The sequence below is a fragment of the Martes martes genome (genome assembly GCF_963455335.1).
Source record: "Martes martes genome assembly, chromosome: 3".
Classification (NCBI taxonomy): domain Eukaryota; kingdom Metazoa; phylum Chordata; class Mammalia; order Carnivora; family Mustelidae; genus Martes; species Martes martes.
The window spans coordinates 27879298-28023476 of record NC_137890.1 but is presented as its reverse complement, the minus strand read 5'-3'; the positions used below and the strand labels follow the sequence as shown (position 1 = coordinate 28023476).

The 144179-nt window shown below is 38.3% G+C and overlaps 1 protein-coding gene and 1 pseudogene across 2 annotated transcripts; one reads left to right on the top strand and one right to left on the bottom strand.

The window, feature by feature from the left end:
• Positions 1 to 13527: 13527 nt before the first annotated feature.
• LOC308339625 (small nuclear ribonucleoprotein G-like) lies at positions 13528 to 13757 on the bottom strand (annotated as a pseudogene). Its single transcript has one exon. The product of its transcript is annotated as a small nuclear ribonucleoprotein G-like (transcript).
• Positions 13758 to 23240: 9483 nt separating this feature from the next.
• NDFIP2 (Nedd4 family interacting protein 2) lies at positions 23241 to 89174 on the top strand (the record flags this gene model as incomplete). Its single annotated transcript, XM_080798412.1, is given in 9 exon segments — positions 23241 to 23261; positions 23265 to 23558; positions 57271 to 57436; positions 60595 to 60728; positions 65477 to 65570; positions 75442 to 75566; positions 80301 to 80367; positions 83034 to 83139; positions 85855 to 89174. Coding segments are annotated over 8 exon segments (1005 nt in total). The 3' UTR covers positions 83138 to 83139; positions 85855 to 89174.
• Between the last annotated feature and the right edge of the window lie 55005 nt (positions 89175 to 144179).

Here is a 144179-nt window from a genome sequence, read left to right as displayed (position 1 = left end):
GCTTTAACCCACTGAGCCACCCAGGCGCCCCATAATTATAACAGTTTTAAATGATAGTAAAATAAAACAAACAAATACAGTGGAATCACGATTTTTTTTTAAAATCCCTTGATATTGCAAAATAGTGCAAAGATCAGGTGTAGCAACTTCTGGTTGCATTGGCAATCCTTGTCGTTCCAGAAGAAGCGTTGTATGTAAAACTCTGAATAAACAGATCCTAAATAGAATGCCTAGGATTGCAGTTTTGTACCTTATTTCAGACAATTACTGACAGCATTTAATGGAAAATACAGTAAACTGTACCACAGGAAATAAGATCTTCCTCCTGCATGTTTTTTTCCCCCCATGGAAAGAAAACTATCTTAACAGGGAAGCAGGAGAGAAAGCCAATTCTAAATGAATGATCTACAAAACCAAGTTAGTGATTTTGGACTTAATTTAGCCTGCGTCCAAATAAATAAGGAGGGGCCTAGAAGAGAAATGACCAAAAATAAATAAATAAGTCAATAAAAATGGCGGTTATTCTTGTCCCTTCAAAATGACACTGAAGAGATAGGAGATTAGTCACAAACCATCTCAGCAGAGCTGAAAATTGGGGCAATTCCCCAGAACTCCCGTGTGGGGAAGTGGGGGCGGAGTGTGTTACCACTGAGCAAACAGGCGGGTGACAACAGCAGGACGGTGACTCAGGGCAGGGAGTCTCTTCTGAGAGAGGAAGTGGCTCAGCCACTGTTGGGGGGAGGCGTCGACTCCTGTCTGGAGAGTCAGTACATGAGGACCTTCACTGTCTTCAAAAAAAAAAGAGATAGGCTCACCTGGGTGGCTCAGTCGGTTAAGCGGCTGCCTTTGGCTCAGGTCATGATCCCAGGGTCCTGGGATGGAGCCCCACGTAGGCTCAGCCTGGAGCCTGCTACTTCCTCTGCCCCTCCCCCTTCTCTTGCTTTCTCTCTCTCCTTCTTTCTGACAAATAAATAAATAAAATCTTTTTTTAAAAGGCGGGGAGGATATACTGCATCTCCCTTATTCTTCCCAAACTGTATACTCCAGTGCCCCTGATTTTCACATGAAATGCGATACCACCCAAATAAAGATGCTGGCTAACCAGGTGGAGGGAAGGGTGAAGGTGTGATGTTTGTCCCTGTCCAAACTTTCTAGTATTCCATAAAGAGAAGTCAATGCTGTTAGATCATCTTGGGGGAGGAAGAAAAAAGAAAGAGAAAAAGAACAAATCTGAGGCCAATTCAACAGCTAAACAAGGTTTAAGGATTTTTGGCTACTTGGTCAGCCTTTTAGAAAAGACCCAAGAAACCTGAGAGAACTACAAAGTATAAGTGTAGCCCAGTTAGGGGGAAAGATCACAGACAAGAATGGAACTGCAGGAAATCATTCTGCCTGATCAAGTTTGTGAACCTCAGTTATTATTGTGCATAATATCAAAATAGGAAACTGAGCAAATACCTATCCTTTCTCTGAAGCAGTCTGAGTTGCTTCTGAACCTAAGGAAGCCTGTAGCCAAAAAATTAGAAGACAAAACAAAATCTAAATGGATCGTTTGTTTGGTCCTGGTGAGAACTCAGTCATCAGAAAATAGACTTCTTTTGTTAGAAATCATTCTCCTCCATTAGACTGTCGAGTGCCTGCTGCAACCTAACCTGCACAGTTTGAGTTGTATCTGAATTCAAAAACTGTTGTTCCATAGAGTGAACCAAGGACAGTCCTGAAGCCACTTTGAGAAGTAAAAAGTCTGATCCTAAATCATTCCTGGTGATCTTAGAAAATGGGTCAATACATTATTTCCTCATATTTCTCCAAAGGCTTCCAACTATCTTTTCCTGAATGGATCCCCGAGTACCAATATCCTGGTGCATACCTAACCTCCCTCAAGATACCGCATCCCTAAAAAACAAACAAAAAATAAGATGAAGTGAAAAATGGCAAAGAAGAGCTCTTAGAAATGAACAATACAACAGACAAAATCTCTGATAAATGACGTGAAAGATAGAGGTAAAAAACCTCTCAGAAAAAATCCGACAAAAAGAGAAAAAGACCTTAGTAAAGAAAATGTAATAGATCCTAAGGATCAATCTAGGAGAACATCTGAAGAAAGAGGAGTTCCAGAAAAAGAGAACAAGAAAATTTCCTGGAGCTGAGGCCATGAGTCTTCAGACTGAAATGACTCCATTGATTATCAACAGAATAAAAGGGGAGAGACCCACACCAAGGCATGTAGTCAGGAAATTTCAGAACATCAGGGATGTTACTGCTCATTGGCAGTAATTTAGGATCTTAAAGGACAGTGAAACTGTTCTTTAAATGTTTGTGAGACAGTGGTTTTCACCTAGACAAATTAAGGGTCAAGTATGACAGCAAATGTAGACACGTGGGCATTCAAACATAGTTTCTACATTTGTAGAAACTACTAGATTAAACTACTACATTTCTACATTTGTAGAAACTACTAGAGAATGTACTCCAGCAGATGAAGGAGTAGACATGACAGTAAGAAAGGGATCCAACACAGGGAGGAGGCAAAGCAAACTCCCAGACTATTAATAGCTAAAGGACACCCCAAATGACAGCTGGATAACAAACCCAATAATAAGTCAATCAAGACCAGAGTAGGAGGATGGTGGGGAGTCTTCTTCTGGGGACAAACAGAATTCATAGATTATTTGTAACGTTTGAGTACTCAAAAAATAATGGTATTTGATGTATAAAAATTTCTCATGAAAAATTAAGAAATGAAGCAGTTACTAACACTAAGAAATGACAAGATGAGGCAGTGAATGCTAGGAAAAACAATGTCTTACAGGAAAGAATATGAGTCTGAAGTGTCAACATTTACACAGCCATAAAAAATATAAACACTGGATATTGATTTAACCAAAACTTGTGGTGTAACTATCTTGGGAGAGTATAAGATTTTTTTTTTTTTTAAGATTTTATTTATTTATTTGTTTGTTTGTTTGAGAGAGAGAGTGTGTGGGAGGAGGAGCAGAGGGAGAGGGACAAGCAGACTCTGCGTTGAGCACAGAGCCTGACTCACGGCTGGATCTCATGACCGTGAGATCATGATCTGAGCCAAAATCCAGAGTTAGGCACTCAATCCACTGAGTCACCCAGGCACCTGGGAGAGTGGCAGATATAAGGAAAATGGGATTGGTGGCATAAGAGATGGAAATCCTCGTTTATCATAATAGGATATTCATAAATACATTTGAAATTAATTAAATAAGACATACCAGTATCAGCAGATTGTTTAGAAATATGGAGGTAAATACCAGAAAAAAGTTTTAAGTGTTGGCTTTCAAAGAGTTTCACCTAGGGAATGAGATGCAGATGAGCAAGGGATTATTGTAAGAGTACTGTATTTTTTTAATACTGTATTTTTAAATGGTTATTACTTTACTAAACTTCCCCTTTTCCTTCCCCTACACACACACAAACACACACACACACACACACACACACACACACACTTACTTCTATGAATTAAGACCTTTTAGTGCTCAAGTATGTCTTAAGAAAGAAAACAAGAGAGACTAATTTCCATTTTTATCATAACTTAGTTTATGGACTTCATTACCTTGACCACTGAATGATATCAAGACCTTGAATGGAGATGAGAGGTTTAATTCTAGGACATTGGAAGCTCTCTGGGACATGACCTGTTGGGTTAAGGTTAGGATATGATAGGGCCTGGAGCTGTGGGAGTGCTGTTGGGGTGCTTTGGATGGGAGATCACAAGTTAGGGTGCCCAGAATAGAGGAGCAGATAACCACTCTTGACACTAGCCCAACCAGTACCCTTGTGCAAGTTAGGAAAAAACACACTCAGGAGACATTTTACTGTCATCTGTCAGAAAATCATGGAAACACAGCACAAATGAGTAATGACTATGGATGTGAAGAGAGTCCTTTGGAATCCTGCATTTCATCATGAGGCAAAAGCACTGCCTGTAGCTAAAGGTGAGGAGAGGACTGAGAAGCAATCCGAGGATTCTGATGGAAGACCTTACCTGTTTCATAATTTCCTTAGAATTATTGAGCAGGTTCACAGGAATATTTTGTAGATTCTTTCCCCCTAAACCAGGAGCTGTAAAGATAGGACATGTGTCTTATTTCTATGTATCACTTCTTTTAAAGAGCGAAGTTCATAATAAACACATAATTTCACAAGTGAAAGATTGATCTATTAAAATTATAAAATTTTCTTTGCTTTCTGTCACTGGAATTGTGTGGGTATTTTTTTTTAATTTATTTTATTTTATTTTTTTTTACCCTTGAGAAGTTTAGAACCAGGGTGTCATGGCCACCTTTCTGGATTTGAGTTCCAATATTATCACTTTCCAGTTTGTGACCCTGAGCAAGTTCCTTAACATTTCTGAGCTAAGTTTCTTTATATGAAGAATAGAGTATATGCAGTACCTACTTCATAATTCTTTGTGAGGATTAAATAAGATAATATTTAGAAAGTATTTCAGAAATCGGCATACAGTAAACAATATGTTTTACTATTATGAACTAATTCAAGCACACCTCCCCTTTACTTATATTCACAATTAACAGTTGCGTCTGTTGGGATTTACATTAGCAGGTAGTAGCAAACAACAAAACGGGATCTTTAACAGTTTGTCTCTCAGATAAAAGAAGTTCGGGGATGGGTGGTCTACATTTCAGAGGGTAGCGCCAAAGTCATCAGAGAGTCAGCCTGTTCCTACATTCCTACTGTGCCTTTTGTAACCATAGCTTCTATCTGCAAAGTTTCCTCATGGTCCAAGATGACTGCTGAAGCTCCAGCCACCATGTTTGAGTTCCAGGCAAGAAGCAAGATGGAAGAAAAAGTTAAAAGACTTCATGTAAGCTGGTTCTCCTCTCTTAAGGGGCCTTTCTGAATCTCATGTCTAGCTGCAGTAGAGGCTGTAAAAAGGAGTCTTTTATCTAATCACATAGCTACCTGGAATAAAATAAAAGTAAGAAGAAGTAACAAACAATATTTGTTTGGCAGCTAACCTCTCTCATAACTGTAAATCAAGACCTGAATGTTGCCATCATTATGAAAGATTTAATTGGTCTGAACACAACTCCCTAATTATGTTGTTTCTCTCTGCCCAATGGTAAAGTCATGCTTAAGCCACTAGAATGGGTGTTTTCTTAAAGTTTGTGGGAGGGTCATTCACTGCAAGGTACAAAACTAAGATTTTGTCACCAGTTGTTTATCTTTTGCTTTCAGGACACAAATACATACAGATATATACATGTATTTTGTCATTCTGTATTGTTCATGGATCATAGGATATCTCCAAACTGGTATGTAAAGGGAAAAGTCAGCTGATCTGGAAGGATCAACTCTTTCCTTAACTCAATCGTTTAAAAATGGTATCGCTAAAATTAGCCTATAAAACATATGATCTTATAATTGACAGACTTTTCTAGTGAGAATATTCTAAGAACTAAGATGTGATATGACATAATATGTTTTAAAAAATCTACTCTTTTTAGGGTACATTCTTACCTTTTATATAAAAGATAATTTAAGTAGTGAAGATGAGGCTGTGGAGGAGGAACAATTTTGAGGAGGGAAATTACAATTATTTTTTGAGAACTAAAGCTCAATAGTCAACATAAAGACATCACTGGTTTAAAGGATCTACCATGGACAAGGCAGATGACCAACGATCCTGGTTTGTCTGGGACGCTCCCAGTGTTAAAACTGAAAATACCAGGGCGCCTGGGTGGCTCAGTGGGTTAAAGCCTCTGCCTTCAGCTCAGGTCATGATTCCAGGGTCCTGGGATCAAGCCCTGCATCGGGCTCTCTGCTCAGCAGGGAGGCTGCTTCCTCCTCTCTCTGCCTGCTTCTCTGCCTACTTGTGATCTCTGTCTGTCAAATAAATAAATAAAATCTTAAAAAAAAAAAACAAAACTGAAAATACCAAGTCCTGATAAACCTTCAGTTTTGGGCAAACTGAGACCGTTGGTTACTCTACTTTTAGCTAATGATCAGGCTAGCTGGTTTAGAGTTGTGTGAGAGAAATTATTACATTTTTATCAGATATGGGTAACAAAAAAACCCAACAGACGTTTCATTGTGAAGAAACACTGATTCTTGAAGTCAGAGGTGAAGGTGGATATTTCCGGAAATGCCACAGGTAGGAAGGATGCAGCCCAATAGTCACAGCTTATCAGTCTGTGGTCGTTGCCATGTTATGAGCATGTGTCTGTGGATCTGTCTGCTATTGATAGTGAGTCATGCTTGCACATAAAATAAATATTAATGAATGAAGAGGATTTTTATAGTTAACTTCAACCTTAACTCTAAGGATTAGACATTAATGCTCACACCTGATTTTTTTTAGTTCTCATATAGGGTTCCCAAATAATATACAGGTTGTCAAGTTAAATTTGTATTTCAAATAACTAATGAAAAAAGTTTTAGTTTAAGTTTGTCCTGAAAATTACGTAGACCTACTTGTCCTAAAAAATTATCCATTTTTTATTTGAAATTCAAATTTAGGCAGGGATCTTGTATTTTTATTTGCTCTATGTGCAACTCTATGGGAAGAAAATCACAGTGTGGGGTGCCTGGGTGGCTCAGTGGATTAAAGCCTCTGCCTTCGGCTCAGGTCATGGTCCCAGGGTCCTGGGATCGAGCCCCGCATGGGGGCTCAGCGGGGAGCCTGCTTCCTCCTCTCTCTCTGCCTGCCGCTCTGCTTACTTGGGATCTCTGTCTGTCAAATAAATAAATAAATAAATAAATAATCTTTAAAAAAAAGAAAAGAAAATCACAGTGTGCTTGTTGGTACCAGTACAAGCATAGTCTCTTGCCTTGGTAGTGCTCTCTGAGAGGCCACAGCACACTTCTGTTTCTCCGATGAGCACCCTGTCATCCTCTCCATGATTCTTACCATTCTCCTTATTCAACTTAGCCTTTTCAGAAAAAGTCCTGGCTGCTTCATTGAGAAAAAGCACTGGGGAATTAGAGGAGGATATAAAGTAGAATTCCTTCAATCCTGTCCCTATCATCTCTCCCCAACTATTTGGGTCCATGTTCCTATCCTTTCTTCTTTAGTTCCTAACTCAGAACTGAGATCATCCTTCTGTTCAGTCTTTTGTCTTTGAATGATTCCTACAAGATGGATTCCAAAATCTTGGAATCCATCTTGTAGGGGATGCTGCTCCCTCCCTGTGGCTTCTCTTTCTTCACCATGTGAACAGTCATGGCTCTTTGATCTTTCACCAAAGGCTCCCCAGGGCCTTCTAATTGTCATCTTCTCTCTCTCTCTATTTTTGGACACTCAAGTTCTCTGAGAAGCAGTGTGCACCATATGTCCCACACCTGACTAATCAGAAACATACCTAGAAAATTTTATTAAATTACTGGCTTCAAGATCTTTCCACAGACCTACTAAATCCTAGGAGAGACCCTCACAATGTCTAGTCAGTTCTGCCTCCTGAATATCTCTGAGGTATTGAGGTTCGCTCCTGCCTCTGAGAGCCTACTGTCCCAGCACTGGTCCAGGTGACGTGACTCCTGCCAGGATTCCTACAGCTCTCTTTCAGTCTCCTCCATGCCTCTGATATACACACGCACCTCTGAATCTGAATATACATGCACTTCATCCTCAGATTAACTGTAAATTCATATTTTATCTCATCACATTTCTAATTTGAGTCCTTAACTGATTTCCCTTGCCTTCAGGATAAAATCCAAGTTCCTTAGCCTACCAGAGTTCTGAATTATGTGGCCACTGCTAGCCATTAAGCCCAATCACTCACCACCCTTCTCTCCAAGAACACTTAACTACTGAAGTTTCTTCAGGCACTGGGCAATCTCGTTTCTCAGGTTTTTCTTGTGCACTTTCAAAGCTCCTCTTACCTGGAACACCTGTAGCTACTTTAACCTCAGGCCTCCTTATCCTTTAAGATGAAGGAATTATCTGTTTACCTCTCAACCCTTGCTATATTGATAGTGAGCTCCTTGAGGGCAAACGAGGTATTCATTTTTGTGACCTCATTATATACCAAACATCAGAAGATTTTGTTGTAGGTACTCCATCAAAGAAAGAATGCCTGAATATTGAATTTAAAAATATTAAAAAGCCAATGAGTTATTTCTTGGGGGAAGAAGTGTTAGAGGGGTGCCTGGGTGGCTCAGTTGGTTAAGCGGGTGCCCCTAGCTCAGGTCGTGATCCCAGGGTCCTGGGATTGAGCCCCCCATCTGGCGCTCTGCTCAGCAGGGAGCCTGCTTCTCCCTCTCCCTCTGCTTGCTGCTCTGCCTAATTGTGCTCTCTCTCCATCTCTCTGATGAATAATTTTTTTAAAAAATCTAAAAAAAAAAAAGAAGTGTTAGAATGCAAGTTAAATTTTAAAGGGAAATGAAACTTAGAATATAATCCTTAGAAAGGAACAGGATCTGGGGCGCCTGGTGGCTCAGTCATTTGAGCGCCCAGCTCTTGATTTTGGCTCAGGTCATGATCTCAGCATTGTGGGATGGGTTCAGTTTCAGGCTCCACACTCAGCATGGAGTCTGCTAGAAGATTCTCTCTCTCCCCTGCCTCTCCTCCCCCTTACCCTGCTTGTGAACGTACATGCCCCCCCAAATAAATAATAAAAACTTGAAAAAGAGAGAGAGAGAAAGGAACAGGATCTCAGAGTTCACACAGTCCAGTTTATAATTACTATAGATTAACAAAATTTTAAAAATTAAGGGCACCTGGGTGGCTCAGTGGATTAAGCCTCTTCCTTCAGCTCAGGTCATGATCTCGGGGTTCTGGGATCGAGCCCCACATAGGGCTTTCTGCTCAGCTGGGATCCTGCTTTCTCCTCTCTCTCTGCCTGCCTGTCTGCCTACTTGTGATCTCTGTCAAATAAATATATTAAAAAAGTAAAAATTAAATGTAACTCAGATGTACACATAAACTTCATCAGAACCAACTGAGTCCATATTCAACTATGTTTGCTATTTTGTTCTGTTTTGTTTTCCTGTGTCCTTGATTCTTTGGTCTTTCCTTTGCTTTTCTTTCTCTTTACCATAAAGCCCCACACTAGCTACCAAGTTTTTTAGTGCATCTGGCAATTCTAACTAGAAACCTCAATTCTAATGACTAGTTTGTTTTGTCTAGTCATCCCTGTATTTGAGTCTGTGCTAAATAGTTCAAACATTTAAGCCCATCTTTCTTCTGCCTGTGAATAGAATGTGTTAGCTGAGTGAAACAACTTATTTCCTTTCACGAGTGCAGACATTATCATCAACTTTTTATGTGTTCTTCATATTTTTTTCTAATAATTTCCCCCACATTAATTAGAAATTATAAAATCTCCAAGCAACACTGAGTTCCTATGGGAATAATGTTTTCCTTTTTCAGGATATACAGGGATCACTCATATACTTGTGTATGCTAGATTTGCAGACACATGTAGAAATATTTATTCATCTCTCATGTTTCACCTTTTATGTACAATTTGTCTTCTGTTGCAAGTAACATAGTGTAGGGTGTTAATTTACTTTTTCCCCCAATTTTTTTATTGTGGTAAAATACATAACATAAAATTTATCATCTTACCGTTTTTAAATACCCAGCTCAATGGTGTTAAGTCCATTCATATTGTTATGCAATCGTCGCCACTATCCATCTCCAGAAGTCTTTTCATCTTGCAAAACTGAAGCTCTATTCCATTAAACAATAACTCCCCGCTATGCCCTTCCCTCGGCCCCTGGCAACCACCATGTTACTCTCTGTCTCTATGATTTTGACTACTTTAAGTACTTTATATAAATGGAATCATATGGTGTGTGTCTCTTTGTGACTGGCCTATTTCACTTAGCTCAATGTGTTCAGTGTTCATCTGTGTCATAGCAGGTGTCAGAATTTCCTTTCTTTTTAAGGCTGAATAATATGCCATTGTATGTATATACTGCATTTTGCTTATCCATCCATCCATCTGTCTATGGGCATTTGGGTTGCTTCCATATTTTAGCTATTTTGAATAATACTGCTATGAACATAAACATACAAATATCTCTTTAAGATTCTGCTTTCGGTTCTTTTGCATCAGGATCCAGAAGTGGAATTGCTGGGTCATATAGTAATTCTATTTGTTATATTTTAAAGAATTGTCACACTGAAGGGTTCTTAGTTGTCTCCCAACACTTACTTCCTGTTTTGTTATTGTTGTTGTTTTGTTTTTGATAATAGCCATCCTAATTGGTGTTAGGCAGTAACTTGTTTTTATTATTAGGATTATTTGGCTGATTTTAAATAAATGGATAGCCTACAGTTATTTTTAAGTATGTTTATAAAGCTTTTTTAGTTGCCGTTAACAGATAATAGATAAAACATACTGCTCTCATTTCCTGATTATTGATCTCTAATCGTTCTGACACCAAATAATTGGTCACCTTGAATTGGTGACAATATCATGTATGCTTACCAACCTTGAAATTTGGTATTAAAGTCCGAAAAGGCAACTGGCTTTTTTTGGGGGGGGGATGTTATTTAATGACTATATTTGATAAATAATAAAATTAATAAAAACAAAATGAAACTTTTTTTTCCCTGAAGAGACAAATCACTGATACTCCTAAAACTGAACTCTTTGAAGTGATATTTTAACCTCTCAGAGGTTGGTGAATATATTGTGGGTAGAATTTTAAAAAAAAGTGTTTCACAAATGATTCTTGTTTTCCTTTGGTGACTTGAATATTTTAGAAGCCAAAAATACCTTTTGGATATGCCATATGTATATGACCTAAGATGACTTTTTCATAAAGCAGGGGATGCAGGGGATCCATTAAGTACATGGGTCTGGACTTCTGAGACATATGGAACAGACTCTTGAATTGTTTACTATCAACATGAATCATCATGTTACTAAGTTACCTTTCATTTAATACCAATTATATGACAGGCGCTACACTAGGTATTTTGTTATCTTATTAAATCTTCCCTCCAGTGAAGTGGGTAATTTCATTTCCATTTTATAACTGTAATATGCAAAGAGAAAATTCAAAATGGGCAGAGTCAGTTGCTAGGTAAGTGACAGTCAATTTTCCAATTCAGGCCTGCCAAGGCTACTAGTTGTGAAGGTTAAATAAAATAACCCAAGTGGAAACAACCTAAATGTCCACTGATGGGTGAATGGATAAATAGTATATGATATACACATTCAACGAAATATTATTCAGTCTTAAAAAAGCAATGAACTTCTGATACATTCTACAACATAGATAAACCTGAGGTCATTGTGCTAAGTGAAATAAGCCAGATACAAAAGGATGAATATTGTATTATTCTACTTATATGAGGTACTTAACAATAGTCCATTCATAGGGACAGAAAGTAGAATAGTGGTTGCTAGGAGCTAGGAGGAGAGAGGAATAGGGAGTTAGAATTTCATGAGCACAGGGCTTCAGTTTGGAATGATGGAAAAGTTCTGGAGATGAACAGTAGTGATGGTTGCACAACAATGCAAAAGTATTAGTGCCACTAAGCTGTACCCTTAAAAATAGTTTAAATGGGAGACCTGGGTGGCTCAGTGAGTTAAGCCTCTGCCTTCAGTTCCGGTCATGATCTCAGGGTCCTGGGATGGAGCCCTGCATTGGGCTCTCGGCTCAGTGGGGAGCCTGCTTCTCCCTCTCTCTGCCTGCCTCTCTGCCTCCTTGTGATCTCTGTCTCTGTCAAATAAACAAATAAAATCTTTAAAAAAATAGTTAAAATAGTAAATCCTATGTTAGGTGTATTTACCACAACAAAAGTAACTTATGAAAACTCTTTGGTAGACCTATAGGCTATTATAGGACCAATACAAGGTTGAGAATCATGAGACTCTATTTGTAATAATAAATGAAAGTGGGAAGGAGATCATTAGTGGGATGTCATTTAAGCGATCAGACCTAGCTCTACTTATATTTACAATAAATCAGGGAAATTGTCAGGGAGAAATATTAGAAATTTCCTAAACTTATTTACGGAATATGGCATTTTTGGTTATCTCTTGGAATGTTTTTTGTTGATATTAAAAATTCTTATAAAACAAGACAACATTCTATGAATGGATACCACTATGCCTCTATTGTGTAGCAATCAAGTGGAGGCTTCCGTCAGTTGTAGTCAACAAATCAATAATGAGGGCTTACTGTATGCAGGGTTCCATACTAAGCACTGAAAGCTGACTCATACATCTTATCTTTCTCTGCAGCCCATGCCTGACGCCAGGGAAAGTAAGCCTAGAGAAAAAGCTGTAAAAAAGAGGTGAGTCAGCCAAGTGGCTAAAGTCTTTTGAAAGGAATGTTACAAAGGAACACAGAGATAGTCGGATACACAGATGAGCATGCACACTCTCACTCTCTGAAACTAAAAGTCGGATTTAAAAAAAAATTCTAGTAGACCAGATGCTGATGGATAGTTTTTGCATCGCTTTTTCCCTCCTGTCCCTATTTTAGGGTATGATGTTTCCACCTTCTACCTTTAGCATTTTAAACACATGCATAAGAGAAGCGTGCAGAAAATGAAGCAAATCACCTCCATCTGTCCACTTGCCTGAAGCCAAGTTCCTAACTCTGAATGAAAAGGGATATATGTATAGGTACAAAGTACCCATTATTTCTGGAAGAACATCGAATTATTGCAAATCCAAGACAAATGCAGTTAATTCGATTGAAAAATAGGCAAATGACCAGATGAGCAAAATGATCTCCAGATGGTCAATAAAGATATCAAAAAGAAGTTTAACTTTATTAATTTTATTAATTTATTAATTTATTACTCATCAGAGAAAGCCAAATTGAAATCACAATGAGATACAACTATAATTTCATCATAATGGTTTAAATAAAACTGTTGAAATAAAAAAAAGACACTATCAAATGTTTGAACATTTGGAATGTTTGAGCCGTGGAATTCTCATACACGTATGGAATTCTCATATGCTGATGAGAGGATGAGAGGAGGGAAAATTAGTATAAACATTTTGGAAAACTGTTTGGCAGTTTTTTGTTCAAGTTGAATATACATACATAAATATATATATTCACTCTAAAATCTAGCATATCCACTTGTAAGAATATACTCATCAGAAATAATTACATATATTCACTCAAACATGTATAAGAATATTCTTAGCACTGTTGGTCATAGTAGCCTTGTTATGGGTTAAATTGTGCCTACCCCTCCCCCCCAATTTATTTATTTATTTATTTATTGACTATTATAAAAGTTTATTTAACAAAAAAGTTCAATATGAAAATGCACACGACCTGATTTTTTTTTAAATTTATTTATTTGTTTATTTGACAGAGAGAGAGAGAGAGAGATCACAAGCAGGCAGAGAGAAGGCTCCCTGCTGAGCAAAGAGCCCGATGCGGGGCTCGATCCCAGGATCCCGGGATCATGACCCAAGCCGAAGGCAGAGGCTTAACCCACTGAGCCACCCAGGTGCCCCGACCTGATTTTTATATTGAAGTAAAACAGGTACTGTGGAGAGGGGACATGTGGAAGCAGTTGATTCTTCTGATGAACACATCCATTGTTTATACTCGTTCTAAGGCTTCTAACATGATGATACTATTTCCTCGTATTACCACCAGTCCAGTATTGTTCTATTGCCCACTAGTTGCCATCTCCACACATTCGTCTATCACAAGATTCGTAAACGGATCGGATCCCCACAATATTTCTTGAACATGTCTGCCACCATTTAATTTAAATGATAATTTCTTGTCCATAAATTTTTCAACTCGGGAGGGTGAGCTTTGCTCATGGTGTCTACTCGGCAAGCTCAAAGATGCCTCCCTCTTCCCCCTAATTTATATCTTGAAGTCCTAACCCCCAGTATCTCAGACTATGGCCTTATTTGGAAATAGGGTCATTGCAGATGTTATTAAAGTGAGGTCATAGTAGGGTGTAGCCCTAATCTGACCGATGACCTTTAAGAAGGGGAAACTTTGGACACACACACACACACACACACGCAAGGAGACTGCCAAGTAAAGATGAAGGCAGAGGGTGGGGTAATGCTTTTACAAGGCAAGGAATACCAGTCTGCCAGACAACCACTAGTAGCTGGGGGAAAGGCATGGGACAGATTTTCCCTTATATCCCTCCAAAGCAACCAATCCTGCTGACACTTGGTCTCAGACTTTGATCCTCCAGAACATGAGATAATAAATTTCTGTTGCTCAAGACACTCAATTTGTGATACTTTGTTATGGCAGCTCTAGGAAACTAATACAAGCCCCAAATTAGAAACAAGCCAAATGTCACAGTAAAACAGGTAAATAAAGTAGGGTATATTCCTGCATTGGAGTACTATACAGCAACAAAAATGAACTAGCTACAACTACACTCAACTATATGAATAAATCTTGGGAATATAAAGTTAAGTAAAAAAAATCAGACTCGAAAGCATACGTATAGTATGACTCCATGTATATAAGTCAAAATGATAAATTAGCCAAAACGAATTTATGGTGTTCCAAGTAAGGATTTTAGTTACTTTTGTATGGGAGAAGAGATAGGAATTGGGCCAAAGGTTTTTCTGAGGTTCTGGAAATATTCCATTTTTTAAAAATTTTTTTATTTTAAAGGTTTTTATTTATTCATTTATCAGCAAGAGAGAGGGAGCCCAAACAGAGGGAGAGGCAGGCAGACGGAGAAGCAACCTCCCTGCTGAGCAAGGAGCCTGACACTGGATTGGATCCCAGAACCCCAGGATCATGACCTGAGCCAAAGGCAGATGCTTAACTGACTGAGCCACTGAGGTGTCCCGGAAATATTCTATTTCTTAATATGGGTCCTGGTTGCATGGGTTTGTTTGGTTTATGAAAAATCATTGAGCTGTACACTTATGAATTGCATACTTACTAAAGTATGTGTATTTCAATAAAAAGTTGTTAAAGTGGAAAAAAAAACAAGAAAATCCCTTTTCCTTCAATTGTTTGTGACCTTTGGTAAATTTCTTAAGACTCTAGGTGTCAATTTCCTGATACATAAAATGGTAGTAACAATAGTTGTGAAATACAGGGAGATAATATATATGATGCACTTGTCAAAATGGCTCCCAGCATTTAATAAATGTTAGCTATCATTACCTTAATTATAATGATTGACAAATATACTATGGAGTAGTTTTACTTCTAGATAAACAACTGGTGTATTTTCTATGGTTACGCACATTGGAGTCTTTTATTTATTTTACGATGACTCATGCAGAGCATAAGCCGAGATACTTAGCCTAGAAAAAATATGATGTGGCCTAAGTTAGGAGGCCTAACCAGCTTCTGGGATCTTTGACATAATCTCCGTCATCTCTAAATTATATTTATTCCACATTTTAACTGTAAAAGGTATTATACATCACTTTTTTTCTGCAGTCACTAGAAAGGCAAAGAACCTCCAGGATTAATATTACTTTGTATTTGTATGGTTGCATTTCATTTGAGCTTCCCAACCAGCGAGACAGCTAGGGAAGGAATTTGTATTCTGATATTTAAGATGAGCAAACCAGCTCAGCAGGTTAAATGACTTGCTCAGTAGCTGCATTGCTAAGCCGTGCAGAGCTGGAACCAAAGCTATTAGAAAATTATGTAGATAATTCAGGAAGTAAAAGGAGGAGGGTAATTTAAGGTGAATAGTAAGAATCTTTGCTTGAGCAATGATGCCCAGTGGAACTTTCTGTGATGATGCAAACGTTCTTTATTTGCTCTGTTCAACACAATAGCCCCTATGCACTTTTAGCTGGTGTCACCCAGGAATCAGGTTTTTAATATTAATTTAAATGTAAATGGTTATGTGTAACTATCCTATGTATATGCAACTGTATCGTTTTCAGGAATCATGGTCAAAGGGGTGGGGCTGCACGGAGAGCTGGCGTCTTGTTCACTTTACGTGTTTAGGTCATCTTATCTGAATGGACATGCATGTATGGGGTTGGGATTGTTTGGTTTTTAAGCTTGTATGTATACAACTAATGTTAGGTATCTATTGTATGTTTGAAGATTGTCTTTTGGGAGGGCTCATTTATTGCATTTTAAAAAGTAGACATTCATAGGGACCCTGCTGCTAAACCAATTTCTAGACAGCCTGCTTCCGGGTCGTGGTTTCGTAGTTAGCAAAGGAGCTCCCTTGCTGTGATCTATTGAAAGTCAACCCTCAACACTAGGGTTTGAAAAAAAAATAGTAAGTAAAAAAAAGGCAGAGAAAACAATATCTAATATGTGTTTATAAAATAAAAATTAAACAAACCAACAGAAGTAGTTGTTTTACTTTTTCAAAAGCAGCAACCCCTGAGAGAATTAGCAACGATCTTAGAATTTTATCCTGTTTGGTGGCAATACCTTTGACTACATTTCTTCCAAAAGAAATCTTGACATGTTGAGTTCATGATGTGTTTATGTTCTATATTTAGTTTTATTAGTACTGCTTCAGAGGGCTCTTTCTTGTTGGATGTGGTAGGAACATCAATGGAGTATTTTTTATTGTTTTATGAATTACCACATTTGAACCAAGCTGGTAGTGGGGTGGTAGATTCACAGATAATCACTTCAAGGCTGCATTTACCTCTCTGAGCCTCAGTTTCGATATATCCAAAACGAAGTTTTTGGAATAGGTGACTAGGAAGGTCCCCAGAAAAGCTGAAGTTTTATGAATCCATGAAAACACACATTTCTCTCTTTTCCAGATATTTGAGTTCTAAAGAAATTTCAGTGTCCTGTAAGTAAGCCAAATCATCTGTTCCTTCAAACCAAAAAAAATTAAATTTGATTTTCTACTCTATGTGCTATATTTGTATGTACACATGTGTTTTTGTAATATTTATGTTTATTATTTATTTATTTATTTATATTTTTTAAAAATGTTTTATTTATTTATTTGACAGAGAGAGCGAGATCACAAGTAGGCAGAGAGGCAGGCAGAGAGAGAAGGGGAAGCGGGCTCCCCACTGAACAGAGAGCCTGATGCAGTTCTTGATCCCAGGATCCTGAGATCATGATCTGAGCCAAAGGCACAGGCCCAACCCACTGAGTCACCCAGGTGCCCCTATGCGTTTGTTTTTAAAAGTCAATATCTGGGGCCACCTGGGTGGCTCAGTGGGTTAAAGCCTCTGCCTTCGGCTCAGGTCATGATCCCAGGGTTCTGGGATCGAGCCCCACATCAGGCTGTCTGCTCAGCAGGGAGCCTGCTTCCTCCCTCTCTCTCTGCCTGCCTCTCTGCCTACTTGCGATCTCTATCTGTCAAATAAATAAATAAAATCTTTAAAAAAAAAAAAGTCAATATCTGGGGTGCCTGGGTGGCTCAGTGGGTTAAGCCTCTGCCTTCAGCTCAGGTCATGATCTCAGGGTCTTGGGATCAAGACCTGCATTGGGCTCTCTGCTCAGCGGGGAGCCCACTTCTCCCTCTCTCTCTGCCTGCTGCTCTGCCTACTTGTGATCTCTCTCTGTCAAATAAATAAATAAAATCTTTAAAAAAAAAAAGTCAATATCTGAATGCTATGATCTGAATGTTTGTGTCCCCTCCCTCCAAATTCAAATATTGAAAATCTAATGCCCAATTTGATGTGTTAGGTGGTGGATCTTTGGGAGGTGATTAGGTCCAGAGGCATGGGATTAACACCATTATAAAAGAGTCCCTAGATAGATCCCTCAAGGCCCCTTCTGCCATGTGAGGATCCAATGAGAAGCTGGCAGCCTGAAACTTGAAAAGGGGCACTCACTAGAACCCAACCATGCTGGCATCCTGATTTTGGCCTTCTGGCCTTGAGAGCTGTGAGAAATAAATTTCTGTTTATAAGCCATCCAATCTATGGTGTTTTGTTATAGCGGTCCAAACAGACTAAAATACTTTAAGGATGAAGGTTTGAGCTTGAGGTCTTTACCTTTATTGGGGAAATCATGCCAGATTTCTCAGTGATCATTCTTCATAAGCAGAATTTATAGACATTTCATGGGAACTTTACATATTATTGACAGGTAAAGTGGGATAGTATAAATATTTTATTTTATCATATCTAACAGATATAAAAGGAACTTCCTTTTTTCATTATCTTGGCTTACTTTGGCTCTGTCAGTCCATCCATTTTTCTCTCCCTATTTGAATCTTGAGACTGGGAAATGGGTACGAATTTCTTCTTAGTTCTGGAAAGGCAACATCTTGTGAGTCACTCCATCGGAATACTGTCATCATTTTGTCCCTTCAGGTATCGAATGCCCTTTATCCTCACTACGGAGACCAGGCAACTTTATCGTACGGAAACCTTATTGTGAATGTCGTACTGTGTTGTTAACTATGAAGAGCACTCTGACTTCAGATGATCTAACAAATGAGGCCTGGTTCTTGTTATGGAAGAGTGTTGAACATGTTAAGAATACCTTGATATATAGAAGACATTTTTCTCTCCTAGTATTTTATGCACACACCTACACCCACATATACACACAAATAGTATTTGTCTTCTTACACAATGATCTTGCATTAGTTAGTCAAGAGAAACATGTCATAATAGGCAAGATGCTCAGTGCCAGCCCTGCTCTTCCGTGATGAAAGTGATTATCAGGCTTGCAGAGAAAACAGGAGACAAAGAAGTACATAAAGTCCTGCTTTAATATGGTCAAAGAACAGCCTTCTGTACACAAGGTAAAGTGAAGAGCATATTAATAACTTATGATTTAGCCCAATTTAAAATAAGTAATCCCTAAGGCAAAATGACTGTGGATTTGCTTACATTTGTTGCTCATGACTAAACAAACAATGAAAATGCTAAATAAAAATAGTGTTAGGACAGCTTCTCAGAATTCAGATCTTTTCTAATTGCGGCCTGGTGATGCCTCCATATATAATACCACATATATAAAATAAGACCGATAGGAAATACTTAATATGGAAATTTATTTTAATCTCTAAACTAAGTCTCTGGTACTTTTCTTTCTCCCTTTGGTTTCTCTCTCTCTCTCTCTCTATCCTTTATTGTATAGAGTCTTTTTCAGCTTGTAGTATTCAAATAAACATGTGATAGTCAGTTTTCTGTGTCAACTTGGTTAGGCTATACTCCAATTATTCACTCAAACACTAATCTAGGCGTTGCTGTGAGGGTAGCTTCCAGATATGATGATCAAAGTCCAAAATTGTTGACTTTAAGTAAAGGAGATTATCTTGTATAATCTGGGTGGACTTGATTTAATCTGTTGAAAGGTCGAGAGCAGAACTGAGGCTTCTCTGAGGAAGAAGAAATTTTGTCTGTAGACAGCAGCTTCTAGAACTCTTCTAGAGTTCCAGTGGCCCGTACTATGGATTTTGGAGGCTTAGCTAGACCTCAGAATAGTGTAAGCCAATTCCTTGCAATAAATCTCTTAATATGTATGTCCACTGGTTCTGGTTCTTTTTCTTAGGTTGAACCCTGACTGATAAAAAACATTAGCTGTATTTTAGGTTCTTCCAACATAGTGTATGAGAATAAATAGAGGAAAAGGAAGTAGATACCTGATTGTCAAATTGCTCACTTAGATCTTCTCTCTAAAATTACAGAGCTGAACAGATGACAGGAATTTCAGAAACAGTTAAATAAGGAACACTATGTGAAACTAAATTGAGGTCCAAGCCTCCAAACTGCTTAAAAGATCCATATACATGGTAACAGAGATGAAACGTTGGGGTAGTAATTATGCTTATTTTTGTTTACCAAAGTGGCAATAATTTCTTGTATTTTCTAAAACCTAGTTTAGAATTTAGTGTACAGAAAATAATGGCTAGTGAATTTTTATTATGTAGAGGTAGAAATCTTCACAGAATGCAATTTTATCTTTTTCAATCATTCTCTAGGTAATTATGCAAAATCATTTATATTCCAAATACAATTAACTATTAGGACCTATAGTCACACTTACCATCAGCAACTACTTGAGGAGTAGTTCTATGTTGCATGTTCTATGCTGTATGTTCTATGTTGTAGGGGAAGTGATAAAACACTAAAAATCACTGAAGTAGTAAGGAAAATTTGGAGCATTTGCCTACCTGTGATTTAGGCCTGTGTGGAAAGCCATCTGCAGGCAATAGCATGTCTGTCCACTGCTCTTTAATTGGTGGGAATATCAACAAACAATCTTGGCACATGTATATGCAGTTTAGCATACTCCGTTTGAACCGAGAGGAGACTATGGAGGGTGTAAGAAATCAGTTTACCTCTGGCGGGAATGACTCTGCTTCTGGGAAGATAGGAAGGATTCCAGTGAGAATATATCTCCCGGGAAAAGGGGTTCCTGAGACTCGAAAGCATCACTCTACAGAAAGCATCAAAGTTATTTTTGGGGTGCCTGGGTGGCTCAGTGTGTTAAACCTCTGCCTTTGGCTCAGGACATGATCTCACGGTCCTAGGATCGAGTCGCTCATTGGGCTCTCTGCTCAGCAGGGAGCCTGCCCCCTCCCCTTTCTCTCTGCCTGTCTCTCTGCCTATTGTGATTTCTCTCTGTTAAATAAATCAAATCTTTTAGAAAAAAAGTTATTCTTAGTGGGAAGACATTATGTTCACATAAGAAAATGGTAATGATGGAGGGTACCGGGGGTTATTCTGGAAGTGAAACATCAATTATGTGAAAGGACCTTTGTAGTCATTTCACACAATTTTGATATCGACAATGTTTTATCACTTTACATTTTGCCACTTGTCTAGTTTGGGTTCTCCAGGAAACAAATGCAGATATGAAGTTATGAGTGCAAGAAATTTATTGGGGAGTTAACATCTGTGAAAAGAAAAAGGACTGAGCAGGGAGACTCATTACAACACACTGCAGAGCTAACAAAGGCTCTGCCAGTTTAGCAGGGCATTCTGAAGCAAAGATTGCCCCTTAAAAGGGTCAGTGCCAGGCAAAAGTGGTCCAACCTGATGCCAATGACCAGATGCCACGCTGAAAATAACAAACATCTCAGGTTGAAAACTGAAGGAAAACTGAAGGAAACCCTGACATAGCTAACAGCTGGAGGTTGTTGTTTAATCACACTCCTTGCAACTGGTCAGAGTGTTTTCTGGATAGGGAATCTTGGCCGTTTATCTCCATGTCTGCCCCAGCACTGCAATGTGGCACTCGTGAAATTATAGTTGGCTGTGTATTTGGAGATGAAAATTGATTAGGCGAAAAGTGTATTAAAATTCTAACTTTCCACTTGAAGTAGTTTATAAAGAGGCACACTACCACCAATTCCTTAGGTAATTTGAGTTGTCACCATGGAAAGACCAGGGATTGAATATATGGGATTTTGCTTAAAGCCTCTAAAACGATAAGAATATTGTTACTCCCATTTCATCCCAAATAAGTTGCTCTTAGGGGACCGTGCAGGGCCTCCACTTGTGATGGCCTATTACAGGTCCCACTGGCTTAGTTGTGCAATAGGTAAAAGGAGCTCAGAGTGGCTCTTTTGGGGATGATGAGAAAAAAATCATTTATTTCATATAAATCAAGAAGGTGGATTTAAAGAATCCACTTTTTTTTTAAGGGCATATTATAGCATAGTGCTTAATATGGAGGTGACTCTGGAGTCTGGGACCACTTGATAGTGATTTGGCTTTTGACAACTTCCTGAACCTCTTGATGTCTTACTTACCTGATTTGTTAAACAGGAATTATAGTCGTGCTTACATCACGGAGATGTTGTGAGGATAAAATGATATAACACACGCAGCCCCTGGCTTGGGAAGGGTTCAATATCTATTAGTTATTCTACTTCTTTCCCCTCTTTCTCTTCCTCTTCTTCACTGAAAAAGTGCTTTCCCGTTGACTTCTGTCATTTGCTCTCTAGATTAGCAAAATGTTCACAGAACTTGGGAGGAGGGTAAAATTGAAAGAATCTGCTATCCTGACAGGATTCAGGATGTTGACTTTTGTGTCAGGTCTTTAGCTTTCACCATTATGTTCTCAGTTCTAGTACTATTCTGGGTGTGTTAGGCGTAAATAAATAGCCTCTGCCCTGAGCAGTAGTGTATTTCAGAAACAACAAATAGCCACATAAATGATTAATGAAAACACAAGCACATATAAAATTAAATTCTAAAGGAACAGTATAGGCCATAAGTGATGCAGGAATCTAATTTCATTTTGCTGACACTGTCTGCTGTTTTGACCATGAAAGATGATACCATTTGGAGTGAAACTGTGAGGGTGACCTCTTGTACAATAACACAATAAAATGTCCTATTTCATCATCTTCAAATATGAAAGATATGAACTTAGATCAAAAGAAAACAAGTTCAAAGACATTTAAGTATGATATTATTGCCTCTTTTTATTGTTAGCCTATTCATGCTCTCTTTCACTAATGTGCCAGGATGGTAAAAACAGGAAGAACTGGCCAACGCTTTGAATAAAATTGTCAAGAAGACCTAAATTTTTTTGGTGATGATCTCTCAATGAGTTTCTGTCTTTATTGTATTTTTGCTATACAGCCTAGCTGATCAGGCTCATTCAGTGGCCTTTTTCATTCCAGGAAGTAGAGTAAAAGAGATAGCTGGGCCAGATTATGTGGGATCATAGTTTTCAGGGCACAGAAAGCTGGTCTTTGGGTTAAAAGATATTTTATCCTATCATACTCTTCTACTTCCTAGGGAAATACGCTTTGTAGCCTTTGGGAGATACTCACACATAGTAGGTCATGTATGGTTAACCAGACAATGAGATGGTCTTACCATGTTGCATACAAAGTGATTCCTTCCTGTTAAATCCTTCGAAATTATTGGAGTATGATGACAAAACAGCCCTATCTTATTTTTTTGTATCCTTCTAGTAACCTAGGGCTCTCTAGAGGCCTCCTTCCTACGCGAGATATTAAAGCTATGATTGAAAAGTCCCTGTTAGATTCTTAAAACTCATACTGTAACCAAGAGAGGGTTACCCTTAGTGAGGTATCCCCTACCTCACTAATGATTTTGAATGCACGTTATAGGAACGCCCTAGAGACGGATCTCCCAGCATTGTCCGATGCTGGGTGGGTAATTAGAGGACGTGTTGGGTAAATGGGTGACCTGTCCTCAGGTGTTCTGGGTATGCGTTCCCTTTCTCCTCAACTCTGGTCTCTGCGTGGTGTGACTGTGCCCGCGAAACCCGCCCAACAGAAAACACGCATTAAGGCCGGTGATATACATATATATTTTTTCCGTTCGCTTTGCCACCGCCCACTCTCGAAAACCTAAACAGTTCCCCGGACTTGTCTTACTTTTCCATCTCCTCCCACCCAGCCCAACCCCCCACTGCTCGCGACGCGAATGGGACGCCTGAGGACCCAATGAGCATGCGCAACCATTCCGAGCATGCTCAGTAGCGCGCGCGGCGTTCTGGGGCTTCACCTCGCGGTGGCGGACGCGGAGGTTTCCGTGGCTGCTGCGGGAGCGACAGGAAGTGAAGCGGCCCGGCCGGGCGACCGCGGCGGCAGAAACAGAGGCGGAAGGGGCGCTGCGGCAACGACGTCGGCGACGGGGGTGGACGAGGGGGTCGAGCACCGAGAGGACTCGCCCGCTCGGAAGCCGGATCCCGAGCCGGGCAGGATGGATCATCACCAGCCAGGAACTGGCCGCTACCAGGTGGTGAGTTCCTGCGCCCCCGCCCCGGCCTCCTGCCCGGCCCTGGACCTGGGGACTGTTCCCGTGGACGACCAGGGAGTCCCCTTATTCGGGCTAAAAACTAACTTAATTTTCTTCTTTTTTTTCTTTACACCTCTCCTTTTGGAGCTTGCCTCTGACTCCTTGGAGACCCCTCGACTCCTCCTATCTCCCCACCCCTCTCCCGCACAGTATACCTCGCTGTAGGACACCCTCCGTCCCCCGCTTTCTACAACTTATATTTGTTTTACTTCTCACTTTCTCGATTATTTCCTTATTCCCTGGCCCAGTCACATCCGAGACATTTCCAGTGGATTGTCTGCTGGACATGGTATTGAGTTCACATATCTGCTGGGAAGATGATCGCCGTCATAAATGGAACGGGTGGAGGGGAAAGAGGTGTAAGCGCGATATAGGGTGGGATGTGGATTCGATGAGAAATGTGGGTTGAAAAAATTGTGTAACTATAGAGAGTAATGGTGCTGATCTCGTGTGTCAGCTGTAGTTAACCTTGTCATTTTGCCGTTCTTCATTTTGTTAGTATTAAAAGTGACTTTTTTCCTATTCCGACTTTTGGGGGGGGTAGAAGAGGAAACAGAAGTTTTACTAGAAAAAAATGGAAATCTTATTTGAAAAACTATTTTTCACTAAATACAGGGTTTTCCATTCAACCACATAAGCCTTTGTATGTTAAAATGAGTGAAAAGTGTCCCTCTCTGTTTTCAGTGTCATTTTTTCAAACGTAGTTTTTCCTCTAGTGTTAATTATGGTCCTGGAATTGGAGGTTTCTATTGTAAACTCTCTTACAAATGGACTCAGCAGTGGTTGACTCTATTGTTGTTAAGTAGGTAGCCTGTTAACAATATAAACTTTCAGATGGTGATTAAGTTAAACCTTTTTACCGAGGAAGAGGAGGAAAACGTTAATATGTAGCATTGATGGTGCAATTAATAGTACTGTTTGTGAAATTTTACAAATATAGAGCAGATTTCACTCTTAAGTATGTATTTGCACATGTGAGCCTTAGTTATGAACTAAGAATTTCTTTTAATAATTGCATTTTGACAAATATGAAGGCTACTGAAAGATGAAATCCCAACATGTGATTTTGCGTTTTTCTGAGATAAAAGCTCATGATGCTTTCATTTTATGTGCTTTACATCTTGTAAATCTTTGAATGATCTGTGTTGAATTTTGTGAAAATTTGTATTTTCAGAATGCTTTGGAAATAATTGCTGCCAGGATGGAAGGCATTTTCCAATTGTCAGTGTATACACTTTTGATAGTTTATTTTTTGTTTTTAAAGGTATTCTTATTTTTGCAGATGTTAGCTAAAGTAAAATTCAGTAGGTTGATATTGAATACAATTTCCATTGTCTTTTTCTAATCTCTTTTCTTTCTTGTTCCTATTTTTTCCCTTAAAGGCATTAGCTGATTTGAAGTCTTTCTCTATGGGGATTTTGCTTATCAGAATCAACCATGTTCTCATACACAAGTCACTACTCAAAATTTTTAACTGATATAGTTGTGCCTTAAAATAATGTTATATTGTCATATTTGCTTTCAGTAGTTAAGACTAGATAGGACTTGACTTAATTATTACACACAAAAAATTATTAACACCAATGTTTTAGGACATTTTTTTCCTTTTCTCTACAATAATAAGTGGACAATATCATATTTTATTGCATTTTCCCCCCTCAATTGGAGATGTGTCCTACATAGACTTAGAAATAGATTTTGATAGGGTGGAAGCATTCCTTCAGAGCAGAGGGCAAAAATTTGTATTTTTAAAGTTACTGTTCACTTTAAATAGGTATGATATTGATTTGTTTTCTTTGTAAGGCAAAGTGTTTGGGAATCTAAGCATAGTTTAAATTTGGTTAATTCCTGTTGCTGTGTAATTACATGATTATTTCATTTGTCTAGTATAACTCTTGGTTTTGTTGAGAATGGCCTGATGAATAACCATATCTAGTTATTCCAAAGAAGCAGCTGAATTGGTGTCTAGTAGACTTTTTGTCTAGGGACAGATCTGCAGCTCTGGTTTGTTTATGTGATGAACACAATTGCTGTGTGGCTGTCTTTAGCTCAGTTTTTTTTGAAAACTCTGGAATGATTAATAGATCATTGAGCAGCAGTAAACAGTTTCAGTTGTTGAGTGTTTAGAGATGACTAAGTAGGAGACAGGCACTTTGGGGTGAGATAGTATGCGATGTTAATTTATCACTGATTGATAGAGTTAAAATTTAGTTTTCTGTATTGGAAAGCTGGTGGTGATGCCCAGGACCATCAGAATGACTCACTGTCATTAACTTATGCACAGGTTTTATACGGAAACTGGTTTTTCTGTGGTCTTTTCTTCCCTTCTCTTGTTAATGTGGATCTGAATTTTGTTAAATAAAGCAGTAGATAACAATGTAGAGCTATAAAAACCTTAATTATTACCCTTCTAATTTCAGCCAAAGCTAGGTATGCCCTATAGTTTCCTTGTGTTACAGGGAATTAAATCTTGTTTGGTAGAAAATGAGCAATGTTGCCAAACTATGTAGTAGTTGCTTTGGCTTGAAGCTGTTAGGCCACATTCTAACTTTGATGTTCTCTCTTTTAAAGGATTATGTACCTGAACCAAGCTGACTACTGAGGTTTCAAAGATAATTCTGTATATAAGTCAGGTTGGCACTGTTGATTGTAGCAGTAGTTTCCCAAACTGTTTTCCAGAATGATGATAATAGATGGTCTTAGAAGATTAATGACCTATATTAGCGTGTTAAAACATATTTGTATATTAAAACTATGAGAATTCTGCAGTAGAGACAGTCCTTTGGATTTGTTTGACTTAGCTCTTCCTAAATTTTGATCGTGGAATTTTGAAGAAAATTTTAAGATTATCATTTCCAAAATGTTAATTTTTCTGTGAACGTAATGAAGTTTTCATACTGGAGGGTTCTATGTACTTTGGTCTTGTTTCTGGAGAATTAGAGTTGTCCTTGATAAATCAGCTGCGAAGAAGATTGACTATTGATGGTTAAAAAAAACCACATTTTAAAGGTATCTGGCTTGTATTTAGGTTATGCTGTTTACAGCTTGTGGGCGCTTAGCGTATTTAGTTAACATTTGAAGCCTCAATTTCATCATATTAGTACCTACCTTATAAGGATTAGTACGAGATGTATATGTTGTAATATATGTGAAAGATATAATACAGAGGCCATTACATGATAAATAATAATATGAGTAACGTAAGGTATATAAAGTGTTATATTCAGTTTTTGTTTGTGACCACTTTTGTGTCTCTTTTTTTACACAGCAACCTGAATATCAACTAGTTCTTTGTTGCTCATTTCAAGTACTGTGCAGTCTTAAGATTTGATTTTACCATATTTATAGACTAATAAGTTAGTTTTGTTAATGTTTAATTGTTGCTAGCAGAAAACAGGAGACTTCCAGATCAGAAACACTAGCATTATTACTCATAGCACAGCAAGCCGCATGAACGTCAGCATTTTTGTGTAGGTTTTCCTTATACCCAGGTCTCATGAAGGTGATGAGTCTAGATGGATGCACGTAGTGGGTCACAACGGAGTAACTCAGGACCAAGGCTCCAGCAGTTTTTTAGCAAGCAGCAAACATTTTAGTTAGCAGCAAACATACTGTCCCTTGGAGTATAGTTACGTGCTGTGGTAACCTTGACCTTCTTTGTTGCCTAGGTGACTTATTACAAGAATCCACTCAGTATCAGGAAGTAGATAAGTTTTGCAGACTTTCACACTCAGCAAAAATAGGCAGGGACAGTCAGGCCTATGGCAGACAGCCTTACCCAATAGTACATGTTCTTGATGAGATAGTAGATGGGGAGTCTTAGGTGTAGTCGCTACTTTTGTTTTCCATGTTAAAGAAATATTTCAGTCTCTTATATTGCTCTCTAGTTTTTGCTTTCTTGGCTCACCTCTATTTCTTTGATCCTCACTTGTTTGTTTCCTTTGAATTTATCAGTATTCTTTATTTGGTTTATATTCTTACCACACCACTTTTACATCATCGGTGTTGTCCATTGCTTAATCTGATTAAGAGGTATTTTTCTGTGTTCATCTTGCTTGATTTCTGTTACATTGACACTGGGAACTTCCTTTTTCCTTGAAACTCCTTATTCTTGATAGGACGAAGCTTTCTACTATTCTGACTTCTCTTGGTGAACTCATTTTATACTTTTTAAATGTTAATACTGTCTATGACATAGACTATTGTAAGAGCCTACTTAGCTACTTTTTTCCTTCATCTGACCATCCTTCCATGTCTTTTGCACTGGAGTCATATTTGTAGAGCATAAATTAGTATATCATCCTTTTTATTGCTGAATAGTATTTCATTGTATAAATTGAATGACTGCACTACAGTTTATTCATCCATTGCTCTGTTGATGGACATTTGGGTTGTTTCCAGTTTTTGGCTATTATGGATAAAGCTGGTAGAAATATTTTTGTACAAATCTTTTTATCAACATATTTTTATTTCTCTCCGGTGGAATTACTGGGTAATAGGATAGGTGTATGTTTACTTTTATAAGACACCACCAGACTTTTTTCCAAGTTGTACATTTTACAGTTGTACCAACAATGTATGAAATTTTAGGCACTAACTTCTCTTTTCTAGCAGGACCTCCTTATTACTTGTTCTTCAGCCATGATGTATTCTCTCTTACTTCTTTGATTTTACGTATGTTTATTTCTCATCTGCAGCTCTGTACCACACCACTCTGGTTTGTTTGCCTATTCTTAAATGTAAAAACCTCTACAGATCTATAATTGGAAAAGGGAGAGAGGGCGAATTACTTGTATCTCATCTGCATCAAGGCAGAGAAAACTTGAAAATCACAGTATTAGAGAACTTGTTATAATGAAATGTTTTTGTGTGTCTTTCTACCTTCTAGACCTGGTGTATTTCAAAGGTGCTTCAGGGTACAGGGTTCCTGTGAATGTCTGATTTTTATCTCAACTTTAAAATAGGTTTGAAACTGGGACGCCTGGGTGGCTCAGTTGGTTAAGCGGCTGCCTTCGGCTCAGGTCATGATCCCAGCGTCCTGGGATCGAGTCCCACATCGGGCTCCTTGCTCTGCAGGGAGCCTGCTTCTCCCTCTGCCACTCTGTCTGCCTGTGCTCGCTCACGCTCTCTCTCTCTGAGACAAATAGATAAATAAAATCTTTAAAAAAAAACAGGTTTGAAACTTATAAAAACTGTAATTGAGGAAATTCACACTCAAATCTATTTTATACCAAGTTTCCACAGCTTGAAGACTAGTATTATGTTGCCAGGTTAATTTGTTTTTGATCAAATTAAAGTTTCTCTGGCTATTTCTTTGCTTGTAGTGGTATTAAATGAAAGTGTGTCACTGATTTGATTGATTGAGGGCAGCTCTTTTTTTTTTTAATTATACAAACGAACAAGAAAAAGTGTTGGCGAGGATGTGGAGAAATAGGAACCCTTGTGCACTTTTGTTGGGAATGCAAACTGGTGCAGTCACTGTGGAAAACAGTGTGGAGGTTCCTCAGAAAGTTAAAAATAGAACTCTGCGATTCAGTAATTGCACTACTGGGTATTTACCCCCAAAATACAAGAACACTGATTTAGAGAGGTACATGCACCCTGTGCTTATTACAGCATTATTTATAATAGCCAAATTATGGAAGCAGCTCAAATGTCCATCCATAGATAAATAGGTTCAGCAGATGTGTGTGTGTGTGTGTGTGTATACATACATATATATAAAAAATGGATTAGTCATAAAAAGAATGAAATATTACTATTTGTAATGTGGATAGAACTAGAGAATATAATGCTAAGCCAAATAGTCAGAGAAAAAGAAATACTGTGTGATTTCACACTCATATGTGGAATTTAAGAAACAAAACAAACAAAAATTAGCGAGACAAATCAAAAAGCCCATTCTTAACTATAGAAAATAAACTGATAGTTAACCAGAAGGGAAGTGGGTTGGGGGATGGGTGAAATGGGTGAAGGGGATTAAGAGTACACTTACCATAGTGAGCACTGAGTAATGTGTAGAATTGTCGATCACTATATTATAGCACCTGAAAGTAATGTTAACACTGTATGTTAACTGCAGGAATTAAAATAAAAAGCTTAAAGCTTTATTAAAAAAATAAAGTACAGATGAGTATACTACATTAGCACACCTAATTGATGCTGAATCAAATGCTAGCTATTGCTTAGGCATATTTGAGCAGTACATGATCTAGTAATGACCAAAGATTCATGCAGTAACAAGTAAGTGTGTTGGAATTATGTCATGAAAATACCACATTATAGTTTATATGCTTATTTTATGTTTTGAGTGCCTCTTGTCAGATTTATGCTTAAGTTAAGGTATGGGAACAGTTTTTGGATATCATTATTAACTATGAAACAGAGGTCCTGAAACTCATTTCTTCAGTGTATAATAATTTATGAAGTATTTCTGTCTGCCAAATTCTGTTTTAGGTGCTGGTGAATAAGACAATAGCCAAATGTTGTATGGTTCATACTTTGGTGGAGGAGGGGATGCAGATAAATAAGTAAGCATAATTTCAGGCAGTACTAGGTAGGTTTTTTTTTTTTTTTTAAATCAGTTGTGGAATAAATAATACATTTTATCAATACTAAAGTAGCAATAATGGAACAGTATGACTTTGCATTATGTTAGGAATATGCTGAGAACTCTGCTAAGCGCTTTACACATATGAGTACATTTAATCCTTAGACTACTTCTGTGAAATAGGTGATATCCTTATCCTCCCTTTGCAGATGGGATAAAATGAGACATAAAGAGGTTAAATAACAGACTTAGCCTTGATGGATCTGGCATTCAGATTTTGTTTGGTTTTATATTGCTTTGTAAAAAAACTACTGCATATGCAGGCATTTTATTATGTTTCAAGATTCCATGGGTTGGCTCTGATCAATAAAGAGGTTCTTCTGCTCCATGTGATGATAGCTGGGGCTGCAGCCATTTGGGGACTTGATTGGTTTGGAAGGTTCAAGATAACTCATTCAGTTGGCTAGCAGTTGATGCTGTTAATTGGGAGCTCAGTTGGCACTGTTAACTGCATTATTTCAGTTCTCCTCTGTGTTAAAGTTTAAAGTAGTCATAGGTTCGGCTCTACTCAAAGGGAGAGGAAATAAACTCCATCTCTCAGTGAGGGAGAGGCAAGCATATACATGCAGGTAAAAAATTGGTGGTGACCATCTTTAGAGATGTCCCACCAGTTGGTTTGACCCCTCAGTTGATTGGAATCGGGATAATCAGAGAACTTCATCCATCTGAAGAATATGACAGTCAGGCTAAGACTTGATTGAACTGTTCTAGTTGATGAGTATTTCAAGTGTGATAGTAGCTTATGGTGAAAATTAGTTCGTTGGTTTAAGAATGTGAAGAATACTTTGTGGCTAGAGCAAGATGAAGGGGGTTGGCTCAGAGTGAAATGGGACAAACTATAGAAATTTTATGAATTTGATAAAGGAATGGAACTTTCATTTACAACTGTGGTTTATAATTTTTCTTCTGTGAAAGCAGTGAAGTCTAGTTCCATAATTTGCAGGTCCAGGGCCAAATGAAAATATGGAATCCTAGCCTGGGGCAGGGAAGCCATTTCCCTTCCCATAGGTCTGCTGTCTCAACTCAGCCGACGGACAACTCCCAAGGGATTGCATCCTCCATGCCAGGACTTGCTCCACACGTGAATCAGCCAGAGGAGGAGACCTTGCTGGTTTGCCTGTGGATGTGTTATGTTGATGCCAGCCTGCAATGGGGGTGGCCGGTGCCTTGTTATACCAGAGCCAGAGGGTTCAGCTGACTGAGGATCTTTCCTGGGGAGGCAGACTTACGGCTTCTTAAGAGCCCTGGCATATGCTCTGTTGTCCCAAGTGGGGTTTACTTATAAAACTCAGATTCAGAGATAAAATTATTAAACATTTTAAGATGGTGACCATAGAGCATTAAACCCTAAGCATGGGGCCTTCCTAAGGCAGGGTTCTTAGTGACTACACTGGTCATGTGCTCATGGAGCTGGTCCTGAAAGTGGTCTTACTATGGGGGTGGTGGTGGTGATGAGACCAACTTCTCTAAAGGGCCAGATAGAAAATATTTTAGGCTTCCCAGGCCATGTGGTCTATGTCATAACTTCTCAAATCTGCTCTTGTAGTGCCAAAGTATCCATACTTAATACATAAACAGATTAATGTGGCTCAAAAACAGTGGGCTAGATTTGGCTTGCTGGCTATAATTTGCCCATGTCTGATATAGATGTTACGGTAATGTACCTCAAACAGTCCTGAAGCTTGGTCCTATTGCCAGATGCTTCTAACAAACTCTTTATTTCATCCAGTCTAGAAGCAAACCCTTAGGAATGTGGTAAGGTTGTTTTGCATCACTTACTTCTACCTGGTAATCAGTCAGCCTGTTGGGCAGGGAGCCTGCTGAACCCCTAGAATTGGAGTAGAGATGAATGGGTAGTGGAATAGAGTATAACATTTTTCTGTGAGAATGGCAAAGACGAGCTTCTCATGTCTGGTAGAATCTTCATTCTGTTGGAGTGGGCTCCTCATTGAGGCCATTCTTGGCCATTTTACTTAAAATAACTATACCCTGGGGCGCCTGGGTGGCTCAGTGGGTTGAGCCTCTGCCTTCTCCTCAGGTCATGGTCTCAGGGTCCTGGGATTGAGCCCCACATTGGGCTCTCTGCCCAGTTGGGAGCCTGCTTCCCTCTCTGCCCACCTCTCTGCCTACTTATGATCTCTCTCTCTGTCAAATAAATAAAGTATTAAAAAAAAAGAAAATAAATAAAATAACTATACCCTTTTCAGAGTACTCCCTAACCCCACTTGCTGTTTTAGTTTTTTTCCATAGTACTGATCACTGTCTGATATTCTGAATATTTTGTGTATTTAATTCCTACCTCTTCCCTTCACCCCAGGTGTAAACTTCATGAGGACAGGGATTTTTGTCTCTTTTGTTTATTGCTGTATCTTTCAGTACCTGGCATATGGTAGGCATTTAGGAGTATTTGTTAAAAATGAATGAATGAGTGACTGTTGCTAGCTCAAGACCAATTTTGTACACTCAAAATCTTTATTTTATTCTGTTTTTATGCTTGTTTTTTCATTCCTACTAAGACTTGGGCTGGTGGTGGTGGTGGTGGTGGTAATTGTATGTGTATCTGTATTACCTTCCAGTTTAGTGTAAATTGTGTAGTCTTTCTGTGTGTGTGAATGTGTGTGTATGTGTATGTGATTGGCACTCCCTAGAGTTCAGTATAACCTGTGAAGCCATATGCAGTGGCCCTGCTTAGTCTCTTTTTTAATTGTGGAGTTGTGGGTACTCCTTTGATTTTCTCATCTGTTTTATATTATATTGATTACTTTATCAACTATTTTCTTTTTATTCTTTCCTTTATGTCAGACTTACATTCTAAAACATTGTCTCATTGTATATCTATTAGATATAGATATTGTATATCTATTAATAATATTTTAGAATTTTATGTCTTTTATGTATGTAAATTTAAATAGCTATGAAATACATTCTGCTGACATTTATTAAATGTAAATTTACTGACAAGATCCTTGTAATTAGGACTAGCCTAACTAGCATGTGATTGTAAATCATCCTGCATCTGTGTTTTAACAACCATGTTGTTATGGTTCCTTCCAGAGTCTGATTACTTAGCTGGAATTAAGGTGTGGATAAAATTCTTGTTAAAGACATGCTAAATGCAAGTTGGGAAATGCTGCAATGGTCTAATATTTACTATCAGATTATCTCAAAGGTTTGACTTGCTTACTTTAAGATTTGTTTGAACATGAACTGTTTAATATTTTCGAAGTTTAGGAATGTGCTCTGGTTTAGTTTGTCTATGATGTTTCTCTAGAATTACCCATTACATTATGTAAAGAAATTGTGCTGTTTCGTGTAGGCTTTGAGAGTCAGGAAATAAACTGAATGGTTTTACCTTTTTACTAATTTTGAGGTGCTTATGACTTGTAGACTTTAGATGTTAGATTGAAGAAATCCAGCAGTGACAGTTTTTATAGAACATTTGTTCTCACTTAGAGCTTTCATTTATCAACGTGACTTTTTTGTGTGATTCCCCCCCAAAAAGGAAGGGTTTTGAAATAAATCTTGACCCTTTTTAAGTTTTTGTTTGTAACCTTTAGAGAACAACATGAGCTTCTGCTTAGCTCCTCCCTGCTTGGTTTGTTATTGCCCTGCACATGAGCCATTTTTTTTTTTTTTTTTTTTAGATTTTTATTTATTTATTTGAGAGAGAGAGTGCAAGAGAGAGCACTTGCAGGGGGGAGAGGGAGAGGGAGAAGCATAAGCATACTCCTTGCTGAACAGGGAACCCGATGCAGGGCTCTATCCCAGGACCCTGAGACCATGTCCAGAGCCAAAGGTAGTCGCTTGACCAACTGAGCCACCCAGGTGCCACCATGAGCCAAATTTTGAACTATATTACTTTCGTTCTCTTGCTCTGCCCCTCTCTAACCACCACTCTAAAACATGCTTTCTGGCCTTTTGGCATTTGAACATATTATTCCCCTTTTTCCTTTTCTGCTATCTCTCTTCAGGATTAATTTCTGTTCTTTGTTCAGATCTTTTAAATGTTCTTTTTTCCAGAAAATCTTCTTTACCCGTTGCTCTCCCTCCCCCCTTCATTTCCCACCTTTTACTACCAAGTTCTGTGTGTTCTTTAACACTGTGCACTTATTCCTTTCTTTTCTTTTCTTTTTTTTTGAGATTTTATTTACTTATTTGAGAAAGAGCATGCACTAGCTGGAGGGGGGTGTGTAGGAGTAGCAGAGGGAGAAGCAGACTCCGCTGAGCAAGGATCCTGATGTGGGGCTCGGTCTTGGGACTCAGTGGGATCATGACCTGAGCCGAAGGCAGACGCTTAACCAACTGAGCCACCCAAGTACCCTGCACTTACCCCTGTCATAGTTCTTATTCCATGGTATGTGTTTTGTAAACTCAGTGGGAAATAGAGCTTAGGTTTCTCTTGTTTATTAGCATAGTTCTCAGCCAATTAAAAGTGCATACTACATACTTATTGAAGAAATAGATGAAAGTCTTTCTCAGTGACTTCAAGTGTATGCATGAGGTTACTGGTGTATTATTTTTTATTTATGAAGTGAATAGTTTTGTAGAGCTAATGTTAAAACAACAACAATGTATTGCCTAGCCTGTACAATGATATTCTTGGTGTCCATAGTTAGGGTAGGTATTTTCTTTTTAGAATAGTGTTGAGGGATTATTTAGATGAATTCTGCTGTTTTTACTGATTTGTCATCTGACTGATGGCTTATGTTTGCAAGATAGTTAACTTATGGTTAGGTTATTTGGTCTACCTATGGAAAGAAGGAAAATAAACTGTTTCCAAGTATGTAAGTTATTGATCATTTTCTTCAACCTTTTCATTTCAGAGAAGATTGACTGAAGGAGGGACTAGGAAAAAAGGACTAGGAAAAAGCTTGGAGGACAGGGGCGCCTGGGTGGCTCAGTGGGTTAATAAGCCTCTGCCTTCGGCTCAGGTCATGATCTCAGGGTCCTTGGATCGAGCCCCGGATTGGGCTCTCTGCTCAGCAGGGAGCCTGCTTCCCCCGTCTCTCTGCCTACTTGTGATCTCAATCTCTCTGTCAAATAAATAAATAAAATCTTAAAAAAAAAAAAAAAAGAAAAGCTTGGAGGACAAATTTTACTTTATTACCGGCAAACATATCAGTTAAGTTAAAATGTTACATATTATGATGTATACTATATTAATATTAATATAAAATAATGAGAAATATGAGTCTCCTTTTGTCCTCCAAGCCTTTCTCTTGGAAAGAAAAAGAAACAATCTTTTTAAGCTGCTTTAACTGTGTTTTTAACATAGATGTATATTCACTTATTTGTTGATTTATTAACCTTACAGTTGACCCTTGGACAGTGTGAGGGTTCGGGATGCTGCCTGCTTCCCCCACCCCTCGTCAGCCCAGAATGCTTGTATAACTTGACCTCCCCCAAGATTTAGCCTACTGTTGACTAGAAGCCTTAATGATTAACAAACATTTAATTATCACTTATTTTGTGTACGTATTATATACTGTATTCTTTTTTTTTTTTAAAGGTTTTATTTATTTGACATAGAGAGCACAAGTAGGCAGAGCAGCAGGCAGAGGGAGAGGGAGGAGCAGGCTCTCTGTCAAGCAGAGAGCCCAATGTGGGGCTCGATCCCAGGAACCTGGGATCATGACCTGAGCTGAAGGCAGCCGCTCAACTGACTAAGCCACCCAGGCACCCTATTATATACTGTATTCTTAACAATAAAGTAAGCTAGAGAAAAGAAAACCTTATTAAGAAAACTGAAAATATATAGTACTGTACAGTATCAGAAACAAAGCACTGTGTAAGTGGACCCACACAGTTCAAACCCATGTCGTTCAGAGCTCAGTTCCACCTTGTTACTTGCATGTCCCTTTTCCCCCGCCCAGATTGTGATCTTTGTAGTCTCACCTCTGTTGTTCAGATTTTGGCTCCTCACTTAAAGCAGTGTAACGTTGGGCCTATTACTTCACCTCTCTATGCCATTGCTTCCTCATCTATAAAGTAAGGATAGTACAGATAGAGGACCTACTTCATAGAATTTTTGTGAGGATTAAATGTATGAAAGGCACCTGATTTTTGGCCCAATCAGTAATTAGTATTTACATTTTATAACATGACAATATTGTTCACTACTGAGTCAGGTGGTGTAATTTCTATAACTTTTAGAATTTTTAATGGAGTTGCCTAATTTTTATTTCTTTATTTTTCTTTGTATCTTTGTTAATTCTTTGCATATCCTGTGGTGATTTTTCAGAATTTGCTTTTCAGCTGTATTCTTTGTATAGCCAAAAATTATTCGTTCCTCTATTTTGTTCTTTGAAGATGTTCTTTTATTTTGTTTTGTTTTTTATTTTTTCAGTGTTCCAAGATTCATTGTTTATGTACCACTCCCAGTGCTCCATGCAGTTCGTGCCCTCCTTACCCACCACCAGGCTCAACCATCCCTCCAACCCCCCAATCCCCCCAGACCCTCAGTTTGTTTCTCAAAGTCCACAGTCTCTCATGGTTCGTCTCCCTCTCTGATTTCCTGCAATTCACTTTTCCTTTCCTTCTCCTAATGTCCTCCATGTTATTCTTTATATTCCACAAGTAAGTGAAACTATATGATAATTGACTTTTTCTGCTTGACTTATTTCACTCAGCGTAATCTTCTCCACTCCCATCCATGTTGATACAAAAGTTGGGTATTCATCCATTCATTCATTCATTGATGGCTGAGTAATATTCCATTGTATATGGGGACCATATCTTCTTTACCCATTTGTCTGTTGAAGGGCATCTTGGCTCTTTGAAGATGTTCTTAGAACCCTTCCCGTTTCATCTGTACTGTTTGTTTTCTAGGCCTAGTACGGAGCTATCATACTGAGACTTTTTTTCTTCAACACTTTGGTATGTTGGATACTCTATTTCTTTTCTTTTTTTTTTTTTTTTTTAAAGATTTTATTTATTTATTTGACAGAAATCACAAGTAGGCAGAGAGGCAGGCAGAGAGAGAGAGGAGGAAGCATCTCCCCGCTGAGCAGAGAGCCCGATGCGGGGCTCGATCCCGGGACCCTGGGATCATGACCTGAACCGAAGGCAGAGGCTTTAACCCACTGAGCCATTCAGGCGCCCCGATACTCTATTTCTTGAATTCTAAGACCTATTCTGATTTTGGTTTACTCTTATTTTAGTGGGACATGTTTTCTAGTAGGTTCCTAGGAAGAGATGCCTAGAGGTAAAATTCACTCAAAAATTTTGTTGTTTTGTTTTCTGTTTACCTGCTAAGATTCTTTCTTCTCTGTCATTTTCATTGATTTCAAGGTAATTTTGCTTTACTTCCTGGAACATAGTTAGAATAGCTGCTTTAAAATACCTGCCTGGTAACTATAATCTGAGTCACCTTGGAATTGGCTTCTCTTGATTGCCTTTTCCTCAGAGACTGTTTTATATTTTCTGGTATTTTTTATTTCTAGTAATTTTGGATTTTATCCTGGATCTTCTGAGTTTTGCTGTGCTCCTCTGAGAATATAGATGTTTTTGTTTTGGAGGCAATCAACTCAGCTTTAGATTTTAAGTACTGTTTGACACTCTGTGTACAGTGCATTTGAATTATATTCAAATATAATATTAATTCCTTAGGCCTTTACTAGTCTATTTTGGGTCAATCTTACACATACATGATTCCAAAGTTAGTGATTTCTCTTCACTTTCTGGCTGGTTGGGCTCCATTTCATGCTTCCCTTGCTAGAAATAGCAGGATTTCTATTGGGTTTTTGTAGCTCAAGCTATGGTGCTTTTCCACAGCTGTGGTTCTGCCTTTGCCAAGCTGCAAAAAGAAAGGTGGGGGGTGGAGGGAATTTCTGCAGGTTGTTAACTTCCCTCCACATCCCTGTTTTTTTTCAACGATCAGATTGTTCAGACAGTTGGGTTGTTTTATGTGTTGTCTCACGTTTATAGTTGTAATCACTGGGAGGCTTGAACTGTAGGGGGCCTGTACTGCCATGCTGGAACTAGATCCCACTGTAGATTTTTGAGATGTTAATGTTTCTACTTCCTACATTAACTTTCTTCCTAATATTTTTGTTTTGTTTTTCTTTCATGTTGGAAGTTTTCTCTAAATTTGGGTCCTCCTTCTCTGCCCATATGTATTTTATAAGCTGTGTTTATGTGTTATTGACTTATTAATTGGTGGGCTTCGGTGTTGTGTTATTTCTTGGTGAACCAACCAGTTTAGTTAGGAGTGTCTGCAATTTAGTTAGGAAGCTATGGCAGTAGTTGAGCTAAGAGAGAGTGGTGGCTTGGATTTGAGTAGTGCCATTGAAGGGCAGTAGATAGGTGGATTCAAAGATATGTGCAGTGTATGTGTGTGTGTGTGTGTACTCCACTCAGCATTAGAAGTACTCATGAAGGTCATTTGGTGGCGGAGTAGATGACTACTTGTGATTTATTTATTTATTTAATTTATTTTTTGGAGGCATCTTGAAATAGAAAGAGCCTCAGTTTGGAGACAGTATAACCTGTGTTCAAATCTTGATTTTGCTTCTAACTAGGTGTGTCAGTTCAGTTAGCTCAAGTTTGTTTCACCATGCTTCTCATACTCAACCATACTCAGAAGGTTATGGTAGAGACTGAAGTTGATGATATATATAAAGTGCCTTTGTTTTTTAAACCAACGCTTAAGAGGTTTTTACTGTCAGGCATTATTCTTAGTATTTACCGGTGTTAATTTTTGTAATCCTTACAAAAACCCTATGAGTAAGTATTTCCTGTTTTAGATGATAAAACTGAAGCCTAGACAGATCACCAAGTTGGTAAGTGCTGAAGCCTAGATTTGAAACTAGAAAAATTGATTCCAACCCTCATTATTTAAACCTAGTCTGCTTCTTATTCTTAGCCCAATACAGGTGGTTGGGGATAGGCTCAGAACTATTTGTGCTAGTATTTTATTTCATTTATCTGTGTATATGCCTACACAGTGCTTTTCATTGACCTAGTTAAAAGCAAAATTTCTGTATAATGAAATACTTTCAAGTCTTTATCAGCGTTTAGTTACGCTAACCAAAGATTTCTTTTTAAAGCTAAATGCAGTCTTTTAAGAAGTAAAGCATTTAGATTACCAGGTTTTTCCCCTCCTCCAAAACTATTTGGTAAATTTTTTTTATTATGTGTGCTGAGGTTTGCTGACATTTGGAATTTGAGTATCATAGAGAACCACCTACTCAGTTTCTTTCTGGAAAGTAATTTTGCTTTGTTTTTTTCTCTCTGGAAAGTACTTTTGCTCAAGTTATAACATTTTTTTTGTCTTGTACATCTTTGTTACTAGTGCAAATCAATATAGTAATGGAATTCATTTGTGTAAATTTTTGTTAGAAAATGCCAGTCATGTCAAGTTGTGTGGAAAAATCTCAGTGTAATTGTGTTTCTGTATTGACCGGTATTTAGAAATGCGACATTACAGCGATCTCTATGAGGATGATATTATATATACAGGAATAAGGAAATACATTGAGTGAATCCGTATAGGAGTACATGATTGCTGACTTTTTTGAAAGGAACAGAGGGAGAACATGTGTATGTTTGGTTTTGAATATTAGGAAGTTATTGGGATTATGTATTTAGATTTATTAGCCAACTTTTGAGGGTTTGCTTTTTCATATAACACTGATGGATGAGTCTTTCAACTTTTGCCTGCAATGGCATCTTGGCCTTTGCTGTGCTTCCAGGATGAATCATTAACAACTTCTCTGTAATGTTTCTCTGTAATTTTATATTATTATACTTAGTATAGTTTATATTATTATACTTAGTTATTCTCTCTGTAATTTATGTTATTATACTTAGTTTTGCTTGAGGATTCTGTTTGTAGCTTCTCTGTGTTTATTGAGGGAAAACTGATGTTTCAGGTGTGGGTCCTTACTGGTCTTGGCTCTCTGCAGACTTTTATTTGCCTTTATTCTCTCTGTTGCAGCCCTAGTCACACTGTATTGTGGTCTTGCCTTAGAGCTCCTACTTGTTAGAAGCTAGAAGTACTGGGGATTGATGGGTTGGGATTTATACCCATTTCTTGCACCCAGTGTATGATCTAGAACATACTAGGCACTTAGTAAATGTTGGTTGAGGAACTGTTGGGTAACTGGCTACTGAATGGAAATGAATGATTCACAGAAAGAAGATGAGGCTCAAAACCCAGTCAGGATTTTGCAGCTAGAAGGTGGTGGAGATCTTGAATTTGTATCTTCTGGCATCAGATTATCTTCTTTTCTATTTTATTCATTTAGCAACCACCCAGTCATCTAAGAGAATGTAAAATCAGAAAGACAGTACACCACACTAATTTTTTAAATGACAAATAAATGCTTGAAATAGTAACTTTAACATTATTACAGGGGCTAGTTGCATTATGCCCTTGCAAATGAAACGAAATCATACCAATTATACACACTTCAGCTTCAATCCGGTTTGTGTGTTAGATGCAATCTCCACAGCTCTTGATTCAGTTTTAGCTAAGTCTCTTTAAAGTTAGCAGAGTAAAATAAGGACCCCTACAAAAGAAACAAAATGAATCGTCAGAGGTAGGAGGAAAACCAGAAGGAAATAGTTCTCTGGAGGCTAAAGAAAAACCAATTAGAGGTACACTAAATCGTGTTGAATGTATTAAAGATTTTCTTACAAGAAGGACTGAAAAAAAGACTTTTGGATTTAACAATTAGGAGGTAGGTGTTCTTAGCAAGAGCTCCTTGAGTAAAAGCCAGTTGGTAATAGATTGGGAGAAAATGAGAATTAAAAGTGCACAGAATAAGAATAGTGCACGCGTTCTCTCTCTCTCTCTCTCTCTCTCTCTCTCTGTCTTTTTTAGGATGTTTGTCACTGAAGGAAAGAAAGGAGAGATGGAAATAGTTCAAAAAGCACAAGGGGGAAAAACTCCTTTATTTTTAGCTGATGGCAGTTTTTCTCTTTTTTAAGTATGGCATGAATAGAATATACATGTGGGTGGAGAAAAAAACTAGTGGAGAAAGGAAGGAGAGACATAATTTAAAGCAAAACGATCCTTTGGGAGGCAGGATCTTTTCTGTACAGTTCTCTGGCATTTAGGAGCAGAGAGTATACGTTAGGATGGATGCCACAATGCTAAATTTAGAGGTGCAGGGGAGAGAAAGAAGGAATTTTTGCATGAAAACCTGTTTTCCTCTGTGAAGTAGGAAGCAAAGATTTTGACAGAGAGCTCCAAGGTTGAAAGTGAGGAATAGGAGATTGGCAGAGCTGAAACACCTGCCATGGTGAGGACTGATGGCCCTGCTGGGATTAGAATCGAAATTTGTAGTGGCCCAATCGTGTGATTTGTTTTCCTCTCTCTACCAGGAGAATTGCAGTTAGACTCATTCCAGATGGGATTCAATAGGGTAGATGTAGTTTGAGGATACAGTAAGTAGGAAATTGAGTGTGAGTGTCATGCAGGTATTTCACTTTATAATCCTGACTATGTATGATAGCAAGTGAAACACGTGGTAGTGAATGGAGGCCCCGAAGAATTGATTTAGTGGAAGTTAAGGGAGAGAGAATGGTAAAAGCCAGGAGGTTGTGACCAAGTTCTAAAATGTAGAAATCTATCTTTTTTAGTAGAAGAGGAATAAATGAGTATCATCAGATCAGGAAAGTAGTGAACTGAAGTAGTCTCTGGACCACTCAACTCTGAATATTATTACTTCCTGTCTTGTAGCTGAGGTGTTAAGTTGGTTTAGTGATCCTGTAATACAGTGGGATTTAGGGCAGGGGGGATGATAATTAGGGGTGGTTAGAGAGCTGGCTTGTAAGTCTTATTGACTGGGGAATGAGTTGTGACCCTTGTAAATAGTAGTAACAGGATGCGAGTGGGTCTGACAACCTGAATAGACAGTGTGAATTTTAAGAGAGCCTCTTGATCTAGAATTGGCAAATCTAAGAAAACTTTCCTTGTCTTCTTGTTCCCAAATAAGGGGAGCTGTGGGAGGATTAACTCTTTTGAGAGGTCTTTGAAGAATATAATGCCATCCAGGGTAAGTTAGCTTTTGATTAAATATAGGAGAAATCATTTTGTACAGTGATGGAAGGTATAGAGGTTTTTCATGATCTACAAGATTTCTAACACTGGATTGAAAATTGTTAGAACCTGGATTGTAGAGTTTAAGTTAATCTGTTGGTTTTTATATAATATATTGTTCTTTTTTCTTATTATATAGCATTTTTAACTTTAATTTTAAAGTAATTTTAGACTTACAGAGAAGTGTGGAAAAATATTGCAAAGAATTCCTATATACCATTTATCCAGTTTCCTCAAACGTTGACATTTTATTATATTTGCTCTGTGATAATCTCTTTAAATGTATGTACACATACAAACATATAACTGTTTTTTTCTGAAACATTTGAAAGTAAATAGCGGACATTCTGTCCCTTTACATCTAAATATCTCATCTCAGTGTGTATTTTCTAAAAACAAAGTCATTCTCTTATAAACTACAGTGCAAATTACTGAAGTCAGTTATAGTGGTATAATAATATAACCTGTAAACAAAGTTCATCAGTTTCCCAAAGATCTTTTAGAGTGAAAGAAGATACATTTTTTACAATATCAGGATTTAGTTCTTGATTAAATATTGTGCGTATTGTGTCTGTTAGTCTTTTTTTTTTTTTTAAGATTTTATTTATTTATTTGACAGAGAGATCACAAGTAGGCAGAGAGGCAGGCAGAGAGAGGAGGGGGAAGCAGGCTCCCTGCTGAGCAGAGAGTCAGATGCGGGGCTCTATCCCAGGACCCTCAGATCATGACCTGAGCCGGAAGGCAGAGACTTACTTAACCCACTGAGCCACCCAGGCGCCCCTCTGTTAGTCTTTTTTAATCTTTTTAGTCTTTCATGACAATGTTTTGGAGAGATTTGCATTGGCTGTTTCATGATATACCCTACAAATGTCCTTTTTTTTTTTCTAATTTTCACCCATTGGCTTTAGAGTTCATTGGTTATTATTGCCTGAAAAATAGTTGTAACTATGATGGGTGTCAAATGGTGATTTCCTAATTCTTTCATTTCTTCTACCTTTATTTAGAATTCTATAAGGAGACATTTTACTTTCGTCCTGTTTATTTATTTATTTATATCAGTGTGAATGGGATTCTTATTTTATTCTACTAGTTATAATCCGATGCTATTATCATTTATTATGAGGCTCAGCTCATCTCAGGTTTGACCAGAGGGTGCCTTTTGCATCGCCCTCTATGTCCTTTGATATGTCCCCATCATGTTTGTACTTTCCTACCATACAGCATCTAGATAACGTGAAGTATCTGATTTCTTAAGAGTTCGGTTTGGGTTGAAGAAGTGCTGTTTACACTTACACATAGGGCTGTAGTGGAAGCACACTGACCAACACAACAGTTACTGCTGCAGTAGCTTAGTACTGCTGTACTGGGTGCTTAATGAGGATTTTCTCATGGAGTTGTTTGTGGAAAGTTGGGAGTCCTTTATCAGCTGGGTCGTTGAATACAGCAGTTGGAACATTGGTGGCATGTTGCTGACAGTGTTACTGTGCCATCCTTACAATTGCAGTATGAAGGGCTAGATAGTATTACTGTGAAAAAAAAAATGCCTTTGTAGATTAGGTAGGTGAATATGTAATGTGATTAGCAAAGGCAAAAAGACACCATGAAGAAAAATCTGCTAATAGATGGAGAAGAGACAAAGAAAAAGCACTTATGAGCCATTTTGACCTTTAAAATGGATTTCATTAGGGAATCATCACACTAAAATGGATACATGTTGGTATTTACTACAGATAACTGATTGATGGAAAATAAAAAACATGATCACATCAGGGTTTATGTGCCTGACTTTCTTTTCTTGTAAAGATAATGGTTATAAAAGGTTATTGAATGGATGTAGAGTCTGTGGTAATTTTTTTCTTTCAGTATCATTAAGAAATTTTACAGTGTCAGTTTTCTGACTTAGAGAAACTTACTCCATTAGGCACAGATGGAAATCTTTAATGTAAGTAAGAGAAACTTACTCCATTAGGCACAGATGGAAATCTTTAATGTATCTTACATTAAGAACAGAAAAGAATGCTTCTTACTTTCATCTCAGTTCTAGAGAACTTAGAAAAAGTGGAAAAGTAAAAAAGAAACAAAAAATATAGACAATTTGCAAGCATTCATGCTGCCCATTTTTTAAGCTGTCATTTTGTAACTTTTTCTTAATTTAAAAATAGAATAATTTGATTTAGCACACACGATTTTGTTACTTTTTAAATACAATATCATGACCATTTCCTTATGTCATTAAGTATCTTGTTAGAAACACCATCTTAAACGGCCATATAGTGTTCCATTATATTGATACTGTGTGTTTATTATACTCTTTTGGATGACTAGATTGTTTATAGTTTTCCATTATCATAGAACTGTGGTTGACCAGCTTTATAAAGAATCCCGTTTTAAGTTTCTGATTAGTTAGTGTGTAGTCTCAAAATAAATGTGTTTTTGTAATGATCTTTTTAATTTTTTTAGAAAGTGATGCATACTGATTTTTAAAAATACAGGCAGTGTAAGTACAAAGAAAGAAGCAATCTAGGCATCCATACCTTACCAGTCAGAAATAACTTAGGTCAGCATTTGGTGAGGGTGATCTCATTTGTGGTTATAGAATGTTATAAAAAGAGGATAATGCTATTTATGCTGTTTTAAAAAATGAAAACATGAAATATGATTTTGTTTGAATTTAATACCAAGGAAAAATATCGTAAAGAACTGTTGAATTCTAGATTAAGGTTTCTTTAATACAGAGCCATTAGGTTATGTAAGATTTCACTAAAATTAAGAAAAATACAAAGACCAGTAAGAACTTAGGGTAATTTAAAAAGCAGTATATTTTAATTTTAGATATTAGAGAGTAAATCCCTGCTGTGATAGATGAGGTGAGTGATACTAATGCTTTCTCTCCTCTCTTTTTCCTGTTTCCTGATTTTTATGTTGCATGCATTTTTACTTTTTCAGGGTGTAGGTTTCCTTTCTCTTTGCCAGCCCTATAGTCTTTAGCTCTATATTTAGCATTAGTTCTGTATTTAAGAGGATTCAGTGCTAGCCACCGTATCTTTTCTTTTTCTTTGATTAATTTTCTGATTGCCTGGTTTTCATTATGAAGTAATTTTTTTTCAAGGAGTCATGGGCATTTTAAATACTTTATACATGGAAACGACTTGGCTAACTCAACTTTTTTTTTTTTTTAATAAAGATTTTTATTTATTTATTTGACAGACAGAGATCACAGGTAGGCAGAGAGGCAGGCAGAGAGAGAGGAAGGGAAGCAGGCTTCCCGCTGAGCAGAGAGCCGGATGCGGGGCTCGATCCCAGGACCCTGGGATCATGACCTGAGCTGAAGGCAGAGGCTTTAACCCACTGAGCCACCCAGGTTCCCCAGCTCAACTTTTTTAAAAAATGTAAACATTAACATGGAGACATTGGAAGTTGGAGAGAAGTGAGTTGGGGGAAATCAGAGGGGGAGACGAACCATGAGAGACTGTGGACTCTGAGAAACAAACTGAGGATTTTGAAGGGGGGGGTAGGGGGTTAGGTGAGCCTGGTGAGTATTAAGGAGGGCACATATTGCAGGGAGCAGTGGGTGTGGTGCATAAACAATGAATCTTGGAACACTGAAAAAAAATTAAAATAAAGTAAATTGCTTAATGGAAAAAAATAAAATTATGAAACATTTCAAATATAAAGAAAAGTACAGAAAATAATATAAAGATAGTTTTATATCCACTGTGGAGATAATGGCAAATGGGGTAATAGGATTTTGGCATAGATGTTTCAGGTTTTGAACATTTTTTGCTTGCTTTTAAAAAAATTCTTTTTTTTTTTTTAAAGTTTTATTTATTTATTTATTTGACAGAGAGAGAGATCACAAGTAGGCAGAGAGGCAGGCAAAGAGAGAGAGAGAGGGAAGCAGGCTCCCTGCCGAGCAGAGAGCCCGATGTGGGACTTGATCCCAGGACCCTGAGATCATGACCCGAGCCCAAGGCAGCGGCTTAATCCACTGAGCCACCCAGGCGCCCCTAAAAAAAATTTTTTTTAAGATTTTATTTATTTAATCTTTTGACAGAGATCACAAGTAGGCAGAGAGGCAGGCAGAGAGAGAGTGGGGGAAGCAGGCTCCCCACTGAGCAGAGAGCCCAACATGGGGCTTGATCCTAGGACCCGGAGATTATTACCTGAGCTGAAGGCAGAGGCTTAACCCACTGAGCCACCCAGGCGCCCCTTGCTTTTTTTTTTAAAAGGAAGATAATTTTAAAGCCTTATATTCATGCCTCTCCCTTCTTCCTGGAACACTATCTTGAAATTGATTTATATAATTTTTGTGATATTTATACTACATGAAATAGACACTTTAGTTTTAGATTATGTGAAAATGTATTTGTTACATTTTGAAAATTGAAATACGTATTGAAAATACATTGTGTTTGTATTTGCTGTTTATCCTTCCCCAGCTTGCTTTATTCATCTAGCAGATTCATTTAGATCTGATCTACCAATTTGAAAATCGTGGAGTAATGCTTATTTTCTACTGGCAGACAGTTGTTTTCAGTATTTTGCTATTACAAATAGTACTTCTGTGAGCATTCTTGTACATGTATCTTAATGTCCAAGTGTGGGAGTTTTCCAGTGTTGATATCTGGAAGTAGAATCATTGCATCCTACACTCCTTCAGCCTTACTAGGAATTGCCACATTGCTCTTCAGGGCAGTTGAGTGATTTCATACTCTTATTAGTTTGAGTCCCAACTCCATCCTTTTTAACAGACAGTTTCTGCTCTTTTCATTATTAGGAATATTTTCTTTTATAATTTAATAATTTATATTCCTATGGTAGTACTGTTTTATTTCCTTTCTCCAGTAACATTTGTTTTTCTAGAGTATTCATTTCTACTAGCCTTTATCAAAACATCACCCCCTTTATGACCTATTTTTGGTTCTGTACCTGTATTCTTTTGTAGTAAATTACTTTTTGATGAATAAAAATCCTGTGTATGACTCTTTGTTACTGTTCTGTGCTCTAAGTCACTGATGCTCCTCCTATCAACGTATGCAGAGTCTCAGGTAGTTTATCTCTAATTCAGTGACCTCAGTGATCTTAGCTTTGCTAACATTGATTTTTGTTGTGGGAGAGGATAGCTGCTTGTGATTTTTGTGAATTTCTTTGTTGTTGGCTATCTTGTCTAACTGTGGTAAAAAGGGCTGTCTCTAGTTGTTCTAAAGACTTGAATGATGTGGGATTGGAATTTATTTTCTTGTTTAGGATGTACAATTCAGGGTTTTTGTTTTGTTTTAAACATGGTTTGAGGGGCGCCTTGGTGGCTCAGTCGGTTAAACCTCTGCCTTCGGCTCAGGTCATGATCTCAGGGTCCTGGGATCGAGCCCCCATTGGGCTCTCTGCTCGGCAGGGAAACTGCTTCCCTCCCCCTGTATCTCTGCCTGCCTCTCTGCCTCCTTGTGATCTCTCTCTGTCAAATAAATAAATAAAATCTTAAAAAAAAAACATGGTTTGATATGGTAAGCTTTTAGGCCCAACATTTGCTTATTAAGTTACGGTGAGTGCCCATAAAGTTGAATGATTAAATAAATATTTCAGGTTTCTACTATGTGTAAAGCACTGAGGAAATTGTAATAATAAATGAGGATGATTCTTGATCTTGAGTTGTTCCGTGCATCCATTAGTTGACTAGGCTACCTTCCGCATTTTGGTAAAAGAAAAACTGGGAGGCTTAGAAAACAGTGAAGTTTACTGGAAGCTCTAAACTTGGCTACCTGTATTAGGAGATACCAGGATGAATAAAGCATACTTACTAAATTTCAGATGGTTATGATCTGATTGGAAAGGTAGAAACATCCCCAAATCTAATTAGAGGTTGCCAAGGGTCCCTAGTCCCCAGGGCATCATGAAGCACATGCAAACTTGCAAGAAGTAGTTTCCTGGAAGGAGATGGTTGCAATTAGAATTTACTAGCTCTTGTTGTTTTTTTTTTTTTAATTTTTTTTTTTTTTAAGATTTTATTTCTTTATCTGACAGAGAGAAATCACGAGTAGGCAGAGAGACAGACAGAGGTGGGGGTGGGTGGGAAGCAGGCTCCCTGCCAAGCAGAGAGCCCGATGTGGGACTTGATCCCAGGACTCTGGGATCATGACCTGAGCTGAAGGCAGAGGCTTAACCCACTGAGCCACCCAGGTGCCCCCTAGTTTTGCTTTTAAAAGCTCTTGATGTTCAGACTCTGATTGCTGAAAGGGTCTTATTTCATGTCTGATGATGTGTATCTTGATGTTTTTATTCTCTTTTTAATGTCTGAGATCTCAGTTTGTTATTATGAAGCATACTCTGTAGCCAGTTTTGCTTTTTAAACTTTATCAAATACCACATTTGCTTATTTTGGTGCATGCAAATCAGAAAATCTATCAGTGCCTTCTTATTTAATTTGATTAAGGAAACAAAACATTTCATTACAAGTTAACATTATATTATCAATGGCAATATATTGTTATTATATTATTAATGCCTATGTTAGAATACTAGTATGTTAGCTTGTAAAAATCAGGCCACTGGAATATTTTGAAAACTGAGGATTTGAATAATTTTATCAATTCAAACATTAAAATTTTTTTCTGCTTTTAAAAATGCATAGGAACACCTTTTTCATTGGGGTTTCTAAATTATGAGCCCTAGGACACTTAAGGAAATCTTAAACACTGGAATTTCTCCGCATCTTTGTTTCTAAGAAAGAATATTTTAATGGAAGTTGGGTTTGTCTTAGAAATTGCTATCTGTGTTACTCTAGACGAATAATAAAAAGTGCGATGGTGTTTCCTCAACCGCGTTAAGGAAAATGACGGTCTCATCTCTCTCCCAGCTGTATCTGTTTTTTTCTAGTCATCAGTCCTCCTCCCCCCCCCCCCCCCCCATTTATAACACCTTGGGTATCCTTTAAGTGAATCATCTTAGGTTATCTTATTCCCCACCCTGGACCCAGGCACCCTGCCCAGAAGTAACTCCATGCTGGTTGGGAACCAGTTGCTGTGCCAAAGGAGAGAATCATCCTAATTGATGTAGTCAGTCAGGGGCTGGTCCTTGAGTGGGATGGGCTCAGTCTTACCTAAATTACTGTGAATCTGTAATGAAAGAAGGATGGAAGGGATTTTAGAAAGACCATCGCATGTCTACCACAGATACCCTAGATGCTTAAGACCGTAGTATAATCACTAACAGATCTCAAAAAGTTACTTGCATTGATCAAGTCAAGATAGAATAGAGACAGAAATCCAAGTTAGTGGCCAGACAAAAAAGCAACCTTTATAAAGCAAACCTAAAATATTGTTACATGTAACACATTTTGGTATAAAATGCAAATATGAGGCTGAACATCTTACTCTGATGAACTGTATAGACATTTACGGCATATATTATGGTCTTTTCATACTAAATTGATGTGAGCTAGATTGTTAGATAGGAGACTTTGAGAAGGTCTGTGAAGGCTGACAAGCAGTTACCTGAAGACAGACATCTTTAGATGAAAGAAAGTAATGAGAAGGCATCAATCCAGCATGCTTAAATATTTTTCTCTCCTTCTGTCCCCCTCCTCCTCCTTTTTTTTGAGGACTGTGAGGTCAGGGAAGTTGTTAACAGTCTGAGTTAAGATCATAATGACCTATAGGTAAGGAGATAGACTTGTAGGACACATTTGTAATAAATCAATATTAGGTAAGATCCATGTAAGCTGAATAGACTGAAAAAAAATCTTACTATTTATAACAATTTAAGAATTAGGTCACACATTTGTTGTTAATTAAAGAGCTATGAATGCAACTAATGAGGGGGCCCTATAGGACCCTTCAAATTGGGGTGCCTGGGTGGCTCAGTTGTTAAGTGTCCGCCTTGCTCAGGTGAGTCCTGCGTCAGGCTCTCTGCTCAGCCGGGGAGCCTGCTTCTCCCTCCCCTTCTGCCTACCACTCTGCCTGCTTGTGCTCTCTCTGTGTCAAATAAATAAGTAAAATCTTAAAAACGAAACAAAACCAAAACAAACCCTTCGTATTTAAAGAGGGAATCTTAGCGTCTAGTATATTTACATCTCAACTTTAGCTTATGAAAAAAAAATTAACCAAAGGGTGGCTGCTTTTGAAAATAGAACTTTATAAAATCTTTACCCCATCTGTTTAGCTTCTTTGTTCTTTGCTGGTCTTAGGGATGTAAATATGCTCCAACTTTTTGTCCTTCAGTTTACTTAGTAACTAGCTCTTAAAGACTTCAAAGTACATAGGTTAGCAAGGTTATTCTCTCTCAAGGCTTCCAATTTTACACTGTTTGACTGGTGATCTATCTTTAAAAGAATTAAAATTCTTTTTAATTTTAACCAAAGCTGACTTCAGATACTTTGGAGCTTTCATTTTGATAATTCTCTGCAAGGCAGATATAACCTTCATTGTGTAAAACTCTTACTGCAGCTGGGAAAACAGATTGTAAATGAATGATTACATAAATAGTTTTTGCGATAGGTATTCTGAAGAATAGGGTGCTTTAGGATTACATCAGAGTCCTCTTCTACTTTTGGGAGATGGGAAAGGCTTTTGTGAGAACTTGATTTTAATCTGAGATCTGAATGGTAATGTATGAGTTAGCTAGGCAATATAATGTGTGGTGTGGAAGGGAAATAATTGGTCATATATAGCCCACAGTTTTTTGTTTGTTTGTTTTTGTATGTGATTATGTTTAATGTTTCAAGAAATGAATTAATACTAATAAGTGGATGTATAGGTCTGAAGCTCAAATAGTCTAGTCTGGCAGTATACATTTTGCCTTCTATTCTTTAATCATTCTGTTGTCCTGTTAATTATCCCTCTCCTGATTAATCCTTAAAAAAAACAGATAAAGATTCTTTATTACATTTTTCAAGTGTCTATTTTTTTTGCTACAATTCCAGATTGTTATTTTTAATAGAAAATTGCATATACATAAACCTAGGGGAACTATTATAATGATATTATGTAATATTTTATGTTGGAGAAAGCTTTTTATCATACAATACAGTGCTTACCTTTATTACCTCATTGCTTCTGAGATACCAAGACAGAAACTAGAGGTTTCATTTTTTTTTTTTTTTGCATTTTGGGTTTATTAAAAGTTAAAAATTTCAAATTAATTTATGCTTAGTGTAAAAAATTCAAATAGAGAACGATGAAGTCACTTTCCTTACCTGCAGCTCTTTGCTGTTTCTTGCTTATCTTTCCAGAAATTTGACTGCACATATGTGTATTACACAAATAACATCTCTCTTATTATTTTAAACATTCAGTTACACTGTGTGTACTCTTGCATGTTTTTTTTTTTTTAGTTGACACATTGTGAGCAGACGATAGCAATTTTAAAATGAAACAACCCCCCCCCCCAAATGAAACAACCCTTACTTACTTAAACGGTTAGTTGTGCCTTGATAAAATATCTGATGAGGCTTGGTTTTGAACAGGTTTTTTTTTTTGCAGACTTGTTCAGGTGGTGGAGCATCTGGAGCTCATGGTACTTTTTGTGGAACACCATGAATTAATGATATTCTTTCATACTAAGAAGAAAGGTTTTACTTGCAGAAGTATGTTTATAATATGAAATATAAAGCCAAACCAGAATTCTGTACTTTCAAGAGAAGAAACTGAAAACTGGGCATGATTGCCAACTCACAGTTTTTTGTTTTTTGTTTTTTTAATTAATACTCATTTATTGCTTATACATTCTTCCCTAATTGTTTACGTTTTTGCTTTATCATAAGCTAGCTCTCATTAGTGGAAAAATGTCCAGAGACAGCAAAGTTTTAGTGTAAAAATCGCTAAAATTAAGACAATTCCGTGAATGTACTTAATAGTGTGTTTATGTACATTAGGAAGACTACTGTAATTTAGTTTTATTGGTAGACAATCTAGCTTCATTTGCCAAGCAGCAGTGCTTTGTGGGAACATGTCTTCTGAGCATATTGGTTTCGATCACTTGGCTCTCTGCAGGGATTTCTTAGCTCCTGCTATTACCTTATCCCTAGCAGCACAGTTAAGATAGCTCACTTCATTCTTGGGTGATTAAAATAGGTAGCTTGACTCTACCAGTGGATTTTATTGCAACTCTAATTTGTTTTTTCCTCTAATTCAGGTGTTAAATAAGGCAACATAGAATGATAGAGACTACCATAGGTTTTTGCTAGAGCCTTATCATCTTAGAGTTCAAAGGAGCCTTTGTGATCTATTAATATCATACAAAGGGCAAAAATCCCATTATATGTACGTTGGCCATTCAATTTTCTTGAGAATGGAAGGGGTGGAGAAAATGCTAAATTGAATGGAGCCCTGAAGTAATAGGTGTGAAGTAGGACTGTCATCCTAGGTATATAGCAGCCTTGAAGGAGTCATCCAAAATCTGCCTGAAGGTATTTGTTGCCCTACAGAAAAGCTAGTGTTCTAATAATTTAAAAGATCTAATGGGGGAAAAAAGATCTAATTAAAATTTTAAAGATTTATTGAGTTAACATTTAACTTATTGCAACTACGAACTTTTCTTTCCAGTTTTTGTCTTTTGGTACTAAATGTAGTCAGAATATGGCAGTATACAAAATACCTCTTCACATACTTTTTTTTTTTTTTTTTTTAAACAACCTACAGTTTTTTTTCCCAAACACTGCTTGCTGAACAACACTTTATAGTACCTCCATACATTGCCATTTTGATGTATTTAGAAAACATTTAGTGAGGTCTCGAGCTTCTCAAAAGCAAAGGTTACAGTTACTATCTTTTATCATCTTAAGATAGACTGAAGTGCTACAGTAAAGGAGAGCTGCCAATTAAAGGAAACCAAACTGTAGTTTACACATGGGAAGGCTGGATTTCCAGCCAGATTTAATCATAATGCTTATGGTTGTCTTACCATTAAAAGTGATTGATATACATCAAGTCAGGACTAACTACAGACACATTTAAGACAGCCAGCCCTCTTGTCATCCTTTTATCCTTCATTCTAAAAAATGGTGGCTCTATACACAACTTTTCATCACCCTGGTCACTATATTAAAGACATTTTTAGTATTCATATGTTGTTGCCCATGTTTTTTCCAGAAGGCTCAAAAATAGAACAAGCTAGGAAGATAACTTTTGAGGTAATGTGTGGACAGGTTACAGAGCCTGGTTCATATATATATATATATGTATACATATATACATATTGTATATATGTAATTCCCACCCCACTTATCTCTGCCCCCCCCTTGTTTTGGCTATTTATGATAATCCTGAAAGAATGTAAAATAGAACCATTGAATAGCATGAATAAGGAAAAATTTCCACAAATGGCATTAATTTGGTGAACATGTAGTTTGATTTTAACTTTTGAATGAATTTAGTTAAAAGGCAATCAGAGCATATTAATTTATAGAGGCACCAAAGATACCAAAATTAAAAAGTTGAGGGGCGCCTGGGTGGCTCAGTGGGTTAAAGCCTCTGCCTTCAGCTCAGGTCATGATCCCAGGGTCCTGGGATCGAGCCCCGCATTGGGCTCTCTGCTTGGCGGGGAGCCTGCCTCCTCCTCTCCCTCTCTGCCTACTTGTGATCTCTGTCTGTCAAATAAATAAATAAATAACTTTAAAAAAAAAAGTTGAATTTTGGAAGTTCTCTGTTAGAGAGGTAGATATTATTGACTGAGTTATTGGGTTTTACTGTTGATACATGGCAAATGTTCACTGTATATTAAAATTTTGTAAAAATGAAACTGTGAAATGTGAGATAGAGCAGTTGAAATAATTTAGGGTGTGTTTTACAAGTTCCAAGGCTTTACTTCTGAGATCATATGTAAAAGTATCTGTAGTTACTCTTTTTTGTTGGTTTGTTTTTAAAGATTTTGTTTACTTATCTGAGTGAGAGCATGAGCGGGAGAGCAGAGGGAGAGGGAGAAGCAGACTTCCTGGTGAGCAGGGAGCCCCTAGCGGGGCTTGATCCCAGAACCCAGGATCACAACCTGAGCTGAAGGTAGACGCTTAACTGACTGAGCCACCCAGGTGCCCCAATGTAATTACTCTTTTTATTGCAGTTATTTGAATACATTTTTAAAAAAATAGTTATTTTAGAAAGACAGCTCACAAGCACGGGAAGAGGCCAAGGCGGGGGAAGAGAGAGAGCAAGCAGATTCTCCCCACCGAGCCCAATGGTGGGGAGGTGGGGGCTCCATTCTGGGACCCTGAGATTATGACTTGAGCTGAAATCAGGAGTCAGCCACTTAACGAACTGAACCAGGCACCCCTAAAAACATTTTGAAAGGTTTTAAAAATGAGTTGGTCATTCTGGGGAGCACATTTATGTATTTGTTATGGTAGGGAGTATTTCCTATGAGGAACCAGAGGAGAGCAACTTTGTCATACAGGATCTTTTTCCTTAGTACAGTTCATCCACATTTGCAGCATTAAGGGTAGAGATGGAACAGTGGTTTCCTTTTTTTTTTTTAAGATTTTATTTATTTATTTGACAGAGATCATAAGTAGGCAGAGAGGCAGGCAGAGAGAGAGAGAGGGGGAAGCAGGCTCCGTGCTGAGCAGAGCCTGATGCGGGGCTCGATCCCACGACCCTGAGAGCATGACCTGAGCTGAAGGCAGAGGCTTTAACCCACTGAGCCACCCAGGCACCCGGTTTCCTTTTTTTGACACCATCACTGTTAATTGTTTAGTTGATAATGCTACGTATATATCTATACTTTACTTTTATTTGCCTTAACTTGCTCATCTAACATTTTTGCTCTTTGAAGTATGATCAGAGATGACTGAGTTAGGAATTCTCCAGGGTACTTTGTTACAGGAGACATGGAAGATGCTTGGTGACACTGAGACAGCATACAGGTAGTCAGGAGAATGCTCATGTAGTGCCAACTTAGAAAACTGTGGCAAGTAAATACAAACCTTCTAGAAAATTCACTTTATGATTGTTTGACCTTACAACACAGTTTCTGTGACAGAATTTTATTACCTAAACCTTGGTGCTATGGAAAAAAACCTGTCTTAGAAACTTGAGAAATGATTTTAGATATGTTTATGGCAGTTCTGGTAAAATAAAATTTATGAACTCACAGAAGTACTGTGCTAGTGTGATCACTCACTAAGACATGCAAACAGCAGTGAAGTAAATTTTACTTCGTATGTATTTAGAGGCAAATGAATGACTGTTTATTGGACTGATAGCACCAAATTATTTCAGGCCACGAAATAAAGCATATTAAATTAAAGGGGAAGAAGGAAGAAACTAGTATTTCCTGTGTGCTAGGTGTTAGTGCTAGATGCTTTTCAAATATTATTTTACAATTCTGTGAGGATTTTGACTGCATTTAGAACTTAGACTTGAAACACGGAGGCACAGAGAAGAGGTTTATCAAAGCTCCTAAAAGGCAGAGCAAGAATTTGCATGCTTCCCTCCCCCCCCCCGCCCCCACCACATCACAAAACTCAGATTTGTGTGTGTACAGATTTGGTCTGTGCCAAAATTTATTTGGGGGATTATTTTTAACATGGAATTTCTTAAAGGACAAGAATAAATTAAAATATGAAAATCGAATAATGTTGAAGGCCTGTAGTATTTCTTCAAACCAAGATTCTGGTGGATTTTTAAAAATGTCTTTAAAAATTTAATAATAACTCTTTTCCAAGTATATCTAAGGATCAGTTATAGTACCTTTTTGATGAGCCACTTTTTAAAGTATTGATGCTTTTGGTTGACCTACAGTTAGGTTGCCTACATGTAGTTATTATCACTGCCTAACAAATGAGCATTTAAAAGATTACTTATAAAGTAAGAAGTCTATAGTCCTTCCACTTAGGTTTGGTTCTTGGCCTTACCCTTCCTAGCTGTTTTGATGTCTGGCAAGTTACTGTAGGTGTCTACACTTCAGTAGGTTGTTTCCACTCCCACCCCCATTTTAATCTGTCAAATGGGGATGACGTTCTCTATTTCATAGATTTGTTTGAGGATTAAATGAGTTAAATGATTGCATATCCAGCATAATTATCTTGCACTTCCTGAGCTTTCAATAAATTTGTTGTGTTGAAGGACATCTTCCAGGATTTTGTATACACACTGATTCATCTTGCTTTATAAGTAACTCTTTTGGTACTTGAGAAGACCTCCTTTAGAGTATTTTACATTTTTGGAATGTTTATTATTATTTCATTTTATTAATTCAGGTTACATTTTCAATTATTCTAGTTACTAGTGTAATAGAAATGGTACGGTGGTTTAATTACTAGATGCTTTTCTTTTTTTTTTTTCAAGATTTTATTATTTTATTTGACAGATCACAAGTAGGTGGAGAGGCAGGCAGAGGGGGTGGGGGAAGCAGGCTCCCTGCTGAGCAGAGAACCCAATGCAGGGCTCCATCCCCGATTGCTGGGATCATGACCTGAGCCAAAGGCAGAGGTTTTTTTTTTTTTTTTTTTTTTTTTAAGATTTTATTTATTTATTTGTCAGAGAGAGAGAGAGAGAGAGTGAGCACAGGCAGACAGAGTGGCAGAGGGAGAAGCAGGCTCCCTGTGGAGCAAGGAGCCCGATGTGGGACTCGATCCCAGGACGCTGGGATCATGAGAGCTGAAGGCAGCCGCTTAACCAACTGAGCCACCCAGGCGTCCCAAAGGCAGAGGTTTTAACCCACTGATCCACCCAGGCTCCCTGATGCTTTACTTTTCTTTGTAGTACACAGTGATTAATATATTGTCAATATTTACTGTAAGATTGAATGAATTTGAATCTGTTTGTAGTCATGATTTTTTTCTTTATAAATTCTCAATTTGAACTTCCTTTTCTATTGTAAAGAAACTACCAAAATCTAAATTTCTTAATGACTACTTTAGTCTCTTAAAAATTTTGTTCTTTTTAAATATTATTTCACTTTGTTTTTAGCTAAAAGGTGATCCTTTGCTTGAAATAATCTTTAAAAATTTCCTTAAAATTTTTAAAAATAATAATCCGAATGACATTAATGTTTCTTTTTCTGTGTTCTCATAGCTTCACAATGAAGAGGATAATTCAGAGTCATCTGCTGTAGAGCAACCATCAACTTCAAACGCAACGCCGCAGAGCGTTCAGACTGCTCCTTCAGCATCAGTACTTGAAACGGACTCTTCTCCACCACCTTACAGTAGTATTACTGTGGAAGTACCTACAACTTCAGGTATTATTTTTAGTATGAGACAGCTAGTAATATTTTTAGTACTCAGTTGTTTTTTTTTTAAACCAGTACGGTTTTATTTATTTATAGAGTCTCTTAACATCTTCCAGGTTTAATGATTTTTTTTTTTTTTACAAAAAAAACTATCCAAAGGATAGTTTGTAAAATATTAACTCAGATATTACTTGTCTCATATTGTTGTTTTCAAAAAAAAATTAGAAGTGTAAACTTTTCTATGCTTACTAGAATCTGTTTCCAATGGAGTGGCATATTCCTTTTGCAAAAAATAAATAAATGTGTGTGTATGTGTGTGTATATGTGTGTGTGTGTGTATATATATATGTGTGTGTGTATATATAAATTTATGTGTATAGATGCACATTTATCTATAGATATATAGATATACATATAGATATATGCATGTGTGTGTGTGTATGTGTGTGTATACACATATGTATTTGTGTTTGTGTATACCTACCTACATAGTTACAAAATAAGGTGTGAGCGGACATGTGGTATGTGTGAACGGAGGTGAAGGGTATACATAAGACAACCATATACACATGGTAATAATTCCTGGACACAAGGCAGTGTTTCCTGCTTCCTACTATTCATTTTATCCTTTCTGGTCATTCTAAAGAACTACCCTTATTTTTTTCTCTGGCCACAATTAATATTTTCCCAGTAATGCTAAGTTAATCATCATACAATTTATTTTTTATTTTTTACTTATATTCCTGTTACATTAGTTTCAGGCATACAATGTAGTGATTTAAAAGTTCTATATTTTGCTTAGTGCTCATCATAATAAATGTACTCTCTATCTCCTTCCTGTTTCACTCATCCCTCTACTCACATCCCCTCTGCTAACCATCTTATTTATTCTCTGTGGTTAATAGTCTGTTTATTGATTTGTCTCTGTTTTGTTTCTTAAATTCCACATATGAGTGAAATTCTCTGGTATCTTGTCTTTAACTTATTTAGGTTAGCATTGTACAGTCTGGCTCCATCCATGTTGTTGTAAATGGCAAATTTCATTTTTTTTTAAAAAAAGCTGAGTAATAATTCCATTGTGTGTGTGTGTGTGTGTGTATCTTCTTTATCCACTCATCTGTCTGTGGACACTAGGGCTGCCTCTATAATTTGACTGTTGTAAATAATGTTTGGGTAAATACCCAGTTATGTGATTACTGGATTGGGTAGTCTCTCTCTCTCTTTTTTTAAATTTTTTTTTTTTTAAAGATTTTATTTATTTATTTGAAAGAGAAAGAGAGCATAAGCACAGGAGAAGCAGCAGAGGGAGAAGAGGAAGCAGGCTCCCCACTGAGCAGGGAGCCCAATGTGGTGCTCAATCCCAGGAACCTGAGATCATGACCTCAGGCCAAGGCAGACGCTTAACTGACTGAGCCACCCAGGTGGCCCAGGGTAGTTCTATTTTTAATTTTTTTACTCTCCATATTGCACTGGTTTTCATTCCCACCAGCAGTGCATGATGGTTCCTTTTTCTCCACATCCTCACCAACACTTGTTTCTTAAAGTTAATCATTATATAATCAAAAAATATTTAAAATATGTTTTTGTATACTATTATAAATAATCTCTAAATATTTTATATGTTCATTATGAAACATTTTTTAAACCTGTTATAAAAAAAACTTTAGTGTTAAAAAACCCTTCACTAGAGTATTTCATCTTTCTTATTTCTTATTCTGTAATTAGTATCATTATTTCTCTTAAAATCATCCCAGCTTTCTCTGGTTACTGTGGTTTTAAACTAGATCGTAGAGGTTGCATAAAAAGACCAAACCGTTTACTTTTTTCATTTATAATATTATGCAGTTACTGAAAATCATCTTCTGTATGAAGGTATTCTCACTAATAAGTTAGCAGATGCTTCTTTTATTTGTATATAATGTTTATTTGATCACTATGCTTGTTTAGTGACCAGTTTGACAGACAGTTTTTATATTGATTTATAGCAGTTTTATTTATCTTAGGATTTAATAGCTGTATTGGTGCTTGCTAAAATTTATTATGGGCTAAATTTTCTTCATTCTTCAAGTTTCCAGAATACAGTTCAGTAAATTTTTTACCCTTCAACAAACAAACAAACAACTAACTAACTATTGGTAGTCTTGAAGAAAGAAAATAGAAAATTAGTTGTTTTGCTGATGCCTATCTGTGTTTAAATGATGGAAGATGCTAAGATTGAAATTGTAATTTTTTTGTTGTGGCCACCATTGCCACTGCTGTGTAACAAGCCAAATGAAGAACAATATCAACCATTTTTATTAGTTCTTACAGTTTTTGTGGTGGGCTAGGCTCAGTTATGCAATTTTCTCCCAGGATCTCATGTGATTATCGTCTTTCGGTGACCTGGTGCTCGAGTCACCTTGATGGCTTCCTTATTAACATACTTGGCAGCTGATGCAGTCTTTAGCCAGGGCTTCAGATGCAACTGTTGGCTAGAACACCTCCATGTGGCCTCTTATTGTGGCCTGTGCTTCCTCACTGAATGGAGGCTGGGTTCCAAGAACAAGCATTTTGAAAGCCCGATAGAAGCTGTATCACCTGTTACGGCATTGCTTCAAAAGTCACATAGTATCACATCTGCCAGGTTTGGTTTGTTAGAAGTGAGTCACTAAGTTTTATCTTTATTCAAGACAGTTGAGGAATTGTGCAATACTGGGCAAATTACTTCTCTGGACCTCAGAGTTGCTAAGATTAATGTATATAGAAGTAGTATATTAAATGGTTAGTAGTATGTAAATGTTGTTATTCCTGATATTTTTGCTTTTTGGGCTATGAGATTATGAGCAAGTAAATTAAATTCTTTGAGCATAGCAGTGGGTACAGAGGATGCCCATATGTGGTGAGTTTCTCATTTCCCTTGTATGTAGATTTTTAGAATTTCATTCTTGATATTTTTGTTTTGTATATCAGCCTGTAGGTGATAGTTATCAGTCTTTTCCCTTTATAGTGAATATGGGGCTAAACTACCATATACAGTTGTAGTAGTAATTTATGTTACATAGCTTATAAAATAGGACTACAAAAAGCAGTAATAGTCTTCAGTGGCCTGTTGCAAGTTATTAAATTTTTGGCTGTAAAAATTTTATGAAATAGTTTAATGGTTGTCCTTTTTTAATCCCTTTCTTCAGATACAGAAGTTTACAGTGAATTTTATCCTGTGCCACCTCCCTACAGTGTCGCTACCTCCCTTCCTACATACGATGAAGCTGAGAAGGCCAAAGCTGCTGCCATGGCAGCCGCAGCAGCAGAGACAGCCCAGAGAGTAAGGCAACTGATTGCTTCCTTTTGAGAATATCATTTTTAGTGATTCTCAGTACCTTTAGTAATGTTAAAAATAGTTCTCTGAGTTTGAGAGTGTGCACGTAGATTGTTTTTTAGTATCTTCTCTATTCCTATTTGTGTGTGTCGTCATTTTTTGGTCAAACTGGGACTGTCCTATCCATTCCTTTACCTCATTTCTGTTTCTGTTTCTATTTATTTCTGTTTCTACCGATCTTTCTTTGTAGCCCATCTTAATTTGTGGGACTCCTCATCCTTTACCAGGACATTTCCCAAGTCTTGATTTCTCTCCTTTCCTGAGCTTTCACCCCCCCATCCTCTGAGTTCCTCACTCTAGATGCTCCACCCCATTGACCTCTTCTCTGTTGAAGTCCTTATCTCCCTCCTCATATAGTTTAGATTCTGTGATCACTAATTAAAATCATAAATTATCTTTTTTCCCTACTCATTTGTATGTATTAGGGCCAGTCTGGTGTAACTCCATGAATGAACTCAGTGTAGGTTAAAAAGCACAGAGAAATAAGTTACAAGTCTTCAAATTATGTTCGTCAGCTCACTTTGTGTGTGTGTGTGTCCTTTTACACATCCCACCCTAGAATTTTAGAACGATGGTCAAGGATTCCACCTGTCCTATCTTCTCTTACTGTCTTGGTAGTAGAGTCAGTGATAAACACGTGTATATTCTTGTTCTGGTAAAAGGAGTGACTGTCTCAGGAGTGGAGAATCAATGAGATGCATCCATGCTATTCTACGGTCAGAGAAAAGGTGGAAGTTATTTACATTTTATTTATTTATTTTAAATGATTTTATTTATTTACTTGAGAGGGAGTGAGAGCAAGAGACCACAGAGGAAGAGAGGAAGAAGCAGACTCCCTGCTGAGCAGAGAGCCTGAGGAGGGGCTCCATCCCAGGACCCTGAGATTATGACCTGAGCTGAAGGCCGATGCTGAACCGACTGAGCCACCCAGGCACCCGTTATTTACATTTTAGTGTGGCTGCAAGCAGGGCTAGAGTTTGTTGCCTTTTTTTCTTGCTTCAGACTTTAGAGATATCCTTTCAGATTCCTAGGTTCATCCCATGTTGTTTAAGAAAAGACACCAAAAAATCACTTTACACAAAAAGCTAGAATCAGGTGAGGGACAAAAGGAGAGAAAGGTGATTCTATGTAAAGCATTCTTCTTCTGCCAGTAGGCCAGAGCCCAGCAAGTAGATTATCTGATAGGTGACCACTTTTTCCTGGGTGGGTTTTTTCGTCAGTACATCCCTTTCCATGACTGTTCCCACTCCCATATTCCAACACACAGTTAAATGTCAACATAAATAGCTTTGGGCATGTAAGTAAGGACAGTAAGCCTCAAATTTATTATTTATGCCATTTCCCTCGGAGGGTAAAAGTAAGTCTTTGTTAAGACAGTGGCATAAAATATAGCTCAGTCAATAAAGATTTTTGATACTTGGAGGAGAGAATCATGGAGAAGGAGAATAGATCCATAGTGTGGAGTTTCTATCAAAATCAGTTTTAGGTTGCTTCGCACATACATGACTGTACATGCGTTATTTGCATGCATGCACTCTCTATGAACGAGAAGAGCATAACTCCTTTTCTCAGGGAGTGTCTCCCTAGAGACCTTGGAAATGGCAAAGGTCCTTAAAAGGATGTTACTTGACTTTGGGACCTCTACTGCCCTAACTTCCACACTATAAAACTCTGAAGAGAAAGAAGCAAACATTGCTTTCTGCATTGGGAAAAGCACGAGGGTGATTTTACCTTTTGGAGAGAAAACTCTGCAATATTTCTACTCCAACCTTTCATTGTCATCATTTCCAGTGTCTTGTTTTTAGAAAGTAATATGATCCCAGTCTGAACTGGAACATGTCCAGAAGAAAAATTTTCCGTTTTCATCTGCTTCTGATATCATCATAATGCCAGCTTGTGAAGATTGTGGAAAATTTCATGGAAAGCAAAATATAATTGAACAGAAGAGACTTATTTATAAAAACTCTTAAATTCATCAGTTTCTAATGCAGAACTCCAGGACCCTCTTTTTGGCGAAAGATGATTGAGTATAGGTTTCTATACCTGATTCTGATTGAAAACTGGTCTGATTAGCATTTGAGTATGCATTCGGTTGTAAATGAATCTCACCTGGGTGAGGTGAACGTTTATTTCTTAAATCATGCTCATTGGGAGAATACAGGTAGTAGCCAGGAGACTTGGGAACAATACTGTTTTCTACTATTTCCTGTTTCTGATGTGCAGGATTGCATGCAAATTATAGGATGATTAAATAGATTTATAGATATGAATTCTTTTTTTAGAAGATTTATTTATTAGAGCATGTGCTCTACTGCGAACTTGCACTAGAGTGGGAGGAGGGGCAGAGGGAGAAACTCTTCAAGCAGACTCCTCCCTGAGAGCAGGACCCTGATATTGTGACCTGAGCAAAGGCAGATGCTTAACTCACTGAGCCACCCAGGCGCCCCAAACCCAGTATTTTCTAATGGTCACTAAACACATCTCTCTTCTGGGGAGAGACAGTCTCTTCCAAAGCTGTCTGCAATATAAACAACCTTCAAAAGATAGTACGAAAGAAGTGTGGCCAGTGCCTCTATCTCAGAGATGTATGGAAATATTAAGGACTCGTGGAGAATTATCTCCTGACTGGAGCCCACTATTGATGGGCATTTAGGTTGTGTCTAATCTTTGCTCTTAATATTATTGCTGCAGGGCACCTGGGTGGCTTACTCCGTTAAGAAAGTGTCTTACTCTTGATTTCGGCTCATGATCTCAGGGATGTGATATCAAGCCCTGTGTTGGGCTCTGTGCTAGGCATGGAGCCTGCTTACGATTCTCTCCCTCTCTCTAAAAAAAAAGCAAGCAAATCCAAAAAACATTGCTGCAATGAATTATCTTTAATACATCATTTCTTGTAAGTGGGAATATATTGTATATTTGTATAATATATTTCAAGAGCTGGAATCGTTGGGTGTGTACATTATTTTCTAATTTTTGAGTTTTTATTTAAATTCTAGTTAACATATACTGCAATATTAGTTTCAGGTATACTTCTTAGTAATTCAACATTTATATACAAAACCTGGTGCTCTTCACAAGTGCACTCCTTAATCCCCATCACTTTTTTAACCCCCTTCCCCTCTGGTAACCATCAGTTTGTGCTCTGTAGTTAAGAGTCTGTTTCTTGGTTTTCCGCCCCCCGCCCCCCGCCTTTTTAACCCCTATTGATCATTTGTTTTGTTTCTTAAATTCCGCACATGAGTGAAATCATGTGGTATTTGTCTTTCTTTGACTTATTTTGCTTAGCATAATACTCTCTATCTCTGGCTCCATCCATGTCATTGCTAATGGCAAGATTTCATTTTTTTTAATGGCTAAGTAATATTTTACCATATATATACACCACATCTTTATCCATTCATCAGTTGATGAACACTCAGGCTGTTTCCATAATTTGGCTATTGTAGATAATGCTGGTGTAAACATTGAGGTTCATGTATCCCTTTTGAATTAGTATTGTTGTATTCTTTGGGTAAATACCTAGTGGAGCAGTTGCTGGGTTGTGGGGTAGTTTTATTTTTAACTTTTTGAGGAACCTTCCTCCATACCGTTTCCCAGAGTGGCTGCAATAATTCCCACGAACATTGCAGGAGGGTTCCTTGCCAGTACCCATTGCATCTTGTGTTGCTGATTTTCATTCTGACAAGTGTGAGGTGATATTTAATGTAGTTTTCAGGAAATCTCGATGATGAGTGCTGTTGGGCATCTTTTCATGTGTCTGTTGGCCATCGGATATCCTCTTTGAAAAATGTCTGTTCATGTCCTCTGTCCATTTTTTAATTGCATTATTCATTCTTGGGCTGTTGAGTTTTTAAGTTCTTTGTATGTTTTGGATACTAACCCTTTATCAGATATATCATTTGCAAATATCTTTTACCATTCCATAGGTTGCCTTTTAGTTTTTTCAATTGTTTGCTTCACTGTACAGAAGCTTTTTATTTTGATGATATCCTAGTAACTTATTTTTGCTTTTATTTCTCTTGCCTTAGGAGACACATGTAGTAAGAAGTTGCTACAGTTGATGTTAAGCAGGTTACTTCCAGTGTTCTCCTCTAGGATTTTAATGGCTTCCTATCTCATATTTAGGTCTTTAATCTGATTTGAATTTTATTTTGTGATTGCTATAAGAAGGTGATCCAGTTTCATTCTTTTGCATGTTGCTATCCCGTTTTCCCAACACCATTTGTTAAAGAGACTGTCTTTTTCCCACTGGATATTCTTTCCTATGTTGTTGAAGATTAATTGGCCATATAGTTGTGGATTGTACATTTTTACTTTTGATAAATATTGCCAAATTGCCAGCCATAGAGATCATACCAGTTTAGATTCCACCACTGATTATGAAAATTCCTCTTTCCTGTTCAATGCAAATATGTCAGTCACATCTTTCTTGATGAAATTTTCATTAATCTAATGTTCAGTTTTTATCTTTTTTTGTTTTCTTTTGAAGTTATTCTTTTCAAGTGAGCTCATGAAAAATTAATATTTGCTAATGTTTTTGAATACATACTTTGTGCCAGACATTGTACTAATTGTATCATTTTGTCTGTACAACAAGTTGAGAATATCTGATTTTATTTCAATTCTAATCTTTATTCTTAATAAAGTTATAATTAGTTTTTTAGTGAGTTGTTCTAATGTTATGTGTTTTACAGATTCAGGAGGAAGAGTGTCAACCAAGAGATGACTTTAGTGATGCAGACCAGCTCAGAGTGGGTAATGATGGGATTTTCATGCTGGCATTTTTCAGTAAGTGATTTTTCATTTCCAAATTGTTTTTTTGTATATACTAGCTGTGTGTGTATTTAAAGTAACCTAGTGAAGAAAGGCAAATACTGTTATTGTGTGTTTACTTTGTTTAAAATATAAATTGTTCCTGAGATTGAACTATGTGATCATATGATGCAATAAAAATCCTAGTATTTAGTATACTTATAGCTGTGTATTGTGGTTATAATGCTAGATGCTGACTCTGTGGAATTATACAAGTATGTTTCAGCTAAATATGTTTTTGCATGAGAAATATTTCATGTCCATGCAGTGATGTAGGAGCATGCAGAATGAAACTATAAATTTTGCTTTTGGAGCAAAGGACTTCCATTTGAGTTCTTTAAGCAGGAAGGAGGGTTGGAAAAGGAAATATTCTGGGCAACTGGAACAGTGTGATTTGAGACACAAAAGAATGCAAACATATCTTGTCTGGGGGGAGTGGTAAGGAATTAGAAGATCAGAAACCTAAGTATGATTTTTTTAACATGTTGCAGAATTCTTAAGTACCTGAATTTGTAAAATGGACTTTATACTTTGAGGGAAGACTGTGTTACAGTCTTTTATTTCAGTTCCTAACACAGGGATTGGCAGATAGTATACTTAGTATACAATATTATGACACTTGAATTGTTTAATTGCTAAAATTAAGTTTTTGAAATCCAGTATTTATAGAAGTAAATTTATTACACTAGATATGATAAATTTCTGTCCTCAATCTGGTTAAATGATCAAGCACTCATAGAATGCTGATTTAACTCATTTTAGTGTAAAATTTATTTTGATAATAAAAGTGAGAAATTACTTATTTAAAGTACTTTAAAAATAGAAAATAAGGAAAATACGTATCTTGAGTTGAGTTACTTTTACGTCTGGGAAATCATTAACTCTCCATTTTGAAAGGCTATCTTGCTTCTTTTCATCTGCTGAAGTACAGAAGTAGATAACCACTCAGAAGTGGGTCAGTGAGTGAAAAAGCAGTTACATTTTTCTCTTCAAATTTAATGTTATGTGTGGCCACCAGCTAAAGTATATGCAGCATTTAAATCTTATGTCTTTAGTTAAAATTTGTAGTTCGATATGATGTACCTGTAGGTACTGTGGAAGGGAATTGAATACTTTGACTACAAATAACTATTGTTTTGTACTATTAGTCTAGGAAATGTTTATTTTGTTCTTAGTTTTAGTTGAACAGGTAAACCTTTATTATTAATAAGTCTTCCCACAGGGGCGCCTGGGTGGCTCAGTGGGTTAAAGCCTCTGCTTTCGGCTCAGGTCATGATCCCAGGGTCCTGGGATCGAGCCCTACGTCGGGCTCTCCGCTCAGCAGGGAGTCTGCTTCCTCCTCTCTCCGTGCCTGCCTCTCTGCCTACTTGTGATCTCTGTCTGTCAAATAAATAAATAAAATCTTTTAAAAAAAAAAAGTCTTCCCACATATTTTGTTGATAAAAAGATTAGCGTAAATACTAATTCTTTCAATGGTTATGTCTTTTAAAAATCTTAATTGGAAAAGGAAATTTAAATTTATTGTTCTATATGTAGCATAAATACCTGTTTCTTAGGTGTAAAAATGTGATTTGATATCATCTATATAACTCAGAGCTTAGTGATTATTTCTCTATTTCTATATTTCACTTCTATATTCTTTTTAACCTTTTTTTTTTCTCTTTAGAGTTGAAAACATTTTGATGATAAAAACAGTGTTGCAAAATGTTTGGTAACCTGCACACTTAGTTGCCTTTAGTTTTGACCTCTGGTGGTATATTAATGTAAATACATATTTATATTTCATATATTTAATGTAAATTACCTGCTTTTTCTACGTTTTTACTAAGTGATGTCTTATAACTTTTTTTATGCTCCATATTCTACAAATACTGCACCAATAAGAGTAAAATTATAAATTATTTTCAGGCTTCATTTCCTCATATATTTTTTTCTGGTAGGTTGTAGCCCAGTGTTTGAGCTTATTTGCTTTGATAAGCATAGATTTATTTGTAATCACTACCATCTAGTGGCTATTCTTCAAATTGCAGCTTGCTATGTTTTTCATGCTGCTTTAGCTATCTAATAGCAGTTATTTAGATTCTGTTTTCTATTTCTGTGGTTCAGAAATATATTTTATTTTTAAAATTTTATTAAGTTTTTAAATTTAATTTCAGTAAGTTAATATATAGTGTTATATTAGTTTCAGGTGTACAATGTAGTATAGTGACTCAGTAGTTTTGTATTTTGCTCAGTGCTCAGCATGATAAAGTGTACTCTTAATCCCCTTCACCTATTTCACCAATCCCCCGACCCAACTCCCCTCTGGTAACCATCAGTTTGTTCTCTTACGGTCTTTTTCTTGGTCCCCTCCCCTTTTTTTTTACTTTGTTTATTTGTTTTATTTCTTAAATTCCACATACAGGTGAAATTGTATGGTATATTTGTCTTTCTCTGACTTACTTCACCTAGCTCCATCCATGTTGTTGCGGATGGCAAGATTTCATTCTTTTTTATGGCTGAATAATATCACTGTGGTGTGTGTGTGTGTGTGTGTATGGGTGTTTACACACTTCTTCATCCATTCATCTATGAATGAACACTAGGGGCTGTTTCCATAATTAGGCTATTGTAAATAAGGAGTAAACAAAGGGATACATATATTCTTTTGAACTAGTGTTTTCTTATTCTTGGGGTAAATAAATACCCAGTAGTGTGATTATTGCTTCATAGGGTAGTTCTATTTTTTACTTTTTGAGGAACCTCCATACTGTTTTCCACAGTGACTGTACCAGTTTGCATTCCCACTGACACCGCGTGAGGGTTCCTTTTTCTCCACATCCTCACCAACACTTCTTGTCAGAAACATTTTCTTTAACATGGTTTATAACTTAAACAGTTCAAGTGATATAAGTTGTATGAATAAGACTACAGTGAATATCAATAAAAATATTTCAGATCAGAACTTTTTGATGGTTTAATTCTTCCCTTCTTTCTTACAGCATCCACATTTCAGTCTCTTACCACATGTAATCCTAAAAAGTTTACACATAAATTTGGTAAAATAATTGCATGTTGATGTTCAGAAAATGTAAAGAAAGAAATATATTGTATCTCTTGATAATTTTTGCTTCTCATAATTCCTTGAAGTGTCGCAGCAGAATGCCTTATATATGCATAATCTGCTTGTATCTGATCTTATTTTTTAAAAGTTTTTAAGACAATGGAATGGGAGTCAATTATTTGTTAGTTAAAAGCTAGAAATTAAGGGGCGCCTGGGTGGCTCAGTGGGTTAAGCCTCTGCCTTTGGCTCAGAGGTCATGGTCTCAGGGTCCTCGGATCGAGCCCAGCATCGGACTCTCTGCTCAGCGGGGACCCTGCTTCCCCCCCTCTCTCTGCCTGCCTCTCTGCCTATTTGTGATCTCTGTCTGTCAAATAAATAAATAAAATCTTTAAAAAAAAAAAGCTAGAAATTAAGATTTAGTCCATTGGATAATTGATAGTCTGTGGAAATGACGTTGAACTATAATGCTTAAAAATGTAATGGACTCTGTTTAGAAAACTTTTCTTCTAAGGTTTAGCTTTTGTACCATGTGTGAATCTTCATATTATGTGTGTTATGGTAAAAATTAGTTAGCTATTATTTATATTATTTATATAATACATATAGTAAAAATTAATCAGCATTATTCCCTTTTTATGTTTTTAAAGATGTGTCGATTTATTTGAGAGAGAGCATAAGTGGGGAAGGGGCTAGAGGGAGAGGGACAGAGAGAATCTTAAGCATACTCCCTGCTGAGCACGGAGCTCCACATGGGGCTAGATCCCACAACCCCTAAGATCAGAACCTGAGCCAAAATTACAAGACAAGACATCTAACTGACTGAGCATCCCAGGCACCCCCATTATTCCTTTTTAGACTCGAGGGAAACACAGTTAAAGACATATTAAATTGTTGTAATTTTAAAAGGAATTAGAATATTGTTTTGAAATGTGAATTCTGAATTGTAAGAAATTGCCAAACTATCTTATCAAAGTGATTGTACCACTCTGCATTCCCACTAGCGGCAAGTGAGTTTCTGTTGCTCTGATCCTCATTAGCATGAGGTATTGACAATTTTTTAAATTTTAGCTGTTATAATGGATATGTGGTAATATCTCATTGTGGTTCAATTTGCATTTCCCCAAGGATTGATGATATTGAGCATCTGTATTCACTAATAAGCAGTTTTGAGCACCTACTATGGACAAGTCATAAAAGTTACAATTCTTTTATTTATTTATTTATTTTTAAAAAAGATTTTATTTATTTATTTGACAGACAGAGATCACAAGTAGGCAGAGAGAGAGAGGGGGAAGCAGGCTCCCTGCTGAGCAGAGAGCCCGATGTGGGTCTCGATCCCAGGGCCCTGGGACCATGACCTGAGCCGAAGGCAGAGGCTTTAACCCACTGAGCCACCCAGGTGCCCCAAAAGTTACAATTCTTAAAGAGGTTGTCTGGGCATTACACATACTGAAAAACAATACATTGATTACTTGTTCTGTCCAGATAAAGCTTTGTTTAGGTGATGTTGTATATGGTAAGTGAATCCAGAAAGGGAAAACTATAGGGCACCTGGGTGGCTCAGTCAGTTAAGCCTCAGCTTTTGGGTCAGCTCATGATCCCAAGGTCCTGGGATCGAGCCCACATCAGGTTCCCTTCTCAGTGGGGAGTCTGCTTCTTCCCCTCTGTCCTTCCCCCGGCTTGTGCACACACACACATTCTTTCTCTCAAATAAATAAACAAAAATCTTTAAAAAATTGTAATTATACCTTAAGAAAGTCATATAATATTTGTAAAGTATTAAAGTTATTTTGTTTATAAGAAAAAATTTGTTTTGGTCATCTCATTGCTTATAATTTAGCTGAAATGTCTTAAAACTAAAAAATGTTAGCTTGTCTTTCTTAATGACTAATTGTTTAAATGAGGAGAATTGCTTGAGGTTAAGAGAAATTTACCAGTATGCAGTTCGGAATTAAGTTTAGTGAAATTGATTCCTTGTCTAGGAACTTACTGTCTTTGAAACTTCGTGCATTTATATGTATTGAGAATTTTTCTGTGATTGAAGAAATCAGTGCTCGTTGTTAGTATTATATGTATATTCATTTATGATTTTCATTTATTTTCAAAACAAATATCAGATTTTTAAAAATGTAAAACTTTTTAAACTTTTCATCTTTAAATTAAAACAGGAAAAATTTGCAAAAATAATAGTTGCCATGTAACTTTCATGTGGATTTCTCAAGTGTTAACATTTTATGTAATGTCAGTGCAATGATCAACATTGGGAAATTAATATTATGAAATAGTACTAACTAGTTTACAGACCTTATTTGGTTTTACTAGTTGTTCCATTGGTGTCCTTTTTATAGTCCAGGATTATATATTGTATTTCATTGCCATTTTGCTCTAGTCTGGCCTTAGTCTGCTCTTAATTGAAAACAGTTTGTTAGTCTTACTTTGTTTCTTATGACTTTGATTCTTTTGGAGAATATGGGCCAGTTGTTTTGTTCAATGTCTCTCAATTTGGATTTACCTAATATTTCCTCGTGATTAGATTGAGGTTATGCATTTCTTCTTTCCTCCTCTCCACCGCCTTCTTCTTCTTCCTCTCCTCTCCCCCTTCCCCCCTTTCCCTCCTCCCCCTTCCTCCTCCTTCCACCCTTCTTCTCCCCCCCGCCTTTTTTTTTTAAAAGAATACCATAGAAATGATGTGCCCTTCTCAGTGCATCGTATCAGGAGTCAGTGATCTGGTTATGTCTTGTTGACGGTGATGTCAGCTCTCATCAGGTTAAGGTGGTGTCTGCCAGCTTTCTTCATTATAAAGCTTTCACCTTTGTAATTAATAAGTATCTTGTGGCTTTTGGAAATTTAAAAGTAAAGTCTTATTAAAGAATAAACTGTAGTATTTAATACTGCCTTCTAGGTTATCCTGCTGCACTCTTTATGTAGACTGGTGGTATAATAAAAAGATCACTGGCTATGAGAGGTGAAAGACTTGGATGCTTCTGTCTTACCTATAGCTCTTGCTTTGTGAGTTATGTGGCACTTGACTGTTCTAAGTCTCCTGTTAGTGGAATTAATTTTGACCTTGCTCTTCTTAAAGACTAATGTGAGGATCGGTTAAGTTAAAATATGTGGAATGTCATAAATTACAGATTGCTGTTAGGTTAAGGTAGTAGTAATGTTCTCCTTCCCTGTCCTTACTTGAGCATTCACCTTTTAGAAAGAAGGTAAGCCTTCCTTCAAAGCTCATTAACCTGTCTGACTCACTTTCTTATAAAGAAGTGCACTGGGAAGGTGAATGTGGAAAGTGTAATTGGAGCAACACTAAGCATTCTTTTCACCAACTTTTTTGAGTTAATTGCCCTGCTTCCTGCTGTTTGCTACCCCAACTCTTATTTTTTCTAAGGAATATAGGCTATATAAGCCTATATAAGCCTTTTGCTTCTTTGGATTCCATGTTGGGCCTTGCTGTGTGGGGAATAGATGCGTTATACCTTTTAAGCTTCCTAATTTGTCTTAGGTTTCCAGGGAAACATGGCATGAATGAAGTACAGCTAAGAGAAAAGTGTTCTTGTCTTTTTTTCTAGGCATGTATATGTTTGCCTGCCTCTACTATATGTTGTTCCTAATTTTATGGATTTTACACAAAAGTTTAGCATACATTTATTAAATTCTTTTTTGCCAACTCAGGCATGTCATAGAGGATTTAGAATTGAATGTTTCTGCCCTTTCTGTATTTTAAAGACCTGTGCAGCTCTACTTGCTATCTTACAGGCCAAGGGGCATAAAAAGTGAAGCTATCTGTGCCTCAGTAGTTACCAACTTCACTGTTTTCCCAATGTTTAAGCCAGGTACAGAATACATAATGTTATGTATTAGTCTCTTAGGGCTGTCATGACAAATACCACCAACTGGATGATTTAAACAGTGGAAATTTATTTTCTCACAGTTCTGGAGACTAGAAGTCCAAGATCAAAGTGCTGGAAAATTCGATTTCTGGTGAGGGCTTTCTTCCTGGCTTGTGGACAGCTATCTTATTGCCATGTCCTCACATGGTCTCTTTTCTACATGTGAGTGGAGAGAGTGCTCTCTGGTGTCTCTTCTCTTCCTATGAGGACACCAGTTCTAGTGGATTAGGGCTCTACCTTTACAACCTTAATTATCTTCCTGAAGGTCCTGTTTCTAAATACAGTCACTCTAGAGGTTAGAGCTTCAGTCTCTGAATTTTGAGGAGATACAGTTCGGTCCATAACACATATCGCATGAACACAGCTTCTAGGAATCCATATTCCTGACAGAGAGCAAAAAGAAAACACAATGACTCGGTAGGTGCTTTTTTTGTTCTTTTGTATCTTACTCCTGATGTGAGTACAATTATGTATAGTAGATATTGGTAAATCTGCTTTGAGGAAAACAGTGTTTGAATTAATTTTCCCCAAAACTAAACATACACATACTCAGAGGTAAAAATGCACTTCTGGAATATTTTGCTGTTTTGTATTTTCTTCATCAGTGCTTCCTATGTTTTAACAACGTGACTTGCTTACAAAATGATAGAATATTTATAGCATACTGGGATACAGGAATAAGGTGTTCAGGGCTGGTGGCTGTCTGTGATGTGCCCCAGATCTCACCTGCTTGCTGAGGAGGAAGAGAGGAGCTCTCTCAGCCTGTCACTAAGCACATATATGGCACATTGGTTTGGGAATCTCTACTGCTGTTCATTAATGTACATTATTTTAAATATCAAATTATTTTTTGATCAGCAGTTGCATGTTTTTCTCCACAGATAATACAAATATTAACCAATTAGATGTAGAGCAGCTGTATCTAATAGTGTATTCTATGACCATGGAAATAGTCTCTATCTCTGATGTCCAGTATGATAGTTACAAGCTCAGTGTGGCTGTTGAGTGCTTCAAAAGTGGCTAGTGTGACTGATGGACTAAATTTTAAATTTAAATTTAGTTTTAATTAATTGAAATTTGAATAGTCCCCTTTGTAGGGTAGGGTGGGTTCCTGGAACAAGTGGAAAAAGCAATGTGGCTGGTGGCATTAGATAGCACCGATGTAGAGGATAGCCAGATGCTGATCAGTATCTAGGTTTACAAAAAAGAAAATGTAGAATGTAAGTGAGTTTTATCTCCAGTAGTGTCTCCTGAATTTTTTTTTTTTTTTTTTGCGGAAAATATATAACCTACTCTAAAAATGTCATTTTGTATGGATAGTAATAATGGTTAACATTTCTTAGCAGTCATCAAGTGACAGGTCCATTATCTCACTTAATCCCCTTACCGGACTTGTGAGGCAGGTCCTGCAGATCAGAGAACTGTGGCTCACAGAAGTCAGCAGCGAGTCTCATGAGTGATACATGAAACACTGTGACTCAAACACAAGTCTCTTATTTCAAAATTTATTCTCCTGACTGTTGTACTACATAACATAGCTTACCATAAATGATCAAGAAAGCTGTGCCCAGGAGGCATTAGGAAGGAAGAAATTATTGGAGTAGGGGAGTTGCTTTGAAGAAATAGCTATTTCATTTAAACTTATCCTAAAATGTTTCCTCTTTGTCTTCATAATTCTGAAAAATCAGCATTTCTTTAGGTAATTTACTTTGTTATCCCTGAGGGTTGGTTAAAAATATTGAGAGTGAAAGGATGGGCACTGAACAGGACCAAACTTCTGCTCAAATTGATCTTCAGTTTTTTTATTGTTACTATTATTATTTTGATAATGTTAATATCTTGGAAGATAAGGCACTCTGATTATAGCTCAGGGACCTGTGTCAGAATGGTTTCTGCTACAAGTAATAGAAAACTCTTACTTGGCTGTTTTAAATAGTTAGGAGATTATCTCACAAAACAGAAAATCCATAGACAAGCAGAAAGACAAGCAGACCTCAGCCACAGTAAGTATCAGTTCTGGGGCTCTTCTTATCTTTGATTTTCTTCACTCCCTAACCCATGTGGAGTTACAGTTTTAATCCTCATCCTGATAGCACAATCCCTGTAGCAGTTCCAGATGTTATATCCAAACTGACATCCAGTGGATAAGGAGTTTAAAATAAAAAAAATTTATTGTAGAAATTGTCAAACTAGGCAAGATTATAATAACCTCTGTGTATGTATCACTCAGTTTCAACAATGATCAATTTAGAGCCACTGTTATTTAACCTATATTCCATCCTCTGTCTCCTTGATGTATTTTTAAGAACCAAAAAATGTTGTTCAGAAGTCCTGTTTAAAAAAAAAAAAATGGCAGGGAGTTTTGGCCTCTTGTGATTTTCCCAGACTACTCAGGACCCACCTTATGGGGTTAAGTATGGGGTCCAGCCTTCCTTAAAATAATCTGTAGGTAGGTGGGATCCTGAAAAGGAGGAAAGGCAGATAGGAGGAAGAGGCAATGAACAATACCTTCTCTGGAAATACTCTATAATTTATTTGGCTCATCTTTAATACTGCTTTAAAAAAAACCCAATTTGGTTGGTTGATTGGTAAGGTTGGAATCCTTGGGTGGGGTCACATGGGAGCTACCTTGTGACTTGGTTTTTTTAGGTGGTTTAAAAATGCAGCTTCACCTATTGGTGATAAATTTTAAGAAATTGATTGCTGTTGATCAAACTGACAAGAAACCAAGCTTATCTGTTTGTTAATGTATAGTTAATAATATATTTGCAAGAGGTAAACTATAGTCTATAAGGAAGACATAATTTGTACAGAGTCAAAAGAAAGGGAATTGTTATTTCCATTGTATAGTGAAGTACTGTTAATATTATGTCCAAAATGTGGTCTTTAAAAGAACTATTTCTCTTGCTTTTAGTGGCATTTATTTTCAACTGGCTTGGATTTTGTTTATCCTTCTGTATCACCAATACCATAGCTGGAAGGTATGGTGCCATCTGTGGATTTGGACTTTCCTTGATCAAATGGATTCTTATTGTTAGGGTGAGTGTTTTAATAGCCTCTCTCACTTCTATCTCTAAAATTAAAATTTATAAATTTATAAATTTCTTGTGTGGTTCATAAATGTTTGTTTCACATATATGATCAATGATTTTGAGACTTATTCTTAACTTTTATACTTATTATTGTAGTGATCTCTGTGGTGTGAACATTCTGTAACTTTATTACATGAGAGCTTGTTACTAGGTGGAAAGAGCTTTGAAGTAAAAAATTTGAGTTCGATTCTTATTTATATCAGTGTTTTAACTTTATGTTTTTAAATTGTTGTGAGCATTTCTTCATAATAAGCTGGTATTACTGCCTGTTAGGATTTCTGTGTGGTCTAGAGGTAATACTGTTGAAGCACGTGTCCAGATGCTGCACAAATGCAGGTGCTTGGTAAACGAGGGCTGTAACTCGTGTGATAGAGCGCACGCATGCCTACTGTCCGTTAAAACAGAACATTTTCTTTTGGTTAGTGAAATTCTCAAGGATTTAATTATCTTTTTCCTTTTCATAACATTAAGAGCTCAAAAGTTGACTAAGACCTCCTAGGTAGCTCTCAGAAGTTTTTTTCCCTTCTGATCCATCTCCACCTTTCTTATTTCCCTGTTGTTCTGGAATTTACCCTCTGTCTGTTTCTTATCACTTACAAGATGGTATGTAGGGAGATAATGCTAAGTCCTTTTCTTTTTCTCTTCTCAGCAGCTTGTCCCAAAATAATTTTCCATAACCATTCCATGGTAGTATTGTTAGCATAGTCTTCCCCCAGCTCTTTCCCTTTGTCTCTCAAAGGCCCTTTTTGGCTTCTTTTTATAAAGCCTTATCCCTAGTTTCTTTGGGATAAGGCCTAGGAGAATGATCAAGAGTGGTTTGGGGGCACCTAGGTGGCTCAGTAGGTTAAGCATCCAACTCTTGATCTCAGTTCAGGTCTTGATCTCAGGGTCATGCGTTCAAGCCCCACATTGGGCTCCATGCCCTGCGTTGGGCCCCACACCACAGAGATCACTACACTACACTACACGACACTGTCACTTAAAAAGAAAAAGTGGTTTTATTTATTGTTTTAATAAGTTTTCTTAAATGTAACCCACATAGCTCAGCGCTGTTGTACAATTGATAAAATGCTTAATTTCTACAAATCATATTTATTTAAACATTGATTTCTAACTGAATGAGTCACATCCTCCTAAAATTTTCGATAGAATCACATACTAAAATGTCAGCTTTACTTAAGTGTTGCAGGCACTTCAGTTATGCACCTAGATCATCACATTGATTTAAAAGAACTGTAGACTTAATGTGTTTCTTCCATTGTTTTGAAGCCTACCACTTCCCAGAGTGTTAGTAATCTTAACAGACCTTGGCTCTGTTCAGACCAGATTATAGGTTTTGGTTATTAATCCAGTGATTCTTGGGTAGTACCTGTGACTTGCCTTCTTCTCAGATGATCAGAATCTGAGCCAGTGTAAGAACAGCCCCCTGACAGATTCTTTTTCTAATTTCATTTTTAAAAATATGAGGTGGATTCTCACCATGAGCATAAATCTGTTAAGGTGTTAGGGAGCACACAAAGATAAAGCACAATCCCTGCCCTTGCAGAAGTGATTACTAGAGAAACCTCAAAGGAGTTGAAGCTAGATGTGTCCAGTGGTTATTATTATGTTAGTGATAATATTATTACTAACTATATTATGTTAGTAGTAACTATTATTCAAATGGATCTCTCATCATAGTCACAGAACACAAAAATGATTTGAGGACTGCTTTCTCAACTCTCCTAAATTTAATAAGCTTGTGTATTCTGGAGTTATTAAAAAAAAAAAAAGTCCAGTCCATAATATGCAACCTATGCTTTCAGGGTATTAGGGCCTAATTCTCTTATAGTACCCCTAGTTGAGAGGCGGTTGTTTATCTGGTAAATAATGTGATATGATAAGATGGGGAACCTAAATTCAAAGACTGGGGATTCTTAAAGTTTTCTGAGGTATATATTAGCATCAAGTTTGGTCACCAGAACTGTTTCATTTCCCTTTAAAATACCACTACTGAGAGGCACGTGGCCAGCTCAGTCTGAAGAGCATGTGACTCTCTATCTTGGGGTTGTGAGTTTGAGCCTCATGTTGTATGTAGAGATTACTAATAAATAAATAAATAAATAAGCTTAAAACACACACACACACACACACACAAAATGTGCTTTAAAAAAAAAATACTGCTATTGGATTAAGGTTAATATGCCTTTGGTGTATATTGAGAACTGATACAAGAAAAAGACTTTTAAGAATCTTTTTTATCAAATAATAATAGCTGCCTTTCATTGAATACGTGTTATGTTTCAAGCATAATTCATTACAAACACCAAATTCTTGACTCCTACTTGTATCAGTGATGCTCATGATAATCCAGCCACTTTCTTGATGATAAAGCTGAGACTAAAAAAAGTTGAATAACTTGTTTGATATCCTAGAGTTTGATGGATTAGAATCTAGCTTGGTGTCAATTCAGTGCCTGTTCTCCTAATTCTGTCCTGCCTCTGTGACACTGTACTTTGACTTCTTTACAATGCTGTAAGCGGTAAATGCCCTGTGGAGTGCTGAGAGAAAGGTTTTCTTCTCAAAGCCTGGTGTTTTGTTTTATTAGGCAATAAGTAATTCATAAATTTATAATTTATAAATCATAGCTTTTAATTTTGTTTTTGAGTTCCCACGACACTCAGATTTAATGTAAATATCTCTCACTGATTTCTGGTATTATTTCTAAAGCTTTTGGTATTTTTATTGTTTATTTAAAAATGAATATGTGTTTTGTATAAAACTAACAACACTTTTTGAAAGTAGAATGTAAATAATAAACTACTGCTGTTATATTAATAAAATAAAATTAGATTAATTCTTAGTGTGTCAGTTCATTTATTTTCCAAAGTTTGATTTTTGCATCCTGTGATTGGCCAGTCAGCATGATTTTTACTCATTAAAAAACCCCAACTTGGCTCAGCCCTCTGACTATAGGTATTTTAAAACATTTTTGCTCACTCAGTAATGAGCCCAAAAGCTTATTTAGGTTATCCATTTTACATAGTGACTCTTTCTTTGACTTCAAGGTGAAAGTGATTTTATTTTTTCATTTGGGAGTAAATAAAGACTAGCTTTGGCAAATATTTTTGGTGAAGAATGATGTTCTTACTTTCCTGGTTGCCTCCTGCCAGGTACTATTATTTATTGAGTATTTTCTACAATATATTTGAAAATTAGAAAGTTAAAAATATATTGCCTTGGTTTTTTATTTCTTTTCGTTCTTGTAGACTCTAAAGCCTATATGAAGATCTTTTATTTCTAATTATTAGTCACTTGATTAAAATGTGTAGTGCAGTCCTACTTTACCAGCTATATTTCCCCAATTGTTTAGTTCTCCCTTGTACATATTTTAAAGATGGAGAAGTGTGTGGGATCTGCATCTATAATGGTACTTAAAAAATTTTAATTTTTGAAATTTCTAAAACCCTAAGCCGATAATTTAGATTACAGTTCATTTATTAATTGTAAATACTTCCTGTAGAAATACTTAAAAGGTTTTAAAAAACAAACTTAGATAATCATTAGTACATATGCTTCCTAAATAGTGATCTTATTTACAATTTATAAGTACTTTGGTTATTACAGACCTATCAGATTTTTAAACTTTTGTGGAAATTACCGATGAATAGTTGGAAATAGTTACCAAAATAAAGTTCGAGGTAGTTTTAATTTCAGATTTGAGGGCAAATCTCCATTTGACAAAGTTATTTTTAGTTAAATCGGATTCAGTTTGGAGGCCAAAGAATGGAAACAGAGTAAATAAAACAAAGTAATTTATAGTAGTTTTAGACTAGGTTGTATAAAACACTTTAAAAAAATAACTATTTGGAACATTGTTTAGGTGCTAAAGGGTAATAGGGAAGAATTATCTGAAGTAACTGAAGAAAATTAGATTGGCTTAAAAATTGTTTTTAAAATAATAAATCATGACATCCAGAGGCTAATCAAGGAAAAGATACCTATGTTCAGTATCATCAAACTCTGCCTTCCAGCTGCCTGTTTATATTCTCATTTCACAGAGAGTATAAAACTGTCTACCATGGTCACTAATAAGAACTGTTGAAATGCCACTTCAAGGTTCATTTAGCTGTTCTCAGCTCACTGTTGGGAACTGAATACTGGAGCATCTAGTTTGAAAATAAAAAGACTCTAATGAGTTGGGGGTCTTTATGTGCCTAGTATTCTTGGCAGTGATTAACAGTAGGGGGTGTACAGAAGGTCAAAAGCTCTTCTTTTTAGAGGTCAGGCGAACATCCCCATCTGATAAGATTAAACTAATGTGGCTTTTGGTGTTAATATCTAAAGCAGCGGGTTGCTGTAGTGTGTTTGGGATGGTAGTTGTGGCTTTGAGAGATTATGAAAAAAGAACTGACATGTGAACTCTTTAATGAGAAAGTTGGATTCAGATATATAGATTTTACCTTTCTTACAATTTTGAACTGGTTTTTGTTTCTAAAGTATTTTGTATAAGTTTGTTATCATATACAAGATTTTAAAGTTTGTTTCCTCAAATAATTATGTATGTCATTAAGCATCTTTTTCCTCTTTGTGTTAAGTGCAAGAGATGATTTGAAGTAAATTGTTCTGAAACTGAGATTGATTTATGATTTTCAAATTTAGGTATATAAATATGGTTAATATATTTATGTTCACCCCATAGTTTTCTGATTATTTTACTGGATATTTCAATGGACAGTATTGGCTGTGGTGGATATTTCTTGTACTTGGTAAGTTTATTTTTAATGCATTTCAACTTTGAATTTGCTTTTAGTTTAACTTTGATATTTCCCCAGATTGTAAGATGTAAATACATTGTGTTGAAACTTAACATGGAAATAATTTTTTTACTGTAAAATTCTCATATCCAAATACTTAATATCATCTCAGCTATTGGGATGATTAATTATACATTGCACTCTAGATTTCTGATTGAAAATCCAGAGTCTGTCAATTTAAAAAAATCAGTAGTTGGATGATAATTGAATGTTGCAAAACTTGAAATCCTGAAATGATTTAAAAAATTGTCTTCAGCATTTATTTTGGAAAATATACATGCATAATTTCTTTGAATGATCCTAGGATATGTTGAGAGTAGGATAGTTGGATGTTCTATGCATTTTCTTACTTTTGGAGTATTGAAACATTCTTTATACTTTGAAATGTACCCTGAATTAATCATTAATCAGCCAGGCATAAGGAAGGGCTTCATGCCCAATGATCACAGTACTTCTGTTGAGTTTTCTTTTTACAAGGCATGTCTTTTTATTAATATTGATGAATTTTATGAATTTCCAATTTTTGTTCTAGTGATTTTTACTTTCGATATATGATAAGTTAGTCTCAAAATCACGTAATGCCTTTAATCTACATTTCAGATTTATTTACTGACATGAAGAATATCCTCTCTACTGAGGTTTAAAAGCCCCCATTTCTTTAGTAACATAATTGTACCAGAAAATATTGGCATTTCAGTAGGTGGCAGTATTCTCATTGAGTTTTTGTTCATTCCTGGTGTTGGATCTTTAGGATCTTTAGGAAAACAAATTCTTAGTGGTCAGTTAAGGTCAGTAAAGATCCTGTATTCTTTCTCTTAACAATTAATAGTGAAATTATTCTATGATTTTGTTAGAAAGCCAGACTCTTAAAAGGGTTTAGACAGTTTTTTGTGTTGTTAATTGTGTTCTGACTCCTGAATTTTGTGCTTGTTACTGAGTTTCTTACTTAAAAGTGAAAAAATACAAAAAGTCTTTTAGGTACTGAAGCATATTAAATAAGTATATTTGCTTCTAAATATTATAAGGATTAAATGTTAGGAGGACAACTATAGGGCCCAATGAAATGCAGAGGACCACCCCATTTCCACATCAGAACCACAGTCTAGCATTTAGGGAATTGTGAAAATTTAATCCATGGTAAAACTGTTCCTCTCACATATACCCAGAAGAATGTTGAGTACATTGTAGAACAGTGAGAAACAATAGCTGCTGAATGGTTGGTTTCTAGATAGGAACTGGCTCATTTTAGAAAATGCCTGAGCAGGACAAAATAGTCTTAGAAACAGCAATTTTCATAGACAAAAGTAGGGATTTCACAAATAATTTTGGTTTATATTTTTCAATAATACTTTTACATTTGGATCACAATACCATTATCTTTGAACAGCATCTGGAAGAACATGAGGGTGGAATTCAGAGTGGGAGTCACAAATGGAAGGAGTTAGGATATGGGAAGCAGATGGGCTCAGATTTAGCTGAAATTTATACCACTTGCTTAAGTCATTATTTGTGTATCTTCTATCATTTCTCTTTATTATAACCATGCTTCTTTTTTTAGTGCGTTGGTTACTGTCTTGGAGTTGGGGTACAAATTTAGTTTGGGAGTTTACATTTTAAATCGACAGACTCTTGATGAGGAAAGTTGCATGCATGTATATCTTACATTTTTCTGTTTTTGTTTTGCCTCCCACCCATTATCTAGTTAAAAATTTACTGAAGTTGTTAAATGTTTCCCTTAAAATTCTGTGTTTAATAAGTATATCAAAGAATTTACTAATAATGCCAATGCTTTTTATACTTTGCTAATATTTTCCATCTGAAACTTTGAAGAATTTCACTGGCATTGTTTTATTAATTACTAAGGATACCTGTTATGTAAATTGTTGTTATTTAAAAATCCTGTTATAGAGAATACTGAGATAGATAGAAGATCTGTCCCACATCATTTAAGAAATCACTAGAGTAGTTGCTTCCCAATTCTTTCCTGATTCTTTTTATCTAAATTTGTATTACAAATTAGTCTTTTATTATTACTTGAAAATAAGAATTAATAATTAAATTTTTATTTAAATAACACATATCTTCAAATACAGATTTCACGGATGACAGGCACTTGATAATGGTAGACAGGCTTATTGGTTTTATCCCACAATTGTTAGCAAATTACTTGCATATATTCTTTTTTGAATAACTTGTATCAGTAAATATATGTTAGTTTGCTTAGTCGTTGTATTAATTGAAAAGTTTCATATAAAAATGGATTTCCCTGAGTTGAATCAGCTTAAATGCATTAGGTTATCTTTGCCATTTTAAGAAATCATGGAATAAATGTATATTTTTGTGTAATTCTGGATTTTCATGGCTGAATTTGCTTTACTTTAATTTTTATTTAAATTTAGATACATCTGGACTTAAATTGCAAGAATTTGGGAAGGCAGTAAACTTTCATTATATTTTTTCATGATTTTATCCTTATAGTGTAAAATATCATGGAATGAATAGAATTTTACAGATTAAATTCCTTAAGCCAAGAGGATCTTGTTTATAATTGTCTATTTTAAATTGATGCCCTCTCTGAATAAGAACATAACGCAACTGTATTATTTTAACTGTTTCAGGCCTGCTGCTTTTCTTCAGAGGATTTGTTAATTATCTAAAAGTCAGAAACATGTCTGAAAGTATGGCAGCTGCTCATAGAACAAGATATTTCTTCTTATTATAGAGGTAAGAAATATAAAATCTATTCCCTTCAGATATTCATATTCACCAGATGAATATTATGTGTACTATTGTTGTTTACTTAAGCTTAGCATATTTAATATGTCATTATATTGTTAACAATCAACTAATTAAGATTTAGTAAGTTGTGAACTTTTTAAGATTTTTAAAAATTGAATTTCATAAATTTTAATTTTTAAAATATATAATGAATAAAAAAACTTTAGGTCAGACTTTCTAAACTTATTTTTTAAGGATTAACCACAAGATATAAGTAACCATTAGCACACAATATAAAGGATTAAAAAACAAAATAAAACAAAGCACTTACACAGAAGGGATGGGGATTTTGTATAAAACAATGAGAAATCCAGACATGTGGTTTAAAAAAAAAAAATTTGTGGTTGAAAAGAAATTTTCCATGCACTGATCTTAAAAAAAACTGGATCAAAGAATAAAAGTTGTGTGAAGAAAGTAGGAGCTCTGATAGTTTCCTTAATGTCTGTCAGTTTGTATCAACAATGAAGGCTTCAACTTGAATAAATGGGAATAAAGAAATGAGCAGAGGTTGTCTTACTAGTTATCCAGTGAGTTTCTGGAGGCTGCATGCAGCTCACTAGTAGTTTCTGCACATGAGGAGACCTCATATCTCTATTTTCTATAATAGACTATTTTTGATATTGAAATATACTTAACATACAATATATTAGCTTCATGTGTACAACATAGTGATTTGACATTTGTGTATTTTGTGAACTGCTCACCATAATAAGCCTAGTTACCATTTGTCACCATACAAAGTTAATACAAATACAGTATTACTGACTATATTCCCCATGCTGTAATTTATGTCCCCATGATTTACTTGTTTTGTGACTAGAAATTTGTAGCTCTTGATCCCCTTCACTCATTTTGTCCCCCATCCCCAAAATCCTTCCCCTTTGATAGCTACCACTCTGTTCTTAGTATTTATGAGTATAGGTGTTGTTTTATGTTGTTATTTGTTGTTAATTTTAATTGAACTTGTAAGTGAAATCATGCGATATTTGTCTTTCTCTGACTTATTTCACTTGGCATAATATCCTCAAGATCCATCCATATTGTCACAAATAACAAGATCTTTTTTATGGCTGGGTACTATTCCATCCTATATATGTATTCCATATATATGAGTAGTATTACATCATATATAGATCATATATATGATATATATGGAACGTACACATACCCTATATCTTTATCCATTCATCTATTGATGGGCACTTAGGTTGTTTTCCATATGTTGACTTTTGTAAATAACGTTGCAGTTAATAGGAGTGCATCTACCGTTTTGAATTAGTGTTTTCATTTTCTTCAGATAGATAGCTAGAAATAGAATTCTTGGATCATAGGATAGTTCTGTTTTTAATATTTTCAGAAACCCCCATACTGTTTTCCAGAGTGGTAGCCTCAATTTACTTTCCCAGCAACACTTCACAGGGTTTCCCATTTCTTCATGTACTCACCAACACTTGTTTCTTATCTTTTTACTTACAGCTGAATATTCTGACAGGGGTGGTGTGATAATTTCATTGTTTTTCATGTGCATTTCCCTCATATTTAGAGATGTTGAACTTCTTTTCATGGGCTTGATGGCCATCTGTATGACTTTGGAACATGGTCTATTCAGATCCTCTGTTCATTTTTTTTTTTTTTAAGATTTTATTTATTTATTTGGCAGAGATCACAAGCAGGCAGAGAGGCAGGCAGAGAGAGTGAGAGGAGAGGAAGCAGCCCCCCCCCCCCCCGCCCCCCAAGCAGAGAGCCTGATGCGGGCTCAATCCCAGGACCCTGGGATCATGACCTAACCTGAAGGCGGAGGCCTTAACCCACTGAGCTACCCAGGCGCCCCCTCTGTTTATTTTTAAATTGGATTGTTTGGTTTTTTAGTTATTGAGTTGTATGGGTTCTTTAACTATTTTGGATATTAACTCCTTACTGGATATATGACTTAGAAATATCTCCTCCCTCTATACTATTTTTAAAGCAAGTGCCATATACTTCCTGTCTATAAATGACTTGAACTTTTAAAGTATTTGAAATGCATAAGCAAAGTGTCTGCTAAAATACTTAACTTCTAGATGTATCTACAAGTACAAAATGTTTCAAACTTACTATAACTGTTCTTTTGGTAAATAAATTGTATGGTTTGGGATTTGATTGCTTAAACTTTTTAACACAGGAGTTTTATATAATCTAATATAATTCAGTTATTTCTGCTGAAGAGTACAGGGAATATAGTTGTATTTCTGGAAAATATTAAAGTATGCTTTTAAATGTTCTTTTACCTTTAACGTAGAAGGTGTCACATTTTCTTTTTAACTACTAAAATGTCTTTGCAAGCAGTAACAGTTAAGAGTGTATCAGTATGTAAGATAAAAGGCAAAGTAATTTTCTCTGAGTATGTAAGATAAAAGGCAAAGTAATTTTCTCTGAGTATTTGGTGTAATTATCTTATTTGCATTTTCAGGAGCCTAAAATTTAATGTAAATATTTTCTAGATGTTTTCCTTTAGAAGCTTAAACTTTGGAATATGTTCTGATATATGCTGTTTTATATTATCTTTACCAAAAGAACATTATATAGTTGATATAATACTGCTATAAAATGTTTTTTATTATATTATCATGTAGACAATTGCAACTTAATATACTATAAGACTAATTCTTTCTTTGTCCCTAGACTGCATCGACCAGACATTCTTTTCTTAAACCAATGTGAAATTTCCAGATCATCTGTAAACCTGCAACTTTAATAGGATAGAAGACTACTAAAAGCAGAAGACAAATTAGTGAAGAAAAGATGGATCTTCAAAATTGAATGGCAGAATGGTTTATGCTTAAAAGCCATTTCTGTTCATTCTCTTAAATATTTGAATTTCATTTGTTTTGCACATTTGCATATGTGCCCATGTAAAAGATTTGCGTATACTGGAAAGAAACTATAAAGTTGTAGCAGTAAAGTCCAGTCATATTTGGTTAATCAGTGTTTGATATAATTGAAAGGGGTGAGTGAGAAACAGTCTTCCAGCATGTAAATGCCATTGATTTCTGACCTGACATTTAGTATAATAAAAATGAAATTATTAACCATGTCAAATGCTTTAGTTTCTGGCTCCTAGATTCATCTAGTAACTCTACACATGAAACGCCCTTTGTTATATATAGTTTTTTGAAAACTGCAGTGCTGATTATAGAAAAGCTTTGTCAGATTTTTGAACATGATATTTACGTTATTATTTAGCAAACTCTTTCTGTAAATAACCATGCATAAATTACTTTCTGCATTGTTTTCTTAGAAACTGTGTCTGGATATCTTTTCAATTAATTTAAAATTAAGTGAACTTAATATATAGAGAAAATTTGGGTGTTAAAGATTGTTTTAGGACAGATTTTAAGAAGATATGGGTATTCCACATGTCCTTTAGAAGAACATCTTTTTGTTGTTTTCTTTTTAAGGGACATGTCAGGTTTAGGGATTCTCAGTGGAGAAGCTTGGTTTTTAAGATTGCCATCTTAGAGAGTCTTGCAGGAAGAGATTGTAGTAGATATTATATTTATTTCATTTAAGACACTTTTGAAAATTAATTTTCTGAATAAGATATTCTCATTTGCATTTGTCTTTTAAAAAGCCAATAAAAGTATCTTTCAATTTTCATTGTAATAATTTTTTCTTTAGATGTTTAGTTTGTTAAATGAAACAAATCAGAACTTGTACTAATAGCTTCTTGCTTTATGATTGTAGAATTAACATATAAAATCATATCTTGAATTAAGATATGCAAAATAATCTGTTTTCAAGTTACAGAAATGTGTCTGTGGAATATGGGAGTGTGGGGTGTGTATGTGTATGTGTGTGTGTGTTGCAAGAGTATGTGTGTATGTGACCATTACTACAACTGGAATCTACATTCACAAGCTACTACATTTTGCAAATCATTTTGTGTCTCATCTGTTTTCTTTTCAGTTCTATTTTTGTTTTTGAATGCCAACATTAAAAATGATGGGAATTATATCATCTTTTAAACTTAAAAATCATTTAATACAGCTATAGAGAACATATAAAATTGGTTGTTTGTTTATAATTAGACACTGACTACTACTAAAAGATACATCTAAAACTATTCAGGGACATTTTTCCATTTCTGAAAAAATAAATTATGCTTTATAACTTCTTTTGTATTTCTCTGTATTTTCTGATTTATTTCATTGTCTTTGATAAATAAAACATGCAGTTTTGTTTTGCTAATTGAGCCTCCTATTTTTTGTTTTCTCTCACTCATTCTCCTTCCTTACATAGAATTTTTGTTGTTTATTGAAGTACCTCTGTACCCCTTGAAGTCAAACTAGCATGGGGGTAAAGAAAAAATATTTAGTTGTCTGATTTGGAAGTTAAAGTTAGAATGTACTTATAATAAATGGAATCTCATGCTAGATTTCTTCTCTATCTCATATTAAGTTTCTTTCGACCTGTACTTGAATTTTGTGATAACTTTTAAGTGAAATTAAGCTATCATATATGGTAATTGTAGATTACTAGATGAGCTATCACATCACTTTACTAAAATGTATTATTTTAGTTTTTGTGGTGTTTATCCTTGGTTTCTGAATATGGATGTGTCACTTTTGATCCAATATCAAAAACTTCACTTTTTGTTTTGATTTTTCTCCCCCCTTAAATCAAGTGTGCATGTTACCTGATCCCCTATAATTGGTACAATTCAGTGGTAGCCTTAAATCTCATCATCCAGTCAGGGGCATAGAATATTATTTTTAAAACTTTAATGTTCTCTTCCAGATCTATTAGATTCTACATACTTCCTTCATTTCCTGTGAGCTTGGATAAAAGAGCTGCTATTGTGTTTTGGGGATGCTTAACTGTCTTTGCACTCTGTCTTGAAGTTTGCAAATCAGAATCTTTGTTAGAGTGTCTAAATAATTTTTGAAAGAATATAACCTGGGGCTTGGAAGTTAATGCAGATATTTATTAAAGTATTTTTATTACATTTGAATAAGCTAGTTAGGGCTAGGAGAATCCATTTTTATGTATTTACATGAAATCAACTGAATTTAAGGTAAAAATACATTTTTCTGTATAGTGTGTTCAAGCTTGAAATTAGAAATTTAAAATTAAAAGGCAAATCTTAATTATACTCGGTTAAAATAAAAATTTCTCTTTAATAGAAAAAATACTATTCTCTAGTCTTTTGAGTCTGTGAGATATCTCCCATGCCTTTGAGGTGGTTCAGAAGTTTTAACCTGTTAAGACAATAATCACTAATATTTCTAGCAGAACCACCCACAACAGGGAAAAAAAATCCCAAAAGCCCAGCTGGAGAAAAAAAATTAGGGTTTTTTAATTTAACATTTTTCTTTTCAACTGGTCTGTAGTCCCCCAAAGCACAAAAGTAACGAGTGCATCTGATCCTGTATTTAACTGGAATGACATATGTCCTCAGTTTGTCCTCAGCCCTGATTATTTCTGTTTTCTCAGCTTAAATAGTGCCTCCTCTCTCGAAAGTGTCCTAACTTGGAGAATAAATTACATGATCACCCTATGTATAACTCTGTCTGTTACTGAGAAGTGACTGCCTAAACCCACTGCCCTTTGAGAAAAGGAACTGGGGTATTAGGTCAGAAGCTAATTACTGTCACAGCCTTTCCTAGCCAACCCATTTGTCTGGCCTGTAGAATACGCATAGTTTTTTGTTTGTTTGTTTTTTAAGTAGAAGTTGTATTGGAATGATTTCCAGCTTATGGTAAACAGTAAACGATGAGCTTTTATATTTTAAAACTGCTGTTAAATGTTATTTTAATTGTTTACTCTTCAAATAGTCATATGAAATGTTAGTGTATTATTTTTAAAATCTCCTTCTTGATAAAGTTCAACTGTTAGATGATAATGTGCCAATTACTATTATAGGAATGTCCTTGCCCGTATATAAAATGTGCTGACATGTGTTTTGCTTATTAATAAAGTTCTATAGATGTGGAAATGTGAAACTGTGCATCCTTTTGAAAATCAGTGTTAGATTCACAACATAGCGCCATCTGAGCCTCACAAAATGTTTGTATGGTAGATTTCATTTGAGATGAAAACAACTGGCATGGAATTAGGTTAGAGTGTGGAACAATATTAAACTTGCCACAGTAATTTGAACATTAGGAGATGGTTGGAGTTTAATACATGCCAAAAAATCCGCCTTGTGGAAATTTATGTTCATTGCTACTTTGCGGAATATCAGTGGTAATACGGGCTTGTATTTTCATTTGGGACATAAGACCTACAATGCAAAAACTTCAAATTATTTAGAAGACAGTCAAAAAGCTCATTCCATACTTGATAAAGTTTTTAAAAAATGTTTATTTTGAACTCAACATGCTTGGTTGTTTTAACCTTTCTTTGTTTTTTTCCAAAAATTTTATTTATTTGTCAGAGAGAGCAGCAGGCAGAGGGAGAAGCCGGCTCCTGGAGCCCGATGCAGGACTCATCCCAGGACCCTGGGATCGTGACCTGAGCCGAAGGCAGATGCTTAACTGACGGAGCCACCCACGGCACCCTTAACTTTTCTTTCTTGATATTTTCAGCTTAGCTTTCATTCTATTTTTGTTTTGAGAGATTGAGCTTTTAAAACCCACTTGATTTTCATGAAAACCATAAAAAAAATCCAGTAGCTAAATAGAGTATTACTTTTTTTTTAAAGATTATTTGAGAGAGAGAGTGGGGGAGGGGCAGAGGAGGGGGGAGAGAATGTCAAGCAGACTCCTCACTGAGCACAGAGCCCACTGCTGGGCTTGATCTCACCACCCTGAGATCATGACTTGAGCTGAAACTAAGAGTCAGATGGTCGATGGACTGAGTCATCCAGGCTCCCCTAGAGTATTCCTTTGTGGCAGTTGAGGTTATGGAAGGCCAAAATCATACACTTCTGGTTCTCAGAAACTTAGAGGTGGCTTCTCTATCTCTCACACTTGCGAGAAGAGTCACCGTATTACTTTTCCGCTCCCATTTGTGTTTGTTTTACTTAGGTCAACATTTTACCTTCAGTGACACAAGAAGGGATATAGGTTATCCTTACAGCATAATAACTTCTTTTAGCTTTACCAGATACAGCAAAATCAGCAAGTAAAACAACAGTTTAACCAAAGCTCAGATGAAATCTGCACACAGATTATGAAAAGCAGCAGATAACCTTGTTGGAAAGTATGAGCTCTTCAGAGATTCAAGAACAGTACTTGTACATAAATCCCTAGTGTGGAAATAAATTTATCATTCCTTTCCCATCAATCTTAGTTTCTCAGCCATCTGAATTTCTGCATGGTGGTGATTTGGTTTGCCTAGGCAATTGATGGGATTTGGGCTCTAAAATTTTTAATTTTCATGTTACTCAGAGAAAGACCTCAAGACTTTTTTTTTTTTAATTAAGTAGGCTCCACGCCCAACTTGAGGCTTGAACTCCTGACTCTGAGATTAAGAGTTGCATGCTCTACCAACTGAACCAGCCAGACAACCCAAGACCTAAAAACCCTTAATTGCTAGTAAGCATTGGTGATGGAGTAAGTGTGAAGTATCACTTCCTAAATCCAGCTTTTAAGATGACCAGCAGACTATGGAAAACAGGAATCAGTTCATTGAGAGTTACAAACTTTTAAAAGATAAAGGGAGTCTTAACATTTCCTTAATCCAGTGGGATCTCCAGGGATCAATTTTTTTTTTTTACTTATTTTTATTATTTTTATTTGTTTTAGGGAGGGAGGGGCGGAGGGAGATAGAGAATCCCAAGCCTGCTCTATCTATGCCCAGCATGGAGCCCTTAGGGCTCAGTCCCAAAATCCCGAGATCATGACCCCAGCCAAAATCAAGAGTCAAAATCAAGAGTGGACGTATCACTGAGCCACCCAGGGGCCCCTCCAGGGATGAACTCTTGACTGAAGGATTCTTAGGACCTCTCTTTAGAGCTGGGATTGTTATTCAAAATGGTGCATTATAATCAACTGGAAGTTTGAGGGAAATTAACATTCTAGCCTCCATTACCAGAGGATCCAGTGCAATACACCTGTCCTGTAACGGCACATTTCCTTCCCAAGTTTGAAGTTCTGGAATTTTGGTTTGGTAGGAATCCACTCCTTTTCTTTTTCATCATTGTGTGCTCTCTATAGATAGCTCCTTGTACATAGCTGATGGAGAGGTACAACGTTAGGCTCAATGTATCAGACTTCTTTCAGGGAAAGGGAAAGGCACATAAAACAGATCTTAAAGAGTTAATGAGCATTTCTTGAGTTCTTTATGACCTCTTTGAATAGAGCGTTTCTGGTTTTCAGGCCTTTATCCACACAACTTGGCTTCGCAGAGCAGTGTGGGAGTGTTGGAACAGTATAGAAGTGTTGGTTGTTTTCTCCGTAATCCTGTAAAGTTAGCAGAATTGGATTAATATTCACATAGTTGATTTTTCCTGCCTCAAGAAATGTAACTTCATTCTACTAGCCCCTCCCTTCCTCTATCGTTGAGGAACCTCTGGATTATTAAGACAAGCATCTTTATGCAACAGAAAGACTGGGTTTTGGAGCGAGGCTAACTAACCCTGAACCCCAATGTCAACTTCCATGCAAGCACAGACAATTTCCTTGACCAAAGCCTCCGTTTTCTCACCCGTTTGTTGGGAAGCAGGAAGGTTAGGTGAGAATTATGCAAAAGAAAGAGGCATTCTGATCTGTTTGCTCAGTGTGTTCCCTGACCAGACCGCTGTGTCAGAAGATGCCTCAGGATTTGAAATAAGCCCTTGCCCGATGTGGGCCTTGCCCTGGCTGAGAAGGGTGGTTATAATAATATCGTGCTGACCTAGTGTTGGTTCCTCATATCTTCTCTGTAGCAAGTGGAATCAAAGCAAAAGTATCTTAGGTGACAACTGATTTTAAGGGACACAGTCATGCAAAGGGGAAGGGAGTTGCCTGTTTGACAAGCAGTAAAACACTCCAGCTGGTGGGGTGGTAGCTCACACAGATCTTTCCAGGCCAAAGTGTGGAGGCCCCAAAACCAGTCCGTCAGAGCTTCACTGAATTGGGATGATGTTACTTCTTACAGGTATCCCCTCACTTTTTGAAAGTTCATGGTATGCCACTTCACTTTCATGAGAAACCTGCATTGGTTCTTGTTTCCGCTCACCGGAAGAAATCCAAAGAAGATTTTTGCTTTAATGAAAAAAGGTGAAAAGCAAAAATAGCATTCAGTGTTTGTTTTGCTGTGAGCTATTACAGGGGCAGTGGGCACCCCAAGCTTCTTCCCCTGACCTGCCCTTAAGCATCGAGCCCCAGAGCTCTGAGCTACATCTGTGAGCATCTGGGTCTTAACCTGATTTGTGCATTTGTTAGCAAGATGTGTCCTAAGGTGTCAGAAAAGCCTGAGAGACATGATTTTGGGGATCTAAGAATGCTCAGAAATAAATGGTAATAAATTTAATGATAATTGCTTTCATATAGATCCGTGGTAATTGCTCCTTCACTTTGTATGCTTCGGCTGGCGAAGGTTTCGTAGCAATGCCCTGCTTCCGAAGAGCGGGAGAAACCTGTAATCGGTGCTGCACCACTGTTGCTCAGGGAGCCAGTGCTCTGAAATCCTGGTTGAGAAGCTCTGAAATCCTGGTTGAGAAGAGATCAGAAAACAGTTTGCATACAGTTTGTTTCTGATTCTAGGAATTCGAGGACTCACCAGCTTTCTCTTATCATTGTAGGTTCTTAATCTTGAATTTATTTTCAAAAATGTCTTTTACCTTGGAAGGGAAATACTTAGATGGCAATTAGGTCTCCTAGACTCTACCCTGAAAATTGGGGTTAGTTAAAAATTTTTGAGTACCTGGGACGCCCGGGTGGCTCAGTTGTTAAGTGTCTACCTTTGGCTCAGATCATGATACTGGGGTTCTGGGATCAAGCCCCACATCGGGCTCCCTGCTCAGCAGGAAGCCTGCTTCTCCCTCTCCCACTCCCCCTGCTTGTGTTCCCTCTCTCTCTGTCTCTCTCTCTCTTTCAACTAAATAAATAAAATCTTAAAAAAAATTCTTTTTTGAGTGGCAAAGGGGTGGTGCTGTTACCTTCACAGGCCAGCCACCTACTCTATTCATTTTTCCACCTTCTTCAAAAAGAGCTTAAATACCTTCTCTTTTGGGATGGTCCATTCTCTCTCATCCTCTCAGTCTGACCCAGTCCTCTTGGTTTTCATAGCCCTGTGTCTTCTTTCTGTCGAGGCACACATGACTCTGCATTATCATTACTGACTTTGGTGCTAACTGTCCTCAGTTGCAGATATTAAATCGTACTCAACTTCGTACACCTCCCCAACACTCAGTACAGCTCAGTACATTGGAGGGGTGGACGGGATGGCTGCTACCACCAGGTTGTGGATGCACCACGATACCTAAAATGCCTTCTGCCCTTTAACTCAGAGTCAAATGGAGGGAGATTGATACTCAAAAAAATGTGCCAATGTGAGGTAGGGACAGAAATCCCCGGTCCGAACACTTGATCTCAGGGAGAACCTGAACACCCTTCACTGCAGAGGTGACACCGGAACTAGAGCTTATAGAGAGCAGAGAAGTGGGCAGGTATGTTTAAATGTATCACCCACATGTCGTATTTGGCTATCTCTTGCACGAGGCTCTGCCGTTCTCGATCCTCCTCGGAAGGAAGGAACCGTTCTTCCAGTTCTCATGGGACTTCATCTGAGCCTCTCTCTTCGCCAACCATGTTCTGCTGTGTGGCACAGTCATTAGCATTCATGCCTCGTCACTTCTGCTCGAGGCCAGGATCCATGCCTGTCATGACTACACAGCTTTCAGTGTGCGTGGCGCTTGAAAACTCAAGCCCGAGGTTTTCCGCATGTCTCTGTGAACCATCGCTTAGCCACTGCAGATACTACGGACCTCAGAAGTTAACAAGGTACAGGCACCCTCTTCTCCAAATACATGGTACAAGAAGTGTATAGAAGAAATCGTGCTCTCTCTCTCTCTCTCTCTCACGTATCTTCCAATCTTTTTCTCTCTTTCTGGAAGTAACCACTGTTAACTATTTATGATATACTCTTACAGACTTTTTCCACGTAGATTTTCTACTAGGATGGCCCTGTCCTCTGTGATGTCAGCAGAACTTCTGGTTTCATCAAAAGGTGAGCTGATCCCAGGTACATCGTATCTCAGGTACAACGTCTGAGACAATGTGCCTTTTTTGCTGTATTCCAGGAGGCAGCTCTCAGAGGAGATGACTGCTTCTTCCTGAAATGCACTTTGTTTTATTTAATAAACCAAGGCTTTTTTTCTTGGTTCTTTAGTCTCTATGTGAGGGATGGCTTGTGGCTTCTGGGCCTACGAGAACTGGGCTAGTCCAGGATCTGATATTTGCGGCATTTAGATGCCCTGCTTTCTGATCTTCTGATAGGTCTGTTTTTGGCAAGAATCTCTCTGGTACCGGGTTATTCAGAGGAAAGGGGTCGGGGTTCACCAGACTATCCAGGCTGGGTAGGTTTAGGGAAGACCAAAATGATTCTAGGTTTAAAATTAATTTCCCTTGTTGCAGGACCAAAATTGTGTTCCAGGATGTGGCAGTCACTGTTCTCTGGCTAAACCAAGAGACATTTATAACCCCTCCTTCTCTCTGCCCCAATTCTTCCTTACTTGAACTCAAGGGTGACATCTGGAGCTGAAGCAACTATCTTGTGCCACTGAGGCAACAGCTGGTAGACTAACTACAAGAGCAGGAAGGAAGGAGGAGCCTTGATTTTGCTGACATCACGGAGCACTGCATGAGCCTTGGACCTGCCTACCTTTTAACTTTCTGCTCACTGAGGAAAATAATTGCTTAGTTATTGTCAGTCAGGTTTCTGTTACTGATATTTAAGAACAATTCAAACTGATACACAGCTATAACCATCCATTTCCCCAAAGCCACCATCCATTTCCCCGGAAGAGCTGCTCAGGTCATCAGAAGCCACCAACATGAAAAAGGAGTCATAAGACTTACCTGCCCACAGACGTCACTGACCATCCAGACTCCTTGTACTTGGTTTGCGGATTGTCCGTCAACTCAGTGGTTTTACTGGGGGGTGCATCTACTTTACTCATGCCTTCATTCTCTTTTTTTCCCTGTTGGGAGTCCCATGGAGTGACTAACTTCCCAACAACTGCTTCCAGAAATGGCCTGAGTGAAAATGTCAGCAGCCACAATTCAACCACTGTCCCCAAGATCATTTGATGCCACCCCCACTGCCCATCAACAAAACTTTGCCAGGGGAAGCGGGTGCCATATTCCAATTACCGCTTGGTAAAACAGCAAATGAGAATGGCCCAGGTGCAAAAGGACGCTCCCTTTTGGAATGATCCAGCTCCCAAATGTATGGCATTGGTTTGTATTTTCAGAAATGAAACCAAGTCTGATTCTTCAGAGCCAAGGAGGTTTCTAGGTAGAGACCCTAATGCTTAACGGGCCCCAAAACACTCACTGTCTCTCACCTGCCCTGAGTTCTGCCCTCGGTGTAGGACGGGACAAATGACTCAGACGTTCGTTGGCGTCCATACCAGCGAAGTTTGCACAGACACTTCCCTAAAAATGTGTTTGCAGTGATTCCAGCTTTGAGCATTGCTTTGCCCTTCCCCTTAATGTTAGTCGGAAATTCATATTTTCTCACTCCAAACTATTGCCCAGAAAAAAATTATTTTCTCAGAGAAGAGTTAAAGGATATATAATAATTCCTATAGAAATAAGACTTCAGTTTCCAGATTCTGAAATTGATTGCTCGACTCCGTGTAGCAGAACACAGAAGAAATGTAGAAGAAAAGATCTGGGACTCTCTACACCTACTTGTTAGTAGTGATTATCTCTTCCCCTCTCTCCTCTTTGTTTCTACCTCCCTTACCTCCTACCCTTTCTCCCTTTTCCCCTCCTCCCCCTTTACCATTTCTTTGCTAACACAAACCTAGTTTATCATTGTCTGAAGTCAAGAGTAAAGGCCAAATATAAAAAATTCTGAAAGAGAAATTACTTGTAATGTGAGCTCCATTCTGTGTATTAACTTCAGTCATTTGTTTACATCTGGCAAACTTCTGGGTCCTCAGATTCTAGGAAAAATGTTTCTAGGAATGCTAATATTTTACAATTTGTGAACTAGAGGTTTTTTTTTAAATTTTTTTTTTTTTTTAAGATGTAATGTACTGTTGGAAGATGGGGGGACATTCCTCCACCATTTTTGATGTTTCTTCCATGTGGACAAAATGTAATTAGTGTAACTCCTGACCTCCCTCTTTATTAGCTCTTCCTCTGGGGAGTAATTTATTTGATGGGTAAATTTGAAATGTAAATACTTAGGTATGTTCTGCTCAGCCTCTCTTCTTCCTCTGGGGAGCTAGCAGCTCACAGGAGTTCCAGTTGTGCTCTGTTCTTCAGGGCAAGGTCTGCTCTGCCCCTGCCCGAGGGAGGAAGTCTAACACGAACTGGGTAGGGTATATCTGCCTAATTCCCGAGTTCATTTAACTAAACTATGCCCTCCAATCTAGTTTTATCAGCACAGATATTCCACATAGATTTTTTACTAGGATGGCCTTGTCTTCTGTGATGTCAGTAGAACTTCTGGTTTCATCTAAAGGTGAGCTGATCCCAGGTACATCGTATCTCAGGTACAACGTCTGAGACCATGTACCTTTTTCTCTATATTCCAGGAGGCAGCTCTCAGAGGAGATGACTCTTATCAGCATAGATATAAACCTATGTGGAATAAAATAAAATGAATATTTTATTTGATTTTTAAAAATATTATTTATTTCTTTGCCAGAGACAGGGAGAGCGGCAGGCAGAGGAAAAAGCAGGCTCCCCACTGAGCAAGGAGCTCAATGCAGAACCCGATCCCAGGACCCTGGGATCATGACCCAAGCTGAAGGCAGATGCTTAACCAACTGAGCTACCCAGGTATCCCTAAAGTTAATATTTTAATTTCTCCACGTGCCACTTTTGTGTTTTATAGCCTACATATTTAAGGTGGGAAAGAGAAATGCTTTACTGGGATCATCAGAAACAACATACGTCCCATGAGACTAGCTGTTGACTAGATGGCTCATTAGCCATCTTCGATATACAAGACTTAAGTGCAAGACTATCTGAATTCTTATATTTGAAGTCATTTATTCATTTGCTGCCTTTTTTATTTGCTGCCTATTTTATTTTATTCTCAAATTTTCACTTAAATTCTAGGTAGTTAACATATGGTGTAATATTGGTTTCTGGAGTAGAATTTAGTGATTCATCCCTTATATAACACCCAGTGCACATCATAACAAGTATCCTTCTTAAGAAGTCTTTTTAAAGGAGGGTTTTTGGACAGATCCAGCAGACAAAATCAGTAAGGACATACTGAACTCAACACCATTGATCATGGCATATGAATGGCATCTATAGAACTACTTCATCCAACAACAGAACACACATTATTCTCAAACTCACATGGACCATTCACCAAGACAGACCACTTCCTGGACCACAAGGAACACCTTAACAATTTAAAAGAATAGAAATCACACTATGTCTGCTCTCAGATCACAATGGAACTAAATAGATATGAATAACAGAAAGATAACTGGAAAGTCCCCAAGTGGGAAGATTTAAATAACATACTTCTAAACATATAGATCAAATAAGAAATCTCAGAGAAAATTTTAAATATTTAGAACTAAATGAAAATGAAAACACAACTTACCAAATTTGTAATGAAAGCAGTGCTTAGAGGGAAATTTATGACATTACACATATTAGAAAAGAAGAAAGAGTTAAAATCAATAATTTTAAGTTTCCACCTTATGAAACTGAAAAAGAAGAGTGAATTAAACCCAAAGTACATGGAAGAAATAATAAGAATGAGAGTAGAAATCAGTGATACTGGAAAAAGGATATCAATTGAGAGAATCAGTGAAACCAAAAGCTAGTTCTTTGAAAAGATTAACAAAATTGATAAGCCTATAGCCAGGCTAAGAAAAAAAGAGGACACAAATTACTAATATCAGAAAAGAAAGAGAGGCATTATTAAAAATCCCAAGGACATTAGAAAGATAATAAAGTAATACAATGAATAACCCTGTATCCTCAAATTTGATGACCTACATAAAATAGACCAATTCCTTGAAAAACACAATTCACCAAAACTCACACAAGAAGAAATAGCTGATATGACTAGGCCTATATCTATTAAATAAATCAATAATTAATAACTTCCCAAAACAGAAAGCACCAAGCTGGGTGGGTTCACCGCATAATTCTACCAAACATTTAAAGAAGAAGTTGTACCAATTCTCTATAATTTCTTGCAGAAGATAGAAACCAAAGGAATACTTCCCAACTCATTTTATGAGGCCAGTATTACCCTAATACTAAAGACATTATAAGAAAAGAAAAGCACAGACCAGTATCTTCTGTGACCATAGACACAAAAGTCCTCAACAAAGTATTAGCAAATCAAATCCAACAGTGCATAAAATTCAAAAATCACTTAATGTAATCCATTACATCAACAAATTAAAAATGAAGACTCACATAAATGTATCAATAGATGAAGACAAAACATTTGACAAAATTCATCATCCATTCATGATAACACTCTGTAGATTAAGAATAGAGGGGAAATTCCTCAACTTGATAAAGACTGTTTCCAAAAACCTAGAGCTAACATCATCCTTAATGGTGAAAACTCCAAATTTTCCCACAAAGACCAGGTACAAAAAGCAAGGATTTCCCCTTTCACCACCTCTTTTCAACAAAGTCCATGCTAATGTAGTCATGCAAGAAAAGGAAACAAAAGGTATACAGATAGGGAAGGAAGAAATAAAACTGCTTTTTTTTCCACAGTGGAGATGAATGAACAAAGAAATTCCTGAAACTAATAAGGAATTATAGCAAGGTTAAAGGATACAAGGTTATTAAAAGTATACAAGGTTAATAAAAGGATAAAGGTTAATAAAAAAAGATCAATTGCTTTCCCTTATATCAGCATTGAACAAGTGGAATTTGAAATTAAAAACACAATACTATTTATGTTAACACCTCTCCAAAATGAAATAGGTATAAATTGAACAAAACACAAAAAAGATCTATGAAGAAAATTATAAAACTGATGAATAAAATTCAAGAACTAAACAAATGAAGAGATAGGCTATTTTCACAGACAGGAAGACTCAATATTGTTAAGATGTCAGTTCTTTCCAATTTGATCTATAGATTTAATGCAATCCCAATCAAAATCCCAGCAAGTTATTTTGTGGATGTCAACAGTCTGATTCTAAAGCTTATAAGGAGAGGCAAAAGAGCCAGAATAACCAATACAGTATTGAAGGAGAAGAACAAAGTTGGAGAACTGACATGACCTGACTTCATGACTTACTACAAAGCTACAGAAATCAAATCAAAATCAGTGTGGTCTTGGTGAAAGAAGAGACCAATAGATCAATGGAACAGAATCGAGAGCCCAGAAATAGACCTAAATAAATCCTGTCAACTGATCTCTGGACAGAGGAGCAAAGGTAATCTTTTCAACAAGTGGTGTTGGAACAACGAGCCATCCACATGCAAAAACAAAACAAAACAAAACAAAACATCTAGACAAAGACCTTACACTCTTCACAAAAAGTAACTCAAAATGGGTGATAGACCTAAATGTAAAATGCAAAACTATAAAAATCTTAGAAGGTAACACGGGAGAAAACTTGGATGATCTCGGGTATCATAATGACTCTTTCAAGGTACAACACCAAGTCCATGAAAGGAATAATTGATGAGCTGAACTTCATGAAAACTAAAAACTTCTTCTCTGTGAAAGACCAGAGAATGAGAAGACAAGTTCACAGAATGGGATAACATATTTGCAAGAGACATATCTGATAAAGGACTACAATTCAAAATATATAAGGAACTCTTAAATTTCAACAATAAGAAAGCAAACAACCTGAATTTTTTAAAAAAAGGCTAAATAAATAAACAAAAGGCCAAAGAGAGTTTGACATCTCACCAAAGAAGAATAACACAGATGGCAAATAAGCATATGGAAAAGTATTCCACACCCTGTGTCATTCAGGGATATTCAAATTAAAACAACAATGAAATACCACTACAGACCTATCAGCGTGGTCAAGATCTGGAACACTGACATCATCAAATTCTGATAGGGCTGTGGAACACCAGAAATTCTCATTCATTGCTGGTTAGAAAGCAAAATGGTACAGTCACCTTGGAAGGCAGTGTGGCAGTTTCTTACAAAGCTAAACATCCTCTTACTCCAGAATTCAGCAATGGCACTCCTTGGTATTTATCTAAAGGAGCTGGAAACTCATGTCCACACCAAAACCTGCACACAGATGTTTATAGCAGCTTATTCATAATTGCTAAAACTTGAAAGTTACCAAGATGTACTTCAGTAGGTGAATGAAAAAATCAACTGTGGAATATTCAGTGTAAAAAAAAAAGAGGATTTTGCTTTTTGCAAGATTGAACAGATATCACTGGGGTTGTACAGAGAAGGCTCAGAAAATATTAGATTTATCCTATTAAAAATAAGCTATTGTCCCCTCCAATAAGTTAACTATTTTCTTGGTTGTATGATTTTTGCACCATCATTTGGATTGAGGACTCCCAATAGTATCTTCCACAGTGCCCATTTTCAGTTGGTTATTGATGCCAGATATGTTCTATCATGTCCTTGTGGGCAGTCGCATGATGTAGCAAAAAGAAATCTGAGCTGGAATCTATCTCGTTTGAACTTCCATAGCTGTTGGACCTTCTTATAGAAAATGCTTACCACCCCCCTCAATGTGCTTTGGTTATTTCTGGCTTTAACTTGTCTCCTTTGATGACCTGTTGGCAACACTTGGCCGGTTGCAGCTCCTTTTGTTTTTTGTATTCCCACCAACTGTGTTCTTCTTCTGAATTTCAGCAGTTATGTTGAAGAACAGAGAAGGAAGTGAGCAAAGGAACATGGCAGGAAGCTAGGAGGGAGAGAAGAAGGAGAGAAGGCAAACGTGTAGATGAGATCTGGGGCCTTCAGGGTTGCACGACTGTAGACAAGAAGGCACATGCAACACAGGAGGGGAACCTGTGTTGTGCGGGTAATTAGGCTGCAGCGTGTCTCTCTGGAGCTCCGGTAGGAAAGAGGCTCCACGTGGAGAGTTATAGCCGCAGGACCGAAGGCCCAAACTCACCCAAACGCCACACGCAGACCCTCGAGTTGCAAAGCTCAGGAAAGCTATGAGGATAGAGGGATATGGGGACTCAGGAAACCTAAGGGTGGGAAATGCAGCTTACGGGCCAAAGGCCCTGGAACAAGGAAGGCACTGAAGAGCGAGTAGGACTCAAGTCAGAATCACGTTCACACAGGTCTTCTCTGGGAGCCACGCCATGGCTTTCTTGTCTCCTTCTCCCTGTGTGTCTGCTTAATTATTATTTTTCTTTCTACAGATTGATTTCTTCAGTTTATCCTTCTGGCTAGCTCATAATAGTCATCTCCCAATGCCTGCCTCAGCCCTTGACCTGACCTTGAACTTCACAGAAGCTAGCTTATGAAGTCTCTCTGTGCCTCAGCCTCAAACTCCTAGGAGATACAACTTCGTGTGCCTCTCTTCCAGGCACCCTGGACTTTGTCCTTCCATGGTTCTCACCCACGGTGTCCTCGGGCTCTGGGGAAGGGCGGGGTCAGACCTGCTTTCGTCTGAAACAGATTCTTGCTCAGAAATGGAGAAATGGGAAGACAATTATTGACATCTTTAGTACAGTGCATGCCCCTAGGAATATGCAGATATCCCTCAACCTAGGATGAACTTTCACATATCTGGTAAAAACTGATTTGAAAGCTATATTTTCAGCCTTAAGCATAAATGGAGTTTGGGGGAGAATTGTGGTCCTGTCATAATGGTATAGCTTTTCCAGATTTTGTTCTAGGTAAAGTAAGACTGATGAAAGGATTTTATCTGAGGACCTGTGCTACTAGGAAGATGGAGTTGACATACTTTGTCTGTTCCTCCCACTGAGTACAACTAACAACCCTGAACATTGTATAAAACAGACCTAAGAAATAAGGTGGAGAGACCTTTCTTCTAGGGACCTCAGGACCTGGGGAACAACACCAGAGTGAGTTCCCTGAGTTTTCTTTTGCCTCGTATATCCCAGACCTGGAACCGAAGATGCCAGCAACGTGGAATTTCCAAAGGGCGCAGACACAGAAAGGCCCCAGCAAAACTCTGATCTTTCTACCCACGGGACCAGGGAAGGGGCAACCTAACAAGACAGAAAACTTTTGGACAACAGCTGCTGTGCTGTAGCCAACACCACAGGAAAGAAACCGTGTTCTCATCCAACCTCAACCAACGAAGTGCGGAGTCTAGACTTCAACACTGGGCAGGCAGAAACAAGGCACTCCACCCTCCACTGGGCTAAAGCCAAGGAAGGAGCTTGCCCTTGGGGGGTCAGAGGAAGCCTAGTGGGAGGCAGGACTTTTGTCATCCAGTGGTAACAAGGCCACCTCAGTGTCACCATGTGTGGAGCTGGAACACCCTTCCTTCCTCAGCTGTAACGAGGGGGAGGCTGCTCCTTGGGTGTCAGTGTGGGCTGAGCAGGGACCTGGACTTTTTTCTGCGTGGAAGTAACGAAGCAGCAACTCTCTTCCCCTGCCAGAGAAAATCAGCTACAACAGAGGCTCCCATAAGGTCCAGAGTCTCATAACTTAACACAAAATGTCCAGGTTTCCTTCGAAAATCATTCATCATAACAAGGGTTTCAATTGTACACTTACTAAAATCTAAGCCAGGAAAAAAAAAAAAGTCAAGAAATGCTCATGTGACTGTTAATAGAAGTATTTAATCCTATGAGTAACTTAGATTGGAGAGAAATCCAAGTGACTAGACAGAAGCAGGGGAAACCTTGGAACCCTTGTGCCCTGAGCTTGATGCTGGCTGCACTTGTGGAAGATAGAGCCCCTGTGATGAGAGCTAGAAAGGAGAATGGGAAGAAAGGACAAAGATTATCTAGAGAACCATGAAGCAGTGGTCTTGAATTATAAGACTAAAGCACCAAGATGTACAATGGGATCTATATACTGGGGACTTTTTCTGGAAGTATCTGGAAAATAAAGCCAGGAAGATTCTTGGAAGTAGGCGTATGGTTTTGCTTTTACTGGAGAAGTATTTTATGTTTTCCTAAGTAGGTAGATCATCTATTTAGTTGCCCAAGTCAGTAAAAATTAAAAATGCTTTTAAAAATCTTAAAAGTTTCCATCTCTCGTGTATATTGATGTTGATTATTCCCCAGATTTCTGGGTGAATTTGGAACATTCTTCAAAAAATGGAAAGGGTTGACATTCTTAAGTGAAGAAAAAACTACTGCTAATTCTTTCAATAATTTATTTTGCACCACTCCCATCCCCTAGGTCTGGCAATCTTTAGCACTCACATATCTGTGAAAAGGGTATAGGAATGAATGACTTGCTGAATTGTATAACCAAGTTTGTCTTCTTTTAATGCCTGAGAAGAAGGGGGAGAGAAAGATCAGATGTGTTGACTTAAGGGCGAGTAATAACTGAATGCTATTGAGTGGCTAGATGAGCATCAGAGAAATGGTTTATGTGAACTTTGGGTTCTGCCCAATGCTTATGCCCACCCAGAATGCTCTCTCTATAAAACCTTCAGTCTTGCTCTCCTCAGGTTCAGCCTTCCTGAATTTACCATATAAACTTTTAATGAGTGCCCTATTTGCAAAACTCCCTTCCGGATTGGCAAATGCAACTTGATAGGGGGCTCTGTCGCTTTTTTTCTTGTAACTTCCCTTTCCTTGTATTTCCCCTGCTGAGCCTTACCAAGGCAGGAATCACACATGTCACACTGAGTGTACTTAATCAGCCAAAGGGGAGAAAAAACAACCACCAATACTTACAATAGTAGTCTATGGCATTTTTGTACTGTGATTTCAGAGTGAAATGATGTACACATACCGCTAATACAATGTTGTCAATGACATCTCACTAAAGCTGGAAAAGGAAAAAAAAAAAAAAGGATTTTAAAAAGGGGTGATGTGTTAGGCACTTTGATAAAAAAAAAAAATTATCTGTTTTAGCCTATGTGCAAGTTTTTAGCCATAAAACAAAAGCTTCTTATTAAATGCTAGAACACATTTTTTTATTGAAGGATATATTGTTGAAGGATAAAGTGACATATGGTGATACCAGGGAACAAAAATAAGAAAGGATTGGCATCTTTTATATTTTGACTTAAAGTAAGCAACTAGAGTAGCACCTGGGTGGCTCAGTTGGTTAAGTGTCTGCCTTCGGCTCAGGTCATGATCCCAGGATCCTGGGATCGAACCCCATGTCTGGCTCCCTGCTCTGCTTCTTTCCCTCCTCCCCCCAACTCGTGTTCTCTTCTCTGTCTTTCTCTCAAATAAATAAATAAAGTCCTAAAATAAACAACTGGAATGCATTAATGCTCTTAGCCATCTTTTAATACAATTTTACAAATAGAGAAAATATTTTACTTACCTGTCCAAATGAAGCTTAACCCTCAGTATTATTTCCTTCTTACCATTTATTCTGTCCTTCCTCTGGAATGTACATACAAAATGTGAATTAAATTTAAATCTGAATGAATGAAGACTAAGATATGAAAAAATTTTTATTCGGTTATGTTTAATTAGTAGATCAGCCATTATTGCAAGCACTCAAATGTGCATTATTTGTAAGAGCAGGACAATACAAACAGGGTACTTTGAGACTGTTTTGGTTGTTGTAATTGTTCATTGGATACTTTTAAAACACTGAAACCCCAGTAAACAACGCAAACAATACAAGTCTGATTATGTCCTTGAAAAACTATAATGCTCTGAAGAAATGACATTCTTTTTTCATGTACTCTCTAACCAATAAGGATAAATACTTTTTCAATGAAAAACTCACGTGTGCCTAAAATCAGAAGACTTCAGTGGTCTTTCTAAAAAAATTCCAGGAAAAGTTAACATTATAAATTTTAGGGGGAAAAAATCACTTCTAATCTCATTATCTTGATACAATTTCATTTTGGCTCATTTTTCCCCAGGTCTTGACCCCATACAGTTGTTACTATTTTTTAGGCAAACTATGTTCTCTTTTGTCTTCACAGTGTTTTACCGTAATGTCTATTTTTATACAGTTGTCATAATTACAGTTGTCATAAAGTTTGTCATAGTTTTAATAATCTCATTTATGGGAATTTCTCACACAGAAAGACTTCAGCAAATAAATAATCCTTTATAAAGATGTTCATGACACCCTTAGATATAATAAACTAATACATAAAGATCATCTAATAGTATTATATTAGTGAATCATATAATAGTTAAATAATGAATACGATCTTTGTCCAGCAATGGTAAATCATGGCCTATAAACTGTATGGAGTATGACATCAGGCTTGGTCAGCTCTGGGGACTCTCATGGTCAAGCTACTGTCACAGTAGGCTGAGTCATATTTCTGTGCCGCCGCCTGTGTTCTGTTTCCAGCAAAAAGTCTTACCTGACAGACAGAATGTGAGGAGAAGACTAATGAGTTAGGGAGGCCCGGGGATGGCTCAACCATTAGTTGGCATTTAGCCCAACAGCGAAATACATCCCCAAATTGGGCAGGGCCACAAGCAGAGATGAGCTGACAAGTTCTAGATGCTATTCTTCCCCCTCAGGCTTTTACAGAAGGACAGACTAATGTGCTGAGCTGACTTAGGTCACCTGGCTCAGGAAACCAGAATAAAGGAAGGGAAGCTGGTAGGCCAAGGAATGGCATGGAGGGAGGAAGCAGATGTCAGCGAAGCGCTGGAGGCAGGCAGCCTGCATGGGGCTGGTCCCACACAAGTCAGAATGTTCAGCGCCCAGAGCAAACTGAATTGCTTCAGCAGAAAGAGCCCAGGTCCTGGGGGATGCCCACGGCATCCTTGCCATGCTGACCTGTATCGTTACAGGGAGGGCAAATTGGACAGGTCAAATGGGGACTTTGGCTCTTCCTTAGGTTCATTTGTCCCACTGGAAATCTATTTAAGAAACATTTTAATTCAACAAAGGGCCCTCAATACCTGTAAAAATTAAACTAAAAATAAAATCGATCGGGGTTTTCATGAATAGGTTTGCTGTTTGTTGATAATCATTCATAAATGTTCTATTTCACGTATTCATGGTAAGTTAGAGGAAAATGTCTTATTTTTTCTTAGAGGTGGGCAGGGCAGAGGGAGAGGAGCGAGAGAGAATCCCAAGCAGGCTCTACATCCAGTATGGAGCCCAGTGTGGGGCCCAATCTCACGACCCTGAGATCATTGTCTGAGCCAAAACCAAGAGTCAGAGGCTTAATCAACTGAGCCACCCACGAGCCCCAAATGTCTTACATTTTTAATATCATACTTATTTTTGAAATGAAACGTTAAAAATAGTTGTAGAATGTTTTCACCCAAGGACCTAATAGCCTAAAATATTAATCCATGCTTCTATTTTGGGGTCTCTCCTGTGACCCCTACCATTTGCTCCTCAGTCAGGCAGCAGGGGAGGTAATACTTACACTTCTCAGTGTGTGGTTCATCGCACAGCAATGGAAGGACCAACACCTAAGAGGCTTGGCTCGAAAAAAAGTCTATGTTCAGTTTCACATTCCCAAATACACATTTAACATTTATGGCAGGAATAGCCATTGAAAAGAAAAAGATTTTTTGAGTTGTAAGAAAATTAGTGTCAAAAATCAGAACTCTGCAGAACGGAAGTGTGATGCCATGTCACAAACTGGAGGCGTAGCAAGCTCCTCCATAGACCCAGGAAGCCCACCTACCAAGACGAGACAAGATTCTCGCCGTCTGGGGGAAAAAGAGAGAAGACAAGCAGAGCCATGATTAGGGGATGATATGAGAGAATGGAGGACTCCATGTACATGCTCAAGGCTCCAGGAGGGCGTTGGAACTCTGCTTTGTTTCCTTGGTGGGAGCTTGGAGAGGGGCAAGGTTCCAGATTTCTCCTATGTGGTGGTGCAGGTCATGAGGTCGAGGCAAGGTGGTAAGGAGAACATCTACAACATTACCCTGTCCCTCGGATGGGCACAGAAACAGGCAGAGTGGGCTACCGTACCTATGCCTCTCCACAGTTAAGACAAGAGTGATGGGACTGCCATGGGGTGTGGACTACAGACGCCCCACACTAGAGACCAGCGAGCCCGAGGACCAGCAGGAAATGCCAGCCAGCTTGGGCCTCTTGTTGCCTATGCTTGGATGTCAAAAATCTTTGTGTGCCTTTGATGCAATCTTGGAGACGTAGAAGGGGATGGGAAAAGCATTCTGAATTGGTCAAGGAAATTCTGCTTGACTAGCATTCATTTTATGTCATCTATGAAATGAGGACTCAAAGAAGAAAGTTGAGCTATAGAAAAATCAATATTTTTGGCCAACCTGAACTTGCAGGCTATGATATTTAATGCATAGTCATTAGTATAAAGACCTAGTCAAAATTTTATATCAGAACCTTACACATCCAAATAAACTGAAGTGCCTTAAAATACTCACATATAAAAGGTTAAGTATCAATGCTTGGAGGGAAATTTTCATTTTATAAATTCATTCCGTCAAGATTTAATGCCTTTGGAAGGGGATCCCACTCAGTTTCCACAGCGTTCTTATGACATAAATGTCAGTGCTGCTACAGTAGTTTCCTTTGTGGAGAAAAAAAATATTGTAACATAAAACTAAGTTTAAATGAGGACTTTGGTTCAGAGGAGCCAATAGGTTAGAACTGTGTTTTTTCTCCTTTTGCGGAAAAATGTGTATCCCAAATACTGGGTCCTTATTAAGCTGATTCTGTATCTATTCTTTGAGAAGAGCTTTCCACTTCGATTGTGGAGGTGCTAGTCTGACCATTGGGTTTCTACAGTCCCATGGACATCGCTAATTTTTCCAAAGGTGCACAACTGACTGGGCTGGGCGAATCAGATTTTCTGTTCCAGAAAATGCAGAACTTAAAAACAGGGGCTAGGAGTTTTTGGTAACTGAGAGCCTGTAAACTCATGTGGTGGGTTTCTAGAACAGCCCCGAGTGGGTCCTGAAAGCTTGGTTTTCAGCAAATCTTGGATCTCATCAGCTTTTCTAAAATCCTTCATTTTGGCCTAAGTTAACTAGATCAGTTTCTGGTCTATAAAACCAAAAGTGTCTTAACACCTACTTACTTATATATTTACTAGAAACTGTTTAGGCAACAAGGCCCTCCTATAGTGTCCTGGGTGAAATCAGAAGGTCTTGCCTCGGATGCCGGCCCTTTTTTCCCTGACCAAATACACATCTTCCTTTAAACATGTAAAAACACACATACACACTATACAAAGGTTCTTTCTGAAATCAGCCTCCAAAGGTGGTTGAGCCACCCCGGCAGAACTTAGCCCCAGTCCCTGGATGTGTTTTCTTTAAAGAGAAAAAAAATAATTTCATGCTTTTATCTGAGATGTTCTTAGATAACCGCAATTACTTACCAATGGCATGCGTGCACCTGTTGGGTATACGGAACTTCTCGAACCTTGAAATCAGATTAGACACCGCCATCCCTGTTTCCTGTTCCAAACTGATGTTTCCAGGTCGTGCTTGCTTATTTATTTATTTTTTTTTTTTATCACAGCAATCACTGACAACTCAGCTTCACAAAAATATGGTGTTACGGAAACACATAGAGTGTGATCTCGTGTTGAAGTTGTGAAACTAATTTGAATGAGTCATTTGTGCATTGTCTGATACATGGGGCTGTGTTTCTCTTAAAAATTTAAACCAGCCTGTGGCCCCACAGTGGCTGGGCTGATTCTGCCAGTTTTTTGTTCGTATACATTTTGAAGCTAGGTCACTGGACATACAGTATTATAATTGTTCTGGTGCTCGTAGTGGATGGGATGCTTTACCATTATGAAAAATCTGTCTCTAAAAATATTTCTTGCCTTAAAGTGTACATTGTTTGATAAGAGGATTTCTCAAACCTGTCTTTGTGTTTTAGAGAAACTGTTCTTGACAGCATTTTAAACCTGTTTTTTTTTTAAAGATTTTATTTTTTTTAAAGACTTTATTTATTTATTTGACAGAAAGAGAGATCACAAGTAGGCAGAGAGGCAGGCAGAGAGAGAGGGGGAAGCAGGCTCCTCGCTAAGCAGAGAGCCCGATGCGGGGCTTGATCCCAGGACCCCGAGATCATGACCTGAGCCGAAGACAGGGGCTTTAACCCACTGAGCCACCCAGGCACTCCTTTAAACCTGTTCTTGAGGATATTTGTACCTGCCAATGTGCTTCCTTACAAGAAAATATTAGAGCTGCTGCTTGAGAGTGAAATGAGGTACTCTTTTAGGGCTTATTTCTGTCAATTCTGTAAAATGGTATTTAAGAAATTAATACCAAGTATTGAAGAGCACTTACTGCCCAGCATATCCTTTTGCACAGGTGTGCTCTTTGGGTCCCTGCTCTGTCCCACGGAGTGACCCATCGGGGACCAGTGGCCCAATGCCTTGGCCATTGGAGGAAGGCTCTCATCCCAGCCCATCCCAGTACTTTGGATGTTGCCTCCCTTCCCTCTTCCCTTGGCGACTATAAGTGTATATTTAGGTAGAAGGGAAGAAACTGTAAACGTCTTACTTATAAAATTTTATTTCTAAAATTCAGAAGTCTACAGAGTATATTGTGAGCTACGCATTTCCTGTCAGACGTGGAAAGAGCTTGCATGTCCCTTCTGCCCTCACAAGAAAAAGCTGAAGAAACTGAAAATCAAGAACGGCACTTAGATCTCTCAGGTGATGGAGTTCACCAGGTAAGATGTTGCCTCAAGCACTGGAGAGAGAGGTGAATACAGAAAATCATAGTTTAAAGGTGCAGGAGGCCAGGGTAGAAAATCTTCAACGAATTGATGAGTTGCTGGAGGGTCAGCGTAGATGAGCTGGAGAGTTGAGATTTCCAGGGGGCTCTGTCTTAGGGGGTCTGCTCTGCTTTTGTTAGTTTTATCTCCCAGTGCCCCTGCCAAGTTCTTTGGGTGAAGATCAGAGAAAAATCCTGTGTTTCTGGTGGCAGGACATGGTGCATCATTTTGAAATCTGCCCAGAGAATTATAGGGAAATTGTTGACCAGAGCCCACCTGACTTAAGGGCAAGGAAACACCCAACTCTACCTTCCCCAGCCTTCCCGTTTCTTTCTTTTTCTTCCTTCCTTCCTTCCTCCCTCCCTCCCTTCCTTCCTTCCAAAGAAGAGAGAAAGGGAGATAGCACGCAAGCAGGGGGAGGAGGACAGGCAGAAGCTGGCTCCCCACTGAGCAGGGAGCCTGACGCAGGACTTGATCCCAGGACCCTGGGATCATGACCCAAGCCAAAGACAGACGCCCAACCGACTGAGCCACACAGGCGTCCCCAGCCTTCCTGTTTCACTAAGCAGGAAGGAAGTTGAGAAGCTCTTGTGAAGATGACATCCCATGACACAGGCTCACTCACAGACTGAGACCTAATCACAAGACTAATGGAACCCTCCCCCTCTCCCCACACATTACCACCACATAAACTGCACTCCTGATGTAATCCGGGGATTATAACAGAAAGGACAGTAAACCTCAGAACTGATGTAAGAAGGAGTGTCTAGGGAAACCCGAAGACAACGGGAGACAAAAATAATGATGGTAGAAGGAATTTTAGCCTCTGACAACCGGCAGCTACGGGAGTAAACACAGTCTGACTTCTAAGCAAACACAAAACCTCACACTAGAAGCCTGTTCACCTCACATGTCCAGACATGAGCAAAAACCTCTGAGTTGCTTTGACCCGGAATCTGATCCCACCACGTCAGATTAGTGTAGGAGGCCTTACACTTCTCAAAGAGTCATAGTAACTCTGTTCTCCAAATAAAAATATTCCAGTATTTGCAAGTGTCCTAACTGGTTACTTGACAACATTTCCTTTTCTTTGTAAATAGTTTTTTTTTAAATTACGTATTAAATACTGTGCAGGAATACCTATAATCTGTAATGCATAAAGAACAACAGTAACATGAACACGTGAACACCCGTCTCCCAACTCCCATCTTGAGAACAGGATAATCCCAACGCCCTTGAAGGCCTTGTGGACACTCCTTGATCCTGTCCTTCTACATGAACCACAAGGGAACTTCTGAACTTGTGTTTATCATTTTCTTGCTTTTTTTTTTTTTTTAAAGATTTTATTTAGTCACTTGACACAGAGAGAGATCGCAAGTAGGCAGAGAGGCAGGCAGAGACAGAGGGGGAAGCAGGCTCCCTGCTGAGCAGAGAGCCTGATGCGGGGCTCGATGCGGGGCTCGATCCCAGATCCCTGGGATCATGACCTGAGCTGAAGGCAGAGTCTTAACCCACTGAGCCACCCGGGTGCCCTTGATCTTCTTGCTTTTCTTTATAGCTTTTCATCGTCTTTATAACAAAGAGATTTTTTTTAGTTTTGGCTGGTTTTGAATACTATGTAAATGCAGCCATCCTACGTGGATTCTCCTGCAGATGGCTGTTATCCATGCTGAGAGTCATTCACAGTCATGTATGCGGTTATAGTTCATCTCCTGATATTTTTATGTGTTTGGCATTAGACCCTCTTAAGGTGTGTTATTGCTTTGTAGTTTTGGTTGAGTCATTAAGGACCTATGTCAGCCTATTATTATTGTACACTCATATATGTTTTATACATGTTTATCGTATATATATTGTCCACTGGTCGTAAGTATTTTTCCCTTCTGTTTACTCCCACCCATTCCCTTACCTTAATGTGTGGGTCTTTGGGCCCAACAACCTTTCATGGGTTCACTTTCTTCCTCTGTGACTATAACATTCAGAGGCAGGAAAAGAGAGAGGTTCCCTCCAGGTGTGTTTTAAAACCTCTCCAGAGGCCCCTCAGAAAGTTCCTTTGCATCTCTTTGCCATTCTTAAACCAATCACTGGCGAGAGCAATACAATTATCACAGCTGAGACTAACAAGATGGGGGACTCTCCAGCTTCCCCGAAGCATACGGTCTCCCCAAATGCAGGCTAAGGCAACGCTCTCTCGGAAAGAAGTGGAACAAAAGGAAAGGGACACCTGCCGCACAACCCTGCTTACCTCATAGGATTATGGTGCAGGTGAAATGATGTAAGATAAGCCGAAGATAAACAAATGATGTTAGAAAAAACAAAAAATATAAGGCATTATTAGATTCAGAATCTTAAAACATAAAATATCATTTCCTAACTACTAGCTTAGCAGTTTTCAAGAATAACTGTGAGCAACATTAAAATTAATATTTGTACAGGCAGGTTCTGAAAGAACAGTATTTGAAATGTGCCTGATTTCAACAACCACCATCTAGGATACGGTGGAAACTAGAGTCTATGAGAGGAAAGAAAGACCCTATAATTTCTGGGGCTTTAATGTTGTCATAGAAAGTTGCTGGCATTCTATTAGATTTGCTGAGGTGGTAGACTAAATTTCCTGTTCTTTGTGACTTAGGAAAAAGAAAACTTAGGAAAGGATTTCATAAGATATTTAAGATGTTTAGTTTTTTGTAAAGGAGTATCTTTCCTTATAAACATTGTCGAGTTATTTTAAAAATCAGCTTTGAGTTTAGATTTTAGCTTTTTTTTTTTTTTTGGCAAATATTGTCTCAAACAAGAACTTTTATGACAGGATTCATCCATTTGAAGTCTTCTAGGACAGATTACACTGGCTAAATAATTTGAGCAAATTAAAAGTATTATATTAGATATAGTAATTCTATAGTTATTGATAGTCAAAAGATCATTATATGAGGTATAATATGCTTTCTAAATATTTTTATTGTTTTCCATCTCTTGAAGAAGTTAGCAGTTTATTTATCAGTAAGACAGGATTTAAATATTTAATTTGTGTTACCTGTAAATATATAAGTGACATCTGCTGAGAGTGACTTTATATTGTGGCAAAAGGCATTTTTTACACATTTCTTTGACCTGTTGCTCAGAACTGAGCTTTTGGAATTAATAGTGTTATTGCCAATTTTATAAATCCACAAGGCATTTTGATGCAAGAATGGAAATAATATAAACAAATTGACAATAGATACTTCCAGAAGAGCAGTAGCTGGGAATGAGGGATTGTGGTGAAACTGAGCAAAATTACATATGCTGTGTCCATTTCAAATCGGAGATCTTAAAGAGAAATACAGTCTCTTCTCTAAGGCCCATAAGTTCTTTCTTCTTCTTCTTTTTTTTTTTTTTTTTAGTGAAGAGGGGAGGCAGAGAGAAAGAATTCTAGACAGAGAAAAGACAGTGAACAACGGTAAGAAGGTGACAGAAGAAAACAGACGTCAAATCGCAAGCAGGTGAGTGTTGCTGAGCACAAAGTCTGAGGAGGTGGGTAAGGGAAGAAGAGCCCCGGGACTCCAGCAGGGGCTGGTGAGGAAGTCCTCGTATGAGCCAGGGGAGCCAGAAAGCTGGAAGAGGTCGGGATCGGGGAGAGAGGGGATTCCTGCCGGATCGCGTTTCCTCGTAGGACAATGGGTGATAGAGTGAAGATCCCAGGTGGCGGCATCTCAGGGGCACGGTCGCAAGAGAGCTTGGCGAGACTGAGCAGGTGCCTTTAATCTTCTCGCTGACAGAGCACCGTTTTCCCAATTACAGAATGCTTCCATATGGTAATCACCTTAAGTAGTATGTGGATGAACATTTTTAATAGTTGTGTTATGGAAAAAAATATCTCATACAGCACAGCTGAGACCATCTGGATGTTGTTGCTCATACATAAATTAAACATTCTAATGACTTAAAAGAAAAACATTCAGTGATAGTCCCAGAGTCAACGATGAGGGCAGAAGTCATGAAGGTGCCGTGTGAATGATGGAGGTTGGGGAACCTGGATGTAGGAGGTGGAGGGAGAGGAGAGAGCTGAGGAAGGTATGGGGGCCTGAGGGGTGTGGAGAGGGTTTAAAGTAGCCACTGCAACGGTGGGCCAGGGCGTTGTAGGACAATGGAAGAATTAATGGTCAGTGTTATGGGCCCAGCTGAGGCTGGAGATATATGACATGGGTACTCCGGCCAATCTTTGTGGTTGTGAAATCTGACCCAAAAGCCTAGCCAGCTGTAGCAAGGACTGACCCTGAAGCATTTTGCTGGGAGGTTTTGCTGGGAGGTTTTGCTGGGAGACCTTGAACAGAGGTTGTAGATGTAGGGGAATTGAGGGAACCTCTGAAAATGGATCCAAGTGATCCAACATCTAGCGCAATCCCTCTGCTGGATATATTTGTGATACTGATTCAGGAATCGGTGTCCTGGCCTGTGGTACCCACTATCCATAACCCTGGGCCTGGGTAGCCTTTTTCTATCAATCGAACTATACAGGCAGCCCTAGTGCATGGCTGATCGGAAGGGTCTGAAAAATACCACCATGACAGCCACAGGTGGCTATCCTCAGATATGGGTGTTGGGGGCTCACCCCAGACATTTGAGCACCCAGGCACCCTGATGTTGGGAACAGAAAAAATCACTCAAAACAGAACCAACCCAATTATACCAGAAATTTGGGATGAATGCTGCTAGAACTGTGTAATCATTCTGTCATGTTGAAGGACAGCGACTGGGTCAGCACGATGGCTTGTGCCATCCAGGTGTTTATCGGGTGGCCCCAGAGGGGACCCAGTGATTGTAGTGCACAAGTGTTTGGCCCTGCTTCCACAGGGCTGATTGAGTCGCTGCTGCCTGGGTTGTCCCTGGAGACAGGAGAGAATCCACCCCATGGCGACAAAAATCGCTGACCTCGCTCTTCTCATGGCCAGATGGGCACGTTCGGTTTGTTACTGGTATGATCATTTGCCCACTGTCTTTGTCTCCTCTGTAGAGGACATTATACCACACCTAGGAGCCCTTATTAATTCACCCAATAAGCCCTCAATGATAATCGGCAAAGCCAGTCTTTACTGAACACTGAAATGTCTCTAATGAGAAAAACTGTCCTCCACAATGTCCGGCCTTATTATCTGCCTCGAAAGGAGGAGCCTATGCCGTTATCCAAACAGAATATCGTTGTGTTTGCATATACTAATGTATGATCATAAATAAATACATGATTAATAAATCATCTTTATTAAATTGCATGAGGACACAAGTAAATGCCCTGAGGGATCCAATCCCCAGCCTAGGGGACTTAATAAATCAAATTTCAGATCCTGGGGCTCTTCATGGCAAAAATTCTTACTTGCTTTGGGAATCCTGATCATAGTCTGTGTTTCCTCTTGCTTGTCCTAAATTGTTACGGGGGTATCTGCCTCCCGTGCAGCCAGACAGCTACCAAAGGAGACACCCCCAGGCAAAGAAAACCCCTTGCTGAGGGCTTGGGGCACATTCCCGGCTGGGAGGGGCATGTAAGATTGGAAGAGTTGGTGGGGAGGGCTGCAGGGTAGTAGGAGGTGGAGGTCATGGAGGGGACATGACCTCTGGTTGCCCCCCCCCCCCCGTCTGGATTGGGCAATCAGAGGTTGCCCACCCCTCCCCTGTCCTTGGAATGTGTAACTATGTAATGGGTCCGCAGTTTCCACTCTGGAGATGGATGGTGGTGATCATTGCCCATTATTGTGAATGTACTTAATGCCATTGAGCTCTACACTTAAAAATGGCTAAAATGGTAAAAAACATTTAAAGTAAGCTTCACACCCAGCATGAAGCCCAATGTGGGGCTTGAACTCCCGACCCTGACATCAAGACCTGAGCTGAGATCAAGAGTCAGATGCTTAACCAGCAGAGCCATCCAGGCACCCCTAAAATGGTAAATTTTATGTTATGTCTTACCACAGTAAAGACAAACCAACCAACCAACCTAGACTTTGTATTAATTCAGTGACAAATCACCAACACCGTAACATGATACCTGAAGTCCTATAGACCATGGCTGCGCCTTTGATACAGCCCTACCATGATACAGCCCTACTGCTGCGCCTTTGATACAGCCCTACCATGGCTGAGGGTCTTGAGAGATCTTTCAGTTACTTAACTCTGTCCACTTCTCAATTTACTCCTCCCTCAGACTCAGAATGGGGCCTGGGCTGTGTAACAGATACCAGCTTCCATTCTCTATCCCTCCCTTTCTCCTCAGGACCCTCAGGGCACGAAAATGTAACCTTTGCCTTCTTCTTTGCCTACTTGTCCCTCCCCTCACCTCACTAGAAAAGCCTGGATACCACATGCCATTCAGGTCAAGTAAGTAGGTGCCCATGGGCACAGGGCACAGGGGAACTGCTTCCTGATTTAGGATACTAGTTTCAGCCAAGAAGGACCTACTAGAATAATAAATAAGATAGATCATATTATTCTGAAATGAACTTTTTGCTTTGTGTTTAACCCCCTTAGAGGAAGCTAGTGGCGGGGGGGGGCATTAACTGTGTATGTTCCTAGGTTCTAACACTGTGCCAGGCATTTAGGAGAAGGTATTCAGGAAATTTGTGCAGCTGAACTGGGAATATTCATATCAATTAAACCAATTAAGCTAACATTTAGAAAGTATTTGTATTAATTATCTATTACTGTGTAGTAAATTACCTCAAACTTAGTGTTTTGAATCAATACTAATCATATATTACCATTTACAATTTTGCGGGATCAGAAATTCAGGCACAGCACAAGAAAGAGGGCTTCATGCTGACTGAGACCACAGTTAGATGACTCGGAGGCTGGGGACTGGAATCATCTGAAGGCTCATTCACTCACATGTCTAGTGCTTGGTGCTGGTGTCACCACGTCTGGCTTCTCCATGTGACCTGGACTTCTTCCCAATATGGTGGCTGGGCTTCAAGGGTAGGCATCCTACGTGAGAGAGAGAGAAGAGAGAGAGAGAGAGAGAGAGAGAGAGAGGCAGAAGCCATATATTTCCTTGTATGACAGCCTCAAAAATTACACAGCATCATTTTTGCAACGTCTGGGACTGTCGTAAGGTATTTATGCCTTATTCAAGAAAAGGAAACAGACCCCAGTGGAAGCATGTCAGTCTTACTTGGTAAGAGGAACCTGTAGGATGGATCATGTCAAATGTGGCCATCTTTGGAGAATCCATTTGCTATAAAGTCTATAATGTGTCAGACACTGCGTTGATGCCTTTCTCTAGGCGTTTCTTTAGAGTATCTAAGTTCTTTCAGATGCTTGAGTAGAGGTCAGTGATGGTGGTATTCTTTTGTTCTTGTTCTTTTACTTCATACTCTCTTAAGTATAAAAATGCAGAATACAATTGGTCATCTTTTTTGTGGTTCAATGTTGATTTACTTATTACCTTTTTGCTTGGCAAATATTTATGGAACACTCGCTGCCAGGCACTAAAGTTAGGTGCTTTAGGAGAGACATGAACAAAACAGATGTAGTTTTTGCCCACACAAAGGTTGTGGTCTGGCTGGTGATGGAAGGAAGCATTGTAGCCATCATTTCATTTATGTGCAGAATGAAGACTGAGTCAGATAATATAATCCTAGATTGACAAGGATATAAAGGATGTTCCTGAGGGCCACCCTTCTTTCTTGTAGGCTGTGTCGACCGGATGGTTGACCATTCTAATTTTTTTTTTTTTATTTTTTTTTAATTTTTTATTTACTTATTTGACAGACAGATCACAAGTAGGCAGAGAGGCAGGCAGAGAGAGAGGAGGAAGCAGGCTCCCCACTGAGCAGAGCGCCCGATGTGGGGCTCGATCCCAGGACGCTGGGATCATGACCCGAGCCGAAGGCAGAGGCTTAAACCACTGAGCCACCCAGGCGCCCCGACCATTCTAATTTTAAATCTATCCGGGTTGTAAGAGGACATATCTGATGATAAAGGCTCACGGCAATTTAAGCTCATTTTTCTCTTGTCTAGTTTTGTGTCAAGCCACGTAAGTGCTCGGTTCTCTCCTTACAAAATCTTGTTATATATTAAGTGATTATTATCAAGTCACTTATTAGCTCTTCCCTTTTCTGGCTAAACTTCCTCAACCTTTAAACTTTTCCTCATAGGACTGTGTTCTAGTTTGTAATCATTTTATTATTTTGTCTTGTTTCTGTAGGGAATCTCAACTTGTGCACAATATTTTAAATAAACCCGAGAAGCCACAGGAGTGAAGAGATAATGTATGGGCTCCAAATGTGCTTCTGTGAGTACACACTGATAAGCCTGACTTTTCATGTGACCCCACATTGTTTGTATCGTAGGATTCATTGACTCTTCTATTCCCCTCCTTTCTGATGTGAGTTCCAGGTCATAATTGTTAACTTTGCTCTTGTCTGCGTGTTGTTCTTAAATGACCATGTTTAACGCCACCATTGGAATTAACACTTTACCAATGAACATGGGCTCTGGGATCTTGCGTTCTTATTTTGATAACTTAAATATTTTTACCATCCTTTCTGACCTAGGATTGAATGCTTGAATCTGTATGTTTAGACAAACCAGTTCTAAACATCCTTGAACCTAGTTTCATTCATTCCACAAATATTTACAGAGTACCTACAATATACCAGGCAGTATGTGAGGTGTTTGGGGGTCTAATGCCCAGCAAAAGCAAGCTGGGTCCCTGTTATTACCGTCTTACATTACTATGGTACATTTGTTACCATTGTTGTACCAGTATTGGTATATTTTCATTGAAATCCATGATTTATTCAGATTTCCTGAGTTTTTACTGAATTTCCTCTCTCTGTTCCATCATCCCACCTAGAATATGATATTACATTTAGTCATCATGTCTCCTTAGGCTTCTTTAGGCAGTGACAATTTCTCAGATTTTCCTTGTGTTTGGTGATCTGGAAAATGTTGAGGAGTACTGTTCAGGTGTTTGTAGAGGGTCCCTCAACTGGAATGTGTTTAGTGTTTTTCTCATGATTAGACTGGGGTTATGGGTTTGGGGGAGGAAGACGGTGGTGGTCAAGTGCCATTCTCATCACATCAAATCTAGGGTCTGTGCTAACAACATGACTTAATTGTTGTTGGTATTGACCTTGACCACTTGCCTGACCTTGTGTTTGGTAGGTTCTTCATTGTGAAGAACTCCATTCCACACCCTACTCTTTGGGAGGAAGTTACTATGCGCAGCCCACACTCAAAGAGCTGGGAGTGAGGTCCCACCTCCTTGAAGACAGAGCATTTCAGTAAATTATTTGGAATTTTTCTGCATGAGAGGTTTGTCTTCTCTCCCCTAGAAAGTTTATTTTAATAGCTAGCTTTGTTGTTAGTTAGCCTTGTGACCTCTGGCAAGTCACTTTATCTCGATGAGTTTGCTTCCTTATCTTTAAAATCTGTCTTCTTCACATACATTTTTGAGACACGGTAGCCCAAAATGCTTTGTGCTTTATGAACTGTGACTATATGAAGGTCTTGGTAATTGTTTCTCTAAGTTCAGGTTTCTTGTTCCCCAGGACAGCCTTCCCTGAAGATGATCTGTGTGGTGCTTTCCCTCCCGCCCTCAGTAGAATGGCCACTGGCCAGGGGCGGGTGGTGAGGTGGGGGGGTTACTTGAGGCCTCAGGGGGCAGTTGCTGGCCCGGGACACACCCACAGGCCCGAGTAGGGAGCTCTGCTTTGCTTTACTTACATTCTTTCCCTTCCTGCCAAGAAAGCTCCTCATCTGGGGTGATGGCTGTGGTTAAGATTACCCAATCTAGCTGTTGGAAGGTCGTTCACCAGGTCAGAGGTATGAGGAAGGGAAGGGCTTTTTCTCATCAGGTAACGCGAAGAGAGTCCGGATTTCAGTAGCCTACTTGGTACTCCTGGCCTACTCTTTGGGACTTCCTCTCTTTCTTTGCTTCTCCCTCACGCTGTCTGAGGAGTATTTTTGGTTTCAGTTCTGTGCAAGTTCCAAACACAGTTGCAGGTTGTGATTAGGATGATTGTCTTTAGAAAAGACACTTGAAAGTCAGGTTCAAACACGGCACACGCACGTTCTTCGCGGAGGCTGTCAAGCTTGTTGACTGGAAGCTGGCCTGCCAGAACAGGATCCTTCGGCGAACCCCAGGAACAATCTGCTATTGTCTCCTGGGATAAAACGGTGCCAAGAAAGAATGAAAACTCTGAGCCAAGAGCAGGACTACCGCATTAACTGCTTCACCACTAAAAGTAATTATGGGAAGGGAGAGAGAGAGGGTAGTACCCTCTCCTTTGCGTTTAGCTTGCCAGGACACACAGAGCCCAGATGTGACCAGAGCAAAGCCTGTCATGGGTCCTGGTACAGGGGAGAGAATGGTTCGCTGCTGTGTGTGCCCATGTCGGGCCCGAGCCCTACCTTCCCCCTGAGCGTGCTTGATGCGGCTGGTGGAGCCAGCCAGGCGCCCCCTCAGTTTCCTTTCCGCTTGACTGTCTCGGTTCCAGAAGCTGTTACCTCAGGTACAGGCCAGTGCCAGGGCTTAGGGGAAAGGTGGGGGGAGTGTGCCTAGCTTTAAGGTACCTTAAGGGAAGGGGATAAAATGCAGTGTCCATGGAGGGAACTCAGGAAGGAGAAAGAAGAGGGAAAAAAAAAAAAACAAAGAAAAGACACTGAATTAAGTAATGGTGAGGCTTGTCTCAGTTTTATTCATTCTTCAATTTGTGACTTATTGAGGGTTAGGGGCAGGAAAAGTTAGGGACGGGGGCCTAAAATTCTCCAAGCCCCCTCTTCCATGTCCTCCCCTAGACTCTGATGAATAAAAGTAAAGGGATCTTAATGAAATCCACGCGGGACCTCCATTTTCTCCCATCCTATAGTCCGTGTCAGGGTCTGACCTCACGGCAACACATAGGAAACTCTCTGGTGACATTCAGAGCCCCCGGTCTTCAGCTGACCACTAAGCCGGGCCGTCCTAATGCCTGTCCTCACCCAGAATTCAGCTTTACTTGAAAAATTCAAAGACTGTGCAATAATTCAAGCCTGCAGGAGTTTTGGGGAGGCACTGACCTGACGTGAGTCCTCACTAAGGGCTAATGGTTGAGCTTCTGGGACAGCAGTCAGACTTCCCTCCTATGACTCAAGGTCTCTCCATGCTGACAATGTCTTCAGAGGAGAAGCCCTTTTCTGAGTTACCAGGATTCCCAGCCAGGTCCCATTCATGCATGACAAGTTTGTGACACTGGATGAACTCTCTGTGGCGGGGGGGGGGGGGGGGGGGGCGGGGCAAGTCTGCTTTTGCCTTAAAATTTGGATCTGATCATTTCCATACCTGAATCAAAACTGTGTCTGATTCTATTAGTATTTTTAAACTGTAGTTCTCTCTGTGGGTGTGTGTGATCATCGTCCAAGGGAGGTTTGGGCAAAATTATGGAGGGTCTAGGTGATACTCTCTTTCTTCAGGGAGGATGTTGTTTTGTTTCCGGGGGGCAGCTAGTGGAGGAGCAGATCACCTTCATCCCACTGGAGGGACACTCATTTGAGCCTGAGCGTCTGTCTGCAGGGCTCTGACTCTTTAGGGTTTGCCCTTACTTCTCAGGTGTAGTAAGTTTCAAGTGAAACCCTGGAGTGTTTGCCTGGGCATGTCCACCGTGGCGACCCTGAACTCTATGTTTTCTCCTTAGTGTAGAGAGGTTATCGATAGCTCTTCTTAGTGTTTCAGCCTCTTAGAAAGCACTTTCTGGATCGGCATCACTCTCCCGTGGCCTGCACCACAGACAAATGGAGAACTGTCCAAGAGGAAACATGGCTCAGACCATCGGAATGTTTCCCTGTGGATCCCTTCTCTCTAGGATCCTGGCTTCTTATATCTTGGGTTTCTCGATCCTCCTGAACTCCCAATTTTGACTCTCTGGTTCCATAAGACTGCTGAAAGTTTTGCTCTGTTTCTCTGCACCCCAGCAGTCACTTTCTACCCACCCTCTTCATTAACTGTTCTCCTTTCAAGGATCTTGACCTCTCAAGTAGCTACTTCCATAGTTCTTCAGCACCGTTAAATAGGGGTGTGTGTGTGTGTGTGTGTGTGTGTGTGTGTGTGTGTGTGTGTGTGTGTTTTCCTGCTTGTCTGGTTTTTCTAAGTAGAGTTAGTCTGCTATAAGCCAGAGAGCAAAATCCTGCCCTTATTTTAAATGTCACTGATGGGAATTGTTCTAAAGTTTCTCTTTCTTCTTCCTTGTTTGGAGTCTTTAGTTTTAACGCCGGGAACCAAAAAGGTATTTGTTTGACTTTACTTAGAGTTTAAATGTGTTGTCTCATATTTGGGATTGCATATGTGTTTCTCAAGGACAGGAGCTCATATTTCTGACTTCTCCCATTGTGACTTACGGAGTAGGTACTCTAGAATAACTGGCCAGTAAATGGGTTTTATAGTGACCATCTTACTGGCAAGAAATTCCCTCTCCATCCCTCCAGGAATCCAGCTGACTCTTTCAGGGTGTCAGCTAGACAGATTTCCCGCCTGAGATAGGACCACCTGCATCCCACTTGAGGCAAAGGAGAAAGGAGGCCAAAAGACAGAGCACATCAATTTCTTCAGCTGTGAAATGAATAGGATGATTCTAGACAGTATCAAAGTTTCTTCAGACTCTAATTGTGAACCTGTTAGCGAACCCACCCTCATTCTTTGGTCCCTTTACTGAGGAGTTTGTTAGAGACATCCACACCTGTGTTTCCCCAGGCCACTGCCATGCTCAGTGACGCTGTGATAAGAGAGACTAGTCTGTGAGCTGATTTTTCCATTAACTCTGTCTTCTGCTGTATTGGTTTCCCAGGTTTGCCATAACAAGTGGCCATAGACTTGATGGTTTAAAACAAATAAATTTATTCTGTCATAATTTTGGAGGCCAGAAAGTCTGAAATCAAGGTTTCAGCAGGGTTGGTTCCTTCTGGAGGTTCCGAAGGAAAACCATCCTATGTCCCTCTCTTGGTTTCTGGTGGCTGCTGGCAATTCTAGGCATTCCCTGGCTTGTCCCTACACCGCTCCAATCTCTGCCTCCATCTTCCCATCACTGTGTCTCCCTGTGTCTGCTTCTCTTAGGAGGACACCAAACATCGGATTTAGGGCCCATCCTAAATCCAGGTTGACGTCATCTCAAATCCTTGGTTACATCTACCAAGACCCTATTTCTACATTCTGAGGGTCTGGGTAGGCTTGAATTTTTGGAAAACACTCGTTCACCCACTGTAACCACCAAAATCAACCAAACAAGAAATTTGATGAGGACAATAATTATGTATGTCTTGGTCACTGTAGTATCCTCAATGCCTAATTCAAGGCATTTAATATTTGTTGAATGGATGAATGAATAAGGTTGAAATAGGGTCTAAATGGTAGGAACTCAGTACATATGCCAGCTACTTTCAAAATAAGATGTTATCCACGGGCTAATATTTTAGAGTGCTTGTTTTTTTATGAGTTTCCAATGTATTTATGTAGTTCTATGCCTCTATGGGTAGGTGGAAATACAATCCATGAGTGAAAATTGTGTAACTTTGTAGTCTACTTTAAAAAAATTAATCTTTATATTAATTATTTACTTCCATTTTGTCCTGTCTCCTTTTTCTTTTGTTTTCTTCCTATTTTCTCTAAGAATTCTTCATTATTACGGGTTACAACTCCTCTGTTTTCTTCTCAAATCTCTTCCTTTGTTATGTCTTTTCTTTTTTTTTAAATCCTCATATTTTGCTTTCAAAGCATATGGGTCTGGAATGTAAAAAATGTCTATTTTTTATATAAATATATATTTCAGTATATTCAACAAATGTGTATTTCAGTATAACTTAGATGAAAGGGATCCCGAGGGTTCAGGTAGCTTAATCTGGAAGAAGAGAATGATACTTATTTAGTGATTTTTTTTCCTGTTTCCCTGAAGAAAGGAGACACAGCTTATTTGGTGTTTTAAATTAGCCGTAAGAGGAAAAGAATTCCATGTTTTCCAGCATATAGTCTTTTAAGGTATTACCGTCTGCATCTCTTCTAACTAATAAATGAGGACATAATGAGGGAGGCGACATCATACATAACAAGCGGCTACCATCCAACTAAGAAATCCTTTCTCACGCTGTTTCCTGCAGAGTAAGATTGTACAGATGCCTGCGAATATCTAAACTTGCTGCCCTGTTTGAACATCCCTATTACCTTGCTGAGCCTCAGATCGAAGTTCTTTGATTTGTTCTCTCAAGCTCCTTAAAGCTTCTTCTGTGCCAGTTCGGATAGTATTTAGGAATCTTGATGAATATGCTCATTATCTAATACAAAGTGACATAAAACACTCCTGCCACGAACTCTGCCACATAACCATACCCTGCTGAACTCCCTCGATTCATTCGGTACTAGATTAATAGCATTTATGTTATTCATAGATCTCGGTTGACCTTGATCTGCTAGAAACTCCCTCCTTTTTATCTCTGTTCCATACTGGGAAGGTTTTGTCCCACACGAACAATGGTTCTTTTGTACATCAAAGCGCACGCCTCCCTTCCCCAACATCCAAGTTTTCATTTTCCTTGCATGCATAATATGTATCTCTCTTCTGTTCAATGTCTGTTACTTCTTACCTATGTTTAATTGATGGATAATAGAATTTTCTATTTATTCCACAAAAGAAAAGTACTTAAAAATTAACCTTTTAGTATCTGAACAACAACCAAAAGACTGCAGCTCTGTGAATGAAACAGGTTCACAAAAATGGCATTTCTTCTCTTTTTCAAATTGGTGACATACAGATTAGGCAAAGATATAGTCTCCTACCTCCCTTTATTCAGCATCTTCCAAATAACAGGACTTACTTGCCTTGGAGAGTAAAAGAGTCTCAACCACCCTGAAATATCCCTCTTTGGGTTGAGCATCATATAACGTATCTCTATGTATGTTGTATATATGTGTATACATTAAATATATGTGTATATATGTAAACACATACATGATCTTTCAGTGAGTAATGATACAGACATTGGATAAAAGTGTGTCAGCAATAATTGAGAGTTCAATTCACTGAGTCAATTCTGCCATTCCTTTTAGGAAACTTCTTTGAAAAGCGCTAATCGAAAGCAAACAAACACATGAACCAAACAGAAAACAATCTAATGACAAAAACTTATAACTTAGAAATTACTCTGTATCATAAATCTCCTCCTCTCAATAACATCTTAATTATAAAGTACCTTCTTCAATTAGCTTATTTTTTGTAATTAGTGAATGCTTACCTGTAGTTAGTTATCCTATGTAAAATGTTTGCAACTCTGTTCCCCACCAGTTACTCTAGTAGTTGGGTAAAATCTTTCAAAGCCTTTTTCAGGGGATCTAATTCAGAGTGTTCAAACAGTCTCATGTTTTTACTTCAGGATTCAAATTTTAATTTATTTATTTAATGTATTTACTGTTCTGGTATATTGCTTCTCTGGGAAGAGATATTCCGTAACAATTTGTGGTAGCAAAATGTGTAATGAAAACTACCTACCATCCTTAAAATGTTTTCCCACATTCTCAAACTTTAGTCTGAAAAAATAACACCCAGACAGCTTTTTCCAAAAAAAAAAAAAAAATGCAGACTCCTGGGTCCCATTTTGAGAAATGCTGACTTAGTAGATGGGGCAGGGGAGGGGTGGTCAGGGGCCAAGCCTACATTTTAAGAAAACAGCGCTCTTGATTCCAGTGTGCTTGGCTGCAGACTGTACTTTGAGAAGCATTTTTCTAAACTATTAGGGAGCAAAGAGCTTCGTCCCATTGCTGGGGAACTAGAGTCTGAAGGCTCAAAGGGTGCAGTGGAAATGGATTCTGGAATGCTAATGGCGCACCTGACGTGCAACACAGAGACACAAAATATATAAACTCTGGTGGAAGAAATACTTGATAGGCTTCTTAATACCTTGCCAAAAGTAGGATGGGGAAGCCCTTACAGAAATTGATGCAGCAGGTAATGTGGAATGAGGAGGGTTGTTGGAGGTGGAAGTGGTAGGACATTTTCTTCTTTACCGCTGTTGGGCTTATTTACAATAACACCCCCACCCCCACCCCCATTGCTCATGCAAAAGACCAGAACAGGCTTAAACTGCTCCATGGGGATAAAATTCCTCACCAGCTCATCTCTGCTTGTTTTTGTTTTTTAAGTCTTCCCATAATCATACCATTGGGATACTTTGGAAATGAAGTGATTCAATCATTAGTTTTTATTTTTTTAATTTTTTAAAAGATTTTATTTATTTATTTGGTGCCGAGAGAGAGAGAGAGAGAGAGAGAGAGAGAGAGACAGAGATCACAAGTAGTCAGAGAGACAGGGGGAAGCAGGCTCCCCGCTGAGCGGAGAGCCAGATGTGGGGCTCGATCCCAGGACCCCGAGATCATGACCTGAGCCGAAGGCAGAGAGGCTTAATCCACTGAGCCACTCAGGCGCCCCTCAATCATTAGTTTTTAACTCCTTCAGGATAAAATGCTCATTTCCTCAGACGAATGGGTGTAGGCTATTCATGGTCCAGATCAATATAATTAGTGTAGAGCCTACTTTAAAATTAGGTCATATAGTTAATTGTTTCTATCTACATTTGGCTTTGGTTAATTACACAAGCTAATATACGTGAAAGTGCCTGGCACGGAATCTGGCAGGTGCTCAGTACTTAGATCCGAATGCTTAGTTAGCGCCCCCTCCTGGATATCTTGCAGCCACCTCAAACTTCGTATAAGCCAGATGGAACCACCTACTGTGTCTCCTTTCCATACGTTCCCTACACCAACCAGTCACTCAAGCCAGAAAACTTTGCTTTATTCTTGATGTCCTTCCCCCTTCCAAGCCCTGTTGATTTGACTTCCTACATATTCCCTAAACCATCCACTCATTCATTGCTCAGTGAACCAGTCATGGGCTGTAAGAAGTTTCTGGGCATGTTGTATAGGATGGCCCTCAGGTCCAAAGATCTTAATACATACAAGAAACGCAGAGGTTCAGCGTGTAAGGGGAAGGAGGCCAGAACACAAAGCGCCCTTTAAGCCACGTTAGAAGTTCTTGAAATTTTATTCTAAGAACAATGGGTAAAATTTCAAGAGTTTCAAGCATGGGGGTAACATGATCAGATTTGAGATTTAAAAAAAAATTTTTTTTTAAAGATTTTATTTATTTAAGAGAGAGAGAGGGAGAGAGAGCATGAGCAGGGGGGAAGGGCAGAAGCTCCCTGCTCAGCGGGGGGCCCAATGCAGGGCTGGATCCCAGGACCTTGGGATCATGACCTGAGCTAAAGGCAGAGGTTTAACAGTCTGAGTTACCCAGGTGACTCCGGATTTAAGTTTTACAAAGATTGCTCCCTTCCATCTCTCAGACTCTGTCACCATGTAAGACAAACATGGGTCACAAACCCTCTCCTCTGGTCCCTTTGACCCCTTCTTTCTCCTCTCAAATGCGTGCTCTGCGTTGCAACCAAGCGAAACCCACAAACGAAACCCCTAGGGATCTGATTATATCATTTTCCTGTTTCAAGTCTTTTAATGGTTTCCCAGTGCTCTTAGGATAAAATCCAAATTCCTTGACAGGGCTTCCATGGCTTATGAGTAATATTTACCTTCCCAGGCTCTTCTCTCAACCACTTTCCCTCATACATTCCAGCCACACTGAACATCTTTCAGTTATTCTAACGAACCATGCTCGCTCTCGCCCAGAACTTCCTGTTCTCCATGCCTGGGCACCAGTCCTGCCCAGCTCTGTTTGGACTGGTGAATTCTTTAAGCTTTCTTCTTGCAGCCTTTGACTCTGTGGAATATGCCACTAATGATCGCCATCTTTCGCAGTTGTAACATTTATCACATGTGTTCCTACCAGACTGGGGCTCCACCGGTATCTGTCCTGCTCATTACTTCGACCACAAATCCTCCCACAGCCCCTGCCCGGGCAGGCTCTCAGTAACATGGTCCTGCAGAATGAATGAAGGAGCAGCACCCGTCAGCTTCCTTCCCTTTGCCTTTTATATCGTGTCTTCCTTCTGAAGAGTTCATTGGAAAAAGGATGATCTCGATAGTAACATACCTGTTTTGAGTTTAGATGACACATTTTGGTCCTATTTCAGTGTTGGGAATAAAAATAACCAAGTTAAATTTTAGACAGGGATGTGCAATCTGATGTTAGGCAAACAAGGAAAGACCTAAGAGGAATTTTTTTCAGTTCTAAATGGGGAATGCTAAATAATTGTTAAATACAATCAATATATTCAGTTGCTTAGGGTTTTCACTTAATCCTTCACAATCATAATTAACATTTGGAAAAGGCTTTATATTTTATGAAGTGCTTTTCACCCAAATGATCTCATTATCCTAAAAATGCTCTATTATCATCACTTGCCTTATAAAGTAGAAAATCAACGTCTGCCTATGGTGCAAAGTGACTCCCCAGCGGTGAGTGGTAGGGCAGGACTTGAACTCATGTCCTGACCTCAAATCCGGTGTTCTTCTGCTATATCACATTCATTCCCTAAATACCTGAAAGCAAAACCAAAGTAGTTGGCTACTTCTGGGCATGGTTTTGTGTGTATGGTAATTTAATCCAGTAAAAGTTGAAAATAATTGGGAGGAAAAGAAAAGCAACTGGGAACATGACTGTTTCGACTGGGAACGGAACCCGCTTCTGAACTATTTACTTGTAGAAGGAGCAATGGCAGTGGGGCCGATGTGCCACACCTGACTGCCATTCTCATTAAGCAAGTTTCCCACCTGAGGAGGAAGACCCCGATGGAGGGAGGCCTCTAGCTGCTGTCAGACTTTTCAATTTTTAAAATTAACATATAATGTATCATTTGCTTCAGGGGCACAGGCCTGTGAATCATCAGCCTTACACAATTCACAACACTCACCATAGCACACACCCTCCCCAATGTCCGATACTCAGCCAATGTATCCCTCCCCCACCCACCCTCCAGCAACCCTCAGTTTGTTTCCTGAGATTAAGAGTCTTTCATGGTTTCTCTCCCTCCCGATCCCATCCTGTTTCATTCTTTGCCTCCCTACCCCCCACGACCCCCACCCTGCCTTTCAAATTCTTCATATCAGAGAGATCATATGATATTTGTCTTTCTCTGATGGACTTATTTCGCTTATCATAATACCCTCTAGTTCCAGCCACAATGTTGCAAACAGCAAGATTTTGTGTTTTTTGGTTGGCTGCATAGTATTCCATTAAGAGCAGATCAATCACCAGAGAAGACTGAGAGTCAGCTAGGTTCTTAGTGAGTCTAAAGGGAAGATAGAAGGCAGAGGTAAAATAGAAAAAAAAAAAAAAAAGATGAGAAAAGAAAAAAAAAAAAGAAAAGATAAGAGAATAGAATAGTAGAGAAGAGAAGAAAAAAGAAAAGAAAAGATAAGAGAACATTCTTGCCCTGATGAAACTTCTCATCTGTTGGGGGGAAATGCATAAACCTTCAAAACTTCTACCAACATAATGAGAATAGCAACGACTGAATTAATAGCAGATGATTCAGTGAAGAGCCTAGGTCAGGGGTTCTTAGGCTGGAGCTCCTCAGAAGTCCCTCTCAAGTTCTGCTGCTCAGATGACAGCCCAGACCAATGAAGCCAGAATCTTCGAAGATGGAACCCAGGCAAGGGAACCTTCCCAAACCTGCCCGGTGATTCTAACGTTCTCATGAATTGGAAGTATGAGAAGCATGGCTCAGAATACTCTTCGTTTGCTAATTTAACAGAAGTTAGCCCGATCTTAGTTTTATGACCACCGATGTGGTGTTTTTGATTATTTTGAAAAATGCTGAAAAATGCCTGAAATATTGAACTGGAAATTCACTTAAATCTCCTTTAATTCAGTGAGCACATTACAAACAGCCGCTAGAGCAGCCGTGAAAGCGCAGCACAGGGCTCGGGGGCTTTATCTAATTTAACTGATTGAATTCTCACAGTCTTGAGGTTTCATTATTAGTCTGTTTGAAGATGATCAGCTGAGGTTCGGTTATTATCCGACTAAAGTCACAGAGCTTGTAAGGAGTCGTAGAGACAGAATTTGAACTTGCTTGCCGAATTTTGTAGTCATCAGCCTCTAAACCACTCTGTATCTTCACTGGGGTGGGAAGAGATGCTATTAAAACAAATGACAGCAAACTTCGCTTCCAGAAAGGCTGGGCCTTGCTGTGGTTTACGGCTAGAGGACAGTGGATTCAGGTCGGATTTCTACTACAGTTTTCAAAGTCTGTAAAAATTTAATTTTTAGGCCTCAGGTTTTAAAATTAAAAAGTGGAGGAGAATGTTATTTACAAAGTTTATGGTGGTTTTGTTTTGTTTTCCATATATACATGTCCTTGTTGCCAATCCAAGGAGTTCAAAGGGGTATTTTGAGAAAAGTAAACCTCTCCTTTTGGCCCCATCCCCCAGCCACTGGATTCCTTCAGAGACAGGGTCTGGAGATTTTATTGTATTCTAAGGAGAATGAAATGACCACGATTGATTTAGGCTCTTCGAGATTAATTTCCTGGGGTTGGTGACAGGATTAGAACACCATGGCCTGGGGTGCCTGGGTGGCTCAGTTGGTTGAGCAACTGCCTAGTTGAGCAACTGGAGTCCCAGGATCGAGCCGCGCTTCAGGCTCCCCACTCAGCGGGGAGTCTGCTTCGCCCTCTGACCCTCCCCTCTCTCATGCTCTCTCTCAGATAAATAAATAAAATCTTAAAAAAACAAACAAACAAACACTATGGCCTAATAGCCAAATAGAAGCTGGAGAATGATCAGTGGATAGTTAAGTGAGAGTCTGCCATGGTTTAGATGACCAGCCACTTACTTAAGCAATGCCAGTTGATGTCAATTTCCAAACTTCTGCTGATATAAACAATGTTCCAGGGAAGAGCTTAAAGAAACGTCATTTTGCACAAGCCCAAGTATTTACATTGGGTAAATTCTTAGAGGTAGAATTTCTGGGTCATAAATATGTGCATTTACATTTTGGTAGACACTGCCAATTGCTTTCCATGAAGGTTGGATTCATTTACACACCCACGAGCAGCAGTAGAATTTCTGGTCCATTATGTATTTGCCATCATTGTACTTCGCCAGACTTTTTGAACTTTGCCAATCTGATGGGTGAAAAATGGAATTTCAGTATATTTTAGTTAGTGTTTTAAAAATCATTCTCCATTTGAAGATCTTTTCATATTTTTAAGAGACATTTGTATTAACTCTTGACTTACCTGTTTCTAAATTTTGCTTACTTTTTATTGGTCTTTTCTTATTGATATCTGGAAGTTCCTGGTGTTAGATAATTACACATTTTTAAAATATGAATTGCAAGTATTATTCCCAGTTTGTTTTTGGCTTTTCGTGTGTGTGTGTAAATATTACCTCTCTGATTATTAACTAGACAGGCTACAGATTAAAATCTTTTACCCTACTGTTTACAAATATATATAGGGCAATATTTTCAGAATAGCTATAAATTTTCAGTGAACCACATATATGTTTAACCATCTATATTCATAAGGTCTCTAATTGTGTTTCTAAAAGGTAAAGCTTAATAGAGTTTTTAAAAATTTTGTTTTTAGTAATTTTTATTTATTTATTTTTTGTAACTTTGACTATAATTCTTTTTTCTTTATTATATTTAAATGATTAAATCCAAAATGAGTTCCTTACCACTGTAGATATGGTGTCTCAAAAGCATTTTCCACAAACTATTTTACATCACATCACATAATAAATATGTACATCTAGTGTTTTTATCTCCCTACTTGTTTTAAGTATGCAGTCTATCCCAAGAATGCTATTTTTCTTTCTTTTTAAATACTTAATATCCAAATTACCTATTTCTCACAACCACCCCCTCCCTGAGCAACCACCAATTTGTTCTCTGTATCTATGAGCTCGTTTTGTTTTGTTTTGTTTGACTTGTTTGTTTTAGATTCCACTTATAAGTGAGATCACATTTGTTTTTCTCTGACTTATTTCACTTAGTGTGATACCCTAGAGGTCCATTTGTGTTGTCCCAAGTGGCAAGATTTCATTCTCTTTTTTGGCTGAGTAATATTTCATTGTATATGTTATATACATGCCACAATTTCTTTATCCATTCATCCATTGATGGACCCTTAGGTTGCTTCCATATCTTGGCTGTTATAAATAATGCTGCAATAAATGTGGATGTATATATCTTTTGAATTATTGTTTTTGGTTAATTGGTATAAACCCAGAAGCAGAATTGCTGAATCCTATGGTAGATCTATTTTTAGTTTTTTAAGGAGACTTTATAAAGTTTTCCAGAGTGGCTGCTCCAATTTACAATCTCACTGAAAGTGCACAGGGGTTCCCTTTTCTTCACATTCTTGCCAACACCTGTTACTTCTTATCTTTTCCATGATAGTCATTCTGACAGGTGTGAGGTGATATCTCATTGTGGTTTTGATTTGCATTTCCTGGCTGATGAGTCAGGTTGAGCATCTTTTCATTTACCTATTGGCCATCTGTATTCTTTTTGGAAAAATGTCTATTCAGATCTTCCGCCCATTTTTTTTTCTTTTTCTTCTGTCCATTTTTAAATCAGGTTGTTTTTCCCATTAAGTTATATCAATTCTTTATAAATTTTGGATATTTACCTCTTATCTGATATATGATTTGCAAATATCTTCTCCCATTTCCTAGGCTGCTTTTTCGTTTTGTTGATGCTTTCCTTTGCTGTGCAGAAGCTTTTTAGTTCGATGGGCCCCACTTATTTATTTTTGCTTTTGCTGTTTTGCTTTTGGTGTCAGAGTCAGAAAATCATCACTAAAACCTGTGTGGAGGAGCCTATGTTTTCTTCTGGGAATTCGGTGGTTTCGGTTCTTAGGTTCAGGTCTTTAATGCACTTTGAGTTAATTTTTGTCTATGGTGTAACTCAGTGGTCCAATTTCATTCTTTTGTATGTGGCTGTTCAGTTTTCCCAACACCTTGTATTAAAGAGACTATTCCCTATTGTAAGCATGTACCGCAAACATTATTCCCAGTTTGTGTTTGGCACCTTGACTTGATTTATATTACACACACACACACAGACACACACACACATTTATAGTACTGTTATGTTATCAAATTTAATTCTCAACTTTTATAAATATTAGAAAGATTTGCCTGCTCAAAGATTACTTAAATTTTTCAATACTTCTTTCCTAATGTCCTTAACAATTTCATCTTTAAATCTGAACTGGGATTTCTTTTTTTTTATTTAATTTTTTAAATGTTTAAATTAACATATAATGTATTATTAGCCCCAGGGGTACAGGTCTCTGAATCGCCAGGTTTACACACTTCACAGCACTCACCATAGCACATACCCTCCCCAATGTCCATAACCCCACCACACTCTCCTTACCCCCTCCCCCTGGCAACCCTCAGTTTGTTCTGTGGGATTAAGAGTCTCTTATGATTTGTCTCTCTCCCGATCCCATCTTGTTTCATTTATTCTTTTCCTACCCCCCCAAACCCCCCACATTGCATCTCCCCTTCCTCATATCAGAGAGCTCATATGATAGTTGTCTTTCTCCTATTGACTTATTTTGCTAAGCATAATACCCTCTAGTTCCATCCACATCATCGCAAATGGCAAGATTTCATTTCTTTTGATGACTGCATAATATTCCACTATATATATATATAAAGAAGATATCTATATATCTTATATCTATATATCAATATCTATATATCTATATATCCATATATAGATCTATAGATCTATCTAGATCTATCTAGATCTATCTATATCTATCTATATCTCTATAGATATATATCCATATATATGATATATATATGGATATATAGATATATAGATATAGATATATAGATATATAGATATATATATACCAACCACATCTTCTTTATGCATTCATCTGTTGATGGACATCTAGGTTCTTTCCATAGTTTGGCTATTGTGGACATTGCTGCTATAAACATTTGGATGCATATGCCCCTTTGGATCACTACATTTGTATCTTTAGGGTAAATACTGAACTGGGATTTCTTTTAATGCAATTTATGAAGTAAGGAATCCAAAATCTTTTTCCCTGATTGCTACCTGGTGGTATCCAATAGTTTCATCAAACACTATTTCTCCATTGATTTGAAGTGTTACTTATCAAATATTAAGCTCTTTTACATTTATTTCTGCAATTTCGATTCCATTCTGTTGATCTGTTTGTATGTTCATATGACAGAACCGTATTGTTTAGAATAACTAGAGCTTTCTATTTGACTTGATATCGAGGAGGGCTAGTCTTCATTGACCATTGTTGTTTCAGAAATTTTGTAGTTGTTTTTACTGTCTTAGCTTTAAATTTTTATTTAAATTAACCAGAAAACCGTTCAGTTTATCTAGTTAAAATGTTCCATGTGTATGATTATTACAGTTAAGTTACATTTGTAAACTAACTTAGAAAAATCCCAATTGATATTTTGCCTTTCTACCAAAGGGCATGGCATATTCTTCTGCTCGAGTATAAATTTGAATTTTTTCTTTTTTTTTGGTTTTTGGTCTTTAGAGTTGGTCAAAATCTTCCCTGAAGGCACTCCTCAGTTTTGGGACTGCCCATATATAGGGGGAATAAAGCAGAGCAGGTAAATGAATCCTAGAAATGCCAAGTCTGTTTTTTGTCCCAAGAGACTGGGCTGAGAAATATAACTGAAGTCGTCCTTGCTGTTTCCCAGCACGGTTTGGAAAACCCTGCTAAGGGGTCCTGGGGCTGTATCTCCAAGGACGAGTCTGCTGTGCTGTGGCCTTGGGACTCCAGTAGCAATGCCAAGCCACCCAGTTCAGGTAACGCCATGACAATCAGCAAATTAATATTTCCTAACGAGTCTCTCTCTCATGCCAACAGTCAAAAAGGACAACCTAAACAAATATTTATTTACTCGTTTAGATCTTGTCTTCACTTCTGCAAATGAAACCTGAACCTTTTTGAAGTCAGCTCCCCGAGTAATGAAAACATCTTTATGCATGTTGGGCATGTGCAGTGCTCACTCGTGTCCTTGTTTTGGGAAGTACAAAGATTCTGGCCGAATAGGCCTTTCAGTTTGTGAGGAGCCACTGGGCAAATCTCATGAAAGTGTTTTCACTTTTCTGCATGCTCTGACTTGCCTGAAGTGAAGGACTTCTCACAGTTAACCAAACTAGCTGGATTCCTCACTGCTTTAAGTTTTAAAAGGGCCTGTTTCTCCGAGGTGTACACCCCTCACTTGCAACGGTTCCCGTTGGCAACACGTAGGCCAACACTTGTGTTCTAGGGATCAAGCGTTTGTTGTTTTCTTTCTTCTCTTAAGTATATGTTTAATTGATTGTACGTTGGGGATGAATGGAAAATTCGAGTTGAGTCCTCCATTAACTTTATTAATTTGTGCAGATATTTAATTTGGGGAAAACATCCTGAAGTGTATTCGCTACACTCATTTCTTGCTGTACGTCTGCCCAGAGTCCAGTCAGTTCCCGTGGGAGCGGTAGAAGTCGACATGAGTTCCATGAGCAGATAAAAGGGGGGCTCTGGCTGCTCTTGGTTTATTTGATGCTTCATAATTATGGGGAATCAGTCCACTATCTGCCTGTTAATTTGGCCAGCTCTACGTGTTTTTCTTGTTGTTTGTTTTGATTTGATTGGTTTTGTTTCTAGCGCTCTAGAAAGAATCAGAAAGAAGGAGGGACTGTTTTGGTGACTTGGTCCCAAGCCCAAAATCAAACAGGGTAATGGGATAGAGAGGCACTAGAGGTGGGTGATACGTTTAGCTGGTGTGTTCAGGGAAAGGCAGAATGTCTGAGCGGGAACATGGACTGTTGAGGGAGCTGGTCACGGGTAGGTCTAGGACAAAGGTTCCCGGGTAGAGGAATGGCTGGGGCAAGGCGGTAAGGTAAAGCAGAGCTTAGTACATTCAAAGGAAAGGACGAAGGCCAGCGTATCAGGAGCTGGAGGAACAAAGGTGAGAGGCCTCGGAGATGAGGTCAGAGCCGGTATGGTGCTCAGCATCTGACATGCTCCCAAGGACACCTGCTTCCTAGCGTTCACACCCTTGTGCAATGCCTTCCCCTTGTGTCTGGGCTGGACTGAGGGACTAACTTCTAACAAACAGCACATGCAAAAGTGATGGAATACCAGTTCTGAGACCAGGTTGGAAAAACCTGTGACTTCCTTCTTGCACTCTCTCTCTCCCCTTTTCTCTGCCTGTTTTTCTGACTCACTCCTCTGGTGAAACAAATTGTAAAGGTTCGAGCTGCCCTAGAGAGAGACCCATGTGGTAAGGGAACTGGGGGGACGTTTGGCCTATAGTCAGTAAAGAACGGAGGTCCTCAAAACAGGCCACAATGCACTGAATCCTGCCAACGAGCATGTGGATGAGCTTGGAAGAGGATCCTCTCCCACTGAGCCCGGAGATGACTTGCAGCCCTTTGCATCACCTGGAATGCAGCTTGGAAGAGCCCTGAAACACAGGACCCGGCTAAGCTACTCGTGGGTTCTTTACCTACAGAAACTGTCAAGTAGTAAATATTGTTTCAAGCCCTGAGTTTTGGATAATGCGTTACTCAGCAATAGATAAATAATGCAGGTGGGTATGGCCAGATCACATAGAGATTTGAAGGCCATGGTAAGGAGTTTGGATTCTCTTTCTTTGCAGTGCAGGGAAGGCTGTGATCACTTTTAAAAAGATTACTCTGGGGGCACCTGGGTGGCTCAGTGGGTTAAAGCCTCTGCCTTCAGCTCAGGTCATGATCCCAGGGTCCTGGGATCGAGCCCCACATCGGGCTCTCTGCTCAGCAGGGAGCCTGCTTCCTCCTCTCTCTGCCTGCCTCTCTGCCTACTTGTGATCTCTGTCTGTCAAATAAATAAATAAAAATCTTTAAAAAAAATAAAAATCATTTCTTAATCTTATTACGATGAGGTCTTTTTCTGTGAGGTTTTTTCCTGTGAGTTCTTTCGACTTCTTTTTTCTTTTGAGAAAAGCAGCATTTTAAGGTAACACAAGGTTGTATTATAAATGTCCTAAGTGTTTTCTATACTGTGCAATATGACTCAAGGATTTTTCCACACGGCGCCAACCCTTTAATTTCAAAGAGTTCTCATTTCTAAATAGGAAAAATAAATTAAACTGGTTATATTGAGCTCTTCTGTCTTTTGCCATTTTTTTCAAACATGAATGTTTGGGATACCGGGATTTTGAGAGCTGAACATTCTTAGACAAATCATACAGCCTAAGCAAGGTTAGAGACTTTTTTGGAATGAGAAAGTTGTTGACTGAGTAGAAGGAGTTGAAAAGAAGTTCTGAGCTGGAAATATTTTCACATAAATACCAAATATTGCTTTAATATAGCCAGATTAAAAAACTTAAATGTGATATGGAAATATTTTTTCCCCCAAACCACTCTTTTCTTTTAAAAGAAAAGTATATGGCATAGAACATGGCATAGTACATGCCATTGTTTTTCCCCAATACAGTATTTTTACTTCTGATATGATTCAGGCAGTCAGCAAACTTGAAGACATAGAAAAAAATTACTATTTCTTGTAATTTCAGATATGATAGGGTAAAATTACTAAATATGTAATATTTAGGAGAGCTATAGGAGGGATATAGGGATAGGAGGGATATAGAGTATTTTATGTCACTATTTTAAAAAATTTCCACACTCTTATCTACTACTCTCGTGTTGAAAATTAATTAATTTTATATATAATTCATTTAGGACAACTGATGGGAATAAAAGAACCTGGAAAGAGCTACTCTTGTTAAAATTAAATAATACTCAGGGATCTCTTCCTGTTTGGTATCCCAGACCTGACCCTATGCTTAACCAGGATGAGGTATTTACTCCCCCCAAATGTTCCAATGGGCTTAGGAACTGCCTGAAAAATCAAGAGTTGGTGATATATTCAATGGCCTCTGGAATCATGCCAACCTAAAAGATTTTTTTAATCTCTTTCACACATGGGTAGTCTATTCCTTGTTGATTTTGTACTTGTTGCATTTGTTGCTTCTGACTTTAGACTCAAAAGGCAATTTATTTTCCTTATTTAGAAAATCTCAGAGAACAATCTCACTACAGTTCCTAAATAATTGTTTCAATAATTTCTATAGGATGAACAATTAGTGAGAATACCTTTTTTCTTTCTCTAACTTAATTTTCAGGCTGAAGTATTAACTCTTCTTTTTCCATGTTAGTGAATGTCAGGCAGACAAGACTACATTATATTAACCTGTTAACTTCTTACCAGAAAGTTCCTGATCTAAGTTTCTGGTTTGCTTAATATAAGATTATTGAATAAATGAATTAATGAATAAGAGAAACAATCTCCCTTCAAATTGAACCTTTCAGATCTGGTTCGTCTTCTCCATCCATTACAAATTAGAAGTTCACTGACTTATTCAGGGATATTTCTCCCACAGTCTGAAGCATAGTTGACCAATGACATATGCTATCTAAATGTGACTTTCAGGTTTTATAACCAAACCACGACCCTACAGACTTAGAGTAGGACTGTTGTGAACATTCTGTCTCCGGCCAGCTACCTATGTGTGCTAAAAATGTCCAAAGTGTTCTGGGATATGTTTCATACTGAATCTTGCCTTGTACAAATTTAGTCTAAACTTGACAGTTTTCTTTGGAGTGTTGCTATATAAAATAGTGACATACTATAAGCCACATAAGGTTACAAATGTTCTCAATTAGATAGGCATTAAACATTTTTTTCTCCTATGGGACTTGAACTCATGACCCTGAGAGCAAGACTTGAGCCAGACCAAGAGTTGGATACTTAACTGACTGAGCCACCCGGGTGCCCCAAAAGACAGACATTAAATATTTAAAGATAACTTTTAAGGACTAGTATCATTTTGTGGCGTCTTTAATGGTAATGTTATAAAAACTGGCACTGTATACAAATGAACCAATATTTACATATCTACAAAAAAATATTATATCGGTTTCACTTGAAATAGAATTCTCTTGAAAACCAATCACTAGTATTCTTTTTGAACACACTTTGTTATGATTAAAAAGTTACATGTTCTGCTCAGATTCATAACCAAGTTTAAAAAGGCTTGAATGTTTCCTGAAAGTAAACCTGAGCTGCAAACCTATGTCATGATCGACTCTGTTTTAGAATATACTCCATCTTAGAGCAAAACACAATAATCTACAAGAGTTTTCAACTCGAATGAGATGTTTTATAAATGATCAGGTCAACTGACCATTTCAACAGATGGAGAGAAGTCATGGTTGCCAACTGAGAGGGTATTTTTTTTTTTTTTTTTTAAGTAACTCTGCAACCAACACAGGGCTTAAACTTACAGCCCCAAGATCAAGAGTCCTGTGCTCCACTGACTGAGTGAGCCAGGTGCCCCTGCCAACTGAGAAGTTTTTAAAAGATGAAATGAGCTCCTTATTTACTGACTCAATGGTGTGATAGACTGTAGGGATCAGTTTCAGTATTTTTTGAAGGCTTTAGTGACTTGGGAGATGGCTGTGCTCACCAAAGCAAAATTTGAAAAATTTACAGTAAAATATATATTTCAGAGTTCATTTGTCCCATGAAATCTGTTAATATGCTAACATCAAAAGCTCTAATTTTTCTTCTATAAAATGAGGGAGTTGAACTAAATTCATTTTCAAGACTGAGTTCTAAAATTCAATGATTTAAATATATAGCTGCCATTGCAATTTTAAAATTTATAAGATGCAGTAGATGCTTGATATTTGAAAGGGTTATGGTCTATGATCTCCATCAACTCCCCAGTTCTAGTATATGGAAATACGTCATGTTTCCTAAGTATATCTTCATGATACAAAATAACTGTCTCTTCAATATTAGCTCAAGTTTTACATCTCACTTCATGGACATTGAAAAAAGTTGAGTGTGCATGATCAGAGAGAGAAAAAGAAAGATTCATTCTTATGAGAGTTCCGGGGTATTTTCTAGATCTGATATCTGCCTTTGCATCATTATGATCTTGGAAATTGAAAAAAAGGATAGTTCCTCAGGCTTTATCTCAGATCCATGGATTCAGAATCTGCCTGACATGTGGGTAAGTACCCAGATAGGTATGGTTTCACAAAGCTATGATTCTGATACATAGCTCGATTTAGGAAATATACAAAGCTCTGGCTAAGTGATTCACTTGAAACTACCAGCTACATCATTTGATCTCTTCAGAAAATTACATGTCACAGTTCTGAGTTATTCTACAAGATTTTATACCTCAAGTATTTACACCCTGAATGGCAAAGTTCTACATTCAAGATTCACAGCGGGGAGGTGGTAGGAATCCCGTATTCTGTTTGGGCTATCTCACATCTTTAGGGATGTTAAGTTTTGGGCTGCGTGTTTACAGTAGGAACATTGACCCCACGAATTTGAAATCTAGCACATTGATTCCATGCTAATCTTTCTTAGGGAAAACTTGTCAGTGAGTTTGGGTAACAGGGTTAGAGAGATCCTTGAAAAGCAATATGATTCTTTTATTATCTACCTCTAGATTTACCAAGAATTAAATGAATCTCAGTTTTTATGGGTAAATATTTACAGTATACATTTTTATTCCTAATCTAATTTTATATATTTTTATGTACTGGTTAGCTGATTTTACATTACTGATCCAGTATCTATGCCAATTTTTTTTTGTATTATTTGCTTTCATGTTAGAGTAGAAATTACCCTAATAACCAAGGATATAAATACAGTAAAAGAGGGTTGGGGACCCTTGGGTGGCTCAGTCAGTTAAGTGTCCCACTCTTGATTTAGGCTCAGGTCATGATCTCGGGGTGGTGAGATCCAGCCTCATCAGGCTCTATGCTCAGCGGGGAGTCTGCAGAAGATTCTCTCTCCCTCTCCCTTACCCCTTACCCCTCTCCCCTTACCCCTCCCCCTTACCTCTCCCCTTACCCCTCCCCCTGCTGAAATAAAGAAATATTTTTTTCTTAAAAAAAAGAAGGTTGGGTTTATCACTCCAAAAAACAAATATTTAGTAAGATTCTAAGGGCTTGTTTACTTTTTTGGAGATAAGCGCTAGTTTCAAATAGCATTGTAAAATGGAATTATGTTATGAAAAGAGGCGTTTGTTTGTGCCAGCCTACATCTAAAAGAGTGCCTAGCACATAGTAGAGGCTCAATGATAATTTATGGGGTAGTTGAATATGTTTGAATTGAGTTTTGATAATGAACACTATTTTGAAAGTTTTTTAAAAATTTCATTTGTGGTCACTCAAATTTTTTTGGATGATTAACCTGAATGCTAGGGGTATATCTGGCTTCAGGGATTTCAGAAACTAAAATAGTGTTGTTGGACCTACTGTCCCCACTCTGCTTCTCTCTCCCGGTTGGTCACATTTTTCCTATTTCAAATGCATTTCCCACAAAGTGAGAGGAGAAGGTCATGGCCACAGGCTACTTTAAGTTAGTGGACCCCGGAGGGAAGAGGGGGTTCCTCCCTTCACAGGGTCCATATATAACATCCCCAGAGAAGGACTCTTATTCATCTGGCTTGAATCACATGCCCATCCGTGGACCAAGCACAATGTCCAAGGAGATGTACTGCTAGCCAGAGCTCTGTGACTAAGGGCATGTGTGACATCTGTGACTAATCAGTTGTGATTACCAGGTGGAACCACACAGAATGGGGAGCAAGGGGGGAGCAGTAGTTCCCCAAAAGAAGTAGGGGTGTTGCTACAAGAATGTCGATAATGAGACTAGGCAGACAAAATCAGTAAGTATCTGCCCCCCACCTTCCCATTTGCCAGGGTGGGAGCTAGGCGGTGGTCTCTCTACTCCAAGGATACTTAGTGAAGTAGAGAAGATTCTGGAAGCTGACAAATAGCAATCCAAAGGGGAGAGTTCTAGTGGGAGACATCTATAGTGCCGTGGCCCAGAGAACACCACTCAGCTTGGGAGAGACTAGAACGCTTTCTCAGGATGCCATAAAGAGTTGGCAGCGAGTGTGTATGGGGCACACAATCAATATTCATGGGGTGAGCAAATAAAAGAATGTTGAACTAGCATTTGAGGCAAAGCGATCAGCTTGTACAAAGGCAGAGGCTGCGAAGGCCTGTTGTATTTGGGGAATGGTGAGAAGGTCATTGTATCTGGCCTTTTATATGAGAGGCATTTGGAAGAGAAGGCAGTGGGAAGAGCTGAGTCTTGAGTGCTTATAAGGCCATTCATTTATTCAGCAGATATTGTTTGAGTACCAGTATCTCCCAGGAACACATCATAAAAAATTAAGAAATATATAATAAATCAAAAACAATGGAGTTGAATTTTATTTGGAACGTGGTGAGGAAGAGTGATGTGATCAGATTTGAGGTTTAGAAAGATGATTCAGGCAGCCGTGTGTGATTGTCTCTTACCAAGGAAAGATAAACCGTTTGTTCATTTACTCACTTATTCTTACCATTTATTCATCCCACTGTAGCATGCCCGCTTTCCAAGTCTTTTGGTTCCTTCATTATTAACCACGATAGCTCTGGCATTTCTACCCATTTAATAAGAGCCACCCTAGGAACGTCTTCGTTCCTAGGTCTCCCTGGATCCTTGCTGGCGTGTTAGATTCCGTATCACAGAAGAGGGCTGCCGGAGCAGAGACCCTTTCTAAGCCGGTGTATGGTCTGCTCCTACTGATGAAGTTATTCTCAGAATTCGGTCCCATACTCTTCTAGTTCCTCCTGGTACATCGTGGGGTCCTGCAGCAATATTAAAGTATAATCTCTTTGTTCGCAGACACGATACTTCTTCAGCGGGAGTATATTATTTGACTTAGCTCTATGGGTCTGGTGGCCAGGAGGTGGGAGCAGACCAAGAGTGGTGTGTGACTGTGTTAGGCAGAAGTCCCTTAATTTTTGAGAAAGGGAGGTCTGTCACTAGCCTTTAACAGGGAGGAGTGGGCTAACTTCTGCAGGCCTGGTGGACTTAGGAAGATGTGAGGAGTCAAGATCTTGTTTTTAATGTATCAATTCAACCAACCCCATCCCATATCTTAGGTTCCCATTACTGCTGAATCAGGGCCCTGACCTTGAAGTAGTGAATGGGACAAGGTGGAAAATAACCACGTTTCCTGGAGCTCTGCTACTCTTGAATTAAGTCCTGGGTCTAATCCTAAAATTTTCATATCTTCTAATTGTAGAAGATGAGAGTCTTTTTTTTTTTTTTTTTTTTAAGAGGGAGAGAAGGAGGTGGAGAGAGGGAGAGCAAGCACACACAAGCTTATGGGCCTGGGATGAGAGGGGAGGGAAGAGGGGGAGAGGGAGTGGGATAGAGAGAATCTCAAGCAGGCTCCACGCCCAGCCTGTAGGCAGGACTTGATCTCAGGACCACGAGATCATGATCTGAGCTGAAATCTTAAGTCGCTCCCTTAACGGACTGAGCCACCCAGGTGCCAAGAGTCTTTTTATATACTGCTTAAGGAGGCCCCTGGCTTGAACACATATATTTTAATTGGTGGTTAATTACTCTCAGCTCTTTACTGGCTTTCCCCAAAGCATCAGTTGATTCTAGGAACACGCATCCAGGTGTCTGAGGTATTGTATCAGCTCCCATGTCCCCTTCCAATGGGGCATAGACTCAGGTGGCCACGAGTGAGGGTTTTAACAAGTTTGCACTGTTGTCCTCTGAGCGGCTTTCGGAGCTCCCCCTGCTACCAGTGAGGGGGGTTCTTATGGCCAGCAGGCCAGCTGCTCATCCGTAATTAAAATTCCCGCTTCGAGTCAGCTTCCTTGGACGACACCGGGCTCTTGGAAAGCAGAATCTGAGACTGATTCAGGGGCAGGAAATGTATTGGAGCGCGCAGGAGTTCAAAATCTAGGGGGGAAACGGAGGAAGCAGGATTGGGCCCTGGGAATGACAACGCACTTGCGATGAAGGCCACAGCCAGTGTCAAGGCCTTTGGCGTCTTTAACTGATCAATCATTGGGTGAGTGAACGGGCTGGTGATCTTCAGGGCAAGACAATTACTGCCGGTAGACACAAGTGAGAACTGTTGGCCATCACACACCCAGTAAAGGGGAAGCGAGGGCTTCGGTCCCAGAGTGGGATCCGGGCCAGCGTTCCTCGTGTTCCAGAGGTCCAAGGGGGTGGAGCGGTGAGTAGGTTCTCCTTTCTTATGAATTTGGTCTTTATCCTGTGGAAGGCTGGGCAGGAACTGCCAGTAGGCTGATACG